Below are 144,179 nucleotides of genomic sequence, written 5' to 3' on the forward strand. Positions count from 1 at the left end.
CTTACGTCAGTGGTGGGAAAGCTGTTGGAAAAGACTTTTAGAGATAGAATCTATGGGTATTTAGAAATCATGGTCTGATCAGGGACAGACAGCATGGCTTTGTGAAGGGCAGATTGTGTCTAACAAGCCTGATAGAGTTCTCTGAGGAGGTGACCAGGCATATAGTTCAGGGTAGTGCAGTGTATTGATCTACGTGAATATTAGTAAGGCATTTGATAAGGTTCCACACGGGAGGCTTATTCAGAAAGTCAGAAGGCATGGGTTCCAGGGACATTTGGCCAGGTGGATTCAGAATTGGCTTGCCTGCAGAAAGCAGAGGATCGTGGTGGAGGGAGTACATTCGGAAAGAAGGGTTGTGACTAGTGGTGTCCCACTAAGATCGGTTCTGGGACCTTTAACTTTTCGTGATTTTTATTAACGACCTGGATGCGTGGGTAGAAGGGTGGGTTGGCAGTTTGCAGAAGGCACAAAGGTTGGTGGTGTTGTGGACAGTGTTGAGGATTGCTGAAGATTGCAGAGAGACATTGATAGGATGCAGAAGTGGGCTGAGAAGTGGCAGATGGAGTTCAACCCAGGGAAATGTGAGGTGGTACACTTTGGAAAGGACAATCTCCAAGGCAGAGTACAAAGTAAATGGCAGGATACTTGGGAGTGTGGAGGAGCAGAGGGATCTGGGAGTACATGAACACAGATCCCTGAAAGTTGTTTCACAGGTAGATAGGGTAGTTAAGAAAGCTTATGGAGTGTTACCTTTCATAAGTCGAGGGATAGAGTTTAAGAGTCATGGGGTAATGATGCAGCTCTATAAAACTCTAGTTAGGTCACACTTGGAGTACTCTGTCCAGTTCTGGTCACCTCACTATAGCACGGATGTGGAAGCATTGGAAAGGGTACAGAGGAGATTTACCAGGATGCTGCCTGGTTTAGAGAGTATGGATTATGATCAGAGATTGAGGGAGCGAGGGCTTTACTCTTTGGAGAGAAGGAGGATGAGAGGAGACATGATAGAGGTGTACAAGATATTAAGAGGAATAGAAGAGTGGACAGCCAGCGCCTCTTCCCCAGGGCACCACTGCTCAGTACAAGAGGACATGGATTTAAGGTAAGGGGTGGAATGTTCAAGGGGGATATTAGAGGGAGGTTTTTTGACTCAGAGAGTGGTTGGTGCGTGGAATGCACTGCCCGAGTCAGTGGTGGAGGCAGATACACTAGTGAAATTTAAGAGACTACCAGACAGGTATATGGAGAAATTTAAGTTGCGGGTTTTCTGACAGGCAGGGTTTAAGGGTCGGCACAACATTGTGGGCTGAAGGGCCTGTACTGTGCTGTATTGTTCTATGTTCTATGTTCAAAGCAAAGATTAGTGGGAAGATGGACGATTGGAACATTTTTAACAACCTATAGAGAGCAACTAAAATAGGCAAAAGATGAAATCTGAAACCAAACTAGAAAATGATATCGACGTGGATAGTAACAGTTTTCTCAAGTATGTTAAAAATGAAAGAGAAATGACAGTGGATATAGGACCGCTAGAAAATGAGGCAGGAAAAATAATAACAGGGGACAAGGAGATAGCTGATGAACTAAATGAGTATTTTGTGTCAGTTTTCACTGTGGAAGACACTAGCAGTATGCCTGATGGTGTAATGTGTGAAGGAAGATAAGTGGGTGCAGTTACTGTTTCAAGAGAAAAGGTGCTCAAAAAGATGAAAGACCTGAAGGTACACAAGCCACCCGGACCAGAGGAACTGCACCCTAGGGTTCTGAAAGAGGAGGCATCAGAGATTGTTGTAGAATTAGAAATGATGTTTCAAAAATCAATGGACTCTGGCATGGTGCCAGATGACTGGAAAATTGCAAATGACACTCCACTCTTTAAGAAAGGAGGAAAGCAGCAGAAAGGAAATTATAGACCAGTTAGCCTGACCTCAGGGGTTGGGAAGATGTTAGAGTCAATTGTTAAGGATGAGGTGATGGAGTACTTGGTGACATAGGACAAGATAGTACAAAGTCAGAATTGTTTCCTTTAGGTAAATCTTACCTGACGAATCTGTTGGAATTCTTTGAGGAGATTACAAGCAGGATAGATAAAAGGGATGCTGTGGATGTTGTGTACTTGGACTTTCAGAAGGCCTTTGACAAGGTGCCACACATGAGGCTGCTTACCAAGTTAAGAGCATATGGTATTTCAAGAAAATTACTAACCTGGTTGCAACATTGGCTGATTGGTAAGAGGCAGTGAGTGGGAATAAAAGGATTGTTTTCTGGTTGGCTGCCAGTGACTAGTGGTGTTCCACGGGGGTCGGGATTGGGACCGGTTCTTTTTATGGTCTATATTAATGATTTAGATGATGGAATAGATGGTTTTGTTTCCAAGTTTGCAGATGATACGAAATTGGTGGAGGGGATGGTACTGTTGAGGAATCAGGTAGGATGCAGAAGGATTTAGACAGATTAGCAGAATGGGCAAGAGAGTGGCAAATTAAATACAATATTGGAAAATACCTGGTCAGGCACTTTGGTGGTAGAAATAAATGTGTGGAATATTTTCTAAATGGGGAGAAAATCCAGGGATCTGAGATGCAGAGGGACTTGGGGGTCCTTGTGCAGAACACCCTGAAGGTTAACTTGCAGGTTGAGTCAGTTTGTTGGTGAGGAAGGTAAATGCATGTTAGCATTCATTTCAAGAGGTCTAGAACACAAGAGCAAGTAGGTGATGCTGAGCATTGATAAGGCATTGGTGAGGCCTCACCTTGAGTATTGTGAGCAGTTTTGGCCCCCTCATCTGAGAAAAGATGTGCTGGCATTGGAAAGGGTCCAGAGGAGGTTCACAAGGATGACTCCAGGAATGAAAGGGTTATCATACGAGGAACATTTGATGGCTCTGTGTCTGTACTCGCTGGAATTCCGAAGGATGAGGGAGGATCCCATTGAAACCTTGTGAATGTTGAAAGGCCTAACAGTGTAGATCCAGAAAGGATGTTTCCCATGGTAGGAGAGTCTAGGACAAGAGGGCACAGCCTCAGAATAGAGGGGCGTCCTTTCAAAACAGAGATGCAAGGAAATTTCTTCAGCAAAAGGGTGGTGAATTTGTGGAATTTGTTGCCCCATGAAGCTGTGGAGGCCAGGTCGTTGGGTGTATTTAATGCAGAGATTGACAGCTTCTTGTTTGGACATGACATCAAAGGTTACGGGGAGAAGGCCAGAATCTGGGGTTGAGGAGGAGATTTAAAACAAAGGATCAGCCATGATTGATGGTGGAGCAGACTCGATGGGACAGATGGCCTCATTCTGCTCTTATGTCTTACAGTTCTTATGGTCATGGACTATTTTCTAAATGGAGAGAAATTTCAAAAAACTGAGATGCAGAGGGATTTGGGAGTCCTTGAGCAGGATTCCCTGAAGGTTAATTTGCAGGAGTCTATGCTGAGGAAGGCATATGCGATGTCACCATTCATTTGAAGATGACAAGACTATAAATGCAAAGATGTAATGTTGAGTCCTTATAAAGCACTGGTGAGGCCTCACTTGGAGTATTGAGAGCAGTTTTGTGCCCCTTATCTTGGAAAGGGTGTGCTGAAACTGGAAAGGTTTCAAATGTGGTTCATGCAAATGATTCCAGGATTAAACGGCTTGTTATATGAAAATCGTTTGATGGCTCAGGGTCTGAATTCACTGGAATTCAGAAGAATGAGGGGTGACTTAATTGAAACCTATAGAATACTGAGAGAGCTTGATGGAGTGAATGTGGAGAAGGTGTTTCCTCTGGTGGGCATGTCTAAGGACACAGCCTCAAAATAGAAGGGTGTCCTTTTGGAACAGAGATGAGAAGATTTTCTGTAGCAGAGAAAACTGAATCTGTGGAAATCTTTGCCTCAGGCAGCTTACGAGGCCAATTCATTATGTATTTTTAAGTAGAGGTTGATTGATTCTTGATTGGTCAGGGCATGACGGGATACGGGGGGGAAGACAGGCGATTGCTGCAGAGAGGAAAAATGGATCAGCCATGATGAAGTGGCTGAGCAGACATGATAGGGAAAATGGTCTTATGGTCTAATACAAGAATAAAAAGCTCCTCTGAAGGTATATGGGGTCCTGTGGAGAGACTGCATGGAACACTGTGCACAGGCCTGGTCCCCGTCCCAGAGGCAGTCTATCGGATAAAGGGAATGAAGAAGTTTCCCAGATTGATTTTGGGTTGTGGTAGTGTCCTCAGAGAGATTACAATGATTGGGCCTGTCCTAAAACTACCGAAATACGAGGTCACCTCAGCAGGGCTGAGATCGGAAGAAATTTCCTCACTCAGATTGTGGTGAATATTTGTAAGTTTTCTAAATTTAAAGTCAAATTTTGGGGCTCAGCGATGATGGGAACGTTGCAGGAAAGTGGCGCTGATGTCGAAGATCAGGACTATTGTGAGGAAAGGGTAGAATAGGCGCAACGGGCTTCCTATTTTCTAAAGCACGAGTTTACCTTTGCGCCTTGTTCTCCCTTGGTTTTCAGCCGTTCGGATTGCACAGGGGAGCGGTGAGAGCTCCGGAGATCCATCAGCAGCCGCTGCGGGGCAGCTCCCGTCTCCCAGCAGGAAGGGACGGGTCTGGGGGACAACTCCAGACAACAGGCCCCGATCCTCGGCGGGGAAAGGCCGGGCGCCCTCCGTGTAGCTGAAACATCTCACGGAATCTCCGCCGGTCTTTTCAGCTCTGCCTTCGAAAGGATTCACGACCCGCCGGTGGTGCAGCCGAAACCCGAGGCGCAGCTCCCGGTCTCCGGCCTCACTCGGTCCCGGTTCTAAACTCCGGCCCGGCCGGGCGCTCAGCATCCGCCCACTCACACCCCTCAGCCAATGCTAGCAACCTTCTCCCAGCATTGGTCGCTAATTGGCTGTGACTGTCTGAGGACGGGCTGCTGCTGGGAGCTGGGGATGTCAGTCACAGTTTGTTCTCAGGATCAAAGGAAGTTCCCCGAAACTCATATTTCAAAATAAATTTTATTACCAGAGTACAGTTAAGTCACCACATTCAACCCCGAGAAGCATTTTCATGCGGACATACTTAGAAAAAGTATAGAATAGTAACCATAACAGAAGCAGGAAGTGAAAGATCAGCCAGAGTGCTGAAGGTGACAAACTCTGCAAATGCAAATATGGAGAAACAGCGATAAATAACAAGAGCATGAAATATCCGCAGCGGCTGCTGATGGATCTCCGGAGCTCTCACCGCTCCCCTGTGCAATCCGACAGGCTGAAGGCCAAGAGAGAACAAGGCGCAAAGGTAAACTCGTGATTTATAAAATAAGAATCAGGAGCAGGCGTGGCTGTTCGGCCCGTTGCGCTGTTCTGCCCCTCAGAATATATCTGATCTTTGACCTCAGCGCCACTTTCCTTCAACGTTCCGAACATCGCCAAGCCCCTAAATATGTCCGTTTAATTTAGAAAACTTGTGGAGAAAACTCCAAATGTTCACTGCACTGTGGGTGGGGAAATTTCTCCTCAGCTCAGTCCTGTTGAGGTGACCTAGGATTTTGAGTCTGTGATCACTGGTTCCACTGCCCAGCCAGGAGAAACATCAGTCCTGCCCCTACCCTGTAAATACCCTGTGAGACTGCGTCTGTCTCAATCAGGAAGCTTCTCCATGTGAACCTTGTGTTAATGAAATTGGCGACAGTTCTTTCAGACCAGCAGCTTTGACCACAAGGACACCAGACAGTGGTCAGCAGGGAATGTCCTGCAGTTACTGCAGGAGAAGGACTGGATGGACACAGTGGAGTGGTTCCCTGAGCAGACAGTCCAGACCATCTGGCAGAATGCCTCATCACCAGATCTCACCGACAGGCAGCAAGACCTCACCTGTCTGGCGGCGAGAGGGCCCCTCCCAGTCTGATCCTTGCTGCATGCCCGGAGATCTCTCCCACAGCGCGCTGCCCCGAGATTACCGCAGTGGAGACGAGAGGGCCCCTCCCAGTCTGATCCTTGCTGCATGCCCGGAGATCACTCCCACAGCGCGCTGCCCCGAGATTACTGCAGTGGAGACGAGAGGGCCCCTCCCAGTCTGATCCTTGCTGCATGCCCGGAAATCACTCCCACAGCGCGCTGCCCCGAGATTACTGCAGTGGAGACGAGACGGTCACTCACCTCTTTGCGGACTGTGGGCTGGCGAAGATCTGTGGAGAAAGATGCAAGGGCCTAAGTCACAGCAGCTGCGTGGCAGAAGGCTCACTGATCCTCGGGCTGTTCCCAGGACGTGCAGGAAAACGGACAGCGAGTGCTGCTGGAAGATCATCAACTCGGGGAAACACGCCCGAAACTTGTTGGCCTGCCATTAAATCGAGATGTCCGTAGAGCAGGGGTTCCCAACCTGGGGACCACGGTTACTGGTATTGGTCCTTGGCATAAAAAAAAGTTTGGGAACCCCTGTCGTACAGGAATGCTGCCGACTGGCGCATTCCAGACTACAGGGACAGCACTGGAACTACAGGGATCCTCTACACTGGACAAAGAGTGGCCGCGTTGGCTGAGGAAGCCTCACAGTTATTGTAGTAGTGAACCACCCCGGGGGGCACATGGCTTCTCCTTTCAGCGCAGGACTTCAATCATCTTCCAGTGGAAGGTCCCTCCGACCGCAGGGATGAGGCCTTTAGAGATTCAGCTGACGTTTTTGTCGCACTGGGTTTTTAAGAGATGGCCATATGCCATATGGCCAATCCTCCTCCGCTCGTAGCCGGGCTTAGACAGTCCATCGCCTAGTTTTCTTATCTGTTGCCCGTTTAATGTGTTAAATGTGTTTTTGTCTTTAATGTGTTTTTGATCCCACACTAAACATAGAAATGGCCAGAATTTCCACTGAACACAACCAGCAAAACCCTGTTCATTCCCCGAGTCCGCAGCGCGAATAGTGGACAATCGCGGTACTGCAGGGGATCAGTAGCTCCCCGAAAGCGAAAGCATTCAGAATCAGGAAGTGCTGGGAGTTAACATGGCTTCGAAAGGACCGGCCGAGAGTTTGAGCGAGGAGGTAACTTGTCCCATCTGCCTGGATTTCTTCACCGATCCGGTGCCACTGGAGTGCGGACACAACTTCTGTCGCTCTTGTATCGCACGGTGTTGGGAAAGGGAGGAGGGAAACTCCTGCCCGGAATGTAGAGAGGTGTTTGCTGACCGCACCCTCAGGGTGAATCGGGCCTTAGCAAATCTGGCTGAAGAAGCTCGAAATCTAAACCTGGACCCGAAAGGGAAGGAAAGTAAACGTCACTGCGAGGAACATGAGGAAGAACTGAAGCTGTTTTGTGAAACGGACAAGACACTGATCTGTCTGATCTGTAGAGATGCGCAGGAACACAGAGATCACCACTTCATGCCGATTAAAGAAGCTGTTAAAATCTACAAGGTAAAAGTAACGTTAATTTGATATCTTGCCCTACAAAACATCACATGAGCCTCCAAAACGAACACATCACTCTCTGCAACTTCCGCCATATCCGATGGGATTCTACCGTCTCTCCGTCCCACAGCCCATCTCCGCAACCCGCAACTCTCCGCTCTCCGTAGGAATCGCTCCCCGTACTGTATCGCCCTGATCCACTCGCTCCTCCCCACTGATCTCCCTCCAGGCACTGACACCTGCAAACGGGACAAGTGCTACACCTGACTCCTAACCTCCTCATTAGGGCCGCAAACAGCCCCGTTCCTCCCGTTTCTTCCATGGTCGATTGTCCTCTCGTATTAGGTTCCTTCATCTCCAGCCCTTTACCTCTTCCACCTGTCCCCTCTCAGCTTCTCACTTCATCACCCTCCCCCACGTTCCCCCTCATGTTGTCTCATCCGTCACCTATCAGCTGGTTCTCATCCCCAAACCTTTTTATTCTGGCTTCTGCCCCATTCCTTCCCAGTCCTAATGAAGGGTCTCATCCCGAAACACCGACTGTTTATTTCCCCCGAATAGATGCTGCCTGACTCACTGAGTTCCTCCGGCATTTTGTGTAATAATCGGGTTTGATCACCTGTTTCTTTTGATGCATCTTTGTTTCTATTTCCTTCACTCTCTGACTTCAGGATCAGCTAAAATCTTCCTTAGACTCTCTCACAAAAAAGAAATCAGACTTCCAGGAAAAGGAGCAGCAACAGAATGAGAACATTTCCGGAGTTCGGGTGAGGCTTCCTGAGCGGAATTTCTGATATTACTGTCGAGTTTTGCTCCATTTAATGCAGAATAGCAGAGTATCACAGCTCCAGTGACCTGGGTTCGATCCTGACCTCTGCTGCCGTCTGTGTGGAGTTTGCATGCTCTCCCTGTGGCCATGACAGTTTCAGACACCTTCCAAGGACATGCTGGATGAATGGTTAATTATCAATTAACCCTGTGAATGTGGGGGGAGGGTGTATGTGAATCAGGAGGGAGTTAATGGGTCAATGAGGGAGAATAGATTTCAGGAAAGCGTGAGGGAATGGGGTTGACGGGAATGTCACAGATGTAGTATGGACCCCAATGGACTGAATGGTCACCTTCATATCAAAAGGAAATACAACACAGCAATGCAGTAAACTAATCTTCACTTTTCATTCGACAGAAACAGTCACACAGCGTTCAGACCCACGTCACATCCCAGTTTGCTGAACTGCGCCAGATTATCACTGAGAAAGAGCAGAGCTTACTCAGGGATATCAGGAAGGAAGAGGCGAGGATTCTCAATCCAATGGAGAAAAATCTTCGAGAGATTCAAAAGAATATGAGGATTATTCAGGAGAAAATCTCAAAGTTAAAGGAACAGATGGATCAGGAAGACAGTGTGATATTTCTCAAGGTGAGGGATTACATTTCAATTTATTTCTGTTAAATTGAACTAAATGAACAGTGGTATACTTGAAATAAACACAGCACAGCGGCCAATTCCAACAAATCAATTACCGCTGCTGGTGTCCTCACACAGAGTGTTCTCCTTGCATGAGGCACCTCCAATCACTCCGCTAATGACATTCTAAAATGTCGGAGATTGATATTCGATCCTTTATCAGCAACATACAATATTTAAACGATAAAATTTCAGCATAATTCATCGTAAATTAAACTGCAGTGAATCGGTCAACAAAAGATATGGCATTTGCCAGTCCCAGGATCAAAACAGCCCAGAACAAAGTACGAATACGTAACTTAATCCCTTCGCTTTTACCATGTCCCCACTCACGTGACTGATTATCGTGATAAATACGTAAAACAGACGTGTTGCTCCTACACACAGCATTTAAAAATGGCAGTAAACTGTTTCTCGCCAGACAATTGATGTAACTATTCAGGGTTGTTTTTGTCCCAAAACTGAAATTCCACAACTTCTGTACATCCCAGGACAGAATGTAATCTTTTCTGAAATGATTTACTCTGATCATAACACAGAGTTGCTGATTGTGTCCTTAATTGCCGCATTAAATATCCTCTAAAACTCCTATTAACACCCAGTTCCAGTCACAGGCTGTGAGTGTGTCTGGTGCGGTGGGTGTGAGGATCTCTCTCTCAGTCAGTGTGAACAAAGAATGTGACCCACACATCAGACCTATCCTCCATATCTGGTTTCCATCAGATTACGGAAACTTTCACTGTCTCTACTTTTTCAGATACGTTTTACATGGGATTGTGTCCCATTCTCCGTCACGAGCAGGACATTGGGTCCATCTTCTATCAATTTCCCCTCTGCACAAGCCCCCTGCCACCTACTCACCGCACCCAGCAACAATGCCCCGAGCTCCCTGGTCCCTCACGTGTTTATCCCGCCTCCCCATTACATTTAATCTCTGCTGTTCCACTTTAACCACTTCTGTGGCACTGAGTTTCACATTCTCTTAACTAAATTTTTTGTGGGATTTATTAAAAACCTCCTGGCATTTTATCTTTGACTGAAGGTCTCTCCATAAATAGAAACATAGAAACAAAGAAAACCTACAGCACAATACAGTCTCTTTGGCCCACAATGCTGTGCCGAACATCTACTCACTTTAGAAATTACCTCGAGTTAGCCATAGCTCTCTATTTTTCTAAGCTCCATGTACCTACGTAGAATCTCTTGAAAGACCCTATCGCATCCACCTCCACCTTCGTTGCCGGCAGCTTATTCCACCCATTCCAAAACACTTAGCCCGGACATCTTCACCATACTACTTCCAAGCACCTGTGTCTTCTCGTGTTAGCCATTACTGAGGTACTTCTTCCACCTTCGCTCAATGAAATCCATCACTAATCTTAAATTGTTCCATTTTATTATTCTGACATCTTTTCCAGATGAAAATGCACAACCAGTCCTGTCTTTCCTGTAAGTTTCATCCTCTCAGTAATGGTCTAACTTTCAGAAACATTCCCTGTATTTATCCCATGGTTCTGTATTGCTGGTGTGTGTTTGTGACTGTGGGAGTGGGAATTTTCAACACCTTGTAATGATTTGGATTAAATTCATGATGTGGACAGTAAGTCCAAGTCGAATAAGATTTGTGTTTTATTTATTTCAGGAGGAAGCTCGTCGGAACAGAAGGTAGGACATGATCTTTACTGACACCCTGTATGGATTTGTAAAATAGTTCAAAATTCCAGTTTATCACCTGCAGTTTAATATTTACAGGATCAGTGACGATATCCAGGAATTGTCAGTGACAGATGAGGCCCTACCGGTTGAAAAATTCTATCATCCCTATTTGTTGAACACAGTGCTGAGAGAAAAACTTGATGCTATTAAGCGAGGTAAAACTTACAAAGATTCATTTTTCCTTGTTTATGAGACACAATTCAGTTATAATTTGAGGCAAAGATTGTCTGTAATACTGGGCTGAAGGGGACTTGAGGTTTATTCCACATCAACCCCACCGACCGGGAGCCATCACTGTCACACAACATGCCAGTCAATATAACATAGAAATACAGTTGTCTCAGCATGAGTTAATCAGTCTGATGGCCTGGTTGAAGAAGCTGTCCCTGGAGCCTGTTGCTCCTGGCTTTTATGCTATAGTACTGTTTCTTGGATGGTAGCAAGTGCTACAGTTTGTGGTTGGAGTGACTCTGGTCTCCCAAGGTTCTTCAGCCCCCTTATACACACCTGTCTTTGTAAAACAAGCTGGCAAACAATATCAAATAGTTTTTCAAGTTTTGTAAACAAATAAAACAGAGATGAGAGTGGATATAGCACTGCTAGAAAATGAGGCCGGATATATAATAACACAGAATAAAGAGATGGCAGATAAACTAAATATTTTGCACCAGTCTTCACTATGGAAGACACTAGCACTGTGCCCGGTGTTGAAGAGTGCGAGGGAAGAGAAGTGAGTGCAGTTACTGTTACAAGGGAGAAGGTGCTCAAAAAGCTGAAAGCCCTAAAGGTACATAAGTCACCCAGACCAGATGAACTGCACCCTAGTGTTCTGAAAGAGGTTGCAGTAGACATTGTGGAGACATTGGAAAAGATCTTTCAAAACTGTTGGACCCTGGCATGGTGTCAGAGGACTGGAAAATGGCAAATGTCACTTAACTCTTTAAGTAAGGAGGAAGAGAGCCGAAAGGAAATTATAGACCAGTTAGCCTCAACTCTGTGGTTGGGAAGAAATCGGAGTCAGTTGTTAAGTATGAGGTTATGGAATACTTGGTGACACTGGACAAGATAGGACAAGTCAGCATGACTTCATTAAGGGAATATCCTGCCTGACAAACCTGTTGGGATTCTATGAGGAGATTACAAGTAGGATAGGTGCGTGTTGTATATTTGGAATCTCGGAACCAAGTTAAGTGGCCATGGTAATACAGGAAAGTTACAGGCATGGTTAGAACATTGGCTGATTGGTAGGAAACAGCGAATGAGAGTAAAGGGATCCTTTTCTGGTTGGCTACCACTGACTCGTGTTCCACAGGGGTCAGTGTTAGGACACCTTCATTTTACGCTGTATTTCAAGATTTAGCAGATGGAATAGACCATAAGATATAGGAGCTGAAGTAAGCCATTCAGCCCATCGAGTCTGCTCCACCATTCAGTCATGGGCAGATCCAATTCTTCCAGTCATCCCCACTCGCTGTTTTCATCCCATACCCTTTGATGCCCTGGCTAATCATGAACCTATCTATCTCTGCCTTAAATATGACTTGACCTCAACAGCCACTTGTGGCCACAAATACCACGGATTTTCCACACACTGACTAAAGTAATTTCTCTGCATCTCAGTTCTAAAAGGACGTCCTTCAATCCTGAATTCATACCCTCTTGTCCGAGAATAGGTGGTTTTGTTTCCAAGTTTGCATATGATACAGCGATTGGTGGAGGGGCTGGTAGTGTTGAGGATACAGTTAGGTTGGACAAGGACTTGCATGAGGAGTATGGGAGAGAAAGTGGCAAATGATATACGATGTTGGAAAATGCATGGCCATGCACTTTGGTCGTAGATATAATGTGCGGATTTTTTGTTTCAAATGGGGAGAAAACCGAAAAAGCTGAGATGAAAATGGACTTAGCAGTCATTCTACAGAACACCTTAAAGTTTAACTTGCAGGTGGAGTCAGTGGTGAGGAAGGCAAATCCAATGTTAGCATTCATTTCAAGGCGTTTAGATAGCATTCAATTCAAGAGCAGGGTTGTGATGCTGAGGCTTTATAAGGCACTGGTGAGGCCTCACCTTGAGTATTGTGAACAGTTTTGGACTCTTCATCTAAGAGAAGATGTGCTGGCATTGGAGAGGAGTCATTTCATAAGGATGATTCTAGGAATGAAAGGGTTATCATATGAGGAACGTTTGATAGCTCTGTGTCTGTACTCGCTGGAATTTAGAAAGATGAGGGGGGATCTCATTGAAACCTTTCGAATGTTGAAAGTCCTAAACAGAGTAGATGTGGAAAGAATGTTTCCCATGGCGGTGGAGTTTAGGGCAAGAGGGCACAGAGGGGTGTCTATTTAAAACAGATACAAAGAAATTTGAGCCAGCGGCTGGTGAATTTCTGGAACTTGTATGTACTTAAAGCAGAGATTGATAGGTTCTAGATTGGACACAGCATCAAAGGTTATGGTGAGAAGACCAGGTAGTGGGGCTGAGGAGGGAAAAAAAGGATCAGCCATGATTGAATGGCGGAGCAGACTCGATAGGCAAATGGCCTAATTCTGCTCCTATGTCTTATGGTTATCAGACCACCACATTGAAGCATTGTAAGAATGAACTCGGACACACCATCAAGCATTGACATGGTTCAAGATTTCATCTCGGGAGAAGCACACACTGCATAACCGGCCTGGCAAAGCTCCCTCACACACACACACAGGAAGGACTGGCAGATTGTAGTCAGAGCCTCAGCAATGTATACTTACCACACAGATATTTACCACAATCAACACACACACACACACACACACACACACACACACACACACACACACACACACACACACACACACACACACACACACACACACACACACACACACACACGGATATACTATTAGAGTGTGACACACGGCCACAGAAATAGGCACTAATTCCCATTTAGGATTGAAATCTGCCATCCTTACCCAGTCTGTCTGTTCTGTGGCACTGAGCTGCCCTCTGACGTGACATCACATCAACACTTCACAGACAGAGTCCGGGGTCAGATTCCTTAGGAGGATGATCTGGGAGGGTTTTACGAATGTTTAACCCACAGCCCACTTCATTAATCTGAAAGACTAAGATGTCTTATAGAACATGTCTCATTGGCCTCTGTTTGCCCCTCTATCCCTCTAACCATTTCCTATGTGTGTACCTGCCCAAATTTATTTTAAAATATTTTATTTTTACCTGTTTGTACAGCGTCTGATGGCAAATTCCATTTACCAACCTCCCTCTCTCTGAGAATGTTACCCCATAGACTGCATAAAAATTTCCCATCTCACTTTCAATCTGAGCCCTCTGGTTCTGTATTCTCATTTCTTGTAAAAAAAATATTTAAGCCCTTTATGAATTATTTACCTCAATAAGCGGTCATACCTGGACACCCTACACTACAGCTGAATAGTCCAAGTTTATCCACCTTCTACTTTTATCCCAAGCCCCCCCCCCCCCATATACAGAAATCCAAATAGTAGCCAGGTTAGAGGTGGGAAACAAATTACACCACGAGATGGAATGAAGGGCAAGGTGACGATCTGAATGGGGGATTTCAAGAGGTAGATTGGGAAAATCATGTTGGTGCTGTATTCCATGAGGGAGAATGTGTAGAATGCCTCCCGAGATGGCTTTTTAGAACAGCTTGTGGTTGAGCCCAATGGGAGAAAGAGAATTCCAGAGAAGGATTTGTATAATGAACCAGATATGATTTGGGAGATTCAGTTCAAAGAACCTTTAGGAAGCAGTGATCATAAAATGATAGAATTTACCCCACAGAGGGAGATAAAGTCAGATGTATCAGTATTAGAGTGGAGTAATGTTAATTACAGAGGCATGAGAGAGGAGCTGACCAAAGTAGACTGGAAGGGGACACGAGCAGGGATGATTGCAGAACAACAAAGACTGGAGTTCCAGGGGCAATTCAGAAAGATGAAGTATTATTATACAGGGAGGATGAGGTAACCGTGTTGACACAGGAAGTCAGAGACAGCATAGAAGTGAAAGAGAGGGCATTCAATAGAGCAGAAATCAGCAGGATGTCGGAGTATCGAGAAGATTTTGACAATCAACAGAAAGGAATTACAAATCCATAAGGAGAGAAAATGAGATATGAGGGAAAGCTTACCAACAATACTCAAGAGGACACAAAAATGTAAAGAGTAAAAGAGAGGCAAGAGTGGATATTGGACCCCTAGAAAATGACACCAGAGAGGAGAAATATGACAAAAGACATGGCAGAGGTACTTATTTAACATTTTGTGTCAATCCTCACTGTGAATGATACTAGATGAATGTCAGAAGTGTGAGAGTGTCAGGGGACAGAAATGAGTGTTGTTGCTGTTACTGAAGAGAAAGTGCATGGGACAATTGAAGATCTGAAGGTACCTGGACCAGACAGACTACATCCCAGTGTTCAGAAAGGGTTAGCTGAAGAGAATATGGGGTCATTAGTAATGATCTTTCAAGAATTACTTGATACTTGGTCATTCAAGACGATTGGAAATTGCAAAGGTCACTTCACTCTTTTAGAAGGCAGAGCAGCTGAGGAAAGAAAATTATACGTGAGTTAGTCTGGATGTGGTGTGCTTGGGAAGATGTTGGAGTCCAGTATTAAGGATGAGCTTTCGGGTACATGGAGGCAAATGATAAAATAGAGCAAAGACAGCATGCCTTCCCTTAAGGGGAAATCTTACCTGACAAATCCATTGGAATTCTTCGAGGAACACAAAGCCAAGATAGACAGAAGGATGATTTGGATGGCAGAATTGTTGCCTTTGTGGCCAAGCTTGCAGATGATATGAAGATAGGTGAAGGGGCAAGTAGTGCTGCAGAAGCTCGGAATCTGGGGAAGGACAGAGACAGATCAGGAAATGGGCAAATACGTGACAGATGGATTATCGGGTAGGGAAGTCGTGCATGCACTTTGGTAGAAGGAATAAAGGCATAGACAATTTTGTAAACAGAGAGAAAATTCAAAAATCAGAAGCGCAAAGGGACTTGGGTGTCCTTGTGCAGGATTCCCTTAAGGTTAACTTGCAGTTTGTGTCAGTGATAAGATCGGCAAACTCAATATCAGAATTCATTTCGAGAGGATTAGAGTACAAGAGCAAGGATGTAATGCTGAGGTTTTATAAGGCATTGGTCAGACCACACTTAGAGTATTGTGTGCAGTTTTGGGTTCCTTCTATTGGAAAAGATGTGCTGGCATTGGAAGGGGTCCAGGAGGTTCTCAGGAATTACTCCAGGAATGAAAGAGTTAACATATAAGGAGTGTTTGATGGTTCTGTGCCTGTACTCACTGGAGTTTAGAAGAATGGCTGATTTATTATCCCCCTCACCCCTATTCTCCTGCCTCCACCCCATAACTTTTGAGACTCCGACTAATCAAGAAGTTTACTTATCAACTTCTGCTTTAAAAATCAAACAGGAGGAAATCTGCAGATGCTGGTAATCCAAGCTACACAGGTCCTGATGAAGGGTCTCGCCAGATCTCTCTGACACCTGTCTGGAGAGAGTTGATGTTGGGAGGATGTGGGTGGGTCGAGAACGGTAAGCACAGGCTCCGACTATAGGGATGTCAATTTCGGACAGAGATGAAGAGGAATTCCTTTATCCACAGGATAGTGAATCTGCCACAGGCAGCTGTGGAGGCCAAATAATTGAGTATATTTAAAGCAGAGTAACACACACAAATTGTTGGGGGAACAGCAGGCCGGGAAGTTTCTATGGAAAAGAATAAACAGTCCACGATTTAGACTGAAACACTTCATCAGGACCTGTGTTGCTCATGAGGGGCTGCAGGTGATGGGGTTGTGGGAAAGGGGACAAAGGGATCCTCATCTGCCATCTTTGCCCCCTCTAGCTTCTCATTACGTATACACACACAGTTCACCCACAGGCTTTCCACCCCTCCCCCACCTGATTCAATCTGCCATTCATCTCTCCCCTACTGGTTCCCATTATCACCTCCTTTACTGTCTCAAACCATCACACTCCCCCACTTCACACTCACAAATGCATGTGAACATTGTATGACGGGCCTGTTCCTGTGCTGTACTGCTCTATGTTCTCTGTTCCCAGTTTGGAAGAATGAGAGGAGATCTTATGGAAACACAAAATTCTTTCAGGGGTCAACAGGCATGAGTGAGGGAGCATGTTTCCCCTGTCCAGAGGAAAACCCTTGGGGAGACATTAGTTGTCCATCCGCTTTTGTCGCATCAAAGGTTCGTGTCGGCCACCCGACCGCGCCTGAGGCCCAGCGGCCTTTACCCCGGTCCCGGGACCGCCCTGCCCGAGTATCCCCCCGATCCCCGGGGCCGCGCTGCCCGAGTCTCCCCCCGATCCCCGGGGCCGTGCTGTCCGAGTCTCCCCCCGATCCCCGGGGACTCTCTAATTCTCTGCTTCTACCCCCAGTCTCCGTCACCCTGGATGTGGAAACGGCGAGTCCGGAGCTCGAGGTGTCTGAGGATCGGAAGAGTGTGAGATGGACCTGGACCTGGAGGAATCTCCCTAACACCTGGAAGAGATTCACAGGCTGGGCTTGTGTGCTGGGATCGGAGGGATTCACATCGGGGAGACATTACTGGGAGGTGGAGGTGACGGGGAATCGGAGCTGGTGGCTGGGAGTCGCCGCAGGGTCTGTGGAGAGGAAGGGACGGGTCAGTCTGAGTCCGGAGACCGGATTCTGGGTCATCGGGCGGGATGGTGACGTGTTACATCGGGATTATGACGTGTTCCGTGTTCTCAGCTCTCCCGGGGCCCGTCTCCCTGCCGGTCCCATCCCCGGGAGGGTGGGAGTTTATCTCAGTTACGAGTTCGGGACAGTTTCATTTTACAACGCGGAGACCAAGTCCCATCTCCACACCTTCACTGGGAATAAATTCACGGGGAAACTTTATCCTTTCTTCGCGACCTGGGATGGAAACCAGTTGCTGAGAATCTGCTCCGGTTCCGCTCCGGGTCTGTAAACGGGTCGGGTCCCGGGACCGGTGTCAGGAGTAAAGTCCCTGTAAATATAAATGGGCGGAGAGTGCAGCTAAATACCTGGCTAAGGAGATGGTGCAGGAGGGAGGGCTTCATGCTTCTGGACAACTGGGCTTTGTTCCCGGGAAGGTGGGACCTGTTCCGAGGGACGGTTTGCCCCTAAACTGGAGGGGGACTAACATCCTTGCTGGTAGATTTGCTCGTGCTGCTCCAAGGAATTTAATCTAGATTTGCAGAAGGAGGGGAACCAGAGTGTTAGAGCAGATAATGAGGTGGAGGAGGATAAAGGCAATGCGAGGAATGCATGTATAAACAGAAATCAAAGGTTTATACATTAGGTTGTAAATTAATTTTCAGAACTGTAGAAATTGTAGAAAACGAAGATTTCCAGAAGAAAATAATGAAGAGCATGACCAGAACATATGTGAAAAGTGGCTACTTCAGTTTTACACCTATCGCAATAATGGTCTATGTTGGGAAATATTTTGGATAGTCTCTCGTTTGTTAAATAGTAACAGTGAACTATTTTAAATTGAATTAAACAGTGATTGGCACATATCAAAGAAGATTTTTTTTGCAGATTTATTTATTTTCATTTATTTTGTGATGGTCGATTGATGACTTTTGAAGAGTTAACCATATATAACCATATAACAATCAGAGCACGGAAACAGGCCATTCCGGCCCTCCTAGTCCGTGCCGAACTCTTAATCTCACCTAGTCCCACCTACCCGCACTCAGCCCATAACCCTCCACTCCTTTCCTGTCCATATACCTATCCAATTTTACCTTAAATGACACAAGTGAAATGGCCACTACTACTTCTACAGGAAGCTCTTTCCACACAGCTATCACTCTCTGAGTAAAGAAATACCCCCTCGTGTTTCCCTTAAACTTTTGCCCCCTAACTCTCAAATCATGTCCTCTCGTTGGAATAAATTAGCAAATATTAATTAGTTAATATTAGTTCCCGGGATTTACTAATTATTAATTAGTAAATAAATAGTTAATTAGCAAATATACTCTCTCTCATACACACTTTCTGCAATATCTTCAGGTTAGACATTTTTTACAAAAATAATTATCTAAATTTCCTTACATGCAAGAATCTGATTTGTTGGATACTATTTTGAATAAGAATCCTTTAGTAAGAGGTTCCATTGGTAGAATTTATAATTTATTTTTAATACATTAGTAGAAAAAGATAACCTCCCACCTAAGGTTTATACATGATAGAAATATTTGTTGTTTCAGACGTGATAGAGGGGGAGGAATGAAAGGGGGAGGAGTGGCATTACTCGTCAGAGAAAATATCACAGCTGTGCGTAGACAGGACAGCCCGGAGGGCTTGTCTACAGAGGTCATATGAGTGGAGCTGAGGAACGGGAGAGGTGTGACAACTCTAATAGGGGTGTATTACAGACCGCCCAATAGTCAGAGAGAATTGGGGCAGAAAATCTGTATAAAGATAGTAGACCAATGTAAGAAACAGGAAGTTTTAACAGTAGGGGATTTTAACTTTCCTCATATTGACTGGGACTCCCAAACCGTAAAAGGGCGAGATGGCTTGGAGTGTGTTAAATGTTTTCAGGAAAGTTTTCTAAATCAATATATAAAGGTACCTACGAGAGAGGATTCAATACTTGATCTCCTATTAGGAAACCAGTCAGGTCAGGTGACAGAAATATGTGTAGGCGAACATTTTGGGTCCAGTGACCATAATGTCATCAGTTTCAAGTTAATTATGGTTAAGGATATGCCTGGTCCTCGAGTTGAGGTTCTAAATAGCATAAGGGCTAATTTTGTGGAAATGAAAAAAGATCTAGGAAGAGTGGATTTTTCTTTCTTTTTTTTTCCTGACAAGGATGTGTTCAGTAAGTGGAAGGCCTCCAAATGTGAAATTTTGAGGGTGCAGAGTTTGCATTTTCCTGCCAGGATTAAAGGCAAAGTTGACAGGCATAGGGAACCTTGGTTTTCAAGGGATATTGGCGATCTGGTTAAGAAAAAGAGAGAAGTGTATACCAGGTATAGGCAACAAAGAGCAAATGAGTTACTTAAAGAGTATCGAAAACGTAAGAAAATACTAAAGAACGAAATCAGGAGGGAAAAAAGAAGACATGAGGTGACTTTGGCAGATAATGTGAAGGAAAACCTGAAGGGTTTCTACTGGTATATTAAGAGTAAAAGGATAGTAAGGGACAAAATTGGTCCCCTAGAAGATCAGAGTGGTCGTCTCTGTGTGGAGCCTCACGAGATGGGGGAGATCTTAAACAGTTTTTTTTGCATCAGTATTTACTTACACAGGAAACTGGCATAGTGTATATGGAAGGAAGGGAAACAAGCAGTAGTGTCATGGAACATTTGTAGATTAAAGAGGAGGAGGTGCTTGCTGCCTTACAGCGCATAAAGGTAGATAAATCCACTGGGCCTGACTTGATATTTCCTCGGACCTTCAGAGAGACTAGAGTAGAAATTGCAGGGGCCCTGACAGAAATATTTAAAATGTCCTCAGCCACGGGTGCAGTGCCGGAGGATTGGAGGGGAGCTCTTGTCATTCCATTGTTTAAAAAAGGCTCCAATAGTAAACCAGGTAATTACAGGCCAGTGAGCCTGACATCAGTAGTAGGTAAATTATTGTAATATGTTCAGAGAGATCGGATTTACAAGTATTTGGCCAGACAAGGGCTGATTAAGGATAGTCAGTACGGCTTTGTGCATGGTAGATCGTGTTTAATGAATCTTGAAGAGTTTTCGAGGAGGTTACCAACAAAGTAGGTGAAGGAAAGGCTGTGGATGTTGTCTACATGAACTTTAGTAAGGCCTTTGACAAGGTCCCACATGGGAGGTTAGTTCAGAAAGTTCAGACATGAGGTATCCATGGAGAGGTTGGAGAGATTGAAAGAGTGCAGAGATTTACTAGGATGCTGCCAGGTCTTCAGGAGTTGAGTTACAGGGAAAGACTGAACAGGTTAGGACTTTATTTACTTGAAGCATAGAAGAATGAGGGGGGATTTGATAGAGGTTTACAATATTATGGGGGGTAAATACAGTAAATGCGAGTAGGTTCTTTCCATTTAGATTAGGAACGATAAATACGAGAGGACATGGCTTAAGGGTGAAAGGGGAAAGTTTTAGGGGGAACATTAGGAGGAACTTCTTCATTCAGAGAGTGGTGGGATTGTGAAATGAGCTGCCATCTGACATGGTAAATGCGGGCTCACTCTTAAGTTTTAAGAATAAATTGGATAGATACATGGATGGGAGAGGTTTGGAGGATTACGGACTGGGTGCAGGTCAATGGGACGAGCGGAATAAAGTTTCCACACAGACTAGAAGTGCCAAATGGCCTGTTTTCTGTGCTGTAGTGTTCTATGGTTCTATGGAGTGAAATAAACACGACATGAGAATTGTCGATCGATTAATTTTAACTCGTTCACCGCATCCGTCAACCGAACAGAAACACCGGGGATTCAGCAGCAGTTGTGGGCGGTGGTCCTGAGCTCCCCCGGGTCCTAAAGTCCACCCGTAATGAGACAGGTTAAATGGGACAAGTGGGGGCGGTGCTGACCGGAAAAGACAGTGAAGATTGTTCATTAAGTTCATCTGCTATTTCTTTGTCCCCCATTACTACTTCACCAGCATCATTTTCCAGTAGTCTATGATCAACTCTTCATGTAACTGAAAACTAAACTTTTAGTATCCTGATTTATATTATTGGCCAGTTTGCCCTCATATTTCGTCTTGACCATTCTTATGGCTTTTTTCGTTGTCTTTTGTTGGATTTTAAAAGCATCCCAATACTCCAACATCCCACTCACCTTTGCTACCCTATATGTCGTTTAATACAATTATTACATGCCTTTTCCAGCTCAAACTGTGAATTGATTTAAAGTCAGACCCATAATTTAATAGTTTTTATCTTAAAACTATATACCCTCGCAAAGATTGTACTGAAGATTGCATTTGATTTTTCTTCAGCCTTGTACGCTTCACATTGAAATAGTATGTGTTTCGACAGTTTCATAATGACAAAATGTACACGACACAGAATGAAGTTTTCCAATTAGTTACAAGGCATAATTAAGCATAGTGTGGGCATTTCTAAGTTGAGTCAATATCATTCCTTCCCTTGTTTTAAGCCCTTCTTCTATAAACCCAACAGGTTTATATATTCTGTAAAGGTGTCTGTCTTTATGTCCATTATCCTACGTCTTGCCATAAGCCCCTAATTCTTAACACTACCAACCCTTTAGCTTCTAATTTGCTAAGTGGAAGGTCTATATCCACAGGTTAACATTTAACAGCTTTTGGTGCTAAACAGTCAACATCATCATTTCCCTCAACAGTGTGATGTGCAGCGCCCATAATGTGCAGACATATAAATCAAACTTGAAATATGAAATACCGTTTGACAAGTTTCCAACAGTCAATCTGACCTACTGCCAGAATGACCTGTTTAAGACTCATCAAAACCGAAATGTATTCTGAGCAAATTACAAGGACCAATTTCCTCCATCCACTGTAAACCTATACTGTTGGCAAAGAATTCTGCTTCCTATGCTGATAAATGGCTATAATTCATTTCTTTAACATTACCTGCAATTCAGGCACACAAAAACAGCCACACCAACATCCCCAGTTAACTTATCTTTTGATTCATCTGTAAAAATGGTTACCGTATGATAATAAATTTCATTAATATACTGATGAACCAACAGACTCTCAGGCAGAACCGAATCCGATCGTGTAACATAAAATCAACTGAAGTCATTGGAAAAAACAAGGTGTGGTTACAGAGAAAGCTACAGTGGGACATTCTGTATCATCAAATACACCCGTATTCCCAGCGTCATAAGAACCCAGCCACCCAAGACAAAAAAACTCTCTTCTTGTGATGTCCCCAACCGTCCTCCAGCACACCTTTAACAGGATGATCATTTCCTTGCCCCCGCAAATTAATCCAGTATGTTGACATCAACTTGAACCTCTGTTACTTTGAGGGCAATTGGCCGATTGCAATCAGTAAAGCCAAAACAGGAGCACCAGAACACAATCTTAAAGTCTGTAATTGTACCACATACAAACATTTTTAATTTGAAGATGAAGCTGATCCATAAGCCACACAGACATAATCAAGAACAGATCAAATTAAACAAATATAATTAGTCAACAAAGATTTTCATGTTGCACCCAGGAATACCCACATAGATGCCTGAGGAGATTTAAAGCTCTTTTACATTTATCAATTATTTTACTGATAGGTGCTTCCACGCCAGCTTATTATCCATCCACATACTGAGAAATCTTCCCACTGACACTTCCTCAAGATATTATTCATATAATTAAAAAATCAAGTGTAAGTCTATTAATGCTGTTTGTAAACCACGTAATGTGTTTTAACAACTGAAAGCTTAAAATCCTCATCAATCTGCCCACTGTTTGACCTATTAATTGTAAATTGCAATTAATACCTGTAATCTATAAAGCTATGTCATCTGTATATTGTGATTTACCCAGGGTCTCCCATTTTCCCATCTCAGAGAAAATATCATTAATTATAATATTAAATAATGAAGGGCTACAAATACTGCCTTGTGGGATCCGATTCTCTATCTCATAGAAACAGAAACATAACATGTCGACCAATACTTGCACAGTCCATCCAAATAAAAAACTCAGAAAAATTATACAAAGTCCCCTTCACTCCTAATTTAACCAAAAGTCATTTCTTCCATATCATTTCCCTTTTCAGTATCAAGAAATAATGCTATTACAACATCTTTATTTAATTGTGCTTTCCAAATATCATCTTCCAAACCTAAAACTGAATCTAATGTCATTTCACCCTTCCAAAATCCACTCTATTAAAACACTTCATCACCACTCTTTCCAAAATATAATTCAATCGCTTGATTACCATACATTCCATAAGATTACATAAATGAGACTTTCACGATATAGGCCCTTAACTAGAAGGATCAAATGAGGATCTGCCAGGTTTTAGAATAGGCTCTACTATTTCCATTTTCCATGAGGAAAATAGATGCACAATTCAAACATTTAATATTTTCACAAAAGCGAATTATATACAATTACAATTTCAAATATCACTCTTTCCTGGGAGCACATTACCTGCATTATTAATAGACTTCTTAAATTCATACAAAGAAATCTCTCCATCAGTGGTACTATCGTTGCTACAGCTGACTTCAGCACATCAGGGTATTCACTGAAAAACATATCCCTACATTGTTTAACTTCTTCACTTAAATTATCCTGACTATGAATCTCAACAAATGTCCCAGCCAGTAACACAACCTTCCCTGTTTCAGTAACAATCATTCTGCCCTCATTAATCAACACTGGAATATTATGATCCCCATAAATCCCCCCATTTTCTAAATCATATCCCAAACAATTCCAAGTTTGATATCCCTTCCAATATTATCTCCATATAACCTCCAGTAAATAACCTCCTTCCTCACCACGGCCTTTGCCATTTTATTGTTAATAATGTAACTCGGAGACTGATGCACCATCACATAAAAAGTCACATTTCTCCCAATTTGCTTCCTGTACCGTTATAAATCCAAATCCAAACTCATAAAGACAGGAAGGCTGACTGACGTTCACATACACTAATCACCCTCTTAGTTCCCATTTGAGCGACAGGCAAAACAGCCAATGACAGCAGGGGTCAGTGTTACGTCAGAGCTACGATAGGTTGGAGGAAATCGGTCCATGATCAGCCCCTCCTCTTCCGCTCCATCGCAGCGATTCGCTTCTGTCGGTGTCGCCGGCCTAGGCGCCCACAAGGACGGGTGTGATTCCCCTTCGCGCCTCGGTGGGTCTGTTTCAGTGATGTCTGTGGTGGCTGATGAATAATTATTTGACAGGGAGCGAGCGATGACAAATGATACAACTCCCAGAAGGCCCCACTGATGACATTGTGGTGTTGTTTCGGGGTAAGGTATAAAAGCAAAATGGAGTAAAATGTAATGCATTGCGTTTTCTGTACTGTGTCGTGCCTTCAATAAAAAAATTAAATTAAAAGAGAGATTCCAGCGAGAAATAGATAGAACATAGAACAATACAGCACTGTACAGCCCCTTCGGCCCACAATGTTGTGCCGACCCTTAAACTCTGCCTCCCTAAGCTTAAATTCCTCCATATACCTGTCTAGTAGTCTCTTCAACTTCACTATTGTATCAGCCTCCACCACTGACTCGGGCAGTGCATTCCACGCACCAACTACTCTCTGAGTATAACATCTTCCTCTAATATCCCCCTTGAACTGCCTTCCCCTTACCTTAAAGCCATGTCCTCTTGTATTGAGCAGTGGTGCCCTGGGGAAGAGGCGCTGGCTGTCCACTCTATCTATTCCCCTTAATATCAACTATACCTCTATCATTTGTCCTCTCATCCTCCTTCTCTCCAGAGATTAAAGCCCTAGCTCCCTTAATCTCTGATCATAATCCATACTCTCTAAACCAGGCAGCATTCTGGTAAATCTCTTCTGTACCCTTTCCAATGCTTCTACATCCTTCTTATAGTGAGGTGTCCAGAACTGGACAAAGTACTCCAAGTGTGGCCCAACCAGAGTTTTATAGAGCTGCATCATTACATCGCGACTCTTAAATTCTATCCCTCGACTTATGAAAGCTAACACCCCATAAGCTTTCTTAACTACTCTGTCTACCTGTGAGGCAACTTTCAGGGATCTGTGGACATGTAGCCCCATATCCCTCTGCTCCTCCACGCTTCCAAGTATTCTGCCATTTACTTTGTACTCTGCCTTGGAGTTTGTCCTTCCAAAGTGTACCACCTCACACTTCTCCGGGTTGAACGCTATCTGCCACTTCTCAGCCCACTCCTGTATCCTATCAATGTCTCTCTGCAATCTTTGACAATCCTCTGCACTATCCACAACACCACCAACCTTTGTGTCTTTTGCAATCTTGCCAACCCATCCTTCTACCCACATCCAGGTCTTTGATAAAAATCACGAAAAGTAGGGGTCCCAGAAGTGATCCTTGTGGGACACCACTAGTTCCAGCCCTCCAATCCGAATGTAGTCCGTTTACCACAACTCTCTGCTTTCTGCAGGCAAGCCAATTCTGAATCAACCTGGTCAAACATCCCTGGATCCCATGCCTTCTGACTTTTTGAATAAGCCTACCGTGTGGAACTTTATCAAATACATTACTAAAATCCATGTAGATTACATCCACTGCACTACCCTCATCTATATGCCTGGACACCTCCTCAAAGAACTCCAGCAGGCTTGTTAGACATGATCTGCCCTTCAGAAAGCCATGCTGACTGTCACTGATCAGAACATGATTCTCTAAATGCCAATAAATCCTATCTTTGTGATTCTTTTCCAACAGCTTTCCCACCACAGATGTAAGGCTCAATGGTCTATAATTATCCGGACAATCCATACTACCCTTTTTGAACAAGGGGACAACATTTGCCTCTCTCCAATCCTCCGGGACCATTCCCGTGGACAACGAGGACATAATGATCCTAGGCAGAGGCTCAGCAATCTATTTCCTCTCCTCTGATACAGAACTGGGAAGTGGCAGAGGGAGTTCAACACAGATGAAGAGGTTCATTTCTGCAGGTCAAATTTGAACACAGAATATAATATTAATGGTAAGACTCTTGGCAGTGTGGAGGGTCAGAGAGATCTTGGGGTCCATGTCCATACGACACTCAAAGCTGCTGTGGAAGTTGGCAGTGTTGTTAGGAAGGCGTCTGGTGTGATGGCCTTCATCAACCATGGGATTGAGTTCAAGAGCTGTGAGGTGATGTTGAAGCTATATTTCTCCTAACCTGTACATAAGTAATTGTACCCCAACACGGCAGGGCTGTGGACTTAGTTGGAACCCACTTGGCAGAGTTTGTAATGGAAACATCAGTTAAAATTCATACCTGTACCCGGCTGGAAGCAGGAGAAGAATTTATTATCCTGTTAAAAAAGTCATCATCATCGAAGTAAGTTCCTTTATCTTATTATAGAAGTGATAGATTTTTCAGAAGCGCTGACTTTTTTGTCTTACACTTCTTGCCATCATTCTCAGCTCTCTGTTTAGTTTGCTGAGAATTTGTATTTTTTTTGCACTCCAAGATAAACTGAAAATTTGAAATTAAGGTCACTAGTTGTAGCGGTGTGCTACACGCAGCGCTAAAATAACGACACGGAGTCGGTAAAGTGCAGTTAAAGAAGATTTTATTCAAACTTCACAGCCTCGCTTTAAAGCCTCCCTGATCCCGCCCTCCCCGGGCGCGGATGCTGTAGGGGGCACGTACTCACAGTCCCCCGCGGGCTTTTCCCTTTGTTGGTGAAGCAGACCTGGCGCCCTTTTGGGACTGGCCTTTGTGCTGGCGCACTGGCTCTTTGTGAGCTGGTTCGAGTGCGCTAGGAAGTTGGTTGCCACATAACCCCCCCCCCCCCCCCAGAACTGGCGATACAACCCCCAATGTTCACAGCCTGGGCCGGGCCCTGTTTGGGATGTCGGTCTCTGCGCCGCAGTGCCGGAAACTAGACCGGTTGCGCCAAGTCCACATGGGCTGGTTTGAGTCGGTCCACCGTGAAAACCTCCTCTCTCCCCCCAACGTCCAGCACGAAAGTGGACCCGTTGTTCCTGACCACCGTAAACGGCCCCTCGTAGGGCCGTTGCAGTGGTGGCCGATGCCCGCCCTGGCGTACAAACACAAACTTACAGTTCTGCAGATCTTTGGGTACGCAGATCGGGTTCTGCCCATGCTGCGAAGTGGGTATGGGGGCCAGGTTGCCGAGCCTCTCGCGTAGTCTGCCCAGGACTGCTGCGGGTTCTGCCTTGTGCCCCCTTGGGGCTGGTATGAACTCCCTGGGAATGACCAGGGGTGCGCCGTACACCAACTCGGCCGACGAAGCGTGCAGATCGTCTTTGGGCGCCGTGCGGATGCCGAGTAGCACCCAGGGAAGCTCGTCCGCCCAGTTAGCTCCTCGCAGGCGGGCCATGAGAGCCGACTTCAGGTGACGGTGGAAACGCTCCACCAGGCCGTTTGAATGTGGGTGGTAGGCAGTGGTGTGGTGCAGCTGTGTCCCCAAAAGGCTGGCCATAGCTGACCAGAGGCCGGAGGTGAACTGGGCGCCTCTGTCGGAGGTAATGTGGGCCGGTACACCAAAGCGGGACAGCCAGGTGGCGATCAGTGCCCAGGCGCAAGATTCGGAGGTGGTGTCGGCGAGCGGGATCTCCTCTGGCCATCTTGTGAACCGGTCCACGATAGTGAGGAGGTGCCGCGTCCCGCGCGACACTGGCAGGGGGCCCACGATATCCACATGAATGTGGTCGAAACACCGGTGGGTGGGGTGGAACTGCTGCGGCGGGGCCTTGGTGTGTCGCTGCACCTTGGCCGTCTGGCAGTGCATGCACGTTCTGGCCTAGTCACGGACCTGCTTGCGGAGTCCGTGCCAAACGAACCTGCTGGAGACCATCCGGACGGTTGTCCTGATGGAGGGGTGCGCCAAGTTATGAATGGAGTCGAAAATGTGTCGCCGCAAAGGTGTCGGGACGACGGGACGGGGCTTGGCTGGTGGCGACGTCACAGAGTAGGGTCCTCTCACCTGGGCCTACGGGGAGGTCCTGGAGCTGCAAACCGGAGACAGCGGTTCTGTAACTTGGGATCTCCTCGTCTGCCTGCTGCGTCTCCGCCAGCGTCTCAAAGTCTACCCCTTGGGAAAGGGCATGAATGTTAGGGCGAGTGAACGCGTCCGCCACGTCATTGTCCTTACCCGAGACGTGCCGGACATCTGTCGTGGGACGATCAGGGATCGGACACCTTCGTGAACGTAAATGTAAGCGGCTTGTGGTCCGTGAACGCGTTGAAGGGCCTACCTTCTAAGAAGTATCTGAAATGCCGGATTGCCAGGTATAGCGCCAACAGTTCCCGGTCGAAAGCACTGTATTTGAGCTCGGGTGGCCACAGATGTTTGCTGAAAAACACCAGGGGTTGCCAGCGGCCCGCGATGAGCTGCTCCAGTACCCCACCGACTGCCGTATTAGATGCGTCCACTGTGAGGGCGGTAGGGACGTCCATTCTGGGGTGCACTAGCATCGTGGCATTTGCTAAGTCTTCTTTCGTTTTAATGAAAGCGGCGGCGGACTCCTCATCCCAGGTAATGTCCTTGCCCGGACCCGACATCAGGGCGACCAGGGGGCGCATGATCCGGGCAGCTGAAGGGAGGAAGCGGTGGTAGAAATTTACCATACCCACGAATACCTGAAGGCCTTTGATTGTGGTGGGTCAGCAGAAATGGCGGACTGCGTCTACCTTAGCGGGCAGAGGGGTCGCCCCGTCTTTAGTAATCCTGTGGCCCAGGAAGTCGATGGTGTTGAGCCCGAACTGGCATTTGGCCGGGTTGATTGTTAGACCATATTCACTTAGTCGGGCATAGAGGTGACGGAGGTGGGACACATGCTCCTGACGACTGCTGCTTGCTATGAGGATGTCGTCCAAATAGATGAAAGCGAAGTCCAGGCCGCGTCCCACTGCGTCCATTAACCGCTGGAACGTCTGTGCGGCATTCTTCAGGCCGAACGGCATGCGGAGGAACTCGAAAAGGCCGAACGGGGTGATGAGTACCGTTTTGGGGACGTTGTCCGGATGCATCGGGATTTGATGGTATCCCCGGATGAGGTCTACCCTGGAGAAGATCCGTGCGCTGTGCAGGTTTGCTGCAAAATCCTGAATGTGCGGCACAGGGTAGCGGTCCGGTGTTGTAGCCTCATTCAGCCTGCAGTAGTCGCCGCATGTTCTCCAGCCCCCTGTCGCTTTGGGCACCATGTGCAGGGGGGAGGCCCATGGGCTGTCGGACCGCCGTATGATCCCCAATTCCTCCATCCTCTTGAACTCCTCCTTCGCCAGTCGGAGCTTGTCCGGGGGAAGCCTTCGAGCACGGGCGTGGAGGGGTGGTCCCTGTGTCGGGATGTGGTGCTGTACGCCGTGTCGGGGCATGGCTGCCGTGAACTGCGGTGCTAGAACCGATGGGAAATCCGCCAGGACTCTGGTGAAGTCGTTGTCGGACAGCGTGATGGAGCCGAGGTGAGGGGCTGGCAACTGGGCTTCTCCCAGGGAGAACGTCTGAAAAGTCTCGGCGTGGACCAGTCTCTGCCTCGGCAGGTCGACCAGCAGGCTGTGAGCCCGCAAAAAATCCGCACCCAGAAGCGGTTGGGCTACGGCGGCCAATGTGAAGTCCCACGTGAACTGGCTGGAGCCGTACCGGAGCTGCACCGTACGGGTGCCGTAGGTCCTTACCGTGCTGCTGTTCACGTCCCTCGGGGGGGGGGGGACCTGGTGCCCTGCTGCGGGTGTTGTAACTCGTCAGAAGTAAAACGCTGATCTCGGCACCGGTGTCGACCAAAAAACGGCATCCCGACCTCTTGTCCCACACATACAGGAGGCTATCCCAATGGCCAGCTGCCATAGCCATCAGTGGAACCATCAGGCGTTTCCCTGGAACTTACAGGGCGGACGACAGCGGCGGGCTTCTGCGCCCCACCGCTGGTGGTAGAAGCACCATTGTCCGTTGGTCTCCTCACCCCTGCCTCCGGGGTTAGCGGCCTCTGTGGCCGGGCCTGGTCTGGTTTACTGCTGGGAGCGTGGCCTGGTGATCTGTGCGACGGATGCCCCACGCACCTTCTTGGCATTCCACAGCAAGTCTGCCCGGGCTGCCACCTTCCGGGGGTCGCTGAAATCCGCGTCGGACAGCAGCAGGCGTATGTCCTCGGGCAGCTGCTCCAGGAATGCCTGCTCAAACATGAGGCAGGGCTTGTGTCCGCCGGCCAGAGACAACATCTCATTCATTAAAACCGATGGAGGTCTGTCCCTCAAACTATCCAGGTGCAGTAAGCGGGCAGCTCACTCGTGCCGTGAGAGTTCGAAAGTCCTTATGAGTAGGGCTTTGATGTCCGTGTATTTGCCGTCCTCCGGGGGCGACTGTATGAACTCAACCTGGGCGGCTGTCTCCTGGTCGAGGGAGCTCACCACGTAATAGTAACGTGTGCCCTCTGAGGTTATCTGCTGAACGTGGAATTGGGCTTCTGCTTGCTTGAACCATAGGTGAGGTCGCAGCGTCCAGAAGCTTGGCAGTTTCAACAAAACCGCATGAACAGATGCGGCGTCGGTCACCAATTGTAGCGGTGTGCTACACGCAGCGCTAAAATAACGACGCAAAGTCGGTAAACTGCAGTTAAAGAAGATTTTATTCGAACTTCACAGCCTCGCTTTAAAGCCTCCCTGATCCCGCCCTCCCCGGGCGCGGATGCTGTAGGGGGCACGTACTCACAGTCCCCCGCGGGCTTTTCCCTTTGTTGGTGAAGCAGACCTGGCGCCATTTTGGGACTGGCCTTTGTGCCGGCGCGCTGGCTATTTGTGAGCCGGTTCAAGTGCACGAGGAAGTGGGTCGCCACAACTAGTTATTTTTTACTCCTGGAAGAACGCTAAGCACCAGAAATTAAACAGAGTTTCCACAGGAGAAAAAAACAGTCATGATGGGATGGCAGGCAGACTGGAAGAGCCTAATGTTCTAATTTTGCTCCTTTATCTCATGGCCCTTCGGTCTATCAACACGTGCAGCCGCATTTGAGGCACCACGACGATGGGAGACCATAAGGTACAGGAGCAGGATTCGGCCATTCGGCTTGTGACGGGCAGCTGTTGATCATCACACTCCTTACACACGCAAATATTGTCATTCTGTTGTCATTCAGCTGACTGTGCGCACTTCAATGTCTTCCCCGTTATTTTTAATAAAGTGTTTTAAACCGGGTTGATACGCTCGGGTTGGCTTTGTGGTGCCTTTCCGAACATACACGGTGGAATATTCAAAGTCTCAGGTGATGGGGATGTGCAAATGTGTATATGTTGTTTGTATACCGGATACAGATAGATAATTATGTTTATTTTGTAACAGGATTGTAACTACATTGTGGGGTGCATCGTGGTCTAATTTGGGTGCAGTCTTCAATAAACTTTGTGGGTAATTAGAGATGGTGTGCCCTGGTTCCCAATAAATGGGGCTGGTCGCTCTTGCAAAACTGTGAGAAGCTATTTCAGACATTTTTTCATTGAAGTGCCGAAGGGGACGGTGAGGTGGGGAACATTCACTCAGGGGGTGAGAGTGTGGAACGGGCTGCCAGCGCAAGTGGTGGATGCGGCTTCGGTTTCCACATTTCAGAGTGATCTGCACAGGTAATGAGGGCTGGGATTTGGGGAGCGACGCATCCGGTCGATGGGTCGAGGCAGCACGGTAGTTTGGCGTCTGATAGGTGGGATGAATGGCCTGTTTTTGGTTCTATAATTCTATGTTCACGGTCAGAAGTGACTGTTTAACGGTGTGTCCCGCATTTCTCTCCCTCACGCTGCTTTGGCCATGGCAAAGCGGGTAGGAATCAGTGACCACCGATTCGGTCTGATTCGGCTATTTTTATTGTTTGTATAAAATTTGTGTTTTTGTCATTAAAATATGACTCGTGGTTCCTACATCACGATAGTAGGATGTCTGCTGATGATCGGTCCTCCCCACTGAGTGTGGCCAGTCTCACAGGTAACTACAATCGAGCTCATCAGTCCAGAAGCTTCTGCCCACTGCGACACTATACGGACACGGTCCCGGAAGAACCCTGAGGATCAGAAATCAAACAGAATTTGCACAGAAGAAGAAATCAGTCATGGTGGGACAGCAGGCAGACTCGATGGGCCTAATGTTCCCATTGTGATCCTTTCTATCATGGCCTTTCGGTCTATCAACCTGTGCAGCTGCTTTGAGGGAATCCTCCAACGTCCTCACATTCAGAAGTCCACACTCAGAAGTGTTGGACTCTGCCGAGGGAGATGGGTTAATGTAGAGCTGGCTCGTCTACGGTGAGGGATGTTTACAGCCTTTCCCCGACCGTTTCAAGTTCAAGTTCCAGTTTGCCGTGATCCAGCCGTACACCCGCATACTGGCTGAAACAAAACAATGCCCTGGGTAAATTTCCTACTCTCCCTCTCTAAAACCTCCAGGACTTTCCTATCAGGAGGAGACCAGAACTGACACAAAATTCTCAGTGTCGTCTAACTGGACTTTCAGAGAGCTCAACATGGCCCTTGAGATTAATGTCCCGACTAATGAAGTCCAACACACTATACGCATTCTTAAACACCCGACCGGCTTCATTGTAAGGATGTGATGATGTGGGCAGCGGGGAAAATATCCCTCTAGGTTTGTTAACCTCCTCGTGGATACACCGTATCCCTTCACTGTCCCAACTTTGAGATGGCCCACGTCTTCATTATCCAGGTCCCCCAAGTGTCTTCATTGGGATCTTTCTCCTCATTAACCTCATTTTAAAGTTTGGTTACCTGTATGTTCAGCTGGTGGGGTTATTACTGATGGACTGGGAGAGACTGCACAGTTTTGCCCTCTCCTGAGGCTTTCTCAGGGGAATCTGCTGTTTGACCCTCAGACGGGCTCCGTTTAAAGTTGGGATTCTGTGCCTCCCCCTCCCGGAGTGTTCTGCCCAACCCCCAACAGTCCTCGGCACTGTTTTACCAATCCTGTTTGTCTGCTTCGGCTGCAAGTCCTGACTGTTGCTGGGATACTGGCCTGTGTGTTTGCTTAGTCTGCTCGAGGTAGGTAACATAGAAAATACAGCTCAATACAGGCCCTTCGGCCCACAAAGCTGTGCCGAGTTAATCCCTACCTTAGAACAGCCTAGTGCTCTATTTTCCTAAGCTCCATATACGCATCCAGGAGTCTCTTAAAATACCCTATTGTTTCCGCCTCCACCACTGCCGCCGGCAGCCCATTCCAAGCACTCACCACAATCTGCGTAAACAAACTTAACCCTGACATCTCCTCTGTACCTACTTCCAAGCAGCTTAAAACTGTATCCTCTCGTGCTAGCCATTTCAGCCCTGGGGAAAAAGCCTCTGACTAACCCCACGATCAGTGACTCTCATTATCTTGTACACCGCTATCAGTTAGACGCATTCCTCAGGTTCAGTTTTACGAGAATAGTTGCCCCTTGCAGTGATTCAAACACTGTGTTAGTTATTGACAAGTGGGAGTGATTCACACTGTTATTTTTGTTAAAACCACTATAATCGATGCAAGGTGTCAGACGCCCATCTTTCTGATCACACAGAGAACCCTGCTCCCGCTAGGGAAGGGCAGGATCTGAAAAACCCTGCGGAAAGAGCCTCTTGAATATACCTGTCCTTGACCAGCATTTCGGGTCCTGAGGGAGAGAAGGAGTCTTCCATGCGCTGGGCAGGTCCCTAAATCGGACAGGGGGGTATTTCCACGTTCTTTCTGCACCTGAATCACTCCATCTACTCACATTCACGTCCCAGTGGGATTTTGTACCGCTCGCTAAAATCGGCAAAACCTTCTTCTAGACGACCAATGAACCTAGAGCAATTTGTTTTAGTTGTTTTTGTTTGTAAAGAATAAATATCTGCTGGAGCGTGTTTAATGTTAATGCACTATTCACTTTTTGATACAGGGGGTCCTGAAACAAAATCAATATTCTGATTCCGCCTCACCAACACCCTGACTTCTAAAACAGAACCCATTTCATACCTCGAACGGGCTAAACAAACACATCATGCCGGTATCCCAGCAACAGTAAGGACTTGTAGCCGAGGCAGCCAAACAGGTTTGGTAAAACAATGCCGAGGACTGTTGGGGGTTGGGCAGAACACTCCGGGAGGGGGAGGCACAGAATCCCAACTTTAAACGGAGCTCCTCTGAGAGGCGAACAGCAGATTCCCTTGAGAAAGCGACAGGACAGGGCGAAACAGTGCAGTCTCTCCCAGTCCATAACTAATAACCCCACCACTGACAATTTTAATCTTTAAAATGGATTTGACGAGGAGGAAGAATCCAATAAAGACAAGTGGCGGATCTGGAGAATAAAGAGGTGACCAAATCAAAGTGGCAGGGTCAACGGAGGCGGTATGTCCACTAGGATATCGGCAAACCTAGAGTGGTATTTCCTCCTGCACGCATCATCACATTCTTATAACGAAGCTGGTAGGGGGTTGAAGAAAGCGTATGGTATTCTGGCCTTCATTAGTCGGGGCATTTATCTGCAGAACAATGTCGCAAGTCTCTAAAAGTCTAGGTAGGCGACACTGAAAACTCTCTGTCAGTCCGGGTCGCCTCTTGATAGGACAGACGTGGCAGTTGTTCGAGAGGGTGCATATAAAATTGTTGTTTAGTTTTAGCTGCATGCTGAAACACAATAAACTGGAATTGGAGCTTGAAGCGGTCGGGGAAAGGCTGCTGGACTGTAAACATCCATCACTGCAGACGAGCCAGCTCTACATTAACCCTTCATCTCCCTCGGCAGATAATAACACTTCTGAATGTGAAGATATTGGAGGATTCTGTACAAAACAAATCATAGCACAACGGAATGTATTAAAACGATGCAATCAATGTGCAGGGAAAATAAAAGATGCAAATAAAAATAAGAAGACTACATTGTGTTGTAGACTCTGGGAAAGTGAGTCTATAGGTTGTGGAATCAGTTGTAGACTCTGTGAAAGTGAGTCTGTCGGTTGTGGAATCAGTTGTAGACTCTGTGAAAGTGAGTCTGTCGGTTGTGGAATCAGTTGTAGACTCTGTGAAAGTGAATCTGTTGGTTGTGGGATCATTTGTAGACTCTGTGAAAGTGAGTCAGTTGGTTGTGGGATCAGTTGTAGACTCTGTGAAAGTGAGTCTGTCCATTGTGGAATCAGTTGTAGCTTCTGAAAATGAGTCTGTAGGTTGTGGAATCAGTTGTAGAGGAGGCCATGGATAGACATATCAGAATGATAAGTCTCCTCTACTGTCAAAATGAATCCAAACTCAGGTTGGAGGAAGAACACCTTATATACCGATTGGGTAGCCTCCAACCTGATGGCATAAACATTGACTTCTCTAACTTCCGTTAATGCCCCTCCTCCCCTTCTTACCCCATCGCTGACATGTTTCCCTGTTCTCCATCTACCTCTGGTGTCCCCCCCCCCCCCCTTTCTTTCTCCCGAAGCTTCCCGTCCCATGGTCCTTTCCCTTCTCCAGCTCTGAATCTCTTTCGCCAATCACCTTTCCAGCTCTTAGCTTCATCCCACCCCTTCCGGTCTTCTCCTATCATTTCACATTTCCCCCTCCCCCCACTACTTTCAAATCTCTTACTATCTTTCCTTTCGCTTAGTCCTGACGAAGGGTCTCGGCCCGAAACGTCGACAGCGCTTCTCCTTATAGATGTTGCCTGGCCTGCTGTGTTCCACCAGCATTTTGTGTGTGTTGTTGTTTGAATTTCCAGCATCTGCAGATTTCCTTGTGTTTGCTGTATAGAATAGACAATTGGCTTAGTTGTCCCATGACTGAAATATCACAGACTAGCAGGCATGCATTTACGCCGAGGGAGTTAATTTGAATGGAAATATGCTGGGCAAGTTTTTGTTCACATATTTTGGTGGGTACATGAAATGCCCTCCCAGGGCTGATACTCGAGGCAAGTATGACAGAGGAAATAAAGTTCCTTTTAAATAGGTGTTTGAATGAACAGGGAATGGACAAGTGGGGACTTTATATCAGCAGATGGCATTAGTTTAGTGGGGCATTAAATGATACATTAATGATATGTTTCTGGTCTGTATTGTTCAGTGTTCGATGTTGATCGGAATGTTGTTCCACCCTGGGACTGGATACAGCAAATCCGGCTGATTTTATCAGTTCTGTGCCCCCCCATCCACCATCTTCATCACCATCCACACCCTCATAGCAATAAATCAAACCTACGATACTTTCTTGACAGTTCCACGCAAATTTATTATCAAAACCCGCATACGTTACTACATACCTCATGGGCAGATTCCATTTCTTGTAGCTGCTGAGAAGAAAAAAATCACAACAGAATTTAATAAACTCTATGCAGAGAGTGTCAAAGATGAAGAAACAACCAACGTACATAGAAATAAATTTGCAAATAAAAAGATATGACGATGAAATTGAGTTGTAAACTGCTTGAATGTGAGTCTGTAGGTTGTGGAACGAGTTGAGATTTGTTGGTGATTTAAGTTAGCCACAGTGGTTCAGGAGCCTGATGGTTGTAGGGGAACAACTGGTCCTGAACCTGGTGGCGTCAGACCATAAGGGCCCAGTATCCCTCTCCCAGATGTACTGACGAGAAGAGGGCATGTCCTGAATAGTGGGCGTCTTTTGTCAGTGTTCCATGGGAATGTATAGAATGGTGTGGACGGGTTTGTCTGTGATGGACTGGGCTGTATCCACCCCTTTCTCTACACTTTCTCTTCACTAGATTGCTTTAGTAAACATGACAGGATGTCGTCCAGGAATACAACACCTCACATCTGCGATAGTTAGTCATAAATATTCATTCTGACCTGCCGGGGTATTAAAAGCTGTCTTCCACTCATCCCCTTTATGAATGCGAATTCAGTCAGAAGAGTTCCTCAGGTTCAGTTTTGTGACGATCGTTGGAATAGTCCTGGGAATTTTTTTTTTGTTTTGTAAAGAATAAATCTCTGTTGGAGCGTGTATAATGTTAATGTACTGTTCACTTTCTGACACAGGGGCTCCTGAAACAAAATCAATATTAAGATTCCGCCTCACCAACACCCTATCCAATTGCATTTATAACCCGAACCCCTTACATACCTCGAGCGGAATAAACCAACACACAGGCCGGTATCCTAGCAACAGTCAGGACTTGCAGCCGAAGCAGACAAACAGGTTTGGTAAAACAATGCTGAGGACTGTTGGGGGTTGGGCAGAACACTCCGGGGGGGGGGGGGGGCACAGAATCATGTTTACACAGAGCCCGTCTGAGGGGGGTTGGGCAGAACACTCCGGGGTGGGGGGGGGGGGAGGCACAGAAGCTCATGTTTACACGGAGTCCACCTGAGGGGGGTTGGGCAGAACACTTCGGGGGGGGGGGCACAGAAGCTCATGTTTACACAGAGCCCGTCTGAGGGGCGAAAAGCAGATTTCCCTGACAGTGTGTAACTGTGGGGTCTCTCCCAGTCCGCGAGTAATAACCCCATACTGAGCATTCACGTAACTTTAAACATTAAAATGAGTTTAACGAGGTGGAAGATCCCAATAAAAACACGTGGGATGCCTAGATAATGAAGACGTGAGCCTATTCAAAGTGGCAGGGTGAAGGGATACGGTTTATCCACCAGGAGGTCACAAACATGGGGGATATTTCCCCGCTGCCGCATCATCACATCCTTACCATGAAGTTGGTGGTGTGTTTCAGAATGCGTATGGTGTGTTGGCCATCAGTCGTAGCATTTATCTCAAGAACTATGTTGCAGCTCTCCAAAAGTCTAGTTAGACAACACTGAGAATTTTGTGTCGGGTCCCGTCTCCTCCTGATAGGAAAGACGTGGATGTCTTTCGAGAGGCAGAGGGATTTTACCGGGGCATGTTTAGTTTTCTCTGTGTGCTGGTGTCCGGCTGAATCACGACAAACTGGAACTTGAACCTGAAGCGGTCGGGGAAAGGCTGCTGGAATGTAAACATCCCTCACTGTAAACCAGCCAGCTCTACATTAACCCTCCTTCTCCCGCGGCAGATTCCTACACTCCTGAATGTGAAGACATTGGAGGTTTCTGTACAAAACCGGCCCCAATGGTTACTCTGTGGATAAAATCTTCTGGAATGATGAGCTGGATTGTTGTTACCAGTGAGACTGGCCACACTCAGGGTGGAAGACTGATCATCAGCAGACATCCTACCATCGTGATGTAGGAGCTACACAACATGTTTAAATGATAAAAACACAAAGTGAAAAGCAAATTAAAATATATCTGAATCGCTGCTGCATGTCGGTTACTGGTTCATATCCGCTTTACCTTGGGAAAATCATCGTGAGAGGGCAGAAATGCGGGATCTACTGTCAGAGAGCCGCTGCTGACCCTGGTGAACATAGAATCATAGAACCGAAATAGAACATTCGGCCCATATAAATGAGCTCTTGCATAAACAGAATTATGTGTCTGTATCCAGTATACAAATGACATGTACACATTTACCCGTACCCATCACCAGAGACATTAAATATTCCACCGTGTATGTTGGGAAACGGACCACAAAGCCAACCCGAGCGTATCCCCTCTGTTTAAAACCCTTTTATGAACACATTGAATTGAGTACATTCAGCCGAACGACAGCAGGACGGCGAGTATGTGAGGAGTGTGTTTACCGAACGCTCTCTGTCACAAACCGAGTGGCAAAGTTCTGCTCCTATATATTATGGTCTATGCTCAGAGATCCCTCAAAGTAGCTGGTGAAGTTGGTAGATAAAAGACCATGTTACAAAGGATCAGGCCATTCGGCCCATCGAATCTGTCCTGTCGTTCCGTCATGATTGATTTCTTCTCCTGTTGGACCTCTCTTCGATTTCTCATCCTACTGTTCTATAGGGAGTCAAACATAACGTGTGACCTTATGTTCAAGATTTTAGCTTGTCTAAGAGAACAAGCACGGAAATAGTAAGGAAACCATATACAGAGCTGAGAAACGATGCTAATACTAAGAACTGTAAGGCAAAGAAATAAAAGCTAGTGCTTCTTAAGTCTATTATTTTGATAATAAAAGACTATTCACAAGATACCAATTTATTAACTAATAGGCTACTAAACTCTTCCCGGGCTTCCAGCCGGGTGCAGGTATCAATTTAAACGATATTCCGATGACAACCTCTGCCATCTTCATCAGGGATGATGCAGGGATATATCTAGTCCAATGATGCCCAGGCATCATAATCCGGAGTCATTTCAACTCGCCTGCAGTGGCTGGCGTCTATCCACATACTTTTAACTTCTGCCTGAACTGCTGAATTGGTAATCAACCGTACTTGGTAAGGACCTCCCCGCCGAGCTTACAGGGGTTCCCTATGCGGTTTCCTGACCAGGACCCAGTCGCCATGAATCAAGGTATGTCCTCCTGCTAATGGACCACTTCAAGCAGCAGAAACCGGCTGAGAATCAGACTGAATAGATCTGTCAGTTTTGCAAAATTATCCACTAAACTATCTGACATAACATGACTGTCAGCCTTTCTGAGATCGAGAGCTTCCTGTAGTGACAGAGGTCGTCCCGTCACCACTTCTAATTGCCTACATTTCGTTCTCATTGTTGGGGCTGCCCTGATGCTCCATTTCATCAAACGGGGGCCATGGTACGTCCTCCTTGTGAGAGCTGGTCAGCCGTTGTTTGATGATGCCCATTTATTCCATCAACTTGTTTTGGTCTCTCTGGTGGATGTGGACAGTGAAAAGCCATTCAATATTCATCATTCAACATGATTATTGACAAACATTTCCAGTGAGATGTGTCTTTGGTTTAAAGTCAATGGGCCACCGCCATCCCATCGAGGAATATAGTCCTGAATGGGGGTTCTGGCTGTGTGTGTGACAGTAGGTTTTCTTGCTGGGATGGCTTCTACCCATCCTGTAAATGTGTCCACTGCTAATAGATATGAATATCCTTGGCTCGTTGGTGAAGTAACGTCATCCACTTGCAGATGTAAAAATGCATCAGGTGGGCAGCAGAGCTTGGTTGAGGTAGCTTCCCCGGTGATCCAGGCCTGTTTTCTGTTTCATACATCTCTCATCTGTTAGTCGGACTTGCATCATGAACTATGGATTTCACCTCCACTGGAAAAATCTGTCAATTCCCTTTTGCACTCGAGTGTGTCCTCAGGAGTGGATTAGCCGAGCGAGATAAGGAAGCAGTTAAGCTGGCGCTACCAGACTATGAGTATTACCCCAAACCCAAACCCCAACGTCATTTAATACCCCACCATTTCCCATCCAGTACCGCTGTTTTTGAATATCTCACACGGTCGTCACTTACCGGGTTTTCTTCCATTTCTTCGATTTTCTTTAATCCTTCTCTTGCAGCCCTTTTTGGAGTTATGTCTGCAAATGCATCTCCACAGCTTTGCTCAGTGGTTATTTTAGAGTGACCTTTACTTTTTAACACTCAGACTTCTGGTGATACTTGCATGGCCGATAAATTATCGTGTTCGTTCACCATTCTTGATTGGAATTCCTACGGCTGTCAGAAATCCTCTTTATCTCCATAAATTTCCAAAGTCATGAATCACTCGGAAACCATATCGACAATCCGTGTAAATATTTGCTTATTTCTTACTGCTCACTTACAGGCTTCAACTAAAGCTTTCAGCTCTGCCTGTTGTGCCAAGGTACCAGGAGCCATGCGTCCTGATGCAGTGTACAGAACCTGATCTGGATTCCACAAAGGCACTTACTTCTCATAACTTGCGCCCTCCTGGCATGATATTGTTCTTACACAGTTATGATCTTCATATTCTCCAATATCCACTGACAACAGTGTATATATTCCAAATTCCCTTCAGCACAAGTCTTTAAGCTTCCTGTTTTACTATGTGGCACTTGCTTGGATCACTTGTCATTTTTCAAGGTCTGATAGTTGATGAAAAAAAATCTCCTGTTTCCTTTCATAATCTCCATAATCAGACTTGTGTGTCTTCACTCTCAGCTCTACCAGACCAATTACTTCATTACTGTCATCACCGCTTCAGCCACTAGAGGTCTCTGTTCCATCAGTATCACTTCGTGAGGTACCAGAAAAAGGCGATGGAGATGTGAAGAGAAGACAGTCGGTGAGACGGGAGCCAAATTTGCGACGTTGGGGAAGTCAGTGGTCATGCTGTACGTTTGGAGACGAGGCAGCCGGAGTATGATGTTACTCCCCCAATCAGGGAGTAGTCTCATTGTAACAGTAGAAAAAACACCATGTACAGGAATGTTGGAATGGGAATGGGGAGCGGTATTACAATGTGTAGTCAACTGGAAATCCTGTCCAGAAGACGACAAGCCATTGGAGCAGAATTAGGCCATTCAGCCCATTGAGGCTTCTCCGGGATTCCTGCAGGCTGATCCCACTCAACTCCGTACACCGCCTTCTCGCCATACCCTTTGATGCCCTGACCAGTCAAGAAACTATCAATTTCCGCTTTGAATCTACCCATGGACTTCTGCAGATTCACTACTCTCGGCTAAAAAAAAAATCCTTCTTACCTCTGTTCTGAAAGATCTCCCCTCAGTTTTGAGACTCTGCCCTTTAGTTCTGGATACGGCCCACCACAGGAAACAGCCTTTCCACATGAACCTTATTTAGGCTCTCAACATTTGTTAGGTTTCAATGAGATCCCCTGCATTCTTCTAAATTCCAGTGAGCACAGGCCCAAAGCTGCCAAACGTTCCTCTTATGTTAACCCCTTCATTCCCGGAATTAGCTGTTGTAGTGGACAGAGCAAAATTACCTAACAAAGCAGCTCCCCAATGGGTGTCAGGCCTGGTCACTGCACAGGAGACTGGAAACAGTCAGTGACCCTGAAACACGCACAGGCGAAGTGTCACTACTCCTGGGGGTGACTGTTCGGGACCTTGAATATTGCTGTGTGAGTACATGAATAACCAGGTGTAGCACCTGTTGAGATCAGACGTAGATTGAAAGCAGAGATTGGACAAACCTGTGCTGTTTTCTTTCGAGCTGCGGCACCTGAAGGGAGATCTAACAAACGTTTGCAGGATTACAGAGTCACAGATAGACTATACACAGGACTGAACAATCACAGACTAGGTGGCATGCAATTACACTGAGTGAGGATAAGTTGGAAGTAGATGTGTGGGGCAAGTTTTTGTTGGCACATTGAGGTGGGTGCATGAAATGCCCTTCCAGGGGTGATACTCGAGGTAAATATGACAGAGGGAATCAAAAGTCTCTTAAATAGATACATGGATATGCAGGGTATGGATAAGTGGGGACATTATATTGGCTGATGGGGTTAGTACAGTAGGGCATTAAATGATAAATTAATGGTATGTTTCTGGACTGTTTTTTTTAAAGACTTCGATGTTGATAGGAATGTTATTCCACCCTTGGATACAGTAAATCCGGCTGATCACAACAGTTCTTCTGCAATCTCTATCACTATTCTCACCCTTGTAGCAATTAATCAAACCTACAATCCTTGCTTGACAGTTCCCTGTAAATTTATTGTCAATACCTACCTGTTACCACACACTTCATGTAGATTAAATTTCTTGCTGCTGCTTAGATGAAAACAAGCTCCACAGAATTTATTAAAAACTACACAAGAAGAGACAAAGACGGAGAAACAACTGATGTGTAGGAAAAATAAGGCTTGAAAAGAAAAAAAAAATCATTGAGACTCACTTGAATGTGATTCTGTAGGTTGTGGAATCAGCTGAGATTTTTTGGTGATTTAAGTTATCCACACTGGTTCAGCAGCCTGATGGATGGTTGTAGGGTAACAGCCTCTACCATTAGGATTCCAAAATGGACATTGAATCTTTGGACACTACCTCACATATTTTAACCCAGGCTCTCTGTTCATATTCTATATCTTCACAGTATGGTCTGGGTCAATTTTGACCAGGCCCAATAATCCTCGCATAACAAGTGCCTATTCCAAATTTTGAACCAAAAATCTATTTAGAAAGTATAAATAGCCTATCTGACAGTAATAAATGGGTGATTAATCCTTAATTAATGTCTCAGAGATCTAAACTCCATGTCAATAGATACTGATCAAATTTGACCTGGAACAGCCTCAATAAAAAAAAAAATTGGAGAACGTGTACAAAAGTATAAAATTTTAAATATTTTCATTTGGCGCATTTTCGGTCACTTTAGGAAAAGTCATAAAATTTCGGCTAGAAATGGCATTCAGGGTGTTTTTTTCCTGTTGTTAAATGTCACAACGGGTCAAATTGGATCTGAATGGTATGTAAGGGTTAATATACACTTTCTTTTTTTAAAATCTATCCAGTATATGTATACCATAATTGCCTTATTTATTATTATCATTTTTATATGTTATTTATTATTATTACTATTATTATTCTAATTATTATTACTATTATTACTACTATTACACTTTAAGAAAGGAGGGAGGGAGAAAACGGAGAACTATCAGCCTGACATCGGTGGTGGGAAAGATGCTAGAGTCCATTATTAAGGATGAAATAGTGGCATATCTAGATATCAGTGATAGGATTGGGCCGAGCCAGCATGGATTTACCAAGGGTAAATCATGCTTGACTAATCTGTTGGAGTTTTTCGAGGATGTAACCAGGAAGTTAGACGGGGGAGATCCAGTGGATGTAGTGTACCTCGATTTTCAGAAGGCATTTGATAAGGTCCCACATAGAAGATTGGTGGGTAAAATCAAAGCTCAGGGCATCGGGGGGAAGGCATTGACATGGATAGAAAACTGGTTGGCAGATAGAAAGCAAAAGGTAGCGGTGAATGGGTGTTTCTCGGAATGGCAGGTGGTGACTAGTGGGGTGTCACAGGGCTCGGTATTGGGACCACAGCTGTTTACCATTTATGTTAACGATTTGGATGAAGGCATAGAAAATAACATCAGCAAATTTGCTGATGATTCTAAGCTGGGTGGCAGTGTGACATGTGATGAGGATGTTAGGAGAATTCAGGGTGACTTGGATAGGCTGGGTGAGTGGGCAGATACTTGGCAGATGGCGTTTAATGTGAATAAGTGTGAGGTTATCCACTTTGGGAGTAAGAACAGGAAGGCAGATTATTATCTGAACGGTGTCGAGTTGGGTAAGGGAGAAATACAAAGAGATCTCGGAGTCCTTGTTCATCAGTCACTGAAGGTGAATGAGCAAGTGCAGCAGGCAGTGAAGAAGGCTAATGGAATGTTGGCCTTTATTACAAAGGGAATTGAGTATAAGAGCAAGGAAATCCTCTTGCATTTGTACAGAGCCCTGGTGAGACCACACCTGGAGTATTGTGTACAGTATTGGTCTCCAGGGTTAAGGAAGGACATCCTGGCTGTAGAGGAAGTGCAGCATAGATTCACGAGGTTAATTCCTGGGATGTCTGGACTGTCTTATGCAGAGAGGTTAGAGAGACTGGGCTTGTACACGCTAGAATTAAGGAGATTGAGCGGGGATCTGATTGAAACATATAAGATTATTAAGGGATTGGACAAGATAGAAGCAGGAAATATGTTCCAGATGCTGGGGAGTCCAGTACCAGAGGGCATGGTTTGAGAATAAGGGGTAGGTCATTTAGGACAGAGTTAAGGAAAAACTTCTTCTCCCAGAGAGTTGTGGGTTGTCTGGAATGCACTGCCTCGGAAGGTAGTGGAGGCCAATTCTGTGGATGCTTTCAAGAAGGAGCTAGATAGGTATCTTATGGATAGGGGAATCAAGGGATATGGGGACAAGGCAGGAACTTGGTATTGATAGTAATTGATCAGCCATGATCTCAAAATGCCGGTGCAGGCTCGAAGGGCCGAATGGTCTACTTCTGCACCTATTGTCTATTGTCTATTATCATCGTCATTATTATTATTGTTTTTATTATTATCATCTCTGCTAGATTAGGTCTTGCATTGAACTGCTGCTACTAAGTTAACAAATTTCACGTCACATGCCGGTGATAATAAACCTGATTCTGATTCCAGTGTCCCCCGCCCAGCTGAAGAGGACATATCGAGAAGAGGGCACATCCTGAATGGTGGATGTTTTGCTGATGTTGCTATTTCCTGTGGCAGTGGTCCATGTGAATGTGTTCAGTGGTGTGGAGATGAAGAGGACATATCGAGAAGAGGGCATATCCTGAATGGTGGTTGTTTTGCTGACGGTTGCTATTTCCTGTGTCAGTGGTCCATGTGAATGTGCTCAGTTGTGTGGAGATGAAGAGGACATATCGAGAGGAGTGCATATCCTGAATGGTGGTTGTTTTGATGATGGTTGCTATTTCTTGTGGCAGTGGTCCATGTGAATGTGCTCAGTAGTGTGGAGATGTTTTCTTGTGACGGACTGGGCTGTATCAACCCCTTTCTCTGCACTGTCTCTTCACTCGGTTATTTAAGGAAACATGACAGGAAGTTGTCCAGGAATGAATAACGTGGAGCAAATTGAACAATTAGATATGCAAAGGCAGTTGGTGGTTGATTTGTCTGAACATCTAAAATTGCAAATGTCATACACACTTCCAGAGCTCTGTGGTTGGGAAGATGTTGGAGTCCATTAGTAAGGATGAGGTTTCAGGGTACTTGGAGGCACATGAGAAAATAGGGAAAAGTTTCCTTCAGGAAAAATCTTGCCTGACAAATCTATTGGAATTCATTGAGCAAATAAAAATAGCAAGATGGACAATGTAGTATTGGTATATGTTGTGAGCTTGGATTTTCAGAAGGACTTTAACAAGGTGAGGTTGCTAAACAAGATAAGGGTGCAGGATATGACAGGAAAAATATTAGAATGGATAAAGCATTGGCTGATGGGCAGCAGGCAAAGAGTGGGAGTAACGGAGCCTTTCCTGCTGGTGTCCAGTGAGGTCCCACACTGGTCAGTGTTGGGACAGTCTCTTTTATTTATCTATGTCTATGACTATGTCTATGTTTATTTATCTATAACATTTGTCTATGATTTCAGTGATGGGTTTAATACTTTAGTGGCCCAGATTGTGGACAACACGAGGTAGGTGGAGGGGCGTGTAGTGCTGTGGAAGCAGGGCAGCTACGGTTGGTATTGGATAGATTAGGAGAACAGCCAAAGCAGTCACAGATGGAATAAAATGTCGGAAAGTGTATGGTCATGCATTTTAGTAGCAGGAATAATAGTGTACATTATTCTTCTAATCAGTGACAACATTCAGATTTCCATGGTGCGAAAAGACCTGTGTGTCCTTGTGACAGATTCCCGAAATGTTAGTTTGTAGTTTGAGTCATTTGTGAGGAAGTTGTTTGAGGCACTGTCAGGATTCAATTCGAGAGAACGAGAAGATAAAAGCAAGGATGTAATACTGAGGGTTTATAAGCCGATGGTGAGGCCTCACTTGGAGTATTATATGTAGTTTTGGGTCCGTTATATTGGAAAGAATGTGCTGACATTGGGGAGGGTTCATAAAGAAGGTTAACAAAACTGATTCAGGAATGAAAGGCTTATATGAAAAGCGGCTGACAGCTGGGCCTGGATTCACTGGAATTTAGAAAAAGGAGTGAGTACTAATTGAATCCTACTGAATATTAAAAGGCCTAAAGTGGGTGTAAAGACAATACTTGCAGTGTGGCAGCCTACGACCAGCCTCAGAATACAGGGCCATTCCATTCAAACGGAAATGAGGAGGAATTTCTTCACCAAGTGTGGTGAATCTGTGGAATTCTTTCACACAGTGGGCTGTGGCGGCCTCGTCATTGGATGTATTTAATGTAAACATGTGAAGAAGGAATTCGATAGGAGAGGAGAACGGGAAGGAGAAGGGGTAACAGAGAAAGGTGATGGAGATGTGCTGACAAGACAGGAGGTCTCCTAAATGGGGATTATTAAATTTGATTTATGAACATATAGGATTGCGTTGGCCCTTCAGGCTCTTCGAGCTGCGCTGCCCAGCTAACCCCCAATTTAATCCTAGTGCAATCACCGGACAATTTACAATGGCCAGTTAGCCAACCAGCCTGCGCTGTCACGGGAAATCAGTGGATATTGCATTTTCCAGAAGGCCTTAGACAAGGTGTCGCATGTGAGGCTGCCTGGCAAGACAACATCCCGTTGTATCACAGGAAAGATACCTGTCTGGATAGGGCGTCAGCAGATCAGTAGGAGGCAAAAAGTGGGAGTAAAAGGAATCTTTGCTGATTGGCTGCCGGTGGGTGACCAGTGCTGTTTTCCAGGGGTGAGTGTTGCGACTGGTCTTTTTATATTATTTGTCAATGATTTTGATGCTTGAATTGATGGCTTTGTGACCAGGTTTGCAGATGATATGAAAATGGACGGAAGGGCACACAGAACTGAGGAATCAGGATTCAGCCCCTGTAATAATGATCAGGGAGGCCGAGAGAGAATCTGTAATTACCGACCGGTACCTTTATTGACTCAATGAAAGAACCCGTGAATTTACATAACCAAATAGCCTTGAGCTCACTAACTCAGTTTTCTGCTGTTCCATGAGCAGTTAAAGAGCAGAAAATATAATACCAGTGAAAAATGAGTTTCTGGTGCTGGCTGCATGTTCCCCGTAGTCCCGATTCGAATATCCTCGTGTCCGTCGGGCACCTCGCATTCACCACGGTTGCTCTCCCTGTCTCCACACTTGCAGTGTCAGTTTTTATATTAATTTCTTACCAATTCAAACGTCCCATTAAAGTGACATTGACCGTAGGTCGTGGAGACCAGTCCCACAAGGCACGCAGCTTTTCAGGGTCCATAAGAAGATTTCCAATTGTATTTCTAAACCCGAACCCCTTACAGTACCTCGGGCGGACTAAACAGACACACAGGCCGGTATCCCAGCAACAGTCAGGACTTGCAGCCGAGGCAGACAAACAGGTTTGGTAAAACAATGCCGAGGACTGTTGGGGGTTGGGCAGAACACTCCGGGAGGGGGAGGCACAGAATCCTAACTTTAAACGGAGTCCGTCTTGAGGGGCGAACAGCAGATTCCCTTGAGAAAGCCTCAGGACAGGGCAAAACTGCGGTCTCTCCCAGTCCCTAAGTGATACCCCCACCCACCTGAACATACAGATAACTTTTAACTTTAAAATGGGTTTAACGAGGAGGCAGATCCCAATAAATGCAAGTGGGCGGCCTGGATAATGAGGACGTGTGCCAAATCAAAGTGACAGGCTGAAGGGTTACGGTATATCCACTAGGTGGTCGACAAACCTAGAGGGTTATTTTCCTCGCCTCCCGCATCATCACATCCTTACAATGAAGCTGATGGTGTTTAAGAACACTTATGTTGAGTTGCCTCCATTAGCCGGGGTTGTATTTCAAGAACCATATTGCAGTCTCTGAAAGTCTAATTCGATGGCACTGAGAATGTTGTTCCCTTCTGGTCTCCTCCTGATAGGGAAGACGTGAATGTTTTCCGAGAGGGTGCATGGGAAATTTACCCAGGACATTGTTTTATTTTAGCTGTGTGCTGGTGTACGGCTGAATCACGATAAGCTGGAACTTGAACTTGAAGCGGTCGGGGAAAGGCTGTTGGAATGTAAACATCCCTCACCGTAGACAGGCCAGCTCTACATTAACCCTCCTCATCCCTCGGCAGATTCTAACATTTCTGAATGTGAAGACATTGGAGGATTCTGTACCGTGGCGCCGTGTCCGGACAGTGACGCTGTGGACAAAAGCTTCTGGGATAACGAGCTCGATTGTAGTTACCTGTGAGACCGGCCACACTCACGTTGGAGGACTGATCATCAGTAGACACCCTCCCATCCTGATACAGGAGTCACACGCCATGTTCAAATGACAAAGTAAAAAGCAAGTTTAAAAACAACGCTATCCGAAGTGCTGCTGCATGTCAGTTACTGACTCATACCCGCTTTGCATTCAGTAAATCACCGTGAGAGGACAGAATTCCGGAAACACACTGACAGAGAGCCGCTGATGACAGTGGTGAGCATAGAATCACAGAACCAAAACAGATCATTCGGCCCATCTAGCCGCTGCTGAACTACCATGCTGACTGGACCCATCGACCCGATACGTAACTGTCTCAGCCCCTCTCATCCATGTTCCTGTCCAAATTACTCAGAAATGTCCAAATCAAATCCACTTCCACCACTTGCGTCGGCAGCTCGTATCACACTCTCACTACCCGAGTGAAGGATTCCCCTCTCACCTTCCTGTTAAACAGTTCAACGAAAAAAAAGGCTGAAGCCACATCTCACTTTTATGCATTAGGGCACACCATCTGTAATTACCCGCAAAGTTAACTGAAGACTACACATGAATTAGAATATGGTCCTGGAACTTTTTTATTTGGTACAGGTGGGCAAGTTATATTTGGGTTTCTATAAGATAGAAATTGGGACCCCACAAGACAGTGATTATTATTTCATATTACGATTAATAATATTTTCTCCGAGATAGGTTCTGGGGTGTGTAAACTACAATATGTAGATGGAGGTTTATGGATTAGAGGGAGAAATTTCAATTTTACCCTATATGGGATACAATTAGCAATTAATAAGATTGAACAGCTGGAAAATAGATGAGACTTAAGCTTTCAGTGGCAAAAACACACAAGTCAAGAGTTTTATAAACAGGTTTAATAGACCTGCACTTGATTTGAAATCATCCGATCAAACTCTTGAAGATGTGCCAGTGGTGAGATTTCCAGTCATGTGGATGGACAATAAACTGACATGGAAGCACTATATCAGTAAAGGAATACTATATCTCTATCTATAACACTGTATCTATAAAGGAGCAATTAATATGACCAGCTGTCTGTGTGGGTATTCCTGGGTGCAACATAAAAATTTCTGTCAGCCATTTACATCTGTTTAAATAGATCTGTTCTTGATTCTGTTTGTGTGGCTTATAGATCAGCTTCATCTTCAGCTTTAGACTGTTTGAATGTGGAGTTTGAATTTAATGTTAACAGACTGGATTAATTTGAGGGGGCGATGAAATGTTCATGCTGTTAAAGGTGTGTTGGAGGACGGTTGGGAACTTCACAAGAGAGTCTTTTTAGTTTTGGGTGTCTGGGTTCTTATCCCGCTGGGAATATGGGTTCTTTGGATTTGCAATATATCCCACTGTCGCGCTTTCGGTAATCCTACTTTGCTTTTTTCCAATGTTTTTAGTTGATTTGAGATACACGACTTAATAAAGTGAGGATTCTATTATGCCAGCGAATCTGTTGATTTATCAGTATATTGAGTAAAATTATTATGCTACGTTAAACATTGCTGCAGAAGATTCTGACAATAACTTAACTGGTATGTTAATGTGGCTGTTTTTTTGTGCATGAATTATAGGTGACAATGAAGAAACAACTTACAAACAATTTATCAGTACATACAGCAGAATTTGTGCCATTATTTTGGACTGAAGTGGGTGGTGGCAATTTTTTCAAGTAAAGTTGTCATTTGTTCAGATGTCTTTTCAGTTTTGAAGAGTTTTAAAACAGGTAATTCTCGCAGTAGGACAGATTTACTGTTGAAAACTCACCAAAGATTATTTCCTGTAGAACTACAAAAATTTCAACTGTGAATAAAGACCTTCCTCTGAGCAATTCAGAAGCAAAGGAGTTTGTGGGTTAAGAATCATAGCAAGACTGTTGGGATAATGGGCCTCAAAGGAGACACCTTTACAGAATATATAACTGTCAGGTTTATGGGGGAAAGGGGTAAAACAAGAAGGTGAGGAATTACAGTGACAAGACTTAGAATTTGGCGCACTGTGCCACTATTCCTTCGTTTGTGTTGGAAAACATTACTCTGGATTGTGTTGTTTTCATTTAAAAGCTTCCTTAAGTAATGGCAAACACGAGGAAATCTGCAGATGCTGGAAATTCAAACAACTCACACGTAATGCTGGTGGAACACAGCAGGCCAGGCAAGAAAGAAAGGGGGAGGGGGGCACCAGAGGGAGATGGAGAACAGGTAGAGTGATGTGCAGAGAGAGAAAAAAAAACTAAATCAGTCAGGGATGGGGTACGAAAGTGAGGAGGGGCATTAACGGAAGTTAGAGAAGTTAATGTTCATGCTATCAGGTTGGAGGCTACCCAGCCGGTATATAAGGTGTTGTTCCTCCAACCTGAGCGTGGCTTCATTTTGACAGTAGAGGAGGCCATGGATAGACATATCAGAATGGGAATGGGACGTGGAATTAAAATGTGTGGCCATTGGGAGATCCTGCTTTCTCTGGCGTACTGAGCGTAGGTGTTCAGCGAAACGGTCTCCAGGTCTGCGTTGGGTCTCACCAATATATAAAAGGCCACACAGGGAGCACCGGACGCAGTATACCACACCAGCCGACTCACAGGGGAAGTGTCGCCTCACCTGGAAGGACTGTCTGGGGCCCTGAAAGGTGGTGAGGGAGGAAGTGTAAGGGCAGGTGTAGCACTTGTTCCGTTTACAAGGATAAGTGCCAGGAGGGAGATCGGTGGGAAGGGAAGGGGGGGGGGGTGAGTGGACAAGAGAGTCACGTAGGGAGGGATCCCTACGGAAAGCAGAAAGGCGGGGAGGGAAAGATGTGCTTGGTAGTGGGATCCTGTTGTAGGTGGCGGAAGTTACGAAAATTATACGTTGAACCAGGAGGCTGGTGGGGTGGTAGGTGAGGACAACGGAACCCTATCCCGAGTGGGGTGGCGGGCGGATGGGGTGAGGGAAGATGTGCGGGATCTCTCCCATTAAATCACACCGCCAGAGTCAGAGAGCACTATAACAAACAAACAAACCCGTTTGCCCATTTGGTCCGTACCGAATTGTTATTCTGCCGAGTCCCATAACCGCAGCTGGACCATGGCCCTCAATACCCCTCCTGTCCACACACTGATCCAGCAGTAAATCTGACCTGCTGCGAGAATGACCTGTTTTAAGACTCTTCAAAACCAAAAGGGAATCTGAGCGAATTACAACTTTGCAGGGGAAAAAATTCCTCCACCCCCTGTAAGCACGAAATGATGACAAGCGATTCTGTTGTAAATCCTGATAAATAGCTGGTAGGTCGTTTCTTTATCGTTACCAATAATTCACGCATAACACAGCAACATCTACAATCCCAGTGATTATATTTTGATCCTCTGGAAAATGGTTAAACTTTCTCAATAATTTCCTTAATGTACACTGAACCAACAAATTCTCAGGCAGAACAGAATTGTTAGACTTCATTAAATCATGTATCCTATAATCAACTAAAGGCATTGAAAGAAACAAGGTGGGGTTACCAAGAACACTACTGTGGGACATTTTAAAAAACCCAACAAACACATATTTCAAGCATGATAAGAACCCAGGCAACGAAAACTAAAAACACTCTTCTTGTGAAGTTCCCAACAGTCCTCCAACACACCTTTAACAGCAACTCATTTCTTCCCCTTAAATTAATCCAGTATGTTAACATTAAATTCAAACTCCATAATTTCAACCAGTAAAGCCGAAACAGGGGAGAACTTTACTGCACCACAACACAATCTCAAAGCCTGTGCTTGTATCACACCCAAACATAATAAAGTTGAAGATGAAGCTGATCTATAAACCACAACCATAATCAAGAACAGATCCAATTAAACAAATGAGATTGGTCAACAAATATTTTCATGTAACACTCTAGAATACCCACAGGGATAACTGAGAATATTTAATGTTTCTTTATATTTATCAATTATTTTCTGATCCAGTGCTTCCATGTCAGCTTATTATCCGTCCACATGCCTGGAAATCTTACCACTGACACCATTTAAGGAGTTTGACCATATTAGTTCCTATCATTTCCAAGCAAGTGCAGGTTCATTAATCCTGTCTGTAAAACACATAACTTGTCCCATCTATTTGCCAACTTTTCGACCTTATTAATTGCGAATGCATCCTATATACAGAAAAATTGAAATTTCTACCTCTGATCCATAAACCTCCATCATCTGCATATAGGGATTTACACACTCCAAAAACCTGTATCAAAGAAAAATATTATTAATTATAATATAAAATAATAAATACTGCCTGTGGGATATCAGTCTCTTTCTCATAACAACCTGAATACAACGTTCCCACCCATACCTGACACAAAACGTTCAATTAAAACAACTCAAAGTTAGATAATAGCCCCTCCATCCTCATTTCCACAATTTCATAAAAATTCTTTCCTTCCATAAATACCATCTGCCTTTTGAATAGTAAAAAGACTGCTGTTACAACATCTATATTTAACTGGCTTTACTAATACCATCTTCCAAATATAAAAATGAATTCAATGTCATACTTGCCCATCCATACCTTTACAAGACGTACAAATAGAAACAATCAGAAAAAATTGTACAATAGCCCTCTCAATTGCATTTCCAAAAATTAATCAAAAGTCATTCCTTCAATACAACATCTTTATTTAACTGTAGTTTCCTAATATGATCATGCAAACCCGAACTGATTCTAATGTTATTTAAGGCAGAGATTGCTTGGTATCTGAGTAGCCAGGATATCAAAGGTTATGGTGAGACGGTGGGGGAGTGGGACTAAATGGGAGAATGGATCAGCTCATGATAAAATGGGAGAGCTGAATCGATGGGCCAAATGACCGACTTCTGCTCCTTTGTCTTATGGTCTTATTCTACCGTTCCAAATTTACCTCAGATAAAACCTGAAATTACCTCTTTTATCGAAAATATAATTCAAACACTCGATTACCACACATTCCACAAGTTTACATAAATGAGACTTTAACGATATTGGCCTACAAGAAGGAGGATCAGACGGGGAGATCCAGGTTTTAGAATGGGAACTACTACAACCATTTTCCATGTGAAAAGTAGATGGCCAAACCTCCAAATACGATTCAGAAAGTTAATATTTTCACAAAAGAAAATTACACACATACCTGTTGAATCAAGATTTTCTACAAGTTCATGATACATTCTATTCCCATTCACAACACTATACTCTGCCCCTTTCCTTATAAAACTGACAACATCACCCCTCTACCAACTAACCTGTCAAGCCAAACGACAATATAATCCTGCACAGGAATAAAACTTAAAATGTGCAGATTTCCTGAACAGATATAACATCGGAAGAATCTGACAAATCAGAAAGAAACTGCTTAAAGTGTTGACCATGTAAAATCAGGCTTCTTGCATTTCTCTTCAGTATTTCAAACCCATTACATATATTCACAAGTAGACTGGGATGCAGAAACCCCCACAAATCAGAGCTTCATTTACAGCTTCCCACAAAACACCAGTTACACCAAGATACCTTTCTGCAGCTTTCACAATAATTTTAATTTCCTCAGTAGGATGAGATGTCTGATCAGTACAATTCACCACATCGGTTATAAACATCACAAACATCATTTTATCCAGCAGTGAAGTATCTTTGGTGAGAGAACTGTGATGCCAGCATATATCCACTGACGTCACAGTCTGTTCTCTGAGTGGGATCACGTTATCCAGTTTACCTGCTCTGCTTGCTATACTTGTCCTTGAACAGGCCCTTCTGCTCACTGTGTTGTTCTGAACCAATTGAACAGGTCACCTCATGCCTTACTAAACCAATCCCTTCTGCCTACACAAGGAACACATCCCTCCATTCTCCTCATATTCACGTGGTATCTAATAGCCTCTTTCACATCTGCCTCCACCACCACCCGATATTCACTCCAGACACCCACCACTATGGAAATGAAAAACAAAACTTGAAACGTAAATCTCCTTTAAACATCCTGAGTCAGGTTTTTAACATCATTGTCTTTTCTAATTGTTTTTTTTCAACAGCAGCTATGCAGAAAAAAGATATAAAATGCACTAAGTTACAAAATACTTCAATAGTGCAAAACGGTCCAATGAGGATGTGTTCCCCCTTTCTCCTGAAGTTCATGCCCACTGGCATTGGACATTTCCTCCTTAGAGAAAAAATCCCGGCTGTCCACTCTGTCTGTGCCTCTCACATTCCTGTAAACGTCTGTCACACCTCCCTCAGCCTCAGCCACTCCGGAGAAAATTACCCGAGATTGTCCGGTCTCACTTTATCCAGGCAGCATCCTGTTAAGCCTCTTCCACTCACCATCCAAAACCTCCACATTATTCCTGTATTCGAATGCAATTCTCCAGATGTGATTAAACTAGAGATTTATACAACTGTAACATAACTGCCTGACAATGGAATCACTATCTGGGAGTTATGAACTCGGATTCCAAGATCTCCCTGTAGATCAACACAGTCCAATTTCGCCCCATGAATATAACAGCAAAGAGATAATGCTGAGACTTTATAAGACACGAGTCAGGCCACACTTGGAGTATTGTCAACAGTGTTGGGCCCCACATCTCAGACAGGATGTGTTGTCTTTGGAGAGAATCCAGAGGAGCTTCAGAGAAATGATTTCAGGACTGAAGGGGTTAAAATATGAGGAGCACTTGAAAATCACCAGATGCTGGAAATTCAAACAACAACAAACACAAAATGCTGGTGGAACACAGCAGGCCAGGCAGCATCTATAGGGAGAAGCACTATCGATGTTTCAGGCAGAGCCACTTCATCAGGACTAACTGAAAGGAAAGATAGTAAGAGATTTGAAAGTAGTGGGGGGAGGGGGAAATGCGAAATGATAGGAGAAGACCGGAGGGGGTGGGATAAATCTAAGAGCTGGAAAGGTGATTGGCAAAAGGGATACAAGGCTGGAGAAGGGAAAGGATCATGGGACGGGAGGCCTCAGGAGAAAGAAAGTGTGGGGGGGGGGAGCACCAGAGGGAGATGGAGATCAGGCAAACAACTAAGTATGTCGGGGATGGGGTAAGAAGGGGAGGAGGGGAATTAACGGAAGTTAGAGAAGTCAATGTTCATGCCATCAGGTTGGAGGCTACCCAGCCGGTACATAAGGTGTTGTTTGACCCTGTGCTCACTGGAACTCAGAAAAATGCGGGGGCATCTCATTGAAACCTACCGAATGTTGAAAGGACTGGATAAGGTGGATGTGGAGAAGGTATTTCCTGTGGTGGGGCACAGCCACAAAGTCGAGGGGCCACCTTTTCAAACAGAGGTAGGCAGGTTATTTCTTTTATTAGCCAAGGTGTATTGGATCTGTGGAATGCTCTGCCACAGACTGCGGTGGAGGCCGAGTGTGTGGGTATATTCAAGGTGGAAGTTCATCGTTTCCTGATCGGTCAGGGTATCAAAGGATATGGCAGGAAGTCAGATATCTGGAATTGAGTGCGATCTGGGATCAGCCATGATGGAAAGGTGGCTGACTCAATGGGCTGAATGGCCTAATTCTGTTCCTATGCCTTATGGACTTATGAACACAAGCCCCCTCAATCATGATGAATCTCCTCTGCACTCTTCCAGCACAAAACATCCTTTGTACAGAATGCTAAGCGGAACTGAATGTAACTTTTCAAGAACGTTGTCAAGTCAGGCAGCATCTGTTGAGAGGAATAGAGTCGATGGTTGGGACAGAACCCCTCCCTTACGGCACTAACACAGGCCCTTCGGCCCAACCTTTCCATGCTGTCCTCCTGTCCATTTAAACTAATCCCTCTGTCTGTCTTTGACACAGAACACAGAAATCTACAGCACATTACAGGCTCTTCAGCCCACAATGTTGTACCGACCATGTAACCTACTCTAGAGACTGCCTAGGATTTCCTGATCGTATAACCCTCGATGTTTCTAAGCTCCATGAACCTATCTAAGAGCCTCTTAAAATATCCTATTGTATCCACCTCCACCATCGCTGCAGGCAGTGCATTCCATGCCCCCACGACTCTCTGTGTAAGAAACTAACCCCTGACGTTCCCTCGGTACCAACTTCCAAGCAGCTTAAAACTACGTCCCCTCGTGTTAGTCACTTCAAGCCTGGGAAAATGCCTTTGGTTATCCACATGGTCAAAGCCTCTCATCATCTTACACACCTCTATCAGGTCACCTCTCATCCTCCGTCGCTCCAAGAAGGAAAGGCCAAGTTCACTCACTCTATTCTCATAAGGCATGCTCTCCAATCCAAGAGCAATATCCTTGTAAATCTACTCTCCACTCTCTATAGTATCCACATCCTTCCTGTAGTGAGGCCACCAGAACTGAACACAGGACTCCCAAGTGGGGTCCAACTAAGCCCACAGCCCTGCCGTGTTGGGGTAGAATTACTTATGTACAGGTTAGGAGAAATATAGCTTCAACATCACCTCACAGCTCTTGAACTCAATCCCATGGTTGATGAAGGCCATCACACCAGACACCTTCCTAACAATACTGCCAACCTCCACAGCAGCTTTGAGTGTCGTATGGACATGGACCCCAAGATCTCTCTGACCCTCCACACTGCCGAGAGTCTCACCATTAATGATATATTCTGTGTTCAAATTTAACCTGCAGAAATGAATCTCTTCATCTGTGTTGAACTCCCTCTGCCACTTCCCAGTTCTGCATCCGAGGCGAGGAAATGGATTGCTGAGCCTCTGGCTAGGATCGTTATGTCCCCATTGTCCATGGGAATGGTACCGGAGGATTGGAGGGAGGCGAATGTTGTCCCCTTGTTCAAAAAGGGTAGTAGGGATAGTCTGTATAATTATAGACCATTGAGCCTTACATCTGTCGTGGGAAAGCTGTTGGAAAAGATACACAAAGATAGGATTTATTGGCATTGAGAGAATCATGGTCTGATCAGTGACAGTCAGCATGGCTTTCTGAAGGGCAGATCGTGTCTAACAAGCCTGATGGTGTTCTTTTAGGAGGTGACCAGGCATATAGATGAGGGTAGTGCAGTGGATGTAATCTACATGGATTTTAGTAATGCATTTGATAAGGTTCCACACGGTAGGCTTATTCAGAAAGTCAGAAGGCATGGGATCCAGGGATGTTTGACCAGGCGGATTCAGAACTGGCTTGCCTGCAGAAAGCAGAGAGTTGTGCTGGATGGAGTACATTTGGATTGTAGGGTTGTGACTAGTGGTGTCCCACAAGGATCAGTTCTGGGACCCCTACTTTTTGTGATTGTTATTAATGACCTGGATGTGGGGGTAGAAGGATGGGTTGGCAAGTTTGCAGAAGACACAAAGGTTGGTGGTGCTGTGGATAGTGTAGAGGATTGTCAAAGATTTCAGAGAGACATTGATAGGATGCAGGAGTGGGCTGAGAAGTGGCAGATAGAGTTCAACCTGGAGAAGTGTGAGGTGGTACACTTTGGAAGGACAAACTCCAAGGCAGAGTACAAAGTAAATGGCAAGATACTTGGAAGTGTGGAGGAGCAGAGGGATCTGGGGCTACATGTCCACAGATCACTGAAAGTTGCCTCACAGGTAGAGTAGTTAAGAAAGCTTATGGGGTGTTTGCTTTCATAAGTCGAGGGACAGAGTTTAAAAGTCGCGATGTAATGATGCAGCTCTGTAAAACTCTGGTTGGGCCAAACTGTGTCCAGTTCTGGTTGCCTCAGTGTAAGAAGGATGTGGAAGCATTCGAAAGGGTACAGAGGAGATTTACCAGACTGCTGCCTGGTTTAGAGAGTATGGATTAAGGGAGCTAGGGCTTTACTCTCTGGAGAGAAGGAGGATGAGAGGAGAAATGATAGAGGTATAGATATTAAGGGGAATAGATAGAGTAGTTAGCTAGCGCCTCTTCCCCAGGACACCACTGCTCAGTGCAAGAGAACAGGGCTTTAAGGTAAGGGGAGGGAAGTTCAAGGGGTATATTAGAGGAAATTTTATACTCAGAGAGTGGTTGGTGCGTGGAATGCACTGCCCGAGTCAGTGGTGGAGGCAGATACACTAGTGAAGTTTAAGAGACTACTAGACAGGTGTATGATGGAATTTAAGCTCAGGGAGGCAGAGTTTAAGGGTCGGCACAACATTGTGGGCCGAAGGGCCTGTACTGTGTTGTATTGTTCTATGTTCTATCTATTTCTCGCTGGAATCTCTCTTTTAATTTATTTTTTATTGAAGGCAGGACACAGCACAGAAAACGTAATGCATTACATTTTCCTCCATTTTGCTTTGATACCTTACCCCTGAACAACACTACAACGTCATCAGTGGGGCCTTCTGGGAGTTGTAGTCATTGATCCTCGCTCGCTCCCTGTCGAAGCATGTTTCGTCAGCCACCACAGACGTCACCGAAACAGACCCTCCGAGGCGCGAAGGGGAATCACACCCGTCCTTGTGGACGCCGAGGCCGGCGACACCGAGAGAAGCGAATCGCTGATATCCGCCATGGCGATGGAGCGGAAGAGGAGGGGCTGATCATGGACCGATTTCCTCCAGCCTATCGTAGCTCAGACTTAACACTGACCCCCTACTGTCATTGGATGCAGTGCCTGTCGCTCAAATGGGAACTCAGAGGGTGATTAGTTTATGTGAACGTCAGTCAACCTTCCTGTCTTTATGAGTTTGGATTTGGATTTATAACGGGACAGGAAGCAAATTGGGAGAAATGTGAGTTTTTATGTGATGGTGCATCAGTCTCCGAGTTACATTATTAACAATAAAAGGGCAAAGGCCGTGGTGAGGAAGGAGGTGATTTACTGGAGGTTATATGGTGATAATATTGGAAGGGATATCAAACTTGGAATTGTTTGGGAAATGATTTAGAAAATGGGGGGATTTGTGGGGATCATAATATTCCAGTGTTGATTAATGAGGGCAAAATGATTGTTACTGAAACAGGGAAGGTTGTGTTACTGGCTGGGTCATTTGCTGAGATTCATAATCAGGATAATTAAAGTAAAGAAGTTAAACAATGTAAGGATATGTTTTTCAGTGTATACCCTGATGTACTGGAAGTCAGCTGTAGCAATGATAGCATCACTGATGGAGAGATTTCTTTGTATGAATTTAAGAAGTCTATTAATAATGCAGGTCAGGTGTTCCCAGGAAAGAGTGATATTTGAAATTGTAATTGTTTCTAATTCGCTTTTGTGAAAATATTAAATGTTTGAATTGTGCATCTACTTTCCTCATGGAAAATGGAAATAGTAGTGCCAATTCTAAAACCTGGCAGATCCCCATTTGATCCTTCTAGTTAAGGGCCTATATCGTGAATGTCTCATTTATGTAAACTTATGGAATGTATGGTAATCAAGCGCTTGAGTAATATTTTGGAAAGAGTGGTGATAAAGTGTTTTATTAGAGTGGATTTTGGAAGGGTGAAATGTTATTAGATTCAGTTTTAGGTTTGGAAGATGATATTCGGAAAGCACAATTAAATAAAGATGTTGTAATAGCAGTATTTCTTGATACTGAAAAGGGAAATGATATGGAAGAAAGGACTTTTGATTAAATTAGGAGTAAGGGGGACATTGTATAATTTTTTTGATGTTTTTTGGATGGACTGTCCAAGTATCGGTCGGCATGTTATGTTTGTGTTTCTATGAAATAGAAAATGGGATCCCACAAGGCAGTATTTGTAGCCCTTCATTATTTAATATTATGATTTAATATTTTCTCTGAGATGGGAAAGTGGGATACCCTGGGTAAATCACAATATACAGATGATGTAGCTTTATAGATTAGAGGTATTAATTGCAATTTACAATTAATAGGTCAAACAGTGGGCAGATTGATGAGGATTTTAAGCTTTTAGTCGTTAAAACACATTACGTGGTTTACAAACAACATTAATAGGCTTGCACTTGATTTTAAATTATATGATTAATATCTTGAGGAAGTGTCGGTGGTAAGATTTCTCAGTATGTGGATGGATAATAAGCTGACGTGGAAACACCTATCAGTAAAATAATTGATAAATGTAAAGGAGCTTTAAATCTCCTCAGATATCTATGTGGGTATTCTTGGGTGCAACTTGAAAATCTTTGTTGACCAAATATATTTGTTTAATTTGATCAGTTCTTGATTATGTCTGTGTAGCTTATGGATCAGCTTCATCTTCAAATTAAAAATGTTTGCATGTGATACAATTACAGACTTTAAGATTGTTTTCTAGTGCAGTAATGTTGTCTCCTGTTTTGGCTTTACTGATTGCAATGGGACAATTGCCCTCAAAGTAACAGAGGTTCAAGTTGATGTCAACATACTAGATTAATTTGCAGGGGCAAAGAAATGATCATCTTGTTAATGCTGTGCTGGAGGACGGTTGGGGACATCACAAGAAGAGTGTTTTAAGTTTTGGGTGGCTGGTACAATATGTCCCACTGTAGCTTTCTCCGTAACCCCACCTTGTTTTTTCCAATGACTTCAGTTGATTTTAGGTTACACGATCGGATTCGGTTCTGCCTGAGAGTCTGTTGGTTTAATATTTTCTCTGAGATGGGAAAGTGGGATACCCTGGGTAAATCACAATATACAGATGATGTAGCTTTATAGATTAGAGGTATTAATTGCAATTTACAATTAATAGGTCAAACAGTGAGCAGATTGATGAGGATTTTAAGCTTTCAGTCGTTAAAACTGGTTTACAAACAACTAATGAAATTTATTATCATACAGTAACCATTTTTACAGATGAATCAAAAGATAAGTTAACTGGGGATGTTGGTGTGGCTGTTTTTGTGTGCCTGAATTGCAGGTAATGATAAAGAAATGACTTATGTCATTTATCAGCATAGAAAGAAGAATTCTTTGCCAACAGTTTAGGCTTACAGTGGGTGGAGGAAATTGGTCCTTATAATTTGCTCATAATACATTTCGGTTTTGATGAGTCTTAAACAGGTCATTCTGGCAGTAGGTCAGATTGACTGTTGAAAACTCCTCAAATGGTATTTCATATATAAAGTTTGATTTATGTGTCTGCACATTATGGGCCCTGCACATCACACTGTTGAGGGAAGTGATGGGGTTGACTGTTTAGCACTAAAAGTTGTTAAATGTTAAGCTGTGGATATAGACCTTCCACTTAGCAAATTAGAAGCTAAAGGGTTGGTAGTGTTAAGAATTAGGGGCTTATGGCAAGACGTAGGATAATGGACATAAGGACAGACACCTTTACAGAATACAAAAACCTGTCGGGTTTATAGAAGAAAGGCTTAAAACAAGGGAAGGAATGATATTGACCTGACATAGAAATGTCCACACGATGCTTAATTATGACTTGTAACTAACTGGAAAACTTCATTCTGTGTCGTGTACATTTTGTCATCATGAAACTGTCGAAACACACACTATTTCAATGTGAAGCGTACAAGGCTGACGAAAAATCAAATGCAACCTTCAGTACAATCTTTGCGAGGGTAGATAGTTTTCAGATAAAAACTTTATTAAATTATGGGACTGACTTTAAATTAATTCACAGTTTTAGCTGGAAAATGCATGTAATAATTGTGTTAAACCTAAGGAAATGGCATATAAGGTAGCAAAGGTGAGTGGGATGTTGGATTATTGGGATGCTCTTAAAATCCAACAAAAGGCAACGAAAAAAGCCATAAGAATGGTCAAGATGAAATATGAGGGCAAACTGGCCAATAATATAAATCAGGATGCTAAAAGTTTAGTTTTCAGTTACATGAAGAGTGAAAGGGAGATGAGAGTTGATACTGGACCACTGGAAAATGATGCTGGTGAAGTAGTAATGGGGGACAAAGAAATGGCAGCTGAACTTAATGAACAATCTTCACTGTCTTTTCCGGTCAGCACCGCCCCCACTTGTCCCATTTAACCTGTCTCATTACGGATGGACTCTAGGACCCAGGGGAGCTTAGGACCCGCCGCCCACGGCTGCTGCTGTATCCCTGGTGTTTCTGTTTGGTTGACGGATGCGGTGAACGAGTTAAAATTAATCGATCGATAATTCTCATCTCGTGTTTATTTCACTCCATAGAACCATAGAACACTACAGCACAGAAAACAGGCCATTTGGCGCTTCTAGTCTGTGCGGAAACTTTATTCCGCTCGTCCCATTGACCTGCACCCACTCCGTAACCCTCAAGACCTCTCCCATCCATGTATCTATCCAATTTATTCTTAAATCTTAAGAGTGAGCCTGCATTTACCACATCAGATGGCAGCTCGTTCCACACTCCCACCACTCTCTGAGTGAAGAAGATCCTCCTAATGTTCCCCCTAAAGCTTTCCCCTTTCACCCTAAAACCATGTCCTCTCGTATGTATCGTTCCTAATCTAAATGGAAAGAACCTACTCGCATTTACTGACTATATCCCCCATAATTTTGTAAACCTCTATCAAATCTCCCCTCATTCTTCTACGCTTCAAGGAATAAAGTCCTAACCTGTTCAATCTTTCCCTGTAACTCAACTCCTGAAGACCTGGCAACATCCTAGTAAATCTCTGCACTCTTTCAATCTCTCCAACCTCTCCATGGATACCTCATGTCTGAACTTTCTGAACCAACCTCCCATGTGGGACCTTGTCAAAGGCCTTACTAAAGTTCATGTAGACGACATCCACAGCTTTTCCTTCACCTACTTTGTTGGTACCCTCCTCGAAAAGCTCTTCAACATTCATTAAACACGATCTACCACGCACAAAGCCATACTGACTATCCTTAATCAGCCCTTGGCTGTCCAAATACTTGTAAATCCGATCTCTCAGAACATCTTACAATAATTTACATACTACTGATGTCAGGCTCACTGGCCTGTAATTACCTGGATTACTATTTGAGCCTTTTTTAGACAATGGAGTAACAAGAGCTACCCTCCAATCCTCCGGCACTGCACCCGTGGCTGAGGACATTTTACATATTTCTGTCAGGGCCCCTGCAATTTCTACTCTAGTCTCTCTCATGATCCGAGGAAATATCAAGTCAGGCCCGGGGGATTTATCTACCTTTATGCACTGTAAGGCAGTAAGCACCTCCTCCTCTTTAATCTGCAAATGTTCCATGACACTACTGCTTGTTTCCCTTCCTTCCATATACACTATGCCAGTTTCCTGAGTAAATAATGATTCAAAAAAACTGTTTAAGAGCTCCCCCATCTCATAAGGCTCCACACATAGACGACCACTCTGATCTTCTAGGGGACCAATTTTGTCCCTTACTATCCTTTTACTCTTAATATGCTTGTAGAAACCCTTTAGGTTTTCCTTCACATTATCTGCCAAAGCCACCTCATGTCTTCTTTTTTTCCTTCCTGATTTCCTTCTTTAGTATTTTCTTACGTTTTCAATACTCTTTAAGTAACTCATTTGTTCTTTGTTGCCTCTACCTGCTATACACTTCTCTCTTTTTCTTAACCAGATCGCCAATATCCCTTGAAAACCAAGGTTCCCTTTGCCTGTTAACTTTGTCTTTAATCCTGGCAGGAAAATGCAAACTCTGCACTCTCAAAATTTCACATTTGGAGGCCTTCCACTTACTGAACACATCCTTGTCAGGAAAAAATAACTTATCCCGATCCACTCTTCCTAGATCTTTTTTCATTTCCACAAAATTAGCCCTTCTGCTATTTAGAACCTCAACTCGAGGACCAGACTCATCCTTATCCGTAATTAACTTGAAACTGATGACATTATGGTCACTGGACCTAAAATGTTCGCCTACACATACTTCTGTCACCTGACTGTCTGGTTTCCTAATAGGAGATCAAGTATTGCATCCTCTCTTGTAGGTGCCTCTATACATTGATTTAGAAAACTTTCCTGAAAACATTTCACAAACTCCAAGCCATCTAGCCCTATTACAGTTTGGGAGTCCCAGTCAATATGTGGAAAGTTAAAATCCCCTATTACAACTTCCTGTTTCTTACATTGGTCTACTATCTTTATACAGATTTGCTCCTCCAATTCTCTCTGACTATTGGGCGGTCTATAATACACCCCTATTAGTGTGGTCACACCTTTTCCGTTCCTCAGCTCCACCCATATGGCCTCTGTAGACAAGCCCTCCGGGCTGTCCTGTCTACGCACAGCTGTGATATTTTCCCTGACTAGTAATGTCACTCCTCCCCCTTTCATCCCTCCCCCTCTATCACGTCTGAAACAACGAATATTTCTATCATGTATAAACCTTAGGTGAGAGGTTATCTTTTTGTATTAATGTATTAAAAATAAATTATAAATTCTACCAATGGAACCTCTTACTAAAGGATTCATATTCAAAATAGTATCCAACAAATCAGATTCTTGCATATATGGAAACTTAGATAATTATTTTTGTAAAAAATTTCTAACCTGAAGATATTGCAGAAAGTGTGTATGAGAGAATATTTTCTAATTAACTCTTCAAAAGTCATCAATCGACCATCACAAAATAAATGATAATAAAAATAAATAAATCTGCAAAAAAATATAGATCCCCTTAATCACTAAAGATTAAATAAGTTTGGGAGAGAGAACTTAATGTGACCTTTGTTAATGAAGATGGTCAATTCTTCTTTAATATGTGCCAATCAGTGTTTAATTCAATTTAAAATTGTTCACTGTTACTATTTAACAAAGGAGAGAAGATCCAAAATATTTCCTAACATAGACAATTATTGCGATAGGTGTAAAACTGAAGTAGCCACTTTTTCACATATGTTCTGGTCATGTTCTTCATCAAAATCATTTTGGAAATCTTTATTTTCTACTATTTCTAAAGCACTGAAAATTAATTTACAATCTAATGTACAAACCTTTGATTTCTGTCTATACATGCAGTCCTCGCATGACCTTTATCCTCCTCCACCTCACTATCTGCTCTGACACTCTGGTTCCCCTCCCTGTGCAAATCTTTTTAACCCCCCCCCCCCGCCCCCCCCGAGCAGCACTGGCAAATGTTGGTCCCCCTCCAGTTCCGGGGCAAACCGTCCCGTCGGAACAGGCCCCACCTTCCCGGGAACAAAGCCCAATTGTCCAGAAGCATGAAGCCCTCCCTCCTGCACCATCTCCTTAGCCACGTATTTAGCTGCACTCTCCGCCCATTTATATTTACAGGGACTTTACTCCTGACGCCGGTCCCGGGACCCGACCCGTTTACAGACCCGGAGCGGAACCGGAGCAGATTCTCAGCCACTGGTTTACATCCCCAGTCGCGAAGAAAGGATAAAGTTTCCCCGTGAATTTATTCCCAGTGAAGGCGTGGAGATGGGACTTGGTCTCCGCGTTGTAAAATGAAACTGTCCCGGACTCGTAACTGAGATAAACTCCCACCCTCCCGGGGATGGGACCGGCAGGGAGACGGGACTCGGGGGAGGGGAGATCACGGTCCACGTCATAATCCCGATATAACACGTCACAATACTGCCCGATGACCCAGAATCCGGTCTCCGGACTCAGTCTGAACCGTCCCTTCCTCTCCACAGACTCTGCGGCGACTCCCAGCCACCAGACCCGATTCCCCGTCACCTCCACCTCCCAGTAATGTCTCCCCGATGTGAATCCCTCCGATCCCAGCACACAAATCCAGTGAGTGAATCTCTTCCCGGTGTCAGGGAGATTCCTGCAGGTCCCGGTCCGTCTCACACTCTTCCGATCCTCAGACACCTCGAGATACGGATTCGCCGTTTCCACATCCAGGGTGACAGAGACTGGGGGGAGAAGCAGAGAATTAGAGAGTCCCCGGGGATCGGGGGGTGACTCGGACAGCGCGGCCCCGGGGATCGGGGGAAGACTCGGGCAGCGCGGCCCCGGGGATCGGGGGGGAGACTCGGGCAGCGCGGCCTCTGGAACCGTGGGGAGACTCGGGCAGCGCGGCCCCGGGGATCGGGGGGAGACACGGGCAGCGTGGCCCCGCGGATCGGGGGGCCGATAAGAACCTTTGACTCGACAAAAGCAGATGGACAACTAACCCCAAGGGTTTTCCGCTGGACGGAGAGCAGAGAGACCCCTGGCCCTTGACTCCTCAGACAGGGGAAACATCCTCCCTCACTCCTGCCTATTGACCCCTGAAAGAATTTTGTGTTTCCATTAGATCTCCTCTAATTCTTCGAAACAGGGAACAGAGAACATAGAGCAGTACAGCACAGGAACAGGCCCGTCATTCAATGTTCACATTCATTTGTGAGTGTGAAGTGGGGCAGTGTGATGGTTTGAGACAGTAAAGGAGGTGATAATGGGAACCAGTAAGGGAGAGATGAATGGCAGATTGATCCAGGAGGGGGAGGGGTGGAAAGCCTGTGGGTGAACTGTGTGTGTAGACGTAATGAGAAGCTGGAGGGGCAAAGATGGCAGATGAGGATGACTTTGTCCCCTTTCCCACAACCCCATCCCCCGCAGCCCCTCATTAGGACAGGGGATGAATTTGCAGGAACCCTTAAGCAACACAGGTCTTGATGAAGTGTTTCAGTCTGAACCGTCGACTGTTTACTCTTTTCCGTAGAAACTTCCCGGCTTGCTGTTCCCCCAACAATTTGTGTGTGTTACTCTGCTTTAAATATACTCAATTAGTTGGCCTCCACAGTTGCCTGTGGCAAATTCACTATCCTGTGGATAAAGGATTTCCTCCTCATCTCTGTCCTAAATGGACATCCCTATAGTCGGAGGCTGTGCTTACTGCAAGTTAACCTTTAGGGAATCCTGCATTGAGTTTGCCGATCTTACCACTGACACAAACAGCAAGTTAACCATGAGGGAATCCTACACAGCGACACCCAAGTCCCTTTGCTCTTCTGATTTTTGAATTCTCTCTGTTTTCAAAAATGTCTATGCCTTTATTCCTTCTATCAAAGTGCATGCACGACTTCCCTACCCGATAATCCATCTGTCACGTATTTGCCCATTTCTTGATCTGTCTCTGCCCTTCCCCAGATTCCGAGCTTCTGCAGCATTACTTGCCCTTTCACCTATCTTCATATCGTCTGCAAGCTTGGCCAAAAAGGCAACAATTCTGTCAACCAAATCATCCCTTGTCTATCTTGGCTTTGTGTTCCTCAAAGAATTCCAACAGATTTTTCAGGCAAGATTTCCCCTTAAGGGAAGGCATGCTGTCTTTGCCCTATTATATTATGTGCCTCCATGTACCCAAAAGCTCGTCCTTAATACTGGACTCCAACATCTTTCCAAACACACCACATGCAGACTAACTCACCTATAATTTTCTTTCCTCGGCTGCTCTGCCTTCTAAAAGAGTGAAGTGACCTTTGCAATTTCCAATCGTCTTGAATGACCGAGTATCTAGTGATTCTTTAAAGATAATTACTAATGCCCCCATATTCTCTTCAGCTAACTCTTTCCAAACACTGGGGTGTAGTCCATCTGGTCCAGGTACCTTCAGACCTTCAATCGTCCCACGCACTTAGTAACAGCAGCAACACTCATTTTGTCCCCTGACACTCTCACATTTCTGACATACAGCTGGTATCTTCCACAGTGAGGATTGACACAAAATACTAAACAAGTGCCTCTGCCATGTCTTTATTGTCACATTTCTCCTCTTCAGTGTCATTTTCTTGGGGTTCAATATCCACTCTCACCTCTCTTTTACTCTTTACAGTTTTGTGTCCTCTTGAGTATTGTAGGCAAGCTTTCGATCCTATCTCACTTTCACTCCTTATGGCTTTGTAATTGCCTTCTGTTGTTTATCAAAATCTCAATAATTCAACATCCCGCTAATTTTTGCTCTATTGTATGTCCTCTCTTTCGCTTTTATGCTGTCTTTGACTACCCATGTCAAACATGGTTACCTCATCCTCCCTGAATAATAATACTTCATCTTTTGGATTTATCCATCCGAACTACCCCTGGAATTCCAGTCTTTGTTGTTCTCCAATCATCCCTGCTCGTGTCCCCTTCCAATCTATTTTGGTCAGCTCCTCTCTCATCCCTCTGTAACTAACTTTACCCCACTCTGAAACTGATACATCTGAATTTATCTTGCTCTCAAACTCTGGGGTGAATTCTATCATTTTATGATCACTGTTTCCTGAAGGTTCTTTTACCTTAGTCTCCCAATCATATCTCTCATTGTGCTCAACCACAAGCTGTCCTAAAAACCCATCTCGGGGGCATTCTACAAATTCCCTCTCCAGGAATACAGCACCAACATGATTTTCCCAGTCTAGCTGCATGTTGAAACCCCCCATTCCGATCAGCACCTTGCTCTTTTTCTGTATCTCCTGGTGTAATTTGTATCCCATTTTGATCCTGGCTACTATTTGGAGGCCTGTATATAATTACCATCAGGGTCTTTTTACCCTTGCAGTTTCTTAACTTTACCCACAATGACTTGACACCTTCCAATCCTATGTCACCTTTCTCTAAGGATTTCATTTCATATTTTACCAACAGAGCCTCCCCAGCCTCTCTGCCTACCTGCCTGTCCTTTGAATACAAGGTTATCCTTGGAGGTTAGGCTTCAAGCCAAGATCTCCTTTCAGCCACAACTCAGTGAAGCCAACAACGTTACACGTGCCAATCTCTACCTGTGCTACAACATCATCTACCTTATTCCGTATACTGGTGCATTCAAATATAACACCTTCAGTCCTGTATTCATCAGCCTATTCCACACTGTCCACATGAACTTAAGCAAGGCCTTTGATGTCGATGATAAACCACATTTCGGGTATTGTCTGCATTTCCAGTTCCCCAAATATGGGAAAACATAGAAAACCTACAGCACAATACAGGCTCTTCAGCTCGCAAAGCTGTGCGGTACATGCCCCTATCTTAGATCTACCTAGGCTTTACACATAGCCCTCTGTTTTTCTAAGTCCACCTAGCCATCCAGGAGTCTCTTAAAAGACTCTTATCGTTTCTGCCTCCAACACCGCCACTTACAACCCATTCCATGCACTCACCACTCTGTGTAAAAAAAAAACTTACCTCTGGCATCTATTGTGTACCTCCTTCCAAGCACCTTAAAACTATGCCTTCTCATGCTAGCCATTTCATCCCTGGGAAAAAGCATCTGACTATCCACACGATCAATGCCTCTCATTATCTTGTACACCTGTATCATCTGTCATCCTCCGTCAGGATTCACTCAACCTATTCTCATAAGGCATGCTCCCCAATCCATGCAACATCCTTGTAAATCTCCTCTGCACCCTTTCTATGGTTTCCACGTCCTTCCTGTAGTGAGATGTCCAGAATTGAGCACAGTACTCCAAGTGGGGTCTGACCGTGGTCCTATACACGTGCAACATTACCTCTCGGCTCATACAGAATCCCACAATTGATGAAGGCCAATGCACCGTATGCCTTCTTTACCACAGAGTCAGCCTGTGTAGGATGTCATTACACTGGACTTACACTGGATGTTACCAGGACTGGGGGGGCTTGCGTTAAAAGCAGAGAGTGGATAAGCTTGGACTATTTAACTGGAGTGTAGGATGTTGAGGAATTACCCCTTATTGAGGTAAATGCATTCATAAATGGCTTAGATAAAGTGAGTCTTTTTTTCTGAGAAATTGGAGTACAGAACCAGAGGGTTCAGATTGAAAGTGAGACGGGAAATTTTTATGAGGTATCTACAGGGTAACATTCTCACAGAGAAGGAGGTGGTCCAATGCTGTAGAAACAGGTAAAATTAAGTATTTTAAAATAAATTTGGACAGGTACATAGATAGGAAATGGTTAGAGGGATATGGGGCAAACACACACAGATGGGACATGCGCAAGAAGATATCCTAGTCTTGCAGATGCATGAAGTGGGCTGTGGGTTTAACATCTGTCAAACCCTTCCCAAATCATCCTTCTGAGGAATCTCACCCTGGAGTCTGTCTGTGAAGTGTTGATGTGACGTCACGTCAGAGGGCAGCTCAGTGTTGACCATGTGTCACACTCTGATACTGTGTATGTGTGTGTTGATTGTGGTAAATATCAGTGTGTTTGTGTGTACACATTGAAGGAGAGTGTGCACGTTGAAGAATTTGTATGTTACAGTGTGTCATCACATGTCTGGTGTGTGTTGACAATGTGTCACACATGATTGAGTTGTTTAAATGAATAAATGACTGTCTCTGAAGAGACTGGTTTCCAGGTTACTGAGGGAAATAACAATGTACATTGCTGAGGCTCTGACTACAATCTGCCAGTCCTTCCTGTGTATGTGTGTGAGGGAGCTTTGCCAGGCCGGTTATGCTGTGTGTGCTTCTCCCGAGATGAAATCTTGACCCATGTCAATGCTTGTTGGTGTGTCCGAGCTCATTCTCACAATGCTTCAATGTAGTGGTCTGATCACCATAAGACATAGGAGCAGAATTAGGCCATTTGCCTATCGAGTCTGCTCCGCCATTCAATCATGGCTGATCCTTGTTTTTTCCTGCTCAGCCCCACTCCCCAGCCTCACCCCCACAACCTTTGATACTCTGTTCGATCTGGAACCTATCAAGCTCTACCTTAAATATGCCCAACGACCTGGTCTCCACAACTGCCTGTGGTAACAAGTTCTGCGTATTCGCCACCCTCTGGGTAAAAAAAACTCTCTGCATCTCTGTTTTTAAATAGACGCCCCTATATCTTGTGGCTGTGCCCTCTTGTCGTAGACTCCCTCACCATGGGAAACGTCCTTTCCACATCTACTCTTGTCTTGACCTCTCAACGTTCAAACTTTTCAAGGAGATCCCCACTCATCTTTCTAAATTCCAGCGAGTACAGGCACAGAGCTATCAAATGTTTCACGTATGCTAACCCTAACATTCCTGGAATCATCCTTGTGAACCTCCTCTGAACCCTCCCAAATGCCTGCACATTATTTCTTAGATGAGCAGCCCAAAACTGTTCACAATACTCAAGGTGAGGCCTCACCAGTGCCTTATAAATCCTCAGCATCACATCCCTGCTCTTGTACTGAATGCTGATGTTGCATTTACCTTCCTCACAATTCACTCTACCTGCACGTTAACCTATACGGTGTTCTGCAGAATAGAGGTCACCAGCCAACAGGGGTCAACCACCTTTTTTGCACCACGGACCGGTTTAATATTGACAATATTCTTGTGGACCGGCCGACGGGGTGGGGGGGGGGGGGGGGGAGTGTGTTAGTCACAACCGGAATATAGGTGATAAGTCAACTATAACTCACTTACAAGTGGCTCATACACTCGATTTTATTTCCCAAAGGGTTTATCTAACGGATTCAATATTAAACAGACAGCACACAGTTTCTTCGTATGAATACAGTGATAAGTCATATATAACTCATAAGTCAATAGCATCATAACATTTTAAGTAAAGTTTGGATTATAAACACAGCACATATTTTCCTCGAATGTACATATAAAATCATTCCAACAAACCAATATCGCTGAATCAGTGGGAGACCAGGCCTTGTTTCCCTGCAACAAGACAGTCCCATCCAGGGGTGACGGGAGACAGCGATACTCAAAGGGTGTTCCTTATTTACAGTCTATTTCGCAATTTACTTTTCGTGGCTCTCAGCACTTGTTTCTGTCCCGCTTGCTCACATTGTTTTGGCACAAAAAACTCAACGGGTTTGTCTTTAAGTGCAGGGTGCTTGGACTCAAGGTACCGAAGCAGTTTGGAGGGCTTCATTGCCTAATTAGGCAGCCTCCGGGCCTGAACTCCAGCCTCCCACCCGCCCGCTGCCAGACGTCTTGGCCAGGTGCGGCTGGTCGTGGGTGGGGTGAGAAGGCAAGGTAAGGGCTGGAGGTCCCCGGGCCAGGGCTGCGGCTGTCGCAGTCCGGAGTGTGAGGAGAGTGCAACGGGGCACCCTTTTAGGTAGGTAGGATCTATCGGCCAACAAAAGTGTGGCTGGAGGGATGACTTTCAGTAGCTGCTCTGCTACTTACGAAACCCTGAGCCCGAACTAGGTCTTCTGTGAATATTTTAGCACCGGGTCCCCCACAAATATACGGTGGGCTAACCAGATTTAGAGGTGGCACCCGTCTGTCCGCACTTCTCGCAGGCCGGTTACCTGAGACCGACCAGTGATCCCTGGTGCGAAGGCGTCACTGATGACTGATGACTTTGTGCGGGTTCAAGTTCAAGTGGGCATGACAGGGAATGAGGAAAGGTGTAGCTAACTTACATCGCAAAATCATATCGTTTCATCGTGGCCCGGTAGCGCATGCTGGTTGTTGGGGACCGCTGTTTTCGAGCACCTTCTCCAATGTAACAATAACTGCACTCACTTCTCCTCCCGTGCACCCTTCAACATCTGGCACAGTGCTAGTGTCCTCCACAGTGAAGACTGATGCAAAATACTCATTTAGTTTATCTGCCATCTCTTTATCCCACGTTATTATATATCCAGCCTCATTTTCTAGTGGTCCTATATCCACTCTCATCTCTGTTTTTTTTTACAATACTTGAAAAATAATTTGATATTGTTTGCTAACTTGTTTTACAAAGACAGGTGTGTAAAAAGGGCCTGAAGGATTTTTGGAGACTAGAGTCACCCCAACCACAAACTGTACCAGTTGCTACCATCCGGGAAACGGTACTGTAGCATAAAGGCCAGAACCAACAGGCTCCGGGACAGATTCTTCAACCAGGCCATCAGACTGCTTAACTCATGCTGACACAACTGTATTTCTATGTTATGTTAACCAGCCTGTTATACATACTATTTATCATTAATTACTATGAACTGCACATTTAGATAGGGGTGTAACATTAAGATTTTTACTCATGTATATGAAGGACGTAAGTAATAAAGTCAATTCAATTACATGTTTCATTTTCCCCTCTCAATCATTCTTTCAGTCCCTCTCTGTAGGTGTTTAAAAGCTTCACAATTCCCTGTCTTCCTATTAATTTTTACTTTGTTGTATGCCCACTCTTTTGCACTTAGATTAGCTTGTCTTCCCCTGGCAGCCACGGTTGTACTATTTTGCCTTTTGAGTATTTATTTATATTTGTAGTACATCTATCCTTCACCTTCCTCATTTTCCCAGAAACTGACACCATTTCTGCTCTGCTCTCATCCCTGCCAGCAGCACCTCCTTGCCAAATCCTCTCTCAGACCACTAATTTCTTTTACTTCTCTGAAATATTACAACATTAGACTTTACTTTCTGCTTATCAAATTTCAAGTTGAACTCAGTCATGTTGTGAGCACTGCTTCCTAAGGGTTCTTTTAACTACTCACCTCTGGTTCAATACATAACATCCAATCCAGTAGAGCTGTTCCCCGAGTGGGCTCAACGACAAACTGCTCTAGAAAGCCATCACATTGCACTCAACAAACTCACTGTCTTGAGATCCTTTACCAACCTGATTTTCCCAATTGACCTGCATGTTGAATACAACCCACTGACTGTTTGGAGGCCTGTATATGACTGGTGTCAGTGTCATTTTTACTTTTGCAGTTCCTTACCTCAACCCACAAGGATTCAACATCTTCCAATCCTATGTCACATCTTGCTGCTGATTTACCAATAGAGCCACACCTCCCCATCAGCCTTCCTTCCTTCCTCCGATACATTGTGTAACCGTGAACATTCAGCTCCCAACTACAACCATCCTTCAGTCACGTTTCCGTGATGGCCACAACATCATACCTGACAATCGGTAATAGTGCAACAAGATCATCCACCTTATTTCTCATACTCCATGAATTAAGATATAACACTTTATGTACTGTATCTGCTACCCTTTTTAATTCTGCATCTCTAATGCACTGATACTCACCCTGCTGGCTGCCATTTTGTCCTCGTATCTGTCCGTCCTATCTGACTGTCTGACTGCACGATATCTTTGCATTTTTACCATCAGTCCTATCTCTTCACTCCAGTTCCAACCCCCCGCACCCCCACCAATTAGTTTAAACCCTCCCCAACAGCTCTCTCAGACCTCTCCGTGAGAATATTGTTCTCGCTCGGGTCGAGGTGCGACCCATCCCTTCTGAGCAGGTCATTCCTCCACCAGAACAGATCCCAGTGATCCAAGAACCTGAATCCCTGTCCCCAGCACCATCTTCTCAGCCATGTTCTATCTGTCAAATTATCCTGTTTCTACCCTCACCAGCACGGGGCACAGGCAGCAATCCAGAAATTATAAACCTGGAGGTACTGCTTCTGAGCTTTCTACCAAGCTCTCCAAATTCTATTATCAGGATCTCTTTGCTTTTACTTCCTATGTAATTGGTCCCAAAACGTACCAGGATATCTGACTGTTTTCCCTCCCTCTCTAAAAATGCTGCAGACACGATCTGAGATGTCCATGACCTTGGCACCAAGGAGGCAACATACCATTCAGGTGTCCCATTCATGTCCATAGATTCTCCTATCTGCTCCCCTGTAGATTGAGTCCCCTATCACGACCACTCCCCTCTTCTGCCTCTAACAACAGTGAGAGATGCTGATCCAGAAGGTGGAAGACCTGCGTCAATCAGACACTGGACTCACAGGGCACAAAGGACTTGTGTATTTTCCTGACAATCTCGGTCACCACACTGATACCCGCTTTTATTCCCTACAGTATCATGAAATCTGTATTAATTTCCCAGCTCCTGTGGTAGGATACAAACTAGTGTTTTGGTGTGTTAGTGCAGTGTGCCTGGGATCAGGACACAGTGGTTCATCTGCCAGTCCCGTGTATTGGTTGTATTGTGACCCTGTGCTGGTGTGTTCAGGGGTCTGACATCTCCAGCTGACCATGTGACAGTGATGCCTCCCAGTTGGTGGGGCTGATGTGGAATAAACTTCAGTTCCCCTTCAGCCTGTTATTACAGCCAATCTTTGCCTCAAGTTATGAATTAATGGTGTCTGATAAACAAGAAAAAATGAATCTTTGTAGTTTTACCTCGGTTAATGGCATCAAGTGTTTCTCTCAGCACTGTGTTCAACAAATAGAGGTGATCGAATTTTTCAACCGGTAGGGCCTCATCTGTCACTGACAATTCCTGGACATCGTCACTGATTCTGTAAATATTAAACTGCTGGTGATAAACTGGAATTTTGAAGTATTTTACAAATCCATACAGGGTTTCAGTAAAGAGCATGTCCTACCTCCTGTTCCGATGAGCTTCCTCCTGAAATAAATAAAAACACAAATCCGATTAGACTTGGACCTACTGTCCACATCATGAATTTCATCCAACTTATTACAAGGTGTTGGAAATTCCCATTCCTACAGTCACAAACACACACCAGCAATACAGAACCATGGGGAAAATTACAGGAAAAGTTTCTGAAAGTTAGACCAATACTGAGAGGATGAAACTTACAGGAAAGACAGGACAGGCTGTGCATTACCATCTGGATAAGGCGTCAGAATGATAAGATGGAACAATTTAAGATTAGTGATGGATTTGCTTGCGCGAAGGTGAATAAAGTACCTCATTATGGCGAACACGAGAGGACATAGGTGCTTGGAAGTAGTACAGAGGAGATGTCGGGTAAGTGTTTTGGAATGGGTGGAATGAGCTGCCGGCAACGAAGGTGGAGGTGGATGCGATAGGGTCTTTCAAGAGACTCCTACACAGGTACATGGAGCTTGGAAAAATAGAGTGCTATGGTTATCTCGAGGTAATTTCTAAAGTCAGTGGATGTTCGACACAGCATTGTGGGCCAAAGAGACTGTATTGTGCTGCAGGTTTTCTTTGTTTCTATGTTTCTATTTATGGGGAGACCTTCAGCCAAAGATAAAATGCCAGGTGGTTTTTAATAAATCCCACAAGAAATTTAATTAAGATGATGTAGAACTCAGTGCCACAGGAGTGGTTGAAATGGAACAGCAGAGATTGAATGTAATGGGGAGGTTGGATAAACACGTGAGCGGCCAGGGAAATTGATAGAAGATGGACCTAATGGCCTGCTCATGACAGAAAATGGGACACAATCCCATGTAAAACTTATCCAAAGAAGTAGAGACAGTGAAAGTTTCCGCAATCTGATGACTGAAGGGCCTGTATTGTGCTGTAAGTTTTCAATGTTTATATCTCTACGTTTCTAATGTGAAATTTAAACGAAAAATTAAAGAAACATGGAAGGTTTCCCTAATCTGACAGAAACCGGACATGGATGATAAGTCTGATGTGTGGGTCAAGTTCTTTGTTCTCACTGATTGACAGAGAGACCCTCTCACCCACCGCACCAGACACACTCACAGCCTGTGATTGGAACTGGGAGTTAATGGAAGTTTTAGAGGATATTTAATGTGGTAATTAAGGACACAATCAGCAGCTCTGTGTTATGATCAGAGTAAATCATTTCAGAGAAGATTGCATTCTGTCCTGGGATGTACAGAAGTTGTGGAAGTCCAGTTTTGGGACAACAACAACCCTGAATAGTTGCATCAATTGTCTGGTGAGAAACAGTTTACTGCTATTTGTAAATGCTGTGTGTAAGAGCAACACGTTTGTTTTCTGTCTGCATTGTATTCTGAGTTACGTGTTTATTACGAAAACCAGTCAGTTGAGTGGGGACATGGTAAAAGCGAAGGGAATAAGTTACGTATTCGTACTTTGTTCTGGGCTGTTTTGAGCCTGGGACTGGCAGATGTCATATCTTTTGTTGACAGATTAATTGCAATTTAATTTATGATTAATTATGCAGAAAATTCATCGCTTAAATATTGTATGTTGCTGATAAAGGATGAAATATCTGTCTCCGACATTTTAGAATGTCATTAGCGGAGTGATTGGAGGTTCCTCATGCAAGGAGAACACTCTGTGTGAGGACACCAGCAGTGGTAATTGATTTGGTAGAATTGGCCGCTGTGCTGTGTTTATTTCAAATATACCACTGTTCATTTAGTTCAATTTGACAGAAATAAATTAAAATGTAATCCCTCACCTTGAGAAATATCACACCATCTTTCTGATCCATCTGTTCCTTTAACTTTGAGATTTCCTCCTGAATTATCCTTATATTCTCTTGAATCTTAAGAAGATTTTTCTCCATTGGATTTAGAATCCTCGCCTCTTCTTCCCTGAGATCCCTGAGTAAGCTCTGCTCTTTCTCAGTGATAATCTGGTGCAGTTCAGCAAACTGGGATGTGATGTGGGACTGAACGCTGTGTGACTGTTTCTGTCGAATGAAAGGTGAAGATTAGTTTACTGCATTGCTGTGTTGCATTTCCTTATGACATGAAGGTGACCATTCAGTCCATTGGGGTCCATACTACTTCTGAGACATTCCCGTCAATCCCATTCCATCAAGTTTTCCTGAAACCTATTCTCCCTCATTGACCCATTAACTCCCACCTAATTCACACACACTCTCCATCACCTTCACAGGGTTAATTGTAATTAACCATTTAACCAGCATGTTCTTGTGATGTGTCTAAAACCGTCATGGCCACAGGGAGAGCATGCAAACTCCACACAGACAGCAGCAGAGGTCAGGATCGGACCCAGGTCACTGGAGCTGCGATACTCGGCTCTTCTGCATTAAAAGGAGCAAAACTCGACAGTAATATCAGAAATTCCGCTCAGGAAGCCTCACCCGAACTCCGGAAATCTTCTCTTTCTGTTGCTGCTCCTTTTCCTGGAAGTCTGATTTCTTTTTTGTGAGAAAGTCTAAGGAAGATTTTAGCTGATCCTGGAAGTTCGAGAGTGAAGGAAATAGAGACAAAGATGCATCAAAAGAAACAGGTGATCAAACCCGATTATCACACAAAATGCCGGAGGAACTCAATGAGTCAGGCAGCATCTATTCAGGGGAAATAAACAGTCGGTGTTTCGGGATGAGACCCTTCATTAGGACTGGGAAGGAATGGGGCAGAAGCCAGAATAAATAGGTTGGGGATGAGAACCAGCTGACAGGTGACGGGTGAGACAACGTGAGGGGGAACGCGGCGGGGGGTGATGAAGTGAGAAGCAGAGAGGGGACAGGTGGAAGAGGTCAGGGCTGGAGAAGAAGGAATCTAATACGAGAGGACAATCGACCATGGAAGAAACGGGGAGAATTTGGGGCTGTTTGGAGCCCTGAATGGTGGTGAGGCAGGGGTTGATAGGAGTCAGGTGTAGCACTTGTCCCGTTTGCAGGTATCGGTGTCAGGAGGGAGATCAGTGGGGAGGAGCGAGTGGATAAAAGGGAGTTATGTAGAGAGCGATCCCTATAGAGCGCGGAGTGTTGTAGTGGTGGAGGGTGGGAGTGGGCCTGTGCTTCGTGGTAGAAACCGATTGAAGATGGCGAACGGTGGGGGGATATGTTGTTTATGGAGGCTCGTGTCGTGGACAATAGACGATGGGGTGAGAATCAAATTCGAGTTAGTTTTACCTTGCAGAGTGTAACAGCTTCTTTAATCGGCATGAAGCGGTGCTGTCTGTGTTGCTGCGCAACCGCACAGACCACACAGATCAGTGTCTTGTCCGTTTCACAAAACAGCTTCAGTTCTTCCTCATGTTCCTCGCAGTGAAGTTTACTTTCCTTCCCTTTGGGATTCAGGTTTATATTTCGAGCTTTTTCAGCCAGATTTGCTAAGGCCCGATTCACCCTGAGGCTGCGGTCAGCAAACTCCTCTCTACATTCCGGGCAGGGGTTTCTCTCCTCCCTTTCCCAACACCGTGTGATACAAGAGCGACAGAAGTTGTGTCCGCACCCCAGTGATACCGGATCGGTGAAGAAATCCAGGCAGACGGGACAAATTACCTCCTCGGTCCAACTCTCGGCCTTTCTTTTCGAAGCCATGTTAACTCCAGCACTTCCTGATTCAGAATGCTTTCACTTTCGGGGAGCTGCTGATCGCCTGCAGTACCGCGATTGTCCACTACGCGCGCAGCAGACTCGGGGAATGAATATTATGTCACTGCGTATGTTCAGTGGGAAAGAATTGTGGCCATTTCCATATCAGCGTGGGATCAGAAACACATTCAGTAGTTCCTAACAGAAATGAAAACTCGGCTATGGACTGCCTAAGCCCGGCTACGAACGGAGGAGTGTTAGGCATGGTTCTAGCAACCCCATCCCGTAAAAGCCCAGTGCGACAGAAACGTCAACTAAATCTCTAAAGGCCTCATCCCTGGGATCGGAAGGACCTTCCGCTGGAAGACGATTGAATCGTGTGGATAGAGGGGAGCCACAGGCCCGATCAAATCACGGCCCTGGGCAGAGGAATCTGGCGAGCTTGTGTCCCGGTGGCGTGATGGGCTAAAGAAGAAGCAGAACAGAAATGAAAACGGACAGAAAAGCCTGGTTCAGTCTGAGGCAGGACTGAAAGGGGCAAATTCTGAAAAGAGAGGCACAAGAGACTGCAGATGCTGGATTCTCGAGTAGGAAACATGATGCCAGAGAAACTGAGCAGTGACTAGCGGGGTACCGCAAGGCTCAGTGCTGGGACCCCAGTTGTTTACAATATATATTCAGGATTTAGACGAGGGAATTAAATGCAGCATCTCCAAGTTTGCGGATGACACGAAGCTGGGCGGCGGTGTTAGTTGTGAGGAGGATGCAGGGTGACTTAGATAGGTTAGGTGAGTGGGCAAATTCATGGCAGATGCAATTTAATGTGGATAAATGTGAGATATCCACTTTGGTTGCAAGAACAGGAAAACAGATTATTATCTGAATGGTGGCCAATTAGGAAAAGGGGAGGTGCAACGAGTCCTGGGTGTCATTGTACACCAGTCATTGAAGGTGGGCATGCAGGTACAGCAGGCGGTGAAAAAGGCAAATGGTATGTTGACATTCATAGCAAAAGGATTTGAGTACAGGAGCAGGGAGGTTCTACCGCAGTTGTACAGGGCCTTGGTGTGACCGCACCTGGAGTATTGTGTGCAGTTTTGGTCCCCTAATCTGAGGAAAGACATTCTTGCCATAGCGGGAGTACAAAGAAGGTTCACCAGATTGATTCCTGGGATGGCAGGACTTTCATATGAAGAAAGACTGGATCGACTAGGCTTATACTCACTAGAATTTTGAAGATTGAGGGGGGATCTTATTGAAACGTATAAAATTCTAAAGGGATTGGACAGGCTAGATGCAGGAAGATTGTTTCCGATGTTGGGGAAGTCCAGAACGAGGGGTCACAGTTTAAAGAAAAAGAGGAAGCCTTTTAGGAGCGAGATGAGGAAAAAGTTCTTCACACAGAGAGTGGTGAATCTGTGGAATTCTCTGCAACAGGAAACAGTTGAGGCTGGTTCATTGGCTATATTTAAGAGGAAGTTAGATATGGCCCTTGTCGCTAAAGGGATCAGGGGGTATGGAGAGAAAGCAGGTACAGGGTTCTGAGTTGGATGATCAGTCATGATCATACTGAATGGCGGTGCAGGCTCGAAGGGCCGAATGGTCTACTCCTGCACCTAGTTTCTATGTTTCTATGTCAGGCAGAATCTGTGGAGAGGAATGTACAATCGACTTTCAAGGTCGAGATCATTCATTCCGAAATGTCGATTCTCCATTTCCCTCCACAGATGCTGCCTGACCCGCTCAGTTCCTCTAGCCGCTTGAATTTGTTTTCCTCCGGGTTTAAGAGAGACAGACTGGACTGTAAAACCGGGGTTAAGTAAATATTTAAAGCAGCTATTAAATCAGTTCATGCTGTCAGGCTCCCGATGGTTAATCCCCTATCGTGCCCCAATTTCAGCTCCAGATATTATCTGAAAACCCCGTCTCCGTGTCCAGACTCCATATCAGAGCTCCGTGTCAAGATTCCTCCTGCTCGCTGTTCAAAGTTCACGTCTGCGCAAGCATCCCAACTCAATCTCCGTGCCTGAGTCCTGCACTTGGGTTCTCCTCAGTCGCTTTGAGTAACAGAACGAACTGGCCATTTCCGTGCTACCTGTTCCCTTCGGCCAAAAGGGAGGGCTCACCAGTAGAAAGGAGAGTCAGACAACATTCCCTTCCGTCCCCCAAACCCGGATGCAGATCCAAGCTACTGAAAACTACCACCAACAGCCCCTGTCTCTGTCCGCCTTGGTGGACTCCGGTGCCGAGGGAGATCTGTTGGATGAAGTCACAGCTTCCCGGGCCGGAATTCCTCGGGAGCCGTTGAGTACCCCTCTGGAGGCCCGGGCACTGGACGGAAGACGTCTGGCCCGAGTCACTCACTGACCACCACCACTGTCTTTGGTTCTCTCTGTGAACCATCGGGAACAGGTACAATTTCACCTAATTTCCTCTCCTCAAGCTCCTATAGTTCTTGGGTATCCCTGGATAAGCCGCCATAACTCCCACATTGATTGGTCCACTGGGAAGATAGCCGGCTGGAGTCCGTTTTGTCACTCCGCTTGTCTACAGTCGGCCCTTTCCCCTGTAAAAGCCACCGCGACCTCGTCTGCCGCTGAACCCCCTGACACGTCCGGGGCTCCAGCGGAGTACCACGACCTGGGGCAGGTGTTTAGTATGCACCGGGCCCTTTCCCTGCCTCCACTCCGACCATACGATTGTGCTATTGACCTTCTCCCCGGAGCTCCTCTCCCCACCAGTCGGCTCTATAACATGTCCTGACCAGAGAGGGAAGTAATGGAGGATTACATCAGTGAATCTCTCGCGGCGGGCATTACCCGACCCTCATCCTCCCCGGCGGGCGCAGGGATCTTCTTTGTGTGGAACAGGGTTGGTTCACTACGTCGTCCATCGACTAGCGAGGCCCAAATTATAAACCATAAAGAACGAGTATCCACTGCCCCTCATAAACTCCACTTTCCAACCACTTCACGGAGCCACCATCTTCTCCAGGTGGGACCCACGAAGCGCCTGCCATCTGGGAGGGAGGGAGACGAGTGGAAAACGGCACTCAACACCACTCTAGGCCACTTCGAATTCCTGGTCATGCCATTCGGCCTCATCAATGCCCCCGCTAATCTTCCAAGCCCTGATTAATAATATCCTAAGTGATTTTATTAACCGTTTTGTATTTGTTTATCTGGATGGCATCCTCATCTTCTCCAGCAGTTTCCAGGAACACAGCCATCATGTCAGTTAGTTTCTACGGAGGCTTTGGGAGAACAGATTATTCGTTAAAGCTGAGAAGTGTGAGTTCCATGCCCCCTCAGTCAGCTTCTCAAGGTCCATCACCGAGAGCGGATCCCGAGAAGATCCGGGCGTTTGCCGAGCGGTCATGACCCACGACAAGCAGGCAACTCCAGCCATTTCTGGGCTTCGCGAACTTCTATCGCCGGTTCATCAGGGAGTATGGTCGGGTGGCGGCGCCCCTTACCCACCGAGGACCCCTTTCCATTGGGACCCCGAAGCTGACTCAGCGTTCTCAGAGCTGAAGAGACGTGTCACCTCCGCTCCCATCCTAGTCGAACCAGACCCGTCTTGTCGATTCATGGTGGATGTCGACGCCTCCGACTCTGGGGTGGGAGCGCTCCTCTCCCAAAGTTCAGGTCCTGATCAGAAACTTTATCCCAGTGCCTTCCTTTCTCGCCAGCGGTCTCCCGCCGAATGAACTTACGACGTAGGGAACCGGGAGTTACTGGCGGTCAAACTCGCTTTGGAGGAGTGGAGGCACTGACGGGAGGGAGCGGAACATCCGTTCATCATCTGGAGCGAACGCAAGATCCTCGCATACATCCAAACCGCATAACGCCCGAATTCCCGCCAAGCCCGCGGGGCATTATGTTTTGGCCGGTGCAGGTTCACCCTCACCTATCGTCCGGGGTCCAAGAACGGGAAGCCCGATGGTCTGTCCCGTCAATACATTTCCGAGAAGGAACTTCCCAACCCCGAGACCATCCTTCCACCATCCTGTGTAGTGGCTGCACTCACCTGGGAGATCGAGTCCAGAGTCACGGAGGCCCAACGGACTCAACTGACCCAGGCAACGGATCTCCCAATCTCCTCTTTGTCACCGATTCCGTTCGATCTCAGGTTCTCCAGTGGGGGCACACGTCTCGTTTCGCCTGCCATCCCGGGATCGATCGGACTCTGACCCTCCTGAAGAGACATGTCTGCTGGCCCTCCTTGGACACTCCCGTTCCTTTGTCTCTGTCTGTTCTGCTTGCACCCGTGGAAAAGCCTCCCACCGACCACCTGCTGGATTGCTTCGTCCCCTACCTGTCCCGAGCCGCCGCTGGTCTCACATCACGCTGGATTTTGTTACGGGACTACCTCCTTTAGATGGGAACACTGCCGTACTCACCGTGGTGGACGGCTTCTCCAGAGCGGTGCACTTCATAGCCCTTCCCAAACTCCCTACAGCTCGGAGAACAGCCGACCTTCTCGTCCATCACGTCTTCCGCCTGCACCCCTCTGACATTATTTCTCTTGTCAGCCACGGTTATACTATTTTGCCATTTGAGTATTTGTTTATTTTTGGAATACACCTATCCTTCACCTTCCTCATTTTCTCAGAAACTGACACCATTTCTGCTCTGCTCTCATCCCTGCCAACATCTCCTTCCAATTTGCTTTGGCCAACTCCTCTCTCAGACCACTGTAATTTCTTTCACTTCTCTGAAATACTACAATGACAGACTTTACTTTCTGCTCATCAAATTTCAAGTTGAACTCAGTCATGTTGTGAGCACTGCTTCCTAAGGTTTCTTTTAACTACTCACCTCTTGTTCAATACATAACACCCAATCCAGTAGAGCTGTTCCCCGAGTAGGCTCAACGACAAACTGCTCTAGAAAGCCATCACATTGCATTCAACAAACTCACTCTCTTGAGATCCTTTACCAACCTGATTTTCCCAATTGACCTGCATGTTGAAATCTCCCATGATTATCATAACATTGTCCTTTTCATCAGCGTTTTCTATTTCCAGTTGTAATTTGTGGGCCTCAACCCCTGACTGTTGGGAGGCCTGTATATCACTGGTGTCAGTGTCATTTTTACTTTTCCAGTTCCTTACCTCAACCCACAAGATACAACATCTTGCAGCTGATTTACCAGCAGAGCCGCGTCACCCCATTAGCCTTCCTTCCTTCCCTCCTCCGATACATTGTGTAACCTTGAACATTCAGATCCCAACTATAACCATCCTTCAGCCACGATTCCGTGATTGAGATATAACTCCATGCATTGAGATATAACACTTTGTGTACTGTATCTGCTACACTTTTTTATTCTGCATCCGTAATGCACTGATACTCACCCTGCTGGCTGCCATTTTGTCCTCTCATCTGTCCGCCCTGACAGTCTGACTGCACGCTATTTTGCATTTTTACCAGAAGTCCTATCCCTTCACTCCAATTTCCAACCCCACCCCCACCAAATTAGTTTAAATCCTACCCAACAGCTCTATCAAACCTCTCTGAGAATATTGTCTCCCTCAGGTCCAGGTGCGACCCATCCCTTTTGAGCAGGTCATTCCTCCACCAGAACAGATCCCAATGATCCAAGAACCTGAATCCCTGTCCCCAGCACCATCTTCTCAGCCATGTTTATCTGTCAAATTATCCTGTTTCTACCCTCACCAGCACGTGGCACAGGCAGCAATCCAGAAATTACAACCCTGGGGGTGCTGCTTCTGAGCTTTCTACCAAGCTCTCCAAATTCTATTTTCAGGACCTCTTTGCTTTTACTTCCAATGTCATTGTCCCAAAATTTACCAAGATATCTGGCTCTTTTCCCTCCCTCTCTAAATTGCTGCAAACACGATCCGAGACATCCCTGACCCTGGCACCCAGGAGGCAACATAACATTCAGGTATCCCCTTCACATCCACAGATTCTACTGTCTGTTCCCCTGACGATTGAGTCCCCTGTCAGTACAGCTCCCCGCTTCTCCATCTAACATCAGTGAGAGTTGCGGGTTCAGGAGGGGGTGGGGTGAAGACCTGTGTCAGTCAGAGTCTGCACTCACAGCGCACGAAGGACTTGTGTATTTTCCTGACAATCCTGGTAACCACACTGATGCCCGCTTTTATTCCCTACAATATCATTAAGTCAGTATTAAATTCCCAGCTCTTGTGGAAGGACTCAAGCTCATGTTTTGGCGTGTTAGTGCAGTGTGCCTGGTATCAGGACACAATGGTTCATCTACCAGTCCCGTGTATTGGTTGTATTGTGACCCTGTGCTGGTGTGTCCAGGGGTCTGACATCTCCAGCTGACCATGTAACAGTGATTGCCCCCACTCGGTGCAGTTGATTTGGAATAAACATTAGTTCCCTTTCACCCCATTATTACAGCCAATGCTTGCCTCAGATGTAACTTAATTGTGTCTCATAAACAAGAAGAAATAAATCTCTGTAAGTTTTACCTCGGTTAATGGCATCAAGTGTTTCTCTCAGCACTGTGTTCAACAAATAGAAGCGATCGAATTTTTCAACTGGTAGGGCCTCATCTGTCACTGACAATTCCTGGACATCGTCACTGATTCTGTAAATGTTAAACTGCTGGTGATAAACTGGAATTTTGAAGTATTTCACAAATCCATAGAGGGTTTCAGTAAAGACCATGTCCTACCTCCTGTTCCGACAAGCTTCCTCCTGAAATAATAAAGCACAAATCTGATTCGACTTGGACTTACAGTCCACATCCTGAATTTCATCCAAATCATTACAAGGTGTTGGAAATTCCCATTCCTACAGTCACAAACACACACCAGCAATACAGAACCACGGGGTAAATTACAGGGAAAGTTTCTGAAAGTTAGACCATTACTGAGAGGATGAAACTTACAGGAAAGGCAGGACAGGCTGTGCATTACCATCTGGATAAGGCGTCAGAATGATTAAATGGAACAATTTAAGATTAGTGATGGATTTGATTGCGCTAAGGTGGAAAAAGTACCTCATTATGGCTCACACGAGAGGACACAGGTGCTTGGAAGTAGTACGGAGGAGATGTCGGGTAAGTGTTTTGGAATGGGTGGAATGAGCTGCCGGCAACGAAGGTGGAGGCGGATGCGATAGGGTCTTTCACAAGACTCCTACACAGGTACATGGAGCTTGGAAAAATAGAAAGCTATGGGTAACTCGAGGTAATTTCTAAAGTGAGTAGATGTTCGGCACAGCATTGTGGGCCAAAGAGACTGTATTGTGCTGTAGGTTTTCTTTGTTTCTATGTTTCTATTTATGGGGAGACCTTCAGTCCAAGATAAAATGCCAGGAGGTTTTTAGTAAATCCCACAAGAAATTTAGTGAAGAGGATGTGGAACTCAGTGCCACAGTGGTGGTTGAAATGGATGAGCAGAGATTGAATGTAATGGGGAGGATGGATAAACACGTGAGGGACCAGGGAGTTCAGGGCACTGTTGCTGGTTGTGGTGAGTAGGTGGCAGGAGGCTTGTACAGAGGGGAAATTGATAGAAGATGGACCGAATGGCCTGCTCATGACAGAGAATGGGACACAATCCCATGTAAAACTTATCTGAAAAGGTAGAAACAGTGTAAGTTTCCGTAATCTGATGGAAACCGGATGTGGAGGTTAAGTCTGATGTGTGGGTCACATTCTTTGTTCTCACTGATTGACAGAGAGACCCTCACACCCACCGCACCAGACATACTCACAGCCTATGACTGGAACTGGGTGTTAATGGGAGTTTTAGAGGATATTTAATGAGGTAATTAAAGACACAATCAGCACCTCCGTGTTATGATCAGAGTAAATCATTTCAGAAAAGATTACATTCTGTCCTGGGATGTACAGAAGTTGTGGAAGTCCAGTTTTGGGGAAACAACAACCCTGAATAGTTGCATCATGTGTCGGTGAGAAACAGTTTATTGACATTTGTAAATGCTGTGTGTAGGAGCAACACATCTGTTTTCTGTCAGCATTGTATTCTGTGTTATGTGTTTATTACGATAATCAGTCACGTGAGTGGGGACGTGGTAAAAGTGAAGGGAATAAGTTACATATTTGTACTTTGCTCTGGGCTGTTTTGAGCCTGCGACTGGCAGATGCCATATCTTATGTTGACCGATTCATTGCAGTTTAATTTACGATGTATTATGCTGAAATTTCATTGCTTAAATATTGTATGTTGCTGATAAAGAATCGAATATCTGTCTCCGATCTGTCTAACACTCTGTGTGAGGACACCAGCAGCGGCAATTGATTTGGTAGAATTGGCCGCTGTGCTGTGTTTATTTCAAATATACCACTGTTCATTTAGTTCAATTTTAAATTAAAAATTGAAATGTAATCCCTCACCTTGAGAAATATCACACCGTCTTTTTGATCTATCTGTTCCTTTAACTCTGAGATTTCCTCCTGAATAATCCTGATATTCTCTTGAATCTTAAGAAGATTTTTCTCCATTGGGTTGAGAATCCTCTTCTCTTCTTCCCTGAGATCCCTGAGTAAACTCTGCTCTTTCTCAGTGATAATCTGGCGCAGTTCAGCAAACTGGGATGTGATGTGGGATTGAAGGCTGTGTGACTGTTTCTGTCAAATGAAAGGTGAAGATTAGTTTACTGTATTGTTGTGTTGTATTTCCTTATGACATCAAGGTGACCATTCGGTCCATTTGGGTCTATACTACTTCTGAGACATTCCCATCAACCCCATTCCCTCACGTTTTCCTGAAACCTATTCTCCCCATTGACCCATTAACTCCCACCTGATTCACATTCACCCTTCCCCACCCTCACAGGGATAACTTTAATTAACCATTTATCCAGCTTGTCCTTGGAAAGTGTCTGAAACTGTCATGGCCACAGGGAGAGCATGCAAACTCCACACAGACAGCAGCAGAGGGCAGGATCGAACCTAGGTCACTGGAGCTGCGATACTCGGCTATTCTGCATTAAATGGAGCAAAACTCGACAGTAATATCAGAAATTCCGCTCAGGAAGCCTCACCCGAACTCCGGATATCTTCTCTTTCTGTTGCTGCTCCTTTTCCTGGAAGTCTGATTTTTTTTTGTGAGAGAGTCTAAGGAAGATTTTAGCTGATCCTGGAAGTCAGAGAGTGAAGGAAATAGAAACAAAGATGCATCAAAAGAAACAGGTGATCAAACCCGATTTTCACACAAAATGCCGGAGGAACTCAGTGAGTCAGGTAGCATCTATGCAGGGGAAATAAACAGTCGGTGTTTCGGGATGAGACCCTTCATTAGGACTGGGAAGGAATGGGACAGAAGCCAGAATATAAAGGTTGGGGATGAGAACCAGCTGACAGGTGACGGGTGAGACAACGTGAGGGGGAACGTGGGGGAGGGTGATGAAGTGAGAAGCTGAGAGGGGACAGTTGGAAGAGGTAAAGGGCTGGAGAAGAAGGAATCTGATACGAGAGGATAATCGATCATGTTAGAAACGGGAGGAATGCGACTGATTGGGTCCTGCGTGATGACGAGGGAGGAGGTGCAGGAATCAGATGTTGCAATTGTCCCGCTCGCAGGCATCAGTGACAGGAGGGAGATCAGTGGAGAGGATCTGGTGGATAAGGGAGTTATGTAGACAGCGATCCCTACAGATCCTGGAGACTTGTGGGGAGGGAGTGGAGGGGGGTTGTTGGAGGGAAAGATGTGCTTGGTGGTGGAATCCCTTTGGGGATGGGGAACGATATGTTGCGAAGAACGATATGTTGGTTATGGAGGTTATGGCGGTGTTGAGGATGGAGTGAGTATCGATTCAGGGTTAGATTTACCTTGCAGATTTTAACAGCTTCTTTAATCGGCTTGAAGCGGTGCTCTCTGTGTTCCTGCGAGTCTCTACAGACCAGACAGATCAGTGTCTTGTCCGTTTCACAAAACAGCTTCAGTTCTTCCTCATGTTCCTCGCAGTGACGTTTACTTTCCTTCGCTTTCGGATTCAGGTTTAGGTTTCGAGCTTTTTCGGCCAGATTTGCTAAGGCCCGATTCACCCTGAGGGTGCGGTCAGCAAACTCCTCTCTACATTCCGGGCAGGAGTTTCTCTCCCACCTTTCCCAACACCGTGTGATACAAGAGCGACAGAAGTTGTGTCCGCACTCCAGTATAACCGGATCGGTGAAGAAATCCAGGCAGACGGGACAAATTGTCTCCTCGGTCCAACTCTCGGCCTGTCCTTTCGAAGCCATGTTAACTCCCAGCACTCGCTGATTCGGAATGCTTTCACTTTCGGGGAGTTGCTGATCCCCTGCAGTACCGCGATTGTCCACTACGCGCGCTGCAGTCTCAGGGAGTGAACATTATGTTGCTGGATGTGTTCAATGGGAAGTAATAGTGGTAATTTCCATCGCAGCGTGGGATTAGCAACACATTAAACAGATCAGAACATAAATGAAAACTCGGTCATGGACTGTCTACGCCCGGCTGCGAAAGAAGAGGAGTTGGGCCTGGGTTTGCAACCTCATCCCGAAAAGTGGCAGTGCACAGAACTCGAACTCAAAGGCCTCATCCCTGAGATCGGACGGACCTTCCCCTGGAAGACGATTGAAGTCGTGTAGTGAAAGGAGAAGCCACAGGGCCAGTACCCTTCGCCCTGGACAGGGGGACTCTGACGAGCTGCTGTTGACGGCCTGTGCTCCATAGGAGTGATTGGCTAAAGAAGAAGCAGAACAGAAATGAAGCCGGAGAGAAGAGCCTGGTTCAGTCTGAGGCAGGACTGAAAGGGACAAGTTCTGAAAAGAGAGGCACAAGAGACTGCAGATGCTGGAATCTCGAGTAAGAAACTCGAGGGACTGAGAGCGTCAGACAACATCTTTGGAGAGAAATGTAAAATCGACTTTCAGGTCGAGATCCTTCAGCTGGACTGTCTCAACCCGAAATCTCGATTGCCATTTCCCTCAGATGTTGCCTGATCCATTGGGTTCCTCCAGCAGCTAGTTTTTTAATTTTTTTTCTCGCGGTGTAAAGAGAGTCAGACTGGGGTATAAAACCGGGTTTAAGTAACTATTTAAACAACTATTAAATTAGTTCATGCCATGAAAGTGGGGATGTCGAGAGAATATTGTGCTGTGACAAGACAGATGCCGTGGCTGCAGGGAAAGGACAGGACTGGACATTCTACGTCACAGGGTGGAAGAGATTATTTTGGTCGGTGAAGTCCTGAAGAAACTTTTTGACTTTACCCATGTCTGTCCCAGCTCCAGTGAAAGGCCAGTTTCCACAATTCTGGACAGAGCCCAGACGTTGATGTTTTTAAAAATCAAAATAAGCATTATTTGCCATGAAATATTCACAGGGATAAACCGTGCAATGTCTTTACCCGAGGATCAGTGAGACTTCTGTCACGCAGCTGCTGTGGCACAGGCCCTTGCATCTTTCACCACAGATCATCGCCAGCCCACAGTCCGCAAAGAGGCGAGTGACCGTCTCGTCCCCAATGCAGTAATCTCGGGGCAGCGCGCTGTGGGAGTGATCTCCGGGCATGCAGCAAGGACCAGACTGGGAGGGACCGTCTCGTCTCCACTGCAGTAATCTCGGGGCAGCGCGCTGTGGGAGTGATCTCCGGGCATGCAGCAAGGATCAGACTGGGAGGGGCCCTCTCGCCGCCAGACAGGCGAAGATTGGCACGATGATCAGACTATTTCATCGCCCTCCTGATGAACCGACACAAGGTGTTGGATTCGGCCCGGTACATCCCGGGTGGATCCTCCCAACCACTGAGCACATCGACATGAAACGCTGTCGGAGTAGAGCAGCATCCACCATCAGGGATGCTCACCACCCTGGCCAGGCTCTTTTCTCGCTGCTGCAATCAGGGAGAAGGTACAAGAACCTCAGTTCCCGCACACCAGGTTCAGGAACAGTTACTACCCCTCAACCATCAGGCTCGGGAACAACAGAGGGTAACAACACTCACTTACCGTCCATTGAGATGCTCCCAGAACCAAACATCATATCAAAATGAGTGAAATCGGAGGTGGTCTGACTGAGACTGATCGCATTGGGCCTGTCTCAGAATTAGAGAAGTAAAAGGGACAGGCTCAATCTCACAGGATATTGACAGGGTCGGGGCAGGAATGATGTTTCCCCTGGCTGGACTGTGGAACCAGGGTTCACAGACTGAATATCACAGTTCACCTCAGCAGGACTGAGATGAGGAGAAATTTCCTCAACAGTGGAAGTTTGGAATTTTCTCCACAGGGTTTTTAATTTTGGGGCTCAGCGCTGATGGGGACATTGCAGGAAAGTGGTGTTGAGGTTAAAGGTCCGACATGGAGAGGGTACAGATGAATTTCACAAGGATGATTCCAGGAATGAAAGGGTTATTATACGAGGAATATTTGATGTCTGTGTGTCTGTACTCGGTTGAATTCAAAATGGTGAGGGGAATCTGATTGAAACCTTTTGAATATTAACAGGTAGACAGAGTAGATGTGGAAAGGATATTTCCCATGGTGTGAGAGTCTCGGACAAGAGGCACAGCCTCAGGATAGGAGGGGCGCCCTTTGAAAACTGAGAATCGGAGAAATGTCTTCAGACAAAGCGTGATGAATTTGTGGAATTTGTTGCCACATGCAGCTGTGGAGGCTACCTCGTTGGGTGTATTTAAGGCAGAGATTGATAGGTTATTGACTGGACATGACATCAAAGGTTACGGGGAGAAGGCCAGGAACTGGGGGTGAGGAGGGAAAAAAGGATCAGCCATGATTGAACGGCGGAGCAGACTCGATGGGCCAGATGGCCTAATTCTGCCCCTATGTCTTATGGTCTTATAGTGTTACGTTCCGAGTGGGGCAGAACAGGCACAAGGGGCCGAATAGTCACACCTCCTCCTGTTTCTTATTTTCTAAAGCACGAGTTTACCTTAGCGCCTTGTTCTTCCTTGGTTTTCAGCCGTTCGGATTGCACAGGGGAGCGGTGAGAGCTCCGGAGAACCATCGGCAGCCGCTGCGGTTATTCCATGTTCCTGTTATTTATCGCTATTTATTTGTTTGCATTTGCACAGTTTGTTGTCGTCTGCACTCTGGCTGGTCTTTCACTGATCCAGGTATAGTTACTATCCTGCAGATTTTCTCCTTATTTCCGCAGCAAAGTGCTTCTCGGGGTTGTATGTATGTGGTGACTTATCTGAACTCTGATAATAAAATCGACTTTGAACTTTGAGCCTCGGGGAACTTGCTCTGATTCTGAGAACAAACTGTGACTGACATCTCCAGCTCCCGGTAGCAGCCCGTCCTCAGACACACTCACAGCCAATCAGCGGCACTGGTAGGAGAGTCTTGCTCCTATTGGTTGAGGAGTGTCAGTGGGCGGGATGCTGAATGTTCGGATCGGTCCGAGGTTTGGAGCTGAGAGCGAGTGGACCCGGGGAGAGGCCGGAGATCGGGAGCTACACTTCGGGTAAAGGTTGCAACACCGGCCGGGTGAATCCTTCCCGTGGCAGAGATTCCGTGAGATGTTTCAGCTGCACGGAGGGTGCCCGGTCTTTTCCTGCCGAGGATCGGGGCCTGTTGTCGGGAGTTTCCTCCCAGACCTGTTTCCTGCTGCTGGGAGCCTGGATCTGACTCGCAAGAGCAGCCGATGGATCTCCGGAGCTCTCACCGCTCCCCTGTGCAACCGGACGGGCCGAAGGCAGAACAAGGCGCAAAGGTAAGTTCGTGCTTTGGAAAATAGGAAACCGGAGTAGGCGTGGCCATTCGGCCCCTTGCGCATGTTCCGCCTTTCACTCCGATCATGGCTGATGTTTGACCTCAGTGACTCTTTCCTGCAACGTTCCCATCTTCGCTCAGCCCTTCAATATTCCTTCTGAATTTAGAAAACTTGCGGGAAAAATCCAAAGATTCTCCGCACTCCTCATCTAAGTCCTGTCAGCTGACATCGGATTCTGAGTCTGTGACCCCTTATTCAACACCCTGTGAGGAAAAACGTCATCACTGCCCCCACCCTGTCAATACCCTGTGAGACTGTGTCTGTCTCAGTCACACCACTTGTTATTTTGCTAATTTTGAGACAGGCCCGGTCAGTATAATCTCTCCGAGGACACTACCTCACCTCCTAAATCAATCTGGGAAATCTCTTCATTCCCTTCATCCCACAGGCTGACTCCGGGAGGGAGACCAGACCTGTGCACAGTGTTCCATGTACGCTCTCACCAGAACCCCATATACCTTCAGAGGAGATCTTTATTCTTCTATTCAAACCTTCCTTCCCATTCAATGCTCTTCATTTAATATCGAACTCAAACAGTGAACAGACACAACACAGCCTCAGCCATGAATTTAAAGGGCTGGTGTTGCAACAGTTTGAGCTTCATACCGGGGGCCACGGAGCAAGCAGGGTGTCACAAAGGGAGGAATGTGGGAGTGTTGTATGTCTGAGCCCAGCTGTGTGTGTCTGTGTATCAGAATCAGGTTTAATAACAGCGGTGTATGTGGTGAAATTTGTTGTTTTGTGATGGCAATGCATAGTAATAGAAAGTATAAATTACAATAAGTATTTATAAAATTAAATTTGAAATGTAGTGCAAAACGAGAGGAAAAATCCTGAGGGGGTGTTCATGGGTTCTTTGTCCATTCAGAAATCTGATGGTGGGGAAGAAGATGTTCCTGAACCGGTGAGTGTGTCTTCAGGGTCCTGTACATCCTCCTTGATGGTAGCAATGAGACGAAGGCATGTCCTGGGTGATGGGGGTCCTTAATGATGGATGCCACCTTTTTGTGGCATCATCTTTTGAATGTGTCCTGGATGCTGTGGAGTCCAGTGCCCATGAAGGAGGTGGCTGAGTTTCCAACTTTCTGCAGCATTTTCCGATCCTGTGCAGTGGCCTCTCCACACCAGGCAGTGATGCAACCAGTTAGAATGCTCTCCACAGTACATCTGTAGAAATTTGCAAGTGTCTTTAGTGACAGACCGATTCCCCTCAATCTCCGAATGAAATATAGCCGATGTTGTGCCTTCATTGTAACTGCATCAATATGTTGGGCCCGGGATAGACACACAGACGTGGTGTAGAGAGAGTAGAGCAGTGGGCTGAGCACGCATCATTGAGGTGTGCCGGTGTTGATTGTCAGCAAGGAGGAGATGTTATTTCTGATCCACACAGACTGGGGTCTCCTGGTGTGGATCCAGTTGCAGAAGGAGGTACAGAGACCCAGGTTTTGGAGCTTGTTGATTACAATTGAGGGTCTGATTGTGTTGAACGCTGAGCTGTAATCAGCTGCCTGACTTGTGTATTGCTATTGTCCAGGTGATCTAAGGCTGAGTGGAGAGTCAGTGATATTGCATCTGCTGTAGGTATATTGTGGCAATCGGCAAATTGCAGTGGGTCCAGGTCCATGTACAGACAGGAGCTGATTCTAGTCATAACCAACCCCTCAAAGCACTTCATCACAGTAGATGTGAGCACCACTGGGTGATAGTCATGGAGGCAGTTCACCCTGTTCTTTTTGTGCACCGGTATGATGTGTGTGTGTGTGTGTGTGTGTGTGTGTGTGTGTGTGTGTGTGTGTGTGTGTGTGTGTGTGTGTGTGTGTGTGTGTGTGTGTGTGTGTGTGTGTGTGTGTGTGTGTGTGTGTGTGTGTGTGTGTGTGTGTGTGTGTGTTTCAAACAGTGAAACAGAATCCGAGGATTCCCAGTTCGATTCAGGAATGTTTCCAGTATCTGGGGTCACATTGATGTGACGACCATTCAGATCAGAACAAATCAATTTACCCAGCAGTGGTGAACATTTAGAGCTCACAACCCACTCTCCACCGCACATCTGTAGATGTTTGTCAAAATTTTCGATGTCATGCTGCAGCTTTGCAAACTTCAAAGGAAGGAGAGGCACTGCCGTGCTTTCTTCGTAATTGCACTTGCAGTGCTTATAAAAATATGCAGCCAACTTGGAAGTTTTCATCTTTTATTGTTTTACTACATGGAGACAGAGTGGATTTAGATTTGTTTAATTCACACTGATCAACAGAAATAAAAACTCTTTTGTGTCAATGTGAAAATATATCACCAAAAAGTGAAAAAAGTAATTACGAATATGAAATAGAAAATATTTGAGTGCATCATGATTCACCCCCTACATGTCTTTATTCTAAACCTTGCAATCCCATTTCACCAGTTAGAAGATTTGATTTCATTTTTACATACAGAACCTCCCCACCCCTCTGCCTACCTGCCTGTCCATTCAGTACAATCTGTATCCTTGCACATGAAGCTCCCAGCTATAATCTTCCTTCAGCCACCATTCAGTGATGCCCACAATGCCAATCTGTAAATGTGACACAAGTTCATCTCCCTTACTCCATGTATTGCACACATTCAAATATAAAACCTTCAGTTCCGTATTCATCACCTTTCTCATTTTCTCACCCTTTTGCATTGCAACTCAACCCGCCCACTGAAACGTTGCCCTATTGTCAGCCTCTCAATGCTGGTAGTCTCACTACACACTGCCGCTGTTTGAAAACTAACAACATTCACCTCAGCCCTATCACTCCAGTTCAGATCTGCTGCCAAATTAGTTTAAATCCTCTCGGACAGCTGTAGCAATCCTACCCGCATGGATATCAGCAGACACTGACCCTCCCCACCCCCTGAGTTCTGGTGTAAACAGTCCCTGTTGTACAGGTCCTATGTTCACTAATGATCCCGGACCCTGCCCCTCCGCACCAGTTTCACAGCCACACTGTCATCTGTCAATCATCCTGTTCTTACCTTCACTGGCATGTGGCTCAGGCAGAATCGAGGCATCACTACGCTTAAGGTCTCTTTTCAGTGTTCTACGTCACTCCCTAATACGTTTGTATATCTATTGAGGACCGCACCTTTCCTACCTATGCTACTGGTCCAATATGCACCAATATTTCTGGTGGCCACAGTTGCCGGCTCCTTCTGCTCCCCTCCCCTGTGTGATCAATTGGAGAACCCTCAGAGGTCATTGAAGTAGCTGCAGACGTCCAACAGCGGCCTCGATAACCACCTGCCGAGGCTCCCTCTGCATTGGCTGTTGTCTCCACGCCCGGAGGGGCCGGGACGGAATGGATCCCCGAATTAACACCTGTTAGCCGGGGACAGACACGGCAGACAACAAAATCAAAGGGAATAAGATCTGAGCCAGCAGATAGATCTTTCGGGGAAATTTCAGACAAAGTTTCCCCGAATAATTGTGGGAGATATTCCAATTTCAAAGCCCTGGACCCCAGTGAGATGTGAAGTATGATTAGTGATACTTCTGACCCGCTAGAAAAACCAATGACGTTCCATAATTGGCTCACACAGACTTACCAAACTCTCCAGACCCTGACCGGGGACTTGTGCCACTCCTCAGGGTTATATATGGAACCTCTCGGACAGAGACAGGGAGTGGGTTCCCCTTTCCAGACCCTGCCCGGGGACTTGTGCCACTCCTCAGGGTTATATATGGAACCTCTCGGGCAGGGACAGGGAGTGGGTTCCCCTTTCCAGACCCTGCCCGGGGACTTGTGCCACTCCTCAGGGTTATATATGGAAACTCTCGGGCAGGGACAGGGAGTGGGTTCCCCTTTCCAGACAATGCCCGGGGTCTTGCCTGCACTCCTCAGGGTTATATATGGAACCTCTCGGGCAGGGACAGGGAGTGGGTTCCCCTTTCCAGACCCTGCCCGGGGACTTGTGCCACTCCTCAGGGTTATATATGGAACCTCTCGGACAGGGACAGGGAGTGGGTTCCCCTTTCCAGACCCTGACGGGGGACTTGCCTGCACTCCTCAGGGTTATATATGGAACCTCTCAGGCAGGGATAGGGAGTGGGATCCCCTTTCCAGACCCTGCCCGGACACTTTTGCCACTCCTCAGGGTTATATATGGAACCTCTCGGGCAGGAACAGGGAGTGGGTTCCCCTTTTCAGACCCTGCCCGGGGACTTGTGCCGCTCCTCGGGGTTATATATGGAACCTCTCGGACAGGGACAGGGAGTGGGTTCCCCTTTCCAGACCCTGCCCGGGGTCTTGTGCCACTCCTCAGGGTTATATATGGAACCTCTCGGGCAGGGACAGGGAGTGTGTTCCCCTTTCCAGACCCTGCCCGGGGACTTGTGCCACTCCTCAGGGTTATATATGGAACCTCTCGGACAGAAACAGGGAGTGGGTTCCCCTTTCCAGACCCTGCCCGGGGACTTGTGCCACTCCTCAGGGTTATATATGGAACCTCTCGGGCAGGGACAGGGAGTGGGTTCCCCTTTCCAGACCCTGCCCGGGGACTTGTGCCACTCCTCGGGGTTATATATGGAACCTCTTGGACAGGGACAGGGAGTGGGTTCCCCTTTCCCAGGCAGACGCCCGAAGGTGACCGGGAACCACCAGAGGGGCTGATGTAATACAAGCCATGGCACGGTGGGTCGCTGTGGTAAGGGAACCCATTTGAATGACAGCCCGACTGCATGCGGATTTTGGTGAATTTACCCGATAACGACAGAAAAAAGGAGAATCCCTTCCGTACTTTATAGCTTGTTTTAAGGATACGTGAGAGTCCAATGCCGGCAAACCCCTGGACAGATCAGTATGTCCAGCTGGCTGTACAGACTTTTCCAAACTGTCTCAGACCCAAGCCTGCCCACTCCTTTAAGTTAACTAATCTCAATTCGCTGTGTCAGACCTGGCCCCAGGTGACATAAATTCTGATGAATAGGGAGCGCTATTGACTCTTTAAAGGGACTGGGGGAAAGCGAGAGTGTGCTCAGAGAACCGGTAGTGAGGAGATGGAGTTCGGGTCCCGACGAAGAACCCAGAGCGGGTGGCAGGATCATGCGGACGGTGCAGATGAAGAGGACACTTGGCTAAGGACAGAAACGGGGTTTGTAGAAAGAGGGGACAATGGGCCAGAGATTGTCGCACTGCAATCACAGACAAGAATAATAAGGGGCAGGAAGACAGCCCGGATCACAGTGATACTCGACAGAGTACCACATTTACTCTCCACAATCCCTTTGGTCCCGGATAGGGCAGGCCAGATGGGATGGATCACAGTAATACCCGACAGAGTACCACATTTACTCTCCACAATCCCTTTGGTCCCGGATAGGGCAGGCCAGATGGGACGGATCACAGTAATACCCGACAGAGTACCACATTTACTCTCCAGAATCCCTTTGGTCCCAGATAGGGCAGGCCAGAGGGGACGGATCACAGTGATACTCGACAGAGTTCCACATTTACTCTCCACAATCCCTTTGGTCCCGGATAGGACAGGCCAGAGGGGACGGATCACAGTTATACTCGACAGAGTACCACATTTACTCTCCACAATCCCTTTGGTCCCGGATAGGGCAGGCCAGAGGGGACGGATCACTGCGATACTCGACAGAGTACCATATTCACTCTCCACAATCCCTTTGGTCCCGGGTAGGGCAGGCCAGTAGGGACGGATCACAGTGATACTCGACAGAGTACCACATTTACTCTCCACAATCCCTTTGGTCCCAGAAAGGGCAGGCCAGAGGGGACGGATCACAGTGATACTCGACAGAGTACCACATTTACTCTCCACAATTCTTTTGGTCCCAGAAAGGGCAGGACGGAGGGGACAGATCACAGTGATACTCGACAGAATACCACATTCACTCTCCACAATCCCTTTGGTCCCGGACAGGGCAGGCCGGAGGGGACGGATCACAGTGATACTTGACAGAGTACCACATTTACTCTCCACAATCCCTTTGCTCCCGGGTAGGGCAGGCTGGAGGGGACGGATCACAGTGATACTCGACAGAGTACCACAGTTACTCTCCACTATCCCTTTGGTCCCGGTTTGGGCAGGCCGGAAGGGACGGATCACAGTGATACTCGACAGAGTTCCACATTTACTCTCCACAATCCATTTGGTCCTGGATATGGCATACCAGAGGGGACGGATCACAGTGATACTCGACAGAGTACCATATTCACTCTCCACAATCCCTTTGGTCCCGGGTAGGGCAGGCCAGGCCAGTAGGGACGGATCACAGTGATACTCGACAGAGAACCACATTTACTCTCCACAATCCGTTTGGTCCCAGATAGGACAGGCGAGAGGGGACAGATCACAGTGATACTCGACAGAGTACCACATTTACTCTCCACAATCCCTTTGCTCCCAGATAGGGCAGGCCAGAGGGGACGGTGATACAGGCGGCTGTGATCAGGCTCACCACACAGGCAGGCTCTTTTCTCACTGCTGTAATCAGGTAGAAGGTACAAGAGCCTCAGGACTCGCCCCACCAGGGTCAGGAACAGTTATTACCCCTCAACGATCAGTCTGTGGAACAACACAGGATAACTGCACTCACCTGCTGTCCATAGAGATGCTCCCACAACAAATCATCGTACTGGGACTGTCTCAAAATGAGTGAAATAAGTGGTGGTTTGACTGAGACAGATCACATTCCTGTCTCAGAATTAGAGAAATTCAATCTCACAGGATATTTACAGCGGAAGGACTGGAATGAAGTTTCCCATAAGGTGTGGAACCAGCGCTCACAGACTCAAAATCCGAGGACAACTCAGCAGGACTGAGATGAGGAGAAATTTCCTCACCCAGAGTGCAGTGAATCATTGCAATTATCTCCACAAGGTTTCTAAATTGAATAGACATATCCTGGGGCTCAGCGGTGATGGAAAGTTGTAGGAAAGTGGTGCTGAGGTCAAAAGTCAAGCATGTTCTGAGTGAAGGGCAGAAGAGGTGCAAGGGGCCGAATGGCCACGCCCTCTCTATTTCTGATTTTCTGAAACACGAGTTTACCTTTGCGCCTCACTGTTTCTTGTCCTGTCAGATTGAACAGGGAGAGCTGAGAGCACCGGACATCTATCGGCAGCCGCTGCGGTTATTTCATGTTCTCGTTGTTTATTTGCATTGGCGAAGTTTGTTGTCTTCTGCACTCTGGTTGATCTTTCAGTGATCCAGGTATAGTTACCGTTCTGTAGCTTTGCTCTGTATGTTTGTAGGAGTTGTATGTGGCGACTTATATGTACTCTGTTAGTTTTTGGAATAGTCGCTTGGGGAATCTGAGGTGGAGGAGTATCTGGGGCTTATTTAAAATTATACATAGATATTATCCAAACAATGTTTATTTGACAAGGGTTAATTCTGATATTGAAACTAACTGTTCTTTTTGTGGTTTATATCCAGAAATTTATTTCATCTGTTTTGGGATTGTGAATATGTTAAAACATTTTAGTTTGATGTTGGTCAATTTATAGATCAATATATTAATGTGGATTTTACTTTTTGTTTTCAAAACGTCTTATTTGGGTTTACTAATAACACCAAATCTCATAGGGATCATTTCTTTATCATAAATCTTTTGTTAATTTACAGCTAATTTTATATCCATAAATGCAATCACAGCAATAAGAAACCTTCATTTATATTTTGATGTCAGACTTCAAACTATACGTTTATCCTCTGAAAACTTCCCATAGCCAGAAGGCTGTAAAGACTGTACAAATCTGTCAAAGTTTTGGGTTATCTCTGTAAATGTTACTGTTTTGTGACTCCTCTTAGATACAGTTCCTTCTGTCCAACAATATTTAGAGCGGATTTCCTTGTTCATTTGTATATTTAAAGTTAATAGTTATATATTTGTTGCTGCTTTTGTGTGACTCCCTGGCTTTTTTAGCATATGTTTAGTGTTTCTGTTTTTGTTTGTGTTTAATAAAAATTTAAAAAAATTAAAATGATAATAAAATTTACTTTGAACTTTGAGGCTCGGTGAACTTGCTTTGATTCTGAGAACAAACTGTGACTGACATCTCCAGCTCCCGGTAGCAGCCCGCCCTCGGATAAACTCACATCCAATCAGAGGACACCACTGGGAGACTCTTGCCTCCATTGGCTGAGGAGTGTCAATGGGCGGGACGCTGGACAAACCGAAGTTTGGAATCGGGAGCGAGTGGACCCGGTGAGAGACCCGAGATTGGGAGCAGCTCCCCGTGTAAAGGCTGCAACAGCGGCCGGAGTTTTGAACCCTTCCGATGGCGGAGGTGAAGAGACGGGCGGAGATTCCGTGAGATGTTTCAGCCTCACAGAGGGAGCCCGGTCTTTCCCCTCCGTGGATCGGGGCCTATTGTCCGGAGTTTCCTCCCAGTCCTGTCTCCTGCTGCTGGGATACGGGAGCTGGCCCGCAGCGGCTGCCGATGGAACTCCGGTGCTGTGAGCGCTCCCCTGTGCAAAAGGACAGGCTGAAGGTCAAGGGAGAACCAGGCGCAAAGGTAAACTCGGACTTTAGAAAATAAATAACAGGAGCATGCCTGGCCACTCGGCCGTTGCGCCTATTCCACCCTTTCCTCAGAGTAGTTCTTTCTTTTTAAATCTTTTTATTGATTTTAAACAAACAGAAATGAAACATGAATACAAAGAGCTTGAGAGTACATAATTAATAGGTTAAGGTATAAATACAAATCGATGATAATAACCTCCCAAACTCATAGTGGTTAAAAAAATGGAGAAAATAAGAAACCCCCCCCCCCAAAAAAAATGGAAAAAATCCTAATCGACATGGGCCATTGCATTATATCAATTATACACAGTAGCGTCAATAACTCCGCACCTCCATTCAAATAATTAAGGACAATAAAAGTAAGGTTTAGGGAAAGTCAGTTTAGCTGATATGAAAATGTTGAATAAATGGTCTCCAAGTTTCTTCATATTTAACTGAAGGGTCAAAGACAACACTTGTAATTTTTTCTAAACTCGAGAAAACCACTGAAATATAGTTGGAGGACTAATTTCTTTCCAATTCAATAGGATAGATCTTCTAGCCATTAATGTAACAAATGCAATCATCCGCCGGGCTGAGGGGGGATAAACGACTATTATCCACCATTGGTAAACCGAAAATTGCAGTAATAGGATGCGGTTGCAATTTGATATTCAGAACTGTTGAAGTAATACCAAAAATATCTTTCCAATAATTTTGCAAACAGGGGCAAGACCAGAACATGTGGGTCAATGAAGCGACTTCAGAATGACATCTGTCACAGGCTGGATTAACATAAGAATAAAATCGAACGAGTTTATCCTTGGACATGTGAGCCCTATGAACAACCTTAAATTGTATTAGGCATGTTTAGCACAAATAGAAGAAGAATTGACTAATTGTAAAAATTTCTCCCACTGCTCTATGGGTATAAGACAGTGAAGCTCTTTTTCCCATTCCTTCTTAATTATTTCTGATACTCCTGGCTATATTTTCATGTTCATATGATAAATGATGGCTACTTAACTCTTCTGGCAAGGATTCAGAGACAGAATTTTTTCTGTCATGTCCATTGGACATAATTTCAGAAAATACTAACATTCAAGAAATTTCGAACTTGCAAGTATCTAAAAAAATATGAATATTAGACTGTATAGCTCTTCAACGGACATAAAACTGTTATCTCAAAATATTTGACGAAAACATGTTATACCTTTTGTTTTCCAAAACACAAAGGCTTGGTCCATAAAAGAGGGCTGGAAAAAGAAGTTAGATATAATAGGGCTTGATTATTCAAGCCAAAGAATTTACGAAATTGAACCCATATTCTTAATGTATGTTTAACTATAGGATTAGTTATTTGTTTATTCGGTTTAGATAAAGCAAAAGGAATCGAAGATCCTAAAATAGAAAACAATGAGAAGTTTTGTACAGATTTACACTCCAAATTTACCCATTGTGGGCAAGGTACTATGACCGATTCTTGTGTCCAAAATATTAAATATTGAATATTAACGCAATAGTAAAATCCCAGGTTTGGCAAAGCAAAACCACCTTCCTTCTTAGGCTTAAAAATCTAGGATTTTTATTCTGCCACACATACGAGGATATTTTGGAGTCAATAATATCAAAAAAAGATTTAGGAATAAAAATTGGTAATGCTTGGAATAAATATAAAAATTTGGGTAATACTATCATCTTGATAGTATTAATTCGACCAACCAATGACAGAGATAATGGGGACCACCTGGTAACAAGTTGCTTGATTTGTTCAATTAAAGGTAAAAAATTAACTTTAAATAAACCCTTATGTTTCCTGGTAATTCTAATACCCAAATAAGTAAAATGATCTGTGACAACTTTAAATGGTAAGTGTTTATAAATTGGAACTTGCATATTTAATGGAAGTAATTCACTCTTATTTAAATTCCGTTTGTAGCCAGAAAAGCTACTAAACTGAGCAAGCAAGGATGACATAGCAGGAATAGATCTCTCAGGGTCAGATATGTATAGTAACAAATCATCAGCATATAATGATAACTTATAAGTCCCTTACCCACGAGTAATACCAAAAATATTAGGTGATTCACGAATGGCAACGGCTAAAGGTTCCAAAGCAATGTCAAATAATAGAGGACTTAAAGGGCAGCCTTGCCTTGTACCACAGGACAACTGAAAAAAAGGAGATCTTTGATTATTGGTAAGAACGGAAGCCAAAGGATTATAATACATTAATTTAATACATGATATAAATTTCAAGCTAAAATTAAAATTCTGCAAAGTATTAAATAAATATAGCCATTCAGCTCTATCGAACGCTTTTTCAGCATCTAAGGAAATGACATTCTGGTATTTTAGATGAAGAAGTATAAATTATATTAATTAATTTTCTAATGTTAAAAGATGAACAGTTTTTAATAAATCTGGTCTGATCTTCTGAGATAATTTGAGGTAATGCATTTTCTAATCTAGTGACCAAAATTTTGGTAAAAATCTTAGAATCTGTATTCATCAAGGATATTGGCCGATAGGATGCACATTCAGTGGGATCTTATCTTTTTTAAGAATTGGAGAAATGGAGGCATCATAAAAAAATTGTGCTAATTTACCTACAGTTAAAGCATCTTTAAAAATTTTACAAAGCCAAGGAGCTAGTATAGAAGAAAAGGATTTTAAAAATTCAGCAGTATAACCATCCGGACCAGAGGCTTTACCTGAATTCATTGAAAAAGGGAGTGGGTTCCCCTTTCCAGACCCTACCCGGGGACTTGTGCCACTCCTCAGGGTTATATATGAAACCTCTCGGACGGGGACAGGGAGTGGGTTCTCGTTTCCAGACCCTGCCCTTGGACGTGCCACTCCTCAGGGTTATATATGGAACCTCTCGGACAGGGACAGGGAGTGGGTTCCCCTTTCCAGACCCTGCACGGGGACTTGTGCCACTCCTCAGGGTTATATATGGAACCTCTCGGACTGGGACAGGGAGTGGGTTCCCATTTCCAGACCCTGCCAGGGGACTTGTGCCACTCCTCAGGGTTATATATGGAACCTCTCGGACAGGGACAGGGAGTGGGTTCCCCTTTCCAGACCCTTCCCGGGGACTTGTGCCACTCCTCAGGGTTATATATGGAACCTCTCGGGCAGGGACAGGGAGTGGGTTCCCCTTTCCAGACCCTGCCTGGGGACTTGTGCCACTCCTCAGGGTTAAATATGGAACCTCTCGGGCAGGGACAGGGAGAGTGTTCCCCTTTCCAGTCCCTGCCCGGGGACTTGTGTCACTCTTGACGGTTGTATATGGAACCTCTCGGGCAGGGACAGGGAGTGGGTTCCCCTTTCCAGACCCTGCCCGGGGACTTGTGCCACTCCTCAGGGTTATATATGGAACCTCTCGGACGGGGATAGGGAGTGGGTTCCCCTTTCCCAGGCAGATGCCCGAAGGTGACCGGGAGCCACCAGAGGGGCTGATGTAATACAAGCCATGGCACGGTGGGTCGCTGAGGTAAGGGAACCCATTTGAATGACAGCCCGACTGCATGCGGATTTTGGTGAATTTACCCGATAACGACAGAAAAAAGGAGAATCCCTTGCGTTCTTTATAGCTTGTTTTAAGGATACGTGAGAGTCCAATGCTAGCAAACCCCTGGACAGATCAGTATGTCCAGCTGGCAGTGCAGACTTTTCTAAACTGTCACAGACCCAAGCCTGCCCACTCCTGTAAGTTAACTAATCTCGTCGCTGTGTCAGACCTGGCCCCAGGTGACATAAATTCTGATGAATAGGGAGCGCCATTGACTCTTTAAAGGTACTGGGGAAAAGTGAGAGTGTGCACAGAGAACCGGTAGTGAGGAGATGGAGTTCGGGTCCCGACGAAGAACCCAGAACAGGTGGCAGGATCGTGCGGACGGTGCAGATGAAGGGGACACTTGGCGAAGGACAGAAACGGGGTTTGTAGAAAGAGGGGACATTGGGCCAGAGATTGTCGCACTGCAATCACAGACAAGTATAATAAGGGGCAGGGAGAGAGCCTGGACCACAGTAATACTCGACAGATTACCACATTTATTCTCCACAATCCCTTTGGTCCCGGATAGGGCAGGCCAGAGGGGACGGATCACAGTGATACTCGACAGAGTACCACATTTACTCTCCACAATCCCTTTGGTCCCGGATAGGGCAGGCCAGAGGGGATGGATCACAGTGATACTGGACAGAGTACCACATTTACTATCCACAATCCCTTTGGTCCCGGATAGGGCAGGCCAGAGGGGACAGATCACAGTCATACTCGACAGAGTACCACATTTACTCTCCACAATCCCTTTGGTCCCAGATAGGGCAGGCCAGAGGGGACGGATCACAGTAATACTCGACAGAGTACCACATTTACTCTCCACAGTCCCTTTGGTCCCGTGTACGGCAGGCCAGAGGGGACGGATCACAGTGATACTCGACAGAGTACCACATTTACTCTCCATAATCCCTTTGGTCCCGGATAGGACAGGCCAGAGGGGACAGAGCACAGTAATAATTGACAGTGTACCACATTTATTCTCCACAATCCCTTTGGTCCCGGATAGGTCAGGCCAGAGGGGACGGTGATACAGGCAGCTGTGATCAGGCTCACCACACAGGCAGTCTCTTTTCTCACTGCTGTAATCAGGTAGAAGGTACAAGAGCCTCAGGACTCGCCGCACCAGGGTCAGGAACAGTTACTACCCCTCAGCCATCAGGCTGAGGAACAATACAGGATAACTGCCCTCACTTGTCCATAGACATGCTCCCACAACAAATCATCGTACTGGGACTGTCTCCAAATGAGTGAAATAAGAGGTGCTTTGACTGAGACAGATCACATTCCTGCTCAGGGATTAGAGAAATACAATCTCACAGGATATTTACAGCGAAATGGGCTGGAATGATGTTTCCCATAAGGTGTGGAACCAGCGCTCATAGACTCAAAATCTGAGGACAACTCAGCAAGACTGAGATGAGGAGAAATTTCCTCACCCAGAGTGCAGTGAATCATTGCAATTATCTCCACAAGGTTTCTAAATTGAATAGACATATCCTGGGGCTCAGCGGTGATGGGAATTTGCAGGAAAGCGGTGCTGAGGTCAAAAGTCAAGCATGTTCTGAGTGAAGGGCAGAAAAGCTGCAAGGGGCCGAATGGCCACACCTTCTCTATTTCTTATTTTCTGAAACACGAGTCTACCTTTGCGCCTCACTGTTTCTTGTCCTGTCAGATTGATCAGGGAGCGCTGAGAGCACCGGACATCTATCGGCAGCCGCTGCGGTTATTTCATGTTCTCGTTGTTTATTTGCATTGGCGAAGTTTGTTGTCTTCTGCACTCTGGTTGATCTTTCAGTGATCCAGGTATAGTTACCATTCTGTAGCTTTGCTCTGTATGTTTGTAGGAGTTGTACTCTGTTAGACTTATATGTACTCTGTTAATTTTTGGAATAGTCGCTTGGGGAATCTGAAGTGGAGGAGTATTTGGGGCTTATTGAAAATTATACATAGATATTTGCCAAACAGTGTTTATTTGACAAGGGTTAATTCTGATATTGAAACTAACTGTTCTTTTTGTGGTTTATATTCAGAGAATTTATTATATCTGTTTTGGGATTTTGAATATGTTAAAACTTTTTGGGTTGATGTTGGTCAATTTATAGATCAATATATTAATGTGGATTTTACTTTTTGTTTTCAAAAAGTCTTATTTGGGTTTACTAATAACACCAAATCTCATAGGGATCATTTCTTTATCATAAATCTTTTGTTATTTACAGCAAATTTTATATCCATAAATGCAATCACAGCAATAAGAAACCTTCATTTATATTTTGATGTCAGACTTCAAACTATACGTTTATACTCTGAAAACTTCCCATAGCCAGAAGGCTGTAAAGACTGTACAAATCTGTCAACGTTTTGGGTTATCTCTGTAAATGTTCCTGTTTTGTGACTCCTCTTAGATACAGTTCCTTCTGTCCAACAATATTTAGAGTGGATTTCCTTGTTTATTTGTATATTTAAAGTTCATAGTTATATATTTGTTGCTGCTTTTGTGTGACTCCCTGGCTTTGTTAGCATATGCTTAGTGTTTCTGTTTTTGATTGTGTTTAATAAAAATTTCAAAAATTTTAAAATAATAATAAAATTTACTTTGAACTTTGAGCCTCGGGGAACTTGCTTTGATTCTGAGAACAAACTGTGACTGAAATCTCCATCTTCCGGTAGCAGCCCGCCCTCGGATACACTCACAGCCAATCAGAGGACACCACTGGGAGACTCTTGCCCCCATTGGCTGAGGAGTGTCAGTGGGCGGGACGCTGGGCGGGCCGATGTTTGGAACCGGGAACGAGTGGACCCGGTGAGAGACCCGAGATTGGGAGCAGCTCCCCGGGTAAAGGCTGCAACAGCGGCCGGAGTTTTGAATCCTTCCGATGGCGGAGGTGAAGATTCGGGCGGAGATTCCGTGAGATGTTTCAGCCGCACAGGGGGTGCCCGGTCTTTCCCCGCCGTGGATCGGGGCCTAATGTCCGGAGTTTCCTCCCAGTCCTGTCTCCTGCTGCTGGGATACGCGAGCTGGCCCGCAGCGGCTGCCGGTGGATCTCCGGAGCTCTCACCGCTCCCCTGTGCAATCCGAACGGCTGAAGGCCAAGGGAGAACAAGGCGCAAAGGTAAACTCGTGCTTTAGAAAATAAGTAACAGGAGCAGGCCTGGCCACTCGGCCCGTTGCGCCTTTTCCACCCTTTCCTCAGAATAGTCCTTTTAAAAATCTTTCTATTGATTTTAAACAAACATAAATGAAACATGAATACAAAGAGCTTGAGAGTACATAATTAATAGGTTAAGGTATAAATATAAATAGATGATAATAACCTCCCAAACTCATAGTGGTTACAAAAAATTGAGAAGATAAGAAACCCTCCCCCCAAAAAAAATGAAAAAAATCCTAACCGACATGGGCAATTGCATTATATCAATTATACACAGTAGCGTCAATAACTCAGCACGTCCATCCAAATAATTAAGGACAATAAAAGTAAGGTTTAGGAAAAGTCAGTTTAGCTCATATGAAAATGTTGAATAAATGGTCTCCAAGTTTCTTCAAATTTAACTGAAGGGACAAAGACAACACTTGTAATTTTTTCTAAACTCAAACAAGAAATAGTTTGAGAAAACCACTGAAATATAGTTAGAGGATTAATTTATTTCCAATTCAATAGGATAGTTCTTCTAGCCATTAATGTAACAAATGCAATCATCCGCCGGGCTGAGGGGGGATAAACGACTATTATCCACCATTGGTAAACCGAAAATTGCAGTAATAGGATGCAGTAGCAATTTGATATTCAGAACTGTTGAAATAATACCAAAAAGATCTTTCCAATAATTTTGCAAACAGGAGCAGGACCAGAACATGTGGGTCAATGAAGCGACTTCAGAATGACATCTGTCACAGGTTGGATTAACAGAAGAATAAAATCGAGCGAGTTTATCCTTGGACATGTGAGCCCTATGAACAACCTTAAATTGTATTAGGCATGTTTAGCACAAACAGAAGAAGAATAGATAGATAGATACTTTATTCATCCCCATGGGGAAATTCAACTTTTTTCCAATGTCCCATACACTTGTTGTAGCAAAACTAATTACATACAATACTTAACTCAGTAAAAAATATGATATGCATCTAAATCACTATCTCAAAAAGCATTAATAATAGCTTTTAAAAAGTTCTTAAGTCCTGGCGGTAGAATTGTAAAGCCTAATGGCATTGGGGAGTATTGACCTCTTCATCCTGTCTGAGGAGCATTGCATCGATAGTAACCTGTCGCTGAAACTGCTTCTCTGTCTCTGGATGGTGCTATGTAGAGGATGTTCAGAGTTATCCATAATTGACCGTAGCCTACTCAGCGCCCTTCGCTCAGCTACCAGTGTTAAACTCTCCAGTACTTTGCCCACGACAGAGCCCGCCTTCCTTACCAGCTTATTAAGACGTGAGGCGTCCCTCTTCTTAATGCTTACTCCCCAACATGCCACCACAAAGAAGAGGGCGCTCTCCACAACTGACCTATTGAATATCTTCAGCATCTCACTACAGACATTGAACTGACTAATTGTAAAATTTTCTCCCACTGCTCTGTGGGTATAAGACAGTGAAGTTCTTTTTCCCATTCCTTCTTAATTATTTCTGATACTCCTGGCTGTATTTTCATGATCATATGATAAATGATGGCTACTTAACCCTTCTGGCAAGGATTCAGAGCTAGAATTTTTTCTGTAATGTCCATTGGACATAATTTCAGAAAATACTAACATTTTAGAAATTTCTAACTTGCAAGTATCTAAAAAAATATGAGTTTTATGTTGGATAGCTGTTCAAAGGACATAAAACTGTTATCTAAAAATAGATGACGAAAACATGTTATACCTTTTGTTTTCCATAACACAAAGGCTTGGTCCATAAAAGAGGGCTGGAAAAAGAAGTTAGATATAATAGGGCTTGATTATTCAAGCCAAAAAAATTATGAAATTGAAACCATATTCTTAATATATGTTCAACTATAGGATTAGTCATTTGTTTATTCGGTTTAGATTAAGCAAAAGGAAGCGAAGATCCTAAAATAGAAAACACTGAGATGTCTTGTACAGATTTACACTCCAAATTTACCCATTGTGGGCAAGGTACTGTGACCGATTCTTGTGTCCAAAATATATAAATATTGAATATTAACTGCCCAATAGTAAAATCTCAGGTTTGGCAAAGCAAAACCACCTTCCTTCTTAGGCTTCTGTAAATATTATTTACTTAATCTAGGATTTTTATTCTGCCACACATACGAGTATATTTTGTATCAATAATATGAAAAAAAGATTTAGGAATAAAAATTGGTAATGCTTGGAATAAATATAAAAATTTGGGTAATACTATCATCTTGATGGTATTAATTTGACCAACCAATGACAGAGATAATGGGGACCACCTGGTAACAAGTTGCTTGATTTGTTCAATTAAAGGTAAAAAATTAACTTTAAATAAACCCTTATGTTTCTTGGTAATTTTAATACCCAAATAAGTAAAATGATCTGTGACAACTTTAAATGGTAAGTGTTTATAAATTGGAACTTGCGTATTTAATGGAAATATTTCACTCTTATTAAAATTCAGTTTGTAGCTGGAAAAGCTACTAAACTGAGCAAGCAAGGATAAAATAGCAGGAATAGATCTCTCAGGGCCAGATATGAATAGTAACAAATCATCAGCATATAATGATAACTTATAAGTCCCTTCCCTACGGGTAATTCCAAAAGTATTAGGTGATCCACAAATGGCAACGGCTAAAGGTTCCAAAGCAATGTCAAATAATAGAGGACTTAAAGGGCAGCCTTGCCTCGTACCACGGGACAACGGAAGAAAATGAGATCTTTGATTATTAGTAAGAACCGAAGCCAAAGGTTTATAACATATTAATTTAATCCATGATATAAATTTCAAGCTAAAATTAAAATTCTGCAACGTATTAAATAAATATGGCCATTCAACTCTATCGAACGCTTTTTCTGGTATTTTAGATGAAGAAGTATAAATTATATTAATTAATTTTCTAATGTTAAAAATGAATAACGGTTTTTAATAAATCCGGTCTGATACTCAGAGATAATTTGAGGTAATATATTTTCTAATCTAGTGGCCAGAATTTTGGTAAAAATCTTAGAATCCGTATCCAGCAAGGATATTGGCCGATAGGATGCACATTCAGTGGGGTCTTTATTTTTTTTAAGAATTGGAGAAATGGTGGCATTATAAAAAGATTGTGGTAATTTACCTACAATTAACGCATCTTTAAAAATTTTACAAAGCCAAGGAGTGAGTATGGAAGAAAAGTAGTTAAAAAATTCAGCAGTATAACCGTCCAGACCAGGGGCTTTAACCAAATTCATTGAAAAATCACCTCTTTTATTTCGTTTTCCATAATAGGTGAGTCTAGAAATACACAATCTTCTGCTGTTAATTTTGGGATATTCAATTTTCTTAAAAATATATCCATTATGGAAGAATCCTCAACAAACTCTGATTGATATAAAGAGTTATAAAAATCTTGAAAGGCTTTATTGATCTCTTTATGATCAATCGTCAAAGTGCCATCTCGTTTACGAATCTTAATGATTTGTCGTTTAACCAAAGCAGTTTTCAATTGATTAGCAAATAAGTGCTTAAAACTGGGTTCTGGATTTAATTAACTGATTTTCAATCGAGGAGGTTAATAACAAACTGTGCTCCATTTGAAGTTCAACCTTCTTTTTATAAAGTTCTTTACTGGGGGTCACTGAATAAAGGGATGGGTTTCAATCAGTCATTCATCCTTGTCGCCATATCAAGCTTTGACCCATCGTGAATCGGAGAGATCAGAAGCTTGAGAGGATGTAATTCACTCAGGTTCACCAATGGAGTATTAAAGGCAATGGTTCAGGGCAGGTTATTGTTGAGCTTTCAGCAGTGGCCACTCCACAGTCAGGATGGATTATCAAGAAAACCTTCATTAGCAGGAGCAAGTGGAGCGGTCGTTGTTGGAGTGGACAGAGTTGGAGCGGAGACTTTGAGGCTTTAATTCTTTGAGGTTTCAGTGGGGAGAGCAGTCAGTCAGAGAAGGCAAAATCATGATGGAGGTAGATTTTTTTTTGCCCCTTCTTTACATTGTCTCAGTTGTAACAGTGGAGATGCCAGGCAGGATAGTGGAAAGCTGCTTTGCGGGATGTGGGAAGGCAGGGGACCCTCCAGTGTCCCTGATAACTACACCTGTGAGAAGGGCATCGAGATTCAGCTCTGAACAATCCACATTATGGAGTTGGAGCTGGAACTGGATGAACTCCAGATCATTCAGGAGGCTGAAGGGGTGATAGGTAGGACATTTGAGAGGTAGTTGCAACCAAGGTGCACGGCACAGGAAACTGGGTGACAGTGACGAAGGGGAAGGGGGAAATGGAGAGTGCAGTTTACCCCTGTGTCCATCCCTCTGAACAATACAGGTATCACTTTAGGTACAGTCGGGGATGGTGGGTTGACCTGGCAAAAGAAAGTCATAGCAACAGGGTCTCTGGCACTTAGTCTGGCTCTGAGACTGAGAAGGGAAGGGTGGAGACGAGGTGAGCTGTGGTGATACGTGGCTTGTTAGCTCAGGGAACTGACAGGATGTTCTGTGGGTGAGAATGAAATTCCAGGATGGTGTGTTCCCTCCTGCATGCTGGCATCTGGGTCATCTCAGGTCGAGTGCTCAGCATTCCTCAGGAGGGTGGTCAGTGAAGGTCGTGGTCCATGTGGGTAACAATGATATGGACTGGTAGAGTAACGAGGTTCTGTAAAGGGAGTTCAGGGAGTGAGGTGCTAATTGAAAGGGCAGCTCCTCCAGTCCTGTGATCTCAGGACTGCCATCTGTGTGATGTGGCAGGGATCAGAAGATTATACAGTTTAACACGTGGCTAAAGAGTTGGTGCAGGAGGGAGGGGATAAGATTTTTGGATTATTCGAGCTGGTGAGGAGTGCTGTGTACAGAGGAGTGTGAGTGTTTTGGTGGGGAGAGCACATCGTTGATGGAGTGTGACTGGGCACACAGGTCTCTCTCACAAACACACACACGCACAAACACATCAGTGGAGTGGGAGGGAGGGGAGTGAGAAGGGGAAGAGGAGGATGGAGTTAGGACTCCTTCACAAAGTCCCAGACTCACCCAACCCTCCCCCTCTGGAATTGGTCCCATTCCCTCCCCCAGGCTGGGGGTGAGCATTGAGTTACCTTGCCAACAAGAAAAGGAATTATTCGATAACATCTGGTTAACATGTTTTGATAATAAATTTACGTTGAACTTGAACATTGAAATGTACTGTTTGTAAAACATGTACTGATGAGAAATGGTCTCAGTGAAGGTCCGAGAGTGGAAAATGAACCGGTGTTCAGCCCCACTGCTCCGTGCCAGACAAGAACCCCGATCGGAGTCTGTCCCATCTGTCTGTGCTTGACACGTCTCACTCTAGAGTTCCCTCTTTCCGTACCTGTCCCAGTGTCTTTTATTTCCCTTCTCAACCCCATTCCCATGACCTCTCCCCATGACCTTTGATGCCTTTACTAATCAAGCACCGATCAACCTCTGCTTTAAATAATGACTTGGCATCTGTGCCGTCAGTGGCAATAAATTCCACAGCCCCTCATCTACTTAAATGCATGCTGTCTGGTATTAGATATTTTGACCCGTAGATTTAAAATGGCAGCTATCTACACTATCTATATCTCTTTTAATCTGATCAAGCCGTATCAGGTCACCCTGAGCCTCCTCCACGTCAGAGAAGCAGCCCAAGTTTGTCCGAACTCTCCTTACACAGTAGCTCATGCCTCTAATCCACACAACATCCTGGTGAACCTCTTCTGCAATCTCTCTAAATGCATGATCTCTACTATTGGACATTTTGACGCAGAAGGTTAAAAATGGCAGCTATCTACTCTGTCTATATCTCTGGTAATCTGATCAAGCTCTCTCAGCTCACCCTGAGCCGCCTCCACATCAGAGAAAACAGCCCAAGTTTGTCCGAACTCTCCTTACACAGCAGCTCATGCCTCTAATCCAGACAACATCCTGGTGAACCTCTTCATTGCTGTCCTAAACCCAGCTGAGTAATAGGCTTGAAGTAAATAAATGGTGCGTCGTTCATTAATAAGAGTGTCAAAGGTGACGGGGCAAAAGGCAGCAGAATGGGGTTTAGAGGGATAATTCAATAGTCGTGATCGAATGGTGGAGAAGACTCAATGGATGGAATGAGTATTTCAGTTCCCATGACTTGTGGTATAGTGGTAAGATGGCGAAGCGGTGGGGAGTAAGGTGAGTGTCAAGTCAAACGAGTTTCTAGAAAGCATTGGAACCAAGAGGCAAAAGAAAATAATATTTATATGGTTATATGGTCATGTGGTTAAAAGTAAGAGCAAGAATTTACTGATAGACCAGACAGAACCTACTGCCTGAAACATTTTGGCGGGCCCTGCATCATCACGCTGGCAGTCCGAGAGCAGCGTTGGAATCTGCGGTAAGATGCCGAACTTTAAATAACCTGAGACCGTTTCATGGAAAAGAGCACTGCTGTCACTGCGTTTGAGTTCACTCCGACACGGGGCCCATCGCGCGCAGGCACTTCTTGGAAATGGCGTGAGGCTTAAGAGCTCGCGAACCTTCGAGAGAGTTCGCCTGGTTGGAGGCCATAGCTGTTCAGTAGAGAAACGGAGGTGCAGGTCCGAATTCGTCTACAAAATCCGAGAGGCAGCCAGTTTTTCACCTTCACCTTAACCTAAACCTAATGACAACTTATGAATGATTACTTACGACATTTTTTATGACTAAGAACTAACGGAACTATAAAACCGCTGCACTTGGGAAAAATAAAAGGAAAAGTTGTTTGGTCATTGAGTGGAATCCGGTTAAAAACCTCCGGGGAGGCGCATTCAATCTCTTTCAAGTGGGGAGGCTGCACATGTTCAAACAAAGAACAAGAACTCCGACTTGACAGTGAAAAACTGGTTGACAGTGAAAAGGCAAACACGAGGAAATCTGCAGATGCTGGAAATTTAAGCAACACACACAGCGCTTCTCCTTATAGATGCTGCCTGGCCTGCTGCGTTCCACCAGCATTGTGTGTGTGTTGACAGTGAAAGAACTGCTTTACAGTGAAAATGCTGCTTGACAGTGGGGAAAAAAAACTTTTTGACCAGGAAACAGAAATCTGGGAGCCTTGAGCTGGAGCAGTAGGAGCAATAACTTGGAATCCTTAAAAAGGAAGAAAATCAAGTTAAGATAAAACAACAACAAAGCATCATTAAAAAGTTGTACTTACCCTTTCACCTGTGAACAGCCTGCAGACGGAATCAAACATGGCTGATCAGGCTGTTGGGAAATCAGTTGAGCAACTCAAGGTAAAGCGAACGACAGCAAAATGATTAGTTTCTCGTCTGGGAACAGTATTACCAGGGCCGATCAAAACATGTCTGAAGAGGATCTGAGAGTCAGTTTCAATAAACTCACAACAGAAGCCGAGAAAGTCATGGAAGCCAATGATGATGTGGAGGCCGGATTCATTGCGGAACGGGAGGCGGAGCTGAACGCAGAGGAAGTGGCCGTGTTAACTGAACAGCAAAAAGCCGACCTGGCAAAGACGGCAAATGAGTGTGAGTTGAAACTGAAGGAGGTCAGAAGCCTAATCCAGGAGACTCTTTGGAACAACTTTGGAAATGTTGAACTGTTCACAGCACTACAAGCAGCCGAGGATGAATGTGAAAACGTCGCTGCTGTACAACCCGATGGCCACCAGGAGGCGTATGACTTCATTTCAGTCCTGCAAGGACTGGTAAAGACAGCGAAGGAGGTGCATGGTCGGTGGAAATGTTGAATCCTGCCAGGGGATCGGAAGGACCTTCTGAGTCGCCTAAAGGGGCTCGAACTCCACATCCCCAAGTTGGTTTCCAAGAAAGAAAGGAGAAAGGAGGATGCTGAAAGACTAACACCAACGGCTCACCAGCAGAGTCCCAGAACTAAACAGACAGGATGGCATCAAGCTCCAGGAGTCAGGTACTTCAACCACCAACCGGGACTTCCTGGAGTGGTGGAAGTGGGATGGTATTGGCGCAGCATGCGAGCCAAAATGCCGGGGTTGCCGCTGCGGAAACTGCCAGCCGGGCGGCAAAGGAATGAATGACTCTTGCCGAACAGAGGGAACTTGAAGTTGTAAGAAGGGGCCTCACCTATGTCACAGGTGACCGCCACAGCAAGGAACCACATTGGCACGCCAGGTATCCTTGGTTAGAAGTCATCTCAGTAAGGGATCGAGAAGATGCTCTAAGTGATATCTTTATAGCAGCACAAGAGGGCGCAACCTTCCAAAGCACCACTACAGACAGGTTTTAGTCTCCAAAGACCAAGACTCTGGGCTGTTGGTTTGCGGTGGCCGAGTGCAGATTTTCAAAGAAGATCAAGTTGGTGTCCCCATCTTGCCCTGTGATGCCTGTGTGTCCACACTGTTAACTCGGGAGCCCCACAGTGAGAGTCATGACGGAGCATTGCTCAAGATGAGAAGAAAGGCGTGGGTCATAAGGGGAAGGAAAATTGCCCAAAAAGTTGTCGATGGCTGCACGCTCTGCAGGAAGTTAAAGGCAAGGAAATATTAACAAGTAATGGGTGACTTGCCGCCAGAAAGAACTGAACCTGCTGCACCGTTCCAGTTCCCCACGGTGGATCTCTTCGGACCCTACCAAGTAAAAGATGACGTCAAGGAAAGAGTAACGCTGGAAGTCTGGGGAGTGGTCTTTTGCTGCGTGGCCAGCAGAGCCAGCAGAGCCATCCACACAGAGTCGGTAAACAGCCTATCAACCGGAGGATTCCTGATGGTTCACAGCAATCAGGGGACATCCAGGAAAGATCTGGTCAGATCCAGGCACCAATTTCACTGGAGCAAAACCGGTCTTGGAGGAGCTGTCCAGATTCTTGGACGGCCTGAACGAAGCAGCCTTGCGGGAGACCGCGGCAACAGATGGAGCGGAGTGGATGTGGAGAATCCATCCGCCGGATTCTCCACACAGGAATGGTGCTGCAGAAGCCGCTGTACGCACTGTGAAGAGAGCGCTCCAGAGTCTCGGGAAGGAGTCTGGGCTCAGTTACAGCGAGTTCCAGACAACTCTTCACATAGCAGCCAACCTGGCCAATCAGCGCCCGGGTACAGAGCCGGGAAGACTGTATTCAGTATGTCACACCCAGCACTCTTTTACTCGGTCGAGCTTCTCAAAGCGGGGATTTCAAAACCTTTGACTGTTCCACCTACCCCCACAAAAGACTCCGAGCAATGCAGTCAGAGGTGACCAAGTTCTGGAGGTGCTGGAGCCAACTCGCTGGTCCTAATTTGTTTGTCAGGAGCAAGTGGTATACTGCACAGAGAAACGTCACTGTTGGGGACATCGTCTGGTTATGCGACCGAAATGGACTGTGGGGAAATTTCAAGCTTGGCACAGTCTCAAGACTAATCCAGAGAGCAAATGCATCATGAGGGACGTCAACGTCAGGATCTTCCCAAGCTACAGTGTTCCTGTGACAAAAGCTCTAAAAGTAACAACAAGGCATCCAATCTCTGATGTGAAAAAAGACAGGATCCAAGCCACCATCCTTCACAGGGACGTCAGGCGGCTGGTTGTCTTACTACCTGCTGAGGAACAGATGGAAAGTCAGATCAACAATAATTCGCAAGAACACCGAACTGGGACCACCACGTTTGCCTTTGAAGCTGGAGATCTCCCCAGTGTTTCCATGGGAAGATCGAGTGGGAGGTGTCAAGTCAAACTTGAGTTTCTAGAAAGTATTGGGATCTAGAGGCAAAAGAAAATAAAATTTAAAAGTAATAGCAAGAATTCACGGACAGACCGGACGGACCTCACTGCCTGAGTGCTGCTTCTGCCCGGAACATTTGGGGGAACCGCGCAGCGTCACAGCGGCAGTACGGGAGGAGCGCTGGAATCTGCGGGAAGATGCCGAACTTTAAATAACTTGAGAGACTGTTTCCTGGAAAAGAGCACTGCTGTCACTGCGTCTGGGTTAGCGCTAGCTTCGTCACGGGGATCATCGCGCGCTGGCGCTTCTTGGAAATAGCGCGAGGTTTGAAGAAGAGCTCGCGAACCTTCGGGAGGGTTCGCCTGGTTTGAAAACATAACGGTCCATTAGAGAAACGGGGACTGTGCAGGCTGGAATTCGTCTACAAAGTCCGAGAGGCAGCCAGTTTTTTCACCTTATGACTAATGACTAGGGACTAAGGACTAATGACTGATGGAACTAACGGAACTATCAAACTGCCGCACTTGCGTAAAATAAAAGTAGGAAAAAGGAAAAGTTGTTTGGTTATTGAGGGGAATCCGGTTATAAAACCTTCGGGTAGGCGCATTCAATCTCGTTCAAGTGGGGAAGCTGCATGTGTTCAAAGAAGAACAAGAACTCCGACTTGACAGAATCAGTTGCCCAACTTACTGGTTTTCCGAGTGCGGAAGGGGCCCGTCAAGATTCTCCATCTCCCCTGGGGCGAGATGTACCGGTAGAGCGGGAGCCCGAGGTGCCGGCTGCGCCTTGTACCAGGACTCTGCGTCCACGCAGGGTGGAGGAAGAGCCCACACCGGGAGAGTCGGGCCCGGGCCCAGTCCCTGTGAGGGATACTGACTCGGAGGATGATGACTCGGACGATTGGTACATGCTGCCGTTCGCTGACGCCCCCGTGATGGAAAGGGAGGTTGCTGGCCCTTCCCCCACTGGGTTGGACGGGGTAAGGGGAGCTAGTGATGGGCCGTCGGGAGTACCACAGGGCGTTGGCGGGGAGGATGTGGGATCGGAACAAGAGATGGAGGGTTCCGAGGTGCAGAGGAGTTTGGGTGACCGCTCGCGGGAGGGTTCGCCTCGTAGTTTCTACGAGCCTGCTGTTGTGTCCGAGGTGGAGGAGTTAGAAGAGGGAATGGCACGTCTCAGAGAAGTAGGCGCCCCCCCCAGATAGGTTGGCCTATGTTGCAGACGGGGAACAGGGTGTGATCTCCGCTGTTTTGGGGAGCTATGTCACTGCTCTCCGCACTTGGGTTGGGCTTTGTGCTTTTCAGGAAGTGTTGGCAAATTATCTGAGCGTCATGAGGGCATGACTAAATTTGGTAGGGGGAGATTGTAGGACTCTCAGTACCAGTAACTGTGTTGTTAACTGTTCAGGCTAACAAAATTGGCTTCTCTGTATTGTTATAATGAAATGGCTTCTCTGAAACGTTATTTAATGCTGTAATGGGTTTCTGTGTCTGTCAATATAACAGGGCGGGACGTGAGGCGCAAAAGGGATTTCTCTGTGATGTTGAGGCCAGTGATGCGGTCGGGATCAGCTGTAAAACAGCTGTTTTGTAATTCTAAGGCAGCGCACAAAACGGGAAATGAGTAAATAATTGACAGGACTCTGAAGAAGGGTCTCGGCCCCAAACATCGACAGTTTATTCTTTTCCATAGCTGTTGCCTGGCTTGCTGAGTTCCTCCAGCGTTTTGTGTGAGGAGAAGAGTAAACAGTCGAGGTTTCGTGGCGAGACCCTTCACCAGGATCTGACTCTCTGTGTCTCGTTTTGTATTTCGAGCGAATGCAGATTCTCTCCTGTTTGTTCTGTAACTCTGTTCATCACATTGTTTCCATAGAATCACAAGTGGGGGGATACATTAGGGAGCATGAAGGCTGCTGACTTCTAATACTTTACTGCATTTATTTCTAATGGTTCATTTTGCCAATCTTTCTGCCTACGATTTCGACCCTACCGATAGCTCTGACCGTACTCAAACATTGAATTAACACTCCGTCCGAGATACGCATATCCACCCCACTTAATACGCAGACATGAGTAACCGGTACTCCCTCGATCTCACACCAGAGTTCAGTCTTATCCGAATCCATCTCCCCTCGTTTAAACCGGGGCGAATTACCCCGTATGTGACAAATTCAACCCCGAATGAGAAACCCCACAATGGAGCCTCCGTGCCTCCAGTTGACTCCCGCCTAGGGTGAACCACCGTCGCCCCGCCAGTACTGCAATACCTCTGTGCAAATGCGGTGTAATGCCCCCGCAGTACACGCTCACAATACAAATTAGTAACGCTTTCTGGGTTGTATGAATACTATGTTTTGCCGTTTGGAATTAAAAATATTTCAGGAATATTCCGGAGAATAATTAATTCAGTAATTCAATGGTTAAAACACACAGATGGCTATATTTATGATTTATTCACAGGGAGTGACACTTGGGAAGCACCTAACTCTGCAGTGGAAGAGTTGATTGCAAGGCACTCGAAGGCCAATCTTACAGTTAAATTAGCTGAGAGTGAATTTTGCATGCTACTGTGACCTGTCTTGATTCCGTTGTAGGTCAGGGTGTGTTAAGGAAAATGGTTAATCAAACTCCAGTTCAACAACAAAGTTTAATTCTGCAAGAATATGATATTATGATAAGTCACATTAAAGGCAAAGATATTCTAATTGCGAATTGCCTTTCTAGATGTTCAGCCTCCAATGTATTTTGATGTATACGTTTCTGCAGTATGTCGTATTGGTCTGTAGTATGATCTATGACAACCATGCATTTATTGTTTCACACTTTGTAGTTTGCAGTTATATTTTTTCCTCTTTTATATCAAAATCTTCCTTTTTGGAGGGAAGTGTTACGAGCCTGCGTTCGTTTACTGTGACTGTTACTTTTAAGAGCTTGAGTGAGGCGGGACAATGACGTCAGTCACAGGCTGTCGCAGTTTGTGCGGTTCTGAAAACACATGCAGAGAGAGAGAGAGAGAGAGAGAGAGAGAGAGAGAGAGAGAGAGACAGAGACAGAGAGAGATAGAGAGAGAGAACAGTTACTCTCGCAGTTTTCGCAAGTCTTTGTTGTACTGTGCACAACGAATGTGTGACTGTCACTTCGTATGTAGCATTCGTGCCCCCAATTTACCCCCGTTCTCCTAGTGTGACCCCGCTGTCACCCCGCCAATAGTGCAATACTTCGGTGTCAATACGGTGTAATACCCCCCCCCCCCCACCAAGTACACGCTCGCAACACAATACACCAAAAGCGAGTAAATAGTATTGGAGTATAAAAATATTAAACTTTAACTATAAAATCAGTTATTTGCTATGCATGTACTCAATTTAGTAGAATGAAATCTTAGGAATGTAGAGGTAACTAAAGAGCTAAAGAAATGTAGATTAGAACATTGCTCAGTTCTGAGTTTCTTATTTGCTATGCATGTACCCAATTTGGTAGGAGACTGCAGTCTTAAGATGACAATGGTGTGTTAAAGAAAGAGCTAAAGAAATGTAGATTAGAACATTGCTCAGTTCTGAGTTTATTATTTTCTATGCATGTGTTCAATTTGGTAGGAGACCGAGATCTTAAAAATGTGGAAGACAATGGTGGGTTAAAGAAAGGTAGCTAAGAAATGTAGATTAGAATATTATTTTCTATGCATGTACTCAATTTACTCAATTTAGTAGAATGAAATCTTAGGAATGTAGAAGACAATGGTGTGTTAATGAGAGGTAGCTAAGAGATGTAGATTAAAACATGATTAAGCCAATTGATAGGAACAAAAGGGACATGATGTACGTGCAGTATGTGCAGTTATGCAACTAGAGATTGATATAAAAGCTGCTGTATCCGGGGATCGGGGGGCAATCAGCGACTAGCTCAATGACTGTCTCAGCTTTGATTTGCAAATTAAAGTTTAACCCTTCTTGAAGAATCTTCTGCGTCTCCTGGTCATTTGTAAGGCACGAAAAACCACGACAATAGTTGCAACTTTATAGTGATTTCTTAGTGATGGGTTAGTAGAAACAGATAACCTAAAGGCGCCAAAGTAATAATCAGTTTGTCAGTTTGTGCGCATATTTTAATACGCTGAAGCTCACGCCTCCAGTTCCATCCGCAACGACCTTCCGAGCCTTCGGCCACCGTCCGAACCGCCGACATCCAGTAACCATCGCTCTGGAACCGCCGCCCGCTCCCACACGTCCGTCCTCCTCGCTCTCCTCCAGAAAAAAACCGCGAACTCCCGCTCAGCTTACACAGACAACATAGCATTACAATTCTTCTTTGGTTATTTCTCCCTTTATCCACAGCCATAACCCAAACATACGATACACTGAAACCCATTACAGAGAAGCCATTTTGTTAGCCTGAGCAGTTAACACCACAGTTACTGGTACTGAGTACCCCACATGTGTTCAAATTTGACCTGTTGAAATGAGCCACTTCACACGTATCTTGTTTGAACTCCATCTGCCATTTCTCAGCCCAGTTTTGCATCCAATCTGTTCCCCGCTGTAATCTCTTTTAAATTGTTTTTTTTTTATTGAAGGATTGACACAATACAGAATACGAAATGCATTACATTTTTCTACATTTTGCTTTGATATCTTACCCCTAAACAACACCCCAACTCTTCTGTCATCAGCAGGGCCTTCTGAGAGTTGTAGTCATTGGTCCTCACCTCCTCCCGCGCTCCCTGCAAAAGCATTTTTCCTCAGCCACCACAGACATCGCCGAAACAGCCACCAAGGCACGAATGAGAATCATACACCTCCTTGTGGATGCCGAGGTCGGTGACCACCAACAGAAGCGACTCGCTGAGCTCCGCCATGGCGATGGAGCGGAAGAGGAGGGGCTGAACATGGGCAGATTTCCAGAAGCCAATCGTAGCTCAGACCCAACACTAACCCTAACTATCATTGGCTGGAGTGCATGTCTGTCAAAGGGGAACTCACACGGTGATTAGTTAATGTGAACGTCAGTCAGGCTTCCTGTCTTTATGAGCTTGAGTTTGGATTCATTTCCGGGACAGGAAGCTAACTGGGAGAAATATAAGTTTTTATGTGACGATGCATCAGTCTCTGATTGACATTATTAAGAATAAAAGGGCAAAGGACGTGGTGAGGAAGGCGGTGATTTACCGGAGGTTATATGGAGATAATATTGGAAGAGATACCCTGATGTGTTGGAAGTGAGCTGTAGCAATGATAGTATCACTGATATAGCGTTTTCTTTGTATAAATTTAAGAGGTCTATTAATAATGCAGGTCTGGTGTCCCCAGAAAAGGGTGATATATGTAACTGTAATTGTATGTAATTCTTTTTGTGAAAATATTAAATTTTTGAATCGTGCTTGGTGGTTAGGCCATCTACTGTCCTCATGGAAAATGACCGCAATAGTGCCAGTTCTAAAATTTGGGAGATCCCCGTCTGATCCTTCTAGTTAAGGGCTTATATCGTGAATGTCTCATTTATGTAAACTGATGGAATGTAAGGTAATCAAGCACTTGAGTTATATTTTGGAAAGAGTGGTGATAAAGTGTTTTATTACAGTGGATTTTGGAAGGGTGAAATGACATTAGATTCAGTTTTAGGTTTGGAAGATGATATTCGGAAAGCACAATTAAATAAAGATGTTGTAATAGCAGTATTTCTTGATACTGAAAAGGGAAACGATATGGAAGAAAGGACTTTTGATTAAATTAGGAGTGAGGGGGACATTGTATAATTTTTCTGAGTTTTTTATCTGGACAGACTGTGCAAGTACGGGTCGGCATGTTATGCTTGTGTTTCTATGAAATAGAGAATGGGATCCCACAAGGCAGTATTTGTAGCCCTTCATTATTTAATATTATGGTAAATGATATATTCTCTGAGATGGGTACTGGGTAAATCACAATATACAGATGATGTAGCTTTATACATTAAAGGTAGCAATTGCAATTTACACTTAATAGGGCAAACAGTTGACAAATTGATGAGAATTTTAAGTTTTCAGTCGGTAAAACACATTACGTGGTTTACAAACAGGATTAATAGACTTGCACTAGATTTTAAATTATATGATTAATATCTTGAGGAAGTGTCAGTGGTAAGATTTCTCAGTATGTGGATGGATAATAAGCTGACATGGAAGCACCTATCAGTGAAATATTTGATAAATGTAAAGGAGCTTCAAATCTCCTCAGGCATCTATGTGGGTATTCTTGGGTGCAACATGAAAATGTTTGTTGACCAATTATATTTGTTTCATTTGATCTGTTCTTGATTATGTCTGTGTGGCTTATGGATCAGCTTCATCTTCAAATTAAAAATGTTTGTATGTGATACAATCACAGGCTTTAAGATTGTGTTCTGGTGCAGTAATGTTGTCTCCTGTTTTGGCTTTACTGATTGCAGTGGAACAATTGCCCTCAAAATAACAGAGGTTCAAGTTGATGTGAACATACTGGATTAATTTCAGAAATGATCATCCTGTTAAAGGTGCTGGAGGACTGTTGTGAACATCACAGGAAGAGTTTTCTTTTGTTTTGGGTGGTTTGTATCAAGCTGGGAATATGGGTGTATTTGATACAATCGGTCCCACTGTAGCTTTCTTGGTCACCCTATCTTGTTTTTTCCAATGACTTCAGTTGATCTCAGGTTACATGATTCAATTCGCTTCTGCCTGAGTGTCTATTGTTTCATCAGTATATTAATGGAAGTTATTATCGTACATTAACCATTTTTTACAGATGAATCAGAATATAATTTAACTGGGGATGTTGGTGTGGCTGTTTTTTGTATGGCTGAATTGCAGGTAAACAAGAAATAAATGACTTACAGCCATTTATCAGCATAGGAAGCAGAATTCTTTGCCAACAGTTTAGGCTTACAGAGGGTGGAAATTGGTCCTTATAATTTGTTCAGAATATATTTCGGTTTTGATGAGTCTTAAGCAGGTCATTCTGGCAGTAGGGCAGATTGACTGTTGGAAACTCGTCAAATGGTATTTCATATATAGTTTGATTTATATGTCTGCACATTATGGGCCCTGCACATCACACTGTTGACGGAAATGAACGGGTTGACTGTTCAGCGACAAAAGCTGTTAAATGTTAATCTGTGGATATAGACCTTCCACTTAGCAAATTAGAAGCTAAAGGGTTGGTAGTGTTAAGAATTAGGGGCTTATTGCAAGACTTGTAGGATAATGGACATAAAGACAGACACCTTTACAGAATACATAAACCTGTTGGGTTTATAGAAGAAGGGCTTAAAACAAGGGAAGAAATGATATTGACATGAATAAGTAATGCCCACACTATGCTTAATTATGCCTTGCATCTAGTTGAAAAACTTAATTCTGTGTCGTGTTCATTTTGTCATTATGAAACTGTCGAAAGACATACTATTTCAATGTGAAGCGTATAAGGCTGAAGAAAAATCAAATGCAGTCTTCAGTACAATCTTTGCGAGGGTAGATAGTTTTCAGATAAAAACCGTTAAATTATGGGACTGACTTTAAATCAATTCACAGTTTGAGCTGGAAAAGTCATTTAATAATTGCAGTGTCACAATTGTATCATGGGACGTCAAGATGCAAGAGGATTGGGAAAATCAGGTTGTTGTCAGATCACAAGAGGGCATTTGTTGAATTCCTATGAAACGGCTTTTTAGAGCAGCTTGTGTGTGGGCCTACTCAGGGAAAGTCTATCTTAGATTGGGTGTTGTGCACTCTTTCAATGTTACTGATATCCTTCCTATAGTTAGGTGACCAGAACTGCAAATAATACTCCAAATTTGGACTCACCAATGCCTTATAACATCTCACCATAACATCCCAACTCCTATAAATACATTGATTTCTTAATGCCAGGATGCCAAAAGCCTTCTTTACAACCCTGTCTACCTGTGACGCCACTCTTGGGGAATTATGTACCTGAACTCCCAGATCCCTTTGTTTCTCCACACTCCTCAGTGCCCTACCATTTACTGTGTATGTCCTACCTCGGTTTGTCCTTCCAAAATGCAACACCTCACGCTTGTCTGCATTAAATTCCATCTGCCATTTTCTGGCCCATTTTTCCAGTTGGTCCAGATCCCTCTGCAAGCTTTGAAAGTTTCCTCGTTGTCCACAACGCCTCCAATCTTGGTGTCATCAGTAAAATTGCTGATCCAATTGACCACATCTATATCATTGATATAGACAACAAACAACAATGGTCCCAGCACAGATCCCCGAGGCACACCACTAGTCACAGACCTCCAGTCTGAGGGGCAATAATCCACTACCACTCTCTGTGTTGTCCCACACAGCCAATTTCGAATCCAGTTTCCAACCTCTCCATGGATACCTAGTGTCTGAACATTCAGAACTAACCTCCCATGTGGGACCTTGTCAAAAGCCTTACTAAAGTTCATATTAGACAACATCAACAGCCTTTCCTTCATCTACTTTCTTGGTAACCTCCTTGGAAAACTCTACAAGATTTGTTAAACACGATCTACCAGACACAAAGCCATACTGACTATCCTTAATCAGCCCTTGGATGTCCAAATACTTGTATATCTGATCTCTCGGAACACCTTCCAATAATTTACCTACTACTGATGTCAGGCTCACTGGCCTGTAATTACCTGGTTCACTTTTGGAGCCTTTTTTAAACAACGGAACAACAAGAGCTACCCTCCAATCCTCTGGCACTGCACCCGTGGCTGAGGACATCTTAAATATTTCTGCCAGGGCCCCTACAATGTCCACACTGGTCTCTATCAAGGTCTGAGGAAATATCAAGTCAGGACCGGGGGATTTATCTACCTTTATTCGCTGTAAGGCACAAGCACATCCTCCTCTTTCATCTACAAATGTTCCATGACACTACTGCTTGTTTCCCTTCCTTCCATATACACTATGCCAGTTTCCTGAGTAAATACTGATGCAAAAAAACTGTTTAAGATCTCCCCCATCTCGTAAGGCTCCACACATAGACGACCACACTGATCTTCTAGGGGACCAATTTTGTCCCTTACTGTCCTTTTACTCTTAATATACTTGTAGAAACCCTTTAGGTTTTCCTTCACATTATCTGCCAAAGCCACCTCATGTCTTCTTTTCCTTCCTGATTTCCTTCTTTATTATTTTCTTACATTTTCTATACTCTTCAAGTAACTCATTTGCTCTTTGTTGCCTATACCTGCTATACACTTCTCTCTTTTTCTTAACCAGATCGCCAATATCCCTTGAAAACCAAGGATTCCTATGCCAGTTAACTTTGCCTTTAACACTGGCAGAAACGTGCAAACTCTGCAGTCTCAAAATTTCGCCTTTCGAGGCCTTCCACGTACTGAACACATTCTTCCCAGGAAAAAACTTATCCCAATCCACTCTTCCTAGATCCTTTTTCATTTCCACAAAATTGGCCCTTCTCCAATTTAGAACCTCACCTCAAGGACCAGACCTATCCTTATCCATAATTAACTTGAAACTAATGACATTATGGTCACTGGACCCAAAATGTTCGCCTACACATACTTCTGTCACCTGACTGTCTGGTTTCCTAATAGGAGATCAAGTATTGCATCCTCTCTCGTAGGTACCTCTATATATTGATTTAGAAAACTTTCCTGAAAACATTTGACAAACTCTAAGCCATCTAGCCCTTTTACAGTGTGGGAGTCCCAGTCAAGTTAAAATCCCCTAGTATTAAAACTCCTGTTTCTTACTCCTGTCTCCACGTTTGCTCCTCTAATTCTCTCTGACTATTGGGCGGTCTGTAATACACCCCTATTAGTGTCGTCACACCTTTCCCGTTCCTCAGCTCCACTCATATGACCTCTGTAGACAAGCCCTCCGGTCTGTCCTGTCTACGCACAGCTGTGATATTTTCCCTGACTAGTAATGCCACTCCACCCCCTTTCATCCCGCCTCCTCTATCACGTTTGAAACAACTGGAACCCCGAAACTTTATACTGCCAGTCCTGCCCCTCCTGCGATCAAGTCTCACTAATAGCAATAATGCCGTAATCCCACGTGTCAACCCACGTCCTAAACTCATCTGCCTTACCTACAATACTCCGTGCATTGAAGTAGATGCACCTGAGAATATTTCTGTCATATATAAACCTTTTTAAAATTTCTGTCTATACATGTAGTCCTCGCATGATCCTTATCCTCCTCCACCTCACTATCTGCTCTAACACTCTGGTTCCCCTCCCTCTGCAAATCTAGTTTAAACCCCTCGGAGCAGCACTAGTAAATCCATCCGCAAGAATGTTAGTCCCCCTCCAGTTAAGGGGCAAACCGTCCCGTCGGAACAGGCCCCACCTTCCCGAGAACAAACCCCAATTGTCGAGAAACATGAAGCCCTCCCTCCTGCACCATCTCCTTAGCCACGTATTTAGCTGCACTCTCCGCACATTTATATTTACAGGGAATTTACTCCTGACGCCGGTCCCGGGACCCGACCCGTTTACAGACCCGGAGCGGAACCGGAGCAGATTCTCAGCCACTGGTTTGCATTCCGAGGCCAGAAGAAAGGATAAAGTTTCCCCGTGAATTTATTCCCAGTGAAGGTGTAGAGATGGGACTTGGTTTCCGCGTTGTAAAATGAGACTGTCCTGGACTCGTAACTGAGATAAACTCCCACCCTCCCGGGGATGGGACCGGCAGCGAGACGGGACTCGGGAGAGCTGAGAACACGGAACACGTCACAATCCCGATGTAACACGTCACCAACCCGCCCGATGACCCAGAATCCGGTCTCCGGACTCAGACTGACCGGTCCCTTCCTCTCCACAGACTCTGCGGCGACTCCCAGCCACCAGACCCGATTCCCCGTCACCTCCACCTCCCAGTAATGTCTCCCCGATTTGAATCCCTCCGATCCCAGCACACAATCCCAGTTTGTGAATCTCTTCCCGGTGTCAGGGAGATCCCTCTCGGTCCCGGTCCATCTCACACTCTTCCGATCCTCAGACACCTCGAGACACGGACCCGCCGTTTCCACATCCAGGGTGACAGAGACTGGGGGGAGAAGCAGAGAATTAGAGAGTCCCCGGGGATCGGGGGGAGACTCGGGCGGCGCGGCCCCGGGGATCGGGGGGAGACTCGGGCAGCGCGGCCCCGGGGATCGGGGGCAGACTCGGGCAGCGCGGCCCCGGGGATCGGGGGGGAGACTCGGGCAGCGCGGCCCCGGGGATCGGGGGGAGAAGCAGAGAATTAGAGAGTCCCCGGGGATCGGGGGGGAGACTCGGGCAGCGCGGCCCCGGGGATCGGGGGGAGACTCGGGCAGCGCGGCCCCGGGGATCCGGGGGAGACTCGGGCAGCGCGGCCCCGGGGATCGGGGGCAGACTCGGGCAGCGCGTCCCAGGGGACCGGGGGGAGACTCGGGCAGCGCGGCCCCAGGGATCGGGGAAAGGCCGCTGGGCCTCAGGCGCGGTCGGGTGGCCGACACGAACCTTTCCCGTGGTTTGACCCAACGAAAGCGGATGGACAACTAATGTCTCCCCAAGGGTTTTCCGCTGAATAGGGGAACCATCCTCCCTCACTCCTGCCTGTCGCCCCCTGAAAGAATTTTGTGTTTCCATGAGATCTCCTCTCATTCTTCGAAACTAGGAACAGAGAACTTAGAGCAGTATACACAATTTCATAATTTGGAAAGAAGGGTCCCTACCTTTCTGAATCCTACATCACTCATATGAAACATATTCCTCCCGCGCCTCCTCATCCAGCCAAACGGCTTTATCTGCTGTCGCTTCTGCAGGACACGGATTTACTCAACTTCCGGTGACTCTGATTCACTGTCAAACCCTCAGCGGAGAGGGAGGGAGAGGGCGAGGTGAAGTATCAGGACATTGGGACGAGGGAGAAACAGTTGAGGAAATTGGAAAGCGGTGAGGGAGGAGGGAGACTAAGGAATGACGAGATGTGGGGAGAAGTAAGTGTGTAGAAGGAGGAGAGATAGAACGGGTAAAGAGCTCGGGGGAAGTTGTGAGGCAGGAGATACCGGGAAGATGGAGAAACAGGACTAAATGGAACCAGACAGGAGAGGAAGTTCACTCTCAGCCTCTCCATCTCCCTCTCACTATACGTCTCCCTCTCTCACTCTCCCTCCTCTCTCTCTCTCTCCTTCTCCCTCTCTCCCTCTATCTCTCTCTGTCTCTGCCTCTCCCTCTCACTCTCTCTATCAGTCCTCTCTCTCCCTCTCTCTCTCTCTCTCCTTCTCTCTGTCTCTGTCACTCTCTGTCTCTCTTACTCTCTCTCCACACACTCTCTCTCCCACCTCTCTGTCTCCCTGTCCCTCTCACTCTCTCTGACAGTCTCTCCATCTCTCTCTCTCTCTCTGTCTGCCTGTCTCTCTCTGTCTCTCTCCGCCCCTCTCTCTGTCTCCCTCTCTCATTCACTTTCTCCCCCCATTCTCTGCCTCTCTCTCTGTCTCTCTCACTCTCTCTCTGTCTCCCCCTCTCTCTCTCCCTCTCTCTCTGTTCCTCACTCGCTCTCTCTCTGTCTCTCTCTTTCACTATCTGTTCCTCTCTCTCAGTCTGTCTTTCTCTCTCTCACTCTCTGTGTCTCTCTCTGTCTCTCTCCCTCTCTCTCTGTCTCTCTCTCTGTCTCTCCCTCTCTCACCCTCTCTCTCACTCAGTCCCTCTGCCTCTCTCTCTCTCTCTATATATATATATCTCTCTGTCTCTCACTCTCTGTCTCTCCCCTTCTCTCACTGTCACTCTTTCTCCCACTCTCTGTCTCTGACCTCTCTCACTCTCCCTCCCTCTCTCTCCCCCCCCACTCTCTCTCTCTCTCTCTCTCTCTCTCTCCCTCTCTCTCTCTCTCCTTCTCTCTGTCTCTGTCACTCTCTGTCTCTCTTACTCTCTCTCCACACACTCTCTCTCCCACCTCTCTGTCTCCCTGTCCCTCTCACTCTCTCTGACAGTCTCTCCATCTCTCTCTCTCTCTCTGTCTGCCTGTCTCTCTCTGTCTCTCTCCGCCCCTCTCTCTGTCTCCCTCTCTCATTCACTTTCTCCCCCCATTCTCTGCCTCTCTCTCTGTCTCTCTCACTCTCTCTCTGTCTCCCCCTCTCTCTCTCCCTCTCTCTCTGTTCCTCACTCGCTCTCTCTCTGTCTCTCTCTTTCACTATCTGTTCCTCTCTCTCAGTCTGTCTTTCTCTCTCTCACTCTCTGTGTCTCTCTCTGTCTCTCTCCCTCTCTCTCTGTCTCTCTCTCTGTCTCTCCCTCTCTCACCCTCTCTCTCACTCAGTCCCTCTGCCTCTCTCTCTCTCTCTCTCTCTATATATCTCTCTGTCTCTCACTCTCTGTCTCTCCCCTTCTCTCACTGTCACTCTTTCTCCCACTCTCTGTCTCTGACCTCTCTCACTCTCCCTCCCTCTCTCTCCCCCCCACTCTCTCTCTCTCTCTCTCTCTCTCTCTCTCTCTCTCTCTCTCTCTCTCTCTCTCTCTCTCTCTCTCTCTCTCTCTCTCTCTCTCTCTCTCTCTCTCTCTCTCATCTATCTATCTTTCTGTCAGTGCACTATAAAGGTACGGATGGAGGGAAGGATATGCAGTCTTGGAGCAAGGCGGAGCTGGGGTCACTGAACGAAGCCAATGCCGATACAATCAATTGCTGACTCGGTCAGTTTCGCTCCTCCCTCTCCATCTCCGTCTAGCTCCGTCTAGCGAAGGACAGATGTGACAGTGGTGAGGAGAGAAAGAGACTGAGGGAGAGAAATGTTAAGAAAGAAAGGGTAGAATATAGGGGGAGAATGGGAGAGTGCGGGTAAGTAGGTTGAAGAGGGTAAGAGTGGGATGAGCGAGTGGGTGCAGTGAGAGAGGGTGAAGAGAGGCACCGTGGGAAGGAGGAAGGAAGGTGGAGTGTAAGAACATGAGCAGCGATAGAGGGTGGGGAGGCAGAGAGGGAGAACAATTTTACGTGAAATTTGGGCAAACGAAGGAAGGAGAACAGGAGAGCGGGAACAGGTGTGGGATAGAGAGGGAGAAAGGAAGGAGTGGAGTAGAGTGTGGGAGTGATTGTGAGATAATACAGGAGAGAGGTTTGTCTGTGTGAGTAAGAGAGAGTGTGATGAAGAGGGAGAGAGAGAGACTGCAATGAACAGTCGGGGTGAGAGAGGGACAGAGGGAGTGAGAGCGCGTGGGAGAGATGGGTAAGAATGGAGGAAGGGAGAGAGGTACAGGAAATGGGAAAAGAAAGGGACAGAGAGGAGGAGGTGTAACGGAGAACAACACACACAAAATGCTGGAGGAACTCAGCAGGTCAGGCAACCTCTATGGAAAATAATAAAGAGTGGACGTGTCGGACCGAGATCAGCAAGATGAGAGGATTCGATCAGTGGGGAGTGGGAACTTCCCGAGGATGCTGTGGGATTGTTTGTTAGATTACAGTAAGTGAGAAGTACAATATATAATGAAAAACACAATCCCAAGTCTAAAACAAAGAGTGACAGAATTGATGAAGGAACAAGTGATACGAACAATCCACTAAACAGGTGTAAACAGAGCACAGAATCACTGATACGGTCACAAGTCTCACCCCCATTGTGCCGGTCAGAGACTCCGGTTTCCGATGACGGCCCTGGAGAATCTGAAAGTCATTACGACCAATCGCATTTCCGGTCCGAAGGCAGAAATCCAACACTGATACAATTTTTAAACAACTGGCACTTCATTTCCTGCCTAAGCGTACGAGTCAGTTGCAAAACCACAGTTAACCCTTTCTGAATTGGTGGTGGATTGGGTGTTATTTTACATTGATGTAGGTCCGATTATTCTTGGAAACATTTTCAGACAAGTTTTACTGAGGCAGAGTGAAGCAGAGAGTCAGGAGAGAGGGGGAGAGTGAGGGAGTGTGGGGAGAGAGTGTGGAAGAGGGGAGGAGAGTGTGAGAAAGAGAGGACAGAGAGTTGAAAAGGTTGAGTGAGGGGAGAGAGGGGAGGGAGAGAGAGAAGAGAATGGTAAGGAGTGAAAGCGAGGTTTGTAGGCAAGAGAGTGGGGAGGGGGAGGGACAGACAGGAAGCAAAGAGTCGGAGTAAACGGGACATTTTCAGAATGGCAGGCAGTGACGAGTGGGGTATCACAAGGCTCAGTGCTGGGACCCCAGTTGTTTACAATATATATTAATGATTTAGACGAGGGAATTAAAAGCAGCATCTCCAAGTTTGCGGATGACACGAAGCTGGGAGGCGGTGTTAGCTGTGAGGAGGATACTAAGAGGATGCAGGGTAACTTGGATAGGTTAGGTGAGTGGACAAATTCATGGCAGATGCAATTTCATGTGGATAAATGTGAGGTTATCCACTTTGGTTGCAAGAACAAGAAAACAGATTATTATTTGAACGGTGGCCTATTAGGAAAAGGGGAGATGCGACGAGACCTGGGTGTCATTGTACACCAGTCATTGAAGGTGGGTAAGCAGGTACAGCAGGCGGTGAAAAAGGCAAATGGTATGTTAGCATTCATAGCAAAAGGATTTGAGTACAGGAGCAGGGAGGTTCTACTGCAGTTGTACAAGGCCTTGGTGAGACAGCACCTAGACTATTGTGTGCAGCTTTGGTCCCCTAATCTGAGGAAAGAGATTCTTGCCATAGAGGGAGTACAGAGAAGGTTCACCAGATTGATTCCTGGGATGGCAGGACTGTCATATGAAGAAAGACTGGATTGACTAGGCTTATACTCACTGGAATTTAGAAGATTGAGGGGGGATCTTATTGAAACGTATAAAATTCTAAAGGGATTGGACAGGCGAGATGCAGGAAGATTGTTTCCGATGTTGGGGAAGTCCAGAACGAGGGGTCACAGTTTAAGGATAAAGGGGAAGCCTTTTAGGACCGAGATGAGGAAAAACTTCTTCACACAGGGAGTGGTGAATCTGTGAATTCTCTGCCACAGGAAACAGTTGAGGCCGGTTCATTGACTATATTCAAGAGGAAGTTAGATATGGCCCTTGTAACTAAAGGGATCAGGGGGTATGGAGAGAAAGCAGGTACTGAATGGCGGTGCAGGCTCGAAGGGACGAAAGGGCCACTCCTGCACCTATTTTCTATGTTTCTATGTATAATCCTGGGATTTGATTATATTGTAAATTCAGTAAACTCAAGAACCATTATAAGATGAATGAAAGATCTCCCCCAACAGGACAAACAAAATAACCATGTGCAAAAGACAACAAAATTCCAATACAAAAGAAAAAACAAAACTAATAAATAACCCAGAAATAAACACCAAGAACATGAGATGAAGAGTTGTTGATTGTGTCCATCGGTTCTGGGAATAGTTTAGTGATGGGGCAAGTTAATTTGAGTAAAATTATCCCCTCTTGTTCAGGACCTGTTGGTTGAGTGTAATAACTGTTCCTGAACCTGAGGTTGAGGCTCCTGAGGCTCATGCACCTTCTTCCTGATGGCAGCATTGAGAAGAGAGCATGGCCTGGGTGGTGGGGGGTCCTTGATGATGGATGCTGATTTCCTGCGTTAGCACTCCGCAGAGATGTGCTCAGTTGTGAGGGGAGTTTTACCCGTGATGTACTGGGCCATATCCACAATTTCTAGTGGGATTTTCCTTTCAAGGGCTTTGGTGTTTCCATACCAGGCCATGATGCAACCACTGAACATGCTCCCCACCACACATCTGTCGAAGTTTGTCAGGGTTTTAGATGTCATTCTGAATCCACGCAAGCTTCTAAGCAAGGACAGACAGTTCCTACATTCTTGTAATTGCACTTGTGTCCCGGGCTCGGGACAGATCCTCTGAAATGTTAACACTGTGGAATTTAAAGTTGCTGAACGTCTCCACCTTTGAGCCCCGATGAGGATTGCCTCATGGGTTCCTGTTTCCTCCTCCAAAGTCCAGAACCAGTTCATTGCTCTTGCTCTCATTGAATGAGAGGCTGCTCTTGGACCATAAGACCATGAGAGACAGAAGCAGAATTAGGCCATTTGGCCCATCAAAACTGCTCTGCCACTTCATCATGGTAAATCCATTTTTCCTCCCAGCCCCATTTTCCTGCCTTCGCCGCGTATCCTTTCATGCCCTGACCGATCGAAAGTCCATCAACCTCTGCCAAAGCAAAAGGAAAAGCAGCATCCATCATCAGGGCAAGATGAGGTGAGGCACCTCCCACCCCATACCCATCCATTTCTGTCCCTCCCCCTCCCCACTCTCTTGCCTACAAACCTCACTTTCACTCCTTACCATTCTCTTCTCTCTCTTCCTCCCCTCTCTCCTGTCACTCAACTTCCTCAACTCTCTCCCCACACTCCCCCACTTTCTCCCCCTCTCTCCCAACTCTCTGCTTCACTTTTTCCTCTCCAGTATACCACACTCCTACTCTTAAACACTCTCTCCCCGTTCTTTCACTCTCGGCCCCCTCTTCCTCTCCCCTTCCCGTTTCCTTTCCCTCCCCCCTCACCACCCTCATCCCTCTCCCATACTCTCCCCTTCTCACCCACCCTCCCACACCCTCTCTCAGATGGTTAAATGACGGTTATATTTGGAAGTGAGTTGTCCACTCACAGTACTTACAATGAACAAGAATGTCAGTTAAAATAATGTGAAACATGAGATCGTAAAGTCTTCATTCTTTAGATCGATGAGACCTTGAACATGCAGATGTGAGCTATGATGGAACGTGACGGAGTATTTTCTGGAGATGAGCCGCATGTTTCAACCGGCAAAGTAAAACTTGCCTGAAAATGTTTCCAAGAATAATCGGACCTACATCAATATAAAATCCTCCCTATCCACCACCAATTCAGAAAGGGTTAACTTTAGTTTTGCAAATGACTCGTCCGCTAAGGTGGAAAATGAAGTGCCAGTTGTTTAAAAATTGCATCAGTGTTGGATTTCTGCCTTCGGACCGGAAATGCGATTGGTCGTAATGACTTTCAGAGTCTCCAGGGCCGTCATCGGAAACCGGAGTCTCTGACCGGCACAATGGGGGTGAGACTTGTGACTGTATCAGTGATTCTGTGCTCTGTTTACACCTGTTTAGTGGATTGTTCGTATCACTCGTTCCTTCATCAATTCTGTCACTCTTTGTTTTAGACTTGTGATTGCGTTTTTCATTATGTATTGTACTTCTCACACTGTAATCTAACAAACAATCCCGCAGCATCCGCGGGAAGTTCCCACTCCCCACTGATCGAATCCTCTCATCTTGCTGATCTCGGTCCGACACGTCCACTCTTTATTATTTTCCACAGTGGTTGCCTGACCTGCTGAGTTCCTCCAGCATTTTGTGTGTGTTGTTCTCCGTTACACCTCCTCCTCTCTGTCCCTTTCTTTTCCCCATTTCCTGCACCTCTCTCCCTTCCTCCATTCTTACCCATCTCTCCCACGCACTCTCACTCCCTCTGTCCCTCTCTCACCCCGACTGTTCATTGCAGTCTCTCTCTCTCTCTCACCCTTTTTTCACTCTCTCTCTCTCACACACACACACAAACCTCTCCCCTCTGTTACTCTCCCACACTCTCCTCCGCTCCGGCCCTCTCCATCTCTCCCACCTCCATGCTAGTCCACTCCTTCCTTTCTCCCTCTCTCCTTCCCTCCCTCCCTATCCCACCCCTGTTCCCGCTCTCCTTCTCTCCCTCACTCTCTTTCTCTCCTCACCACTGTCACATCTGTCCTTCGGCCACGGAGAGAGGGGAAAGAGTTAGACGGAGATGGAGAGGGAGGAGTGAAACTGACCGAGTCAGCAATTGATTGTATCGGCATTGGCTTCGTTCAGTGACCCCAGCTCCGCCTTTCTCCCAGACTGCATATCCTTTCCTCCATCCGTGCATTTATAGTACACTGAGAGTGAGAGAGAGAGACAGAGAGAGGAGGAGAGAGAGCGAGAGAGAGACAGAGAGAGACACAGTGAGACAGAGAGGTGGAGAGAGAGAGAGGAGGGGGAGTGAGAAACGGAGACAGATAGGGAGATGGAGAGGGTGAGAGTGAATTTTCTCTCCTGTCTGGTTCAACTCAGCCCTGTTTCTACATCTCTCCCAGTATCTCCTGCTTCTCAACTACCCCGAGTTCTTTACCCACTCTATCTCTCCTCCTCCTGCACACTTATCTCTCCCCACATCTCGTCATCCCTTAGTCTCCCTCCTCCCTCTCCCCTTCCCAATTCCCTCAACTGTTTCTCCCTCTTCCCAAAGGCCTGATACTTCCCCTCGCCCTCTCCCACTCTCTCCGATGAGGGTTTGACAGTGAATCAGAGTCACCGGAAGTTGAGTAAATCCGTGTCCTGCGGAAGCGACAGCAGATAAAGCCTTTCGGCTGGATGAGGAGGGCGTGGGAGGTATATGTTTCATATGAGTGATGTAGGATTGGGGGTGTTGGCGGATTCGGGGGTGAGCACTGGCTTGGGGGAGCCGGTGGATTTGGAGGTGTGTCAAAACTCAGTGTTGTTCCGTTTATAAAGGAATTTATGGAGACAGCTATTTTGTGAACTGTTCGAAATGATTCTTACTTCGGGATAACCTAATGTGCATGTGGGGCTGTCTGCCGAAATGGAGCTGTGACGAGTCTCAAGGTTGTTTTATTTCTACATACATTAATAATAAATGCAATTTGAAATCTGCCCTCTGTTCTTGCTTTGTTACGATTCAGCAGCCATTTTGTGAAGCGTTTGAAATGAGAGTTCGGGAACATCTGCATTGCGGAGACAGATGGGAAGGGGCTGAACCAAGGGGGATAAACTGAATTGAAGGTGTACAGGCACGTGTATAGTCAGGCAGGGACAAGCAGAGACACAGACACAAAAAGACACTGACGCACAATAACATTCATAGACAGACAGAAAGACACACAGAAACACACACACACACACACACACACACACATACACACACACACACACACACACACACACACACACACACACACACACACAAACACTTTCGCACCGTGTTCTGTGACACCTACGGAGTGACATGATTAAAACATACCCCTCCCCCCACTAGACTGCTCAATTTCATGGCATGCGTTCGGGTTAGGGATGGGTCCTGGATGAGCACCAAAATGATCTGTGTGTGACTAAGTCACTGAAGTAGATGGAGGATTTAGTGGATGTGAAATTGTGTTTAATCATCAACACAAACAGACATTTTCTTCGAGGCCTCTCAGTAGAGTCCCACAACCACAAACTACATCAAGAGTTTATACTCTTGAGGAGAATGGTAACAGCAGGTGATTCCGAACAATTTCACAGGCACAATGACATAATTTACTTCAATATTCTGTGTCCGACAAATGGTTCCTTTGAAGTACATATTTACAGTGGAAGCAAATTTAATTGATAAGACACCTCGGACGGTTCAGTCACTTTGTTGTAACAAACTAACTCCCACAAATTATCTAAATATTATTCATTAATTTAATCTCAATCTGTCATCTCAGGGATTGTACTTGTCTGACGCAATTGGTTTGTAAATAATTTTAAAACCTTTATTTTTCAATCTGTTGAAATCTGTCCCTGTGGAATTGCTGAATGGCTTTAAAAGCCCCAGTCATGTGCTGCGTTAACATTTCATTCCGAGAGATCGCCTGTCGCACAAAGAGACAAATCACTGGCCAGAGAAAATGGCTGCAATGTTCGAAAAGTATATCAGTGTGGAGAAAATATTGTACATTTTCATTGCCGTCATTGGAGTTCCAGGTGAGTGAGCAGAACATTTCATGTTCGTTATTTCTGGGTTTTCTGAGCCTGTTTAAGATAATGTTACAAGCTTACAACCTGATCATCACTGCACAAATATCCATCCGAGATATCGATCCTGTCAATTTCACACTCTGAACTTTCAGATTTAATAACAAGTGGAACTAAGCTTATTTTTCTCCTCTAACTCACGGGAACTAATTGAACGCTGTTCTTGCCTTGAATGACAGCTTATCCAGAGATGTCCCAGTGCTGGGGCCAGGGATCTGTCCGGGAAGTTGTTACTGGGAGATGTTTGCATTCTGAAGTACACTTTTCCCAAGTTATTGATCAGAGGGTGACCTTAGTCTTGTGCTTCACGTCTCCCTGTGGAGACTTCACAGTCGGATCCCGCTGTCTGTTGGTCAGTTATCGGGTCTGATCACCTGAACCAGTGTTCACGGATCTGCTGCCGTGTGTTATCGAATTAAACTGCGCTGCAGAATTAATCCATTAACGGAGCGATTCAGCCACAGGTCACTACGTGGTTCCTTCTTTCCCTCTGAAATCCGTCATAAATCGGGGCAGGGCTTCGTCCTGAGGAGGGTCTCGATCTGAAACGAAAGCTGATTCAATTCCACGGATGCTGCCTGACATGTTGAGTTCCTCCAGTTTTGTGTGTGTTGCTCCTCTCTGTATCCCTTCTCGGCCTCATCAGATGCTGACTTTCCGGAGTCCTGGTCAGTCACAGTTAATTCAGTGAAACCGGCCCCATCAGCGATTGGAATGGGGATTAGCACCGATCGGTGTTGTTCATTCAGATCGCTTTTATCGTCGAGGATTCCCCACACATCGTCTTATCTCCATACTGAAGAAGACAGGTCAGAGACAGTGCGACCCATTTCTGGTGTTAGATTAGCAGCCGTTTACAGACTCTAGCACTCCCGAGTATTTAGCCAAAGCCCGATACCATGTTAATTCCTGGAAAATATTTTCAGTAATGCCCACTGTCTGTTCTCTCTCTCCAGTAAATTTACTGGCGATTGTGATCCTGTCCCAGGGAAAGTGCGGCCTCTCTACCTGCACTACTCGCTACCTGGTGGCCATGGCAGCGGCGGATCTACTGACCATTGTCACGTGGGTCATTTTGAATCGAATCAGGGTATATTACTTCCCGCGGAGTTTTCTGGGCATCACCCCTGTGTGAAGTGTTATTGCTGTACTGATGTACTCAGCCACACACTGTTCTGTCTGGTTCACCGTCACTTTCACCTTTGACCGGTTTGTCGCCATTTGCTGCCAGAAACTGAAAACAAAATTTTGCACCGGGAAAACTGCGGCTGTGGTTCTAACAACAACCGGTGTACTGTCTTGTCTGAGAAATGTTCCCCGATACTTCTTACAGGAACCCAGAGTGATCATCGACAATGTACCGTGGTTCTGTATGATCATGGACAATTATTTCACTGACCCCGGGTGGGTAGCATATGACTGGCTTGATACAGTTTTAACTCCGTTACTCCCTTTCGCTGGGATCCTGCTGCTCAACGCTCTGACGGTCAGGCACATTTTAGTGGCCAGTCGGCTCCGTAAGGGGCTGAAAGGTCAGAGCAAGGGGGAGAACCGCAGTGACCCGGAGATGGAGAGCAGGAGGAGGTCTGTGGTTTTACTCTTCACCCTCTCCGGCAGCTTCATCCTCCTGTGGATGACAATAGTTGGAAATTTCATATATTATCAGGTCTCAAGAAAAGGACACAATTTCAATGATTCTGAATTGATCTTTCTGTACTTCGGGTATTTCCTGATGAATTTCAGCTGCTGCACAAACACATTTATTTACGCGGTAACTCAGTCGAAATTCAGGGAGCAGGCAATCAGCGCGGTGAAATATCCTGTCACTTCGATGCTTCAGTTGATTAATGGCGCCGCATCCTGAGTAGTCGCCAGAGGCGGCGGCAGAGTTTCCAGTCCGGGCTCCAGCTCCTCAGATTCACCGCCTGATCTCCCAGGTGTTATTCCCGGGCGGACTTTCCCATCCACCGGCAGTCCGGGACGTTAAGATAGTGTGTGTGTGAGGAGGGGCAAAGCACCGTCCAAGAGAGTCAGAACCTAATTCTTCCCGCCAGATGCCAGACAAAGAACTACTCCGAAATGCCGCCCGCACATTCGTCTGCGGATATGTCCATCTATTCCCATTCCGCTCACCAACTTCACTGTCAGACATTCCCACAAGACGGCGCGGGTCGAGTCAGATGCTAATTTACTAACCCAATGTGAATCACACCAGCCTCCGCCATCTCGTTTAATAATTGGCTAAATTAAGACACTCCAACTTAAAGGAGCATTCACGTTATCAACTGGACTGGACTGTGGTGTACAGAATTGGGAAATAAAATCCTCACTTCTTCTGTCTTCTAATGAAAGCTAAATTAGCCGCAACAAATCCTATCGATTATACGTAAAGAAACACAACACTGCGAATTTATTTAAAGTCACCCCATGACTTAAGAAAACGGTTAAATGAAATCAATCAAGCCCCCCAAAATTGCAATGAAGCCTGCATGATTTATTTCCTGATATGCTTCACCCGAAAATGCCCTGTGTTCAATCGTTTCATAATGGGAAAAAAATTCTCAATCCAGAAGCATGTTTTGCAACATGACAAAAGGAATAATTAAGCTTAGTAAGACATGGGGATAAAATTTCTTCTCTTCTTGTTTCTCCCATAAACCCAGCACCTTCATGTTCCCATTGTAGTTCGTGTCAATATAATTCCGTCCGTTCCTGTTTTACCCCTTTCTCCCCATACACCCAACACGTTTATGTATTCTGTAAAGGTGTACCCATTTTCCCATCAGTATTTCCATAAGCTCCTTATTCTCAACATGCTTAATTCTGAACTTCTGATTTGTTAAGTGAAGGGTCTTTATCTACAGTTGAACTTTTGTAACTTACAATCAACCCATTCCTTCGCCTCAATACCTCCGTGTGCTGGGACTTATAAGAAGAAAATATATAAACAAGTACTCGAATATGAATTAATGCCTGGTGAGTTTCCAACAGTAAATCTGACCGACTGCTAGAATAACGTGTTTAAGAGTCATCAAAACATAAAAGTAATCTGAACAATTATAACGCTACGTGTGAAGACATTTTTCCACCAAATTTCAGCTTAAAATGATGGCAACCATTTCTGCTGAAAATACTGAGAAATGGTTGCAAAGTAATTTTTCTATCATTGTCTATAGTTCAAGCCCCAAAATGGGCTACTCCAGCATTCCCAGTTAAATTATCTTTCGTTCCATCTATAAAAATGTTAAAACCTGGCATGGTTAGTATAACGCTTGTGTCTATCGGCTATCCACCCGCCAAACCGTGTCTCCCGTTTCTGTAGATGCTGTGTAATGCACACTGGTACAAACTCGCTCATACAATATCAGACAGCACACAATGTACGTTTTACAGATCACTCTTTATAAACCTTACTGGAACTAGGTAATTAATAGCGATACAATATATAAAGAAAAGAAAAAAGGCGCCGACTTATCAGAGTTCAATCAGTTCGAGCACAACCGTTGGAGTTCAAATATCGAAGCTTTCTGTCCATCATTCGATCTTCTCCGACCTTCTCGACCCGCCGCCTGGGGAAACCTGGGACCAAAAGGGTCCAGCACGTCCTTCCTCTTCGGTTCTCCTCCCGAAAAACCCGCGCACTGACTCCAGGCTCCCACACATACAGAGAGAACAACATCGCTTCCAGTGGTTAGTTCCTCCGTTATCAATAATTATAACCCAAACATTCCAACTAAACAGAGCATTACCAAATCAGTTACCTACAAAGTCGTTTCATTATAACGCTACAGAGGACCCACTTTATAACAGTTAACAGTTAACATTACAGTTAATAATCTGAGAAACGTTCATTCTCCTCCCACAGAATTAAGTCATGCCATCATGACGTTCAGATAATTCGCCAGACTCTCCTGTAGAACACACCTCCCAATCCAATGGCAGAAAGCAGTTGCATAACTCCCCAAAACAGTGGATCTCACACCCTGCTCCCCAGGTGCCACATAGGCCAACCTGTCCGGGGGGTGCCTGCTTCTCTGAGCCTGCGCACTCCTTCTTCTAACTCCTCCACCTCGGACAATACGGGAGACCCATGGGAACTACGAGGCGAACCCACCCGCGAGCGGTCACCCAAACCCCAATGCACCTCGGAACCACTATCTCTTGCTTGGACCCCACATCCTTTATTCCAACGCCATGTGGTAACCCCAACAGTCCACCACTAGCCCCCCTTACTCCGTCTAACCCAGTGGGAGAAGGACCAGGTGCCTCCCCCTCCATCACGGGGGCATCAGCGAACGGCAGCATGTACCGATCGTCCGAGTCATCATCCTCCGAGTCAGTATCCCTCACAGGGACTGGGCCTGGGACCGACTCTCCCGGTGTGGGCTCTTCCTCCACCCTGCGTGGACGCAGAGAACCTGGTACAAGGCGCAGCCGGCACCTCGGGCTCCAGCTCTGCCTGTACATCTCGCCCCGGGAGCATCAGGTGATTCCGATGGAGAATCTTTTCGGGCCGCCTCCCATCCTTGGGCCTCATCCGGAAAATCCGGTAGATTTCGCATCTGACTCTCTACTACACAGGGCGTGCCCGACCAGCGATCAGCCGGCTTGTGTTTCCCAGTTAGTCACAAATTCCTTATGAGGACTCGATCTCCCGGCAGTAGTTGGGAGAACTTCACCTTCTTGTCATACCTCCTCTTATTTCCCCTATTCTGCTCGGCGGCCGCCTCCCTAGCCAGCTCATAAAGTCTTTGTAATGCTTTCTTCATATCAGACACTATTTCAAGTAGGGTTTCGGCGATACTTCATACGCATCCGTCCCAAAACATAGGTCAATGGGCAACCTTGCCTCGCGCCCAAACATCAAATAGTCGGACGAGTATCCGGTAGCTTCATATCGGGTGCAGTAGTAACAGTGAACCAGATGTCCAATATATTGACTCCATCGGGACTTTTTTGCTAATTTCATGTGTTCCCAGCATGTCTAGCAGCGTCCGATTAAATCTCTCCGGCTGGGGATCGCCCTGCGGATGACAGGGCGTAGCTCTCGATTTCTCAACCCCCAACATACCCAATAGCTCGTAGATGAGCTTACTCTCAAAGTCTCGTCCCTGGTCACTATGTATCCGCCGGGGAAGGCCATAATAAACAAAATACTTCTCCCATAGCACTTTCGCCACCGCAGTCGCCCTTTGCTTCTTGGTAGGGAACGCCTGAGCATACCTGGTGTAGTGGTCTTTGAAGACCAAGAAATTCGCCGTATTGCTGGCATCGGGCTCTATGGCCAAGAAATCCATACACACCAGGTCCAACGGCCCCTCACTTTGCCAGTGTGACAACGGAGCAGCCTGCACAGGCAGCGTCTGCCGGCGTATGCAGCGAATGCACGACTGGCAATACTCTTCCACCTCCGCC

The 144,179-nt window shown here is 45.5% G+C and overlaps 2 protein-coding genes and 1 long non-coding RNA gene across 3 annotated transcripts; 2 read left to right on the top strand and 1 right to left on the bottom strand.

The window, feature by feature from the left end:
• The first annotated feature begins 8,407 nt into the window (after window positions 1–8,407).
• Window positions 8,408–31,954, top strand: LOC140722021 (zinc-binding protein A33-like). The gene is made up of 6 exons (XM_073036833.1): window positions 8,408–8,434; window positions 8,566–8,799; window positions 10,490–10,512; window positions 10,600–10,718; window positions 17,003–17,536; window positions 31,941–31,954. The coding sequence occupies exons 1-6, from the start codon at window positions 8,408–8,410 to the stop codon at window positions 31,952–31,954; spliced, it is 951 nt and encodes a 316-aa protein (XP_072892934.1).
• Window positions 31,955–32,101: 147 nt separating this feature from the next.
• Window positions 32,102–79,488, bottom strand: LOC140722022 (nuclear factor 7, brain-like). The gene is made up of 6 exons (XM_073036834.1): window positions 79,078–79,488; window positions 78,301–78,396; window positions 77,650–77,883; window positions 75,862–75,884; window positions 75,656–75,774; window positions 32,102–32,244 (listed from the first exon to the last, which is right to left on the bottom strand). Exons 1-6 carry the CDS (start codon window positions 79,486–79,488, stop codon window positions 32,102–32,104), a joined length of 1,026 nt encoding a protein of 341 aa, XP_072892935.1.
• Window positions 79,489–101,264: 21,776 nt separating this feature from the next.
• Window positions 101,265–102,530, top strand: LOC140722001 (uncharacterized). Its single transcript, XR_012097524.1, has 2 exons — window positions 101,265–101,715; window positions 102,430–102,530. It is a non-coding gene; the product is annotated as an uncharacterized lncRNA (long non-coding RNA).
• The last annotated feature ends 41,649 nt before the right edge of the window (window positions 102,531–144,179 follow it).

The sequence above is a fragment of the Hemitrygon akajei genome, unplaced genomic scaffold (genome assembly GCF_048418815.1).
Source record: "Hemitrygon akajei unplaced genomic scaffold, sHemAka1.3 Scf000067, whole genome shotgun sequence".
In the NCBI taxonomy this organism is placed as follows: Eukaryota; Metazoa; Chordata; class Chondrichthyes; order Myliobatiformes; family Dasyatidae; genus Hemitrygon; species Hemitrygon akajei.

What these genes read in the sequence shown, in the direction of transcription:
- LOC140722021 (XM_073036833.1), top strand. Translation starts at nt 8,408, where the DNA reads ATGAGGGAGAATAGATTTCAGGAAAGC. An exon ending in AGAATAGATTTCAGGAAAGC is followed by an intron (nt 8,435 to 8,565) that starts GTGAGGGAATGG and finishes TTCATTCGACAG; the next exon opens with AAACAGTCACACAGCGTTCA. An exon ending in ACAGTGTGATATTTCTCAAG is followed by an intron (nt 8,800 to 10,489) that starts GTGAGGGATTAC and finishes TATTTATTTCAG; the next exon opens with GAGGAAGCTCGTCGGAACAG.
- LOC140722022 (XM_073036834.1), bottom strand. Translation starts at nt 79,488, where the DNA reads ATGGCTTCGAAAAGAAAGGCCGAGAGTTGGACCGAGGAGGTAATTTGT. An exon ending in GAAGCTCATCGGAACAGGAG is followed by an intron (nt 75,775 to 75,861) that starts GTAGGACATGCT and finishes TAATATTTACAG; the next exon opens with AATCAGTGACGATGTCCAGG. An exon ending in ACTTGATGCCATTAACCGAG is followed by an intron (nt 32,245 to 75,655) that starts GTAAAACTACAA and finishes TCTGATCCTCAG; the next exon opens with GGTTCTTCCGGGACCGTGTC.